The sequence below is a fragment of the Mastacembelus armatus genome, chromosome 7 (genome assembly GCF_900324485.2).
Source record: "Mastacembelus armatus chromosome 7, fMasArm1.2, whole genome shotgun sequence".
In the NCBI taxonomy this organism is placed as follows: domain Eukaryota; kingdom Metazoa; phylum Chordata; class Actinopteri; order Synbranchiformes; family Mastacembelidae; genus Mastacembelus; species Mastacembelus armatus.
The window spans coordinates 20,222,384-20,331,182 of record NC_046639.1 but is presented as its reverse complement, the minus strand read 5'-3'; the positions used below and the strand labels follow the sequence as shown (position 1 = coordinate 20,331,182).

Below are 108,799 nucleotides of genomic sequence, written 5' to 3'. Positions count from 1 at the left end.
GCTTCCATTGACCACAAACCTAACAGTTGGGTTTTACCTGATGGTTTCAGATCCAGTCCTGACCTCCCTGGGGCCCTAAACAAATTTCTGTGGAGCTGCATTTCACTCTCTCTGTCACAAAGTCATGCAACACATCCCTGGACATGGAAGGCAAGCAATACACACAGACCAACAATTAGTACCAAACACCATAACCAGGGCAAATAATATTATTTATTTTGCAGGTTGCTCAAAGACAAATGCAAATTTTGTCATGATGATGGTGCCAGATGAAAAGATGCCTCAGTTCACTTAAAGTTCAAAGTCAGATCTTGTAAGTTTGACATGTCTTCAGTAATTATGATACAATCCAAAATGGGAAGAACTGCCCTTACTGCTGAAACATCACATTTGTCTGTGACACAGACACACAGTTTGACCTGCCCAGAAACAAATATTTCTTTTGCTTTCTTCAGATAAACAGTCGAAGGGCTGATGGAGTTTTGCCTACAGCTCTGTGTTTCACTGCCACATTTAACTGTTTTTCAGTGAAAATGGCAATTATTTTATGTCACATAACATAAAATTAAGAATTTCAGAAACTGCCATAAACACAGCACTGCCTCTGATATCAAGCAAGACAGCACTATGTTCATAAGCCACTCACAACAAGCTAATTATAATAGAAAATTTGATTAAAGGAAGTATACTATGGCACAGCTTGAGATATTTATATATATATATATATATATATATATATATATATTTATTGTCTTTGAAATTTTGTCAATAAGTCTTTTAGTCTGAGTGCGTCTACACTGCTGTGTTATTTCCTGGAGCATGCATATGTTGTCTTTGTTTTTCTAAGGATGGCAAAAGACTGACTTCCCCCTGTCCTTGTATCTGTCTGATGTAGTGCGTCCTCTGTGTATTAGCCAGAGAACAGGATTAGAGTTAAGCCTTTTGAAGTCAACCAGCTTAGTTAATATGTGACTATGTAAGTTTCTTTGTTCAACACATTCAACTAACACTCAGTTCAGTAAAGCTCACATCGCTCTTTTAAATTCCAGGTGTACAGGTACCAGTACAGGTAATAAATGGATATATTTTTGGCTGCATAAAAAAAATGATAATTTTACATTTTCTCAGACACACAGTTGTTTGTTTGGAACGGCAGAAAAACAACCCAAACCCTGATGACTGAATGTTCCCTGGGGTGTGAGGTATCAAACATTGCAAATAAAACACAGTGGCCATCACAACACAATACGTTGCAGCTTCAGAAAAGATGTGAAAATAAAACTAGGCATTCTTTAGTAACTATGCAGCTTAAAAGAAATACAAAAACTCAGGAATGCACTGTAAATTTTGAGAAAACACAGCCAAGTACAGAACACACCAACACGTCAAATATATGCCTGCACTACAAAAAAACAAAATATAGAAATGTGCCTAAATGCCATCAAATACAAACTTTCAAATACAGAAAATATGATTAAATACAGAAATACTCTGGTACTATAAAAGTATCAACCAAATACAACCAAACTATTTTCCTTCCATCCAAATCTCACATACTTTCACCTTTCTTACATTAGCCTGGTCTCTCTCCTTTTTTTGCTTTTTTCTTTCTTTATTTGTTTTTCAACAATTCTGTTGCCAAATCTCATCCCCTAGCACCTTACTCTAACCTTAAACATCACAATGAAATGCCTAAAGGTAAGCCTAATGCTAACCTAAGTCCTAAAACCAAGTCTTATCCTACAAACAGACACACAATGCCACAATATCCTTAAAATTATTACATTAAACAAATATTTGACATGTACACAAAGAAGATACAGCTACCATTAGCTCTCTGTCTGGACAGTTTAAATTACATTTATTCCAGCTTTCCTAGAGGTTTGCACCGACTGTAGAGCATTTCTACATTCTAACAAGTCACAATTATCCAGTAATGGTCTCAGAGCTCAGATGACACCCTTTACTTATCATGATAACCCATGGACATATAGACAAATATCTCCTGTCACACTGCAGAGCTATCTCTCAACAATATAGTCCTTCCTCCTGTTCCTCGAGCCATGAACAAATCCCTCTACATTCACTTCTGTTTCTGTCTGTCACTCCTTCATGCAACTCATTTTCCCTCATAACCATCACCCTTTCTTTGTTTCGGGTTGGCAAGAATAACAAAAATTACCACTGAAACTCGGCTTGTGCCTCCTGTATTTTTTTCATTTCTTTGTGTATCTGTGGAGTTGTGTGGTTGTGAAGGGAGACAAGTTGACAGGTATAGGAGCAGTAGGAGAGTGGAGGTATGTGAGGTAGTAGAGTATGTGGGGGGATAAAACATAAAGGTATAGTATATTCCATATGGCCTGTGGAAAACTATCATCTGCTACAGTTAGACTAAATGACATTTAAACACCAGATGGGGACATGTGCTACATTTGCAGGTGAAAGAGTAAAAGTCGAAGCACCTTGCAAAAGTTGCTGACAAGTACTGTTAACTGCACAGCAATACACATTCAGATTCATTAATATTAATGCATATGCAAGCAGCCTGTCTGTGGCTTTAACACTTGTTTTATGAATGTTCTGTAGGTGTCCTGCCTTATTTTGCTGATAATACTTGCAGATGCTATAGACCTACTGTGCAGCGACATTATTAGATTGTATATTTTTAGATTTGTATATTGCAGCAGGCACTGAAAGCGTACACATTGAAGTTTGTCTGTTTTGGGCTTCCCTACAGACTAATGTCTTCCCTACTGTCAGAAGTGAACTGTCCAACTTAAATGCTTGCATGTCTTTTTTTTTTTTTTTTTTGGAATAAAAGGTTAAAATCTTGTAGAGTGCTTTGACTGAACTACACAAATTTGCCCTTGAATCACCCACTTGCTGAGAGAACAGACACACTGTGCAAGGCTTTGTAGTGTTGTAGTGTTCTGTGCTATTTTGAGCCAAGTTGGACAACTGAATAAATCCTTTCATCAACCAGAGGTCAGATGGATGAAATTGACTTTGTCTCTTATGAATTAAGTCCATTTTCATCTGATTGTGCCCCTTACATGAATAAATTAGTTTTGCACAACTATGTTGGAAAGTCTCAGTCTGTACATACCATAACGAACAACAATTACAGTTTTCTCGTCTTTGAATTTACTGTCCATCAAGCAAATCATCAGGAACATAGATTGGGCTACTATGTTCTCGAGCACTACTGGACCCAGCAACTTCTGACCTTTAAAAAGTCTCTCTCTCCCTGTACATCAGTGAGCTTCCCTTGGAATAGCAACTCCTAACCATTATCACTCCACAAGCTAAGTCAAGTGACTTTGCCATCTTCTTCCTTTCAATACTTTTAAACAGTTAGGTTATTGTAATTGCACAGCAGAGAGGAAAGTAATTACTACAAACGATGTAATGTAGCAGAGCAGAACTGTTGCAGGAGTTACTGTGGTAAACGTTACCGTGAGGCGGCAGGAAAAAATAAAGAGTGCACGCACTGAACCCTGAAGCTGTACAGATTAGCCTTCCATATCAGATCTAATGAAATCATCTGACTTTTCCTCTTTAATTTGACTTAAAACACATAAAGAACTATTATAACTACTACACAAAGTCACAGATTTAACATTAGCTTAATTAGCTCGTTGGATACAACTGACTAGGAATGAGAGAACCTGATGTTTTTTTTTTTTTTACATTCTGTCTGATTCCTATTTTCTATTCCCATTTAACTGTTTCTATTCCTATTGGCGCTATCATGTAACAGACATGATAGCGCCAGTGTAATGATCTTAAGGTGATGTTACGGTGACTGATTTTAATTATTTGTTTTGTGTGTCATTGTGCCATTGCAAACAGCTTTACATACTAAAATACCCATTTTCAGTTGAAGTGCTCACCACCTGCTGTGTTCCTTCTCACTGTGGGAACAATGTGTCCCTGCGCTGTGCTTTTCAGGCAAACCTGAACCCAGCAATGGAAGAAGGAAGAAAAAAAAAAGCTAAGTGAAGAACAGGAGGAGAACAGGTGGATGTGGAGAGGACGAGGAAGATACGGGGAGGGGGTGAAGAGTAAAATAAAAAAAAAACCTACTATGGGACAAAAACAAGAAGTGCAGTGAGCAGTAGGAGATTCATGATGGAGAAGCAAGTTTGTAGATTCCACCTTTGGTGAATCAACAAAAATGACCGTTATTATTTCTTTTACTTCTCACCAGCATCAGGTGAAATGAGATAAAATGGCAGCAGAGGCTTCTCTGGGAGGACTCTACAAGGCCCATCAAGACTTTTAGGAGGCCTCACAGGTCAGGCTGAGAGAAATGTTCACACCTGAGTGAAGAAATAAGTGAAAATAGTTGTGACACCACAGCTCAAAGAGCAAAAGTTCAGCAATTAGATTGAGGGAATAAAGAAAATGGTTGTATGTATTGCAGATAGTGTGATGACTTGAAACCTAATGGCTTGGTCCCTTGGGCTGATTAGTGAAATATTAGGTTTTTCCAACAGAAAAAGCTGACCTTTCACAGTTTGGTGACTAAGCCCTTTCAGACACTTAGAATTAAAGTTTTGCAAGTGCAGAGGGATAAAGAGCAGAGCACAAAGAAACTGTCCTTTTCGTAGCAACAGCAGTGAAATGAAATGCTGCACTAAACCTCAAAAACTAATCAACTTAAAATGGAACAGAGAAAAACCTGATTTCACTTTTCCTCTGTAAGATATAATATGCACACATACACGCACACGCACGCAAACATGGCGCGCGCACACACACACACACACACACAAACCAAACATTTCCACATTCCCCTCCGTGTCAGATCCGTATCACACATCCCAAAACACTCTTTCCCCAGCCTGTTTCTGCATTCATTCATGCATGCATTCATGCATGCATTCATGCATGCATGAATGCATACACACACACACACACACACACGGACTCACCGCGCTCCATCCATCCTGCACTTCCTTTGTTCACCTGGTTGACGGACTAAACAGGGGCGGTCCTACCCGCCTTAATAAATAGGGCGCTTTTGCGCGGGGTTTTGGATCATGTGACGCTTGTGTGTGTGTGTGTGTGTGCGCGCATGTGTTGGGACTACTCATAATAAGCAGCCATCTTGAGCCCTATGGGGTCGGTCCTGGGTTTTGGACTGTGTTTTTGTTGAGTGAGTTAAGGTGAACTGCATTTTTTCTGTTTGTGCATAGTTTTTTTTTATTTAAATTTTTAATAATTTGTAAATATTTTTCATGCATATTTTTTCACCTCGCACTATGGGAGACAGCATAATAAAACACCAGCACCAGAACTTTTCCGACTTCGTCGTCATTTTTGTTTTCCATTTGCGAAGTAGCAGCAGAACGCTGTGACACAAGAATGAGACTTCACAGTGACCAGCAGCTAAATCCCCTAATAACAAGCTTCTGTCCAGCTGCTGGTGGAATCTAACGATTCTTAAAGCTACAACAAGCACATTCTGGAAATCATTTTTACCTACTCATCAATTTCAGCCCCTGAGCAAATTCTACAAAAATAATACAGACATGTAGCTGTAATGTCCAGCTGCAACCTGGATATGGTGCACAGGCAATTGGATATTTCAACCCAGCAAGATTTTCCCTGCAAGCTAAACAAAATATAATAACTTTAAAATGAAACTAAATAAAGATTCTCACATACACTAGCACATCAACTCTCAAAACACGGTGAGTTGGTATAAATACAGTACATTTATTAAGTGCTTCTGATGCAAATTGTAAAGGTGTTAGTTTGTTATCAAGAACAGCTGTGTGGCAGCAGGATGAAATGTTGGTACAGTATGCATGATAGAAGTTATTCTGTGAGACAGAGAAAACAAATTCAACAATGAAAACATAATCAAACTTTGTATTTTGCCTTTTTATTTCTGGTTTCTATCAGTGCACACAAGCTGTAGTTCACCATGAATTAAGTCAGCAAATGAAGGTGCTGGGGATTCATTATGCATCACTGCTGTATCTTGTGGCTAACGTCAGAACTTGATATGGGAGGATGGAAGTGCACTTGCCTCTTGACACAGCTTTCCCAGAAAATCATCAGATAATTGTAGCTGGTGTGAGATCAAACACCTGATCTGAAACAGAGCTTTGATTCACTCTGTGTGTGTGTGTGTGTGTGTGTGTGTGTGTGTGTAATTGGTGTGTGTCGTTAGCAAAGCACAAAGATAATGAAAGACAGAAACAGAAGGATTAAGAGAGACAGACATGTTGAAACTTTAAATGGTTTTATTTGTGCTGCAACACGCGTTTGGACCCTGCAGGGCATTTGTAGGTGTCTGGTGGGAGTGACTGAAATTTAGTGAAGGGCACAGATGCACATGACACACTGAGGGTCAGAAGGAGGCCCATTCAAAGAGAGGTATGGCTGGGAGGTAAAGCAGGAATTAAAACTCTCTTTGTGGACAGTAATTTGAGGACACTTTTGAATTATTACATTCAATAATACACAGGAGTATAATCAGAATGAGCCTGCAAACAATAACTAATGAGTAGTGTTTTGGAAGCCCTGGCCTTTTCAGTGCTGACTAATTAAATACTTCAATTAAATCCATTACAAGAAAACAGAAAGTAAACTGGAAAGGTAAGGATTAGAATAAGCACTTTTCTTGGCTTAACTGGCAAAAATTACATAAGGAACAAAACGTAGCTGATGAGGGGCTGACACTCAGAGGAGTTTCTCACAGACAGTCACGCTCTTAGAAGCAGCAGCATTATTTTCTTTGACAAATTTCAGACAGCTTCGTTCTAGTCTTTCTGAGCTAATTGTCCATGACAGCCATCTCACCTATCGTGAATTTCTTTCCTCCTTGGCAGCAAAACATATTACACAGGCTCTCAGAAAGTCTTGCAGGTTAAACTGTGCTCACACTCTTACACTCAATAAACAGACTTGCTAGATTAGCTACATGAACACTACAGAGAGCAGGAGTTGCATTATTTGCAAAAAAATGGGGGAGATACTATACCAGAGCATCATCGTACACTCACCCTGATATATACTATTCATAACCTAGAGGGCTGCTGTCTTACTTACTAAACCCAGTGAAAAAGTGCTAGCAAATGGCCATGATAACAGAAAACTTTTTAAATGTGTACCTGAATATCACCTACTCACTTCATCTCTCATTCCACACCTGCCTGTCCTCACCTGTCCACAGCAGTGTGTCCCTCTGCTGGTCCCCAGCTGTCGAGCTGGGGCCCAGGTCTTACTGTATAAACTCATGACAGCCTGTCGCTCTTGGCTTTTTAAGTTTCCCCCACTCCACTGTCCAGACAAACACCTCCAGACTGTTGGCTCTCAGGTGCCGCTGGGTCTCTGTGGAGTGTCTGTGTCTGACCTTTGCCTATTGCTCTTTGGGTTATGTCCAACAGGGCTACCAGTAATCAGTCATCCAGTGGCATTATAGCTGATCATGTCAGGGGCTAAGAAAGTCAGTCTAACACCTAGCAGTTGTTAGCTGGGTGTTCAAGTTCAACAGAAAAAAACCTTGTCAACATTAGTCTTTAGGTGTATTAGGAACCTTAACGTTCCTCATTCTCACCACTGTTTCTAATGCTGAAGGTTTGTGCAAATTCGATGGAGTCTCAGTCAGTTGATTTGCTCACAGAGTTAAAAGTAAGAGTGAAACCTGCTGCAGATCATTGACACGCAGGCAGACACATTCACTTGTCACAGCAGGAAATGCGCAGGTAGAACAAAGTATTAATGATTAATGCCTCTGTTCCTTAAGTACTTCAGCAAGCGGAATGTAAATGGGTAGGATGCAGTCGTCGGTTAATAATATTGATTATAGCTGTGATCTCCCTACTATGACAAAATGTTTGCTGTGAAAATGGCCTTTAGCAAATCATATTGACAATACTGACCTTTTAAAGGAATGGAGAGCTGATGAGTCAGAGTTTGTGACGTGCACTGGCCTCTGTTTGGGGTTTATAGCCTATTGCTCAGTGTCTATCTGTAGGCAACCTGAAAAACAATATAAGGTGATCTTACTTCAAGTAGTCACCAGTAAGACCCCTTTGCTGTCATGAACAAAGGCAGGACAAAGCGGAAACTATTGAGCATTAGCAAGATTAGCTTCCACATTCCAATTTCCAGAAACAGATCAGGTAGTTTGAACAGCTTTGACCCAGACAGAGACAGAAAGCTTCCACATTGAGATACAGGCTCTACACATTTCACTTCTTTATCACACACAAATATAGGGTGTGTCAGCAACACAATTCTTATAAAAACATACACTTGCACACATTGCTTGGGTTTTTAAAGACACCGTCTCTTTTCTCATGCATACAATTACGCCTTCTCAGTCATCTGATTGGCCCACTGCTTCCCTGACTTCCTGGATTGGTCTTTGCAGGTTTAAGCAGAAAGTGCTCCGGTGTGGGTCATCTGAACTGATTTAAATATGTGGTATATAAATTCCAAATTACAAATAAATAAATGCATACCATCTCTACACCAATGAATCCACCCAAATGAAATTCACAAATACTTAGCTCAAATGTTTCTCTGTATCTTTTTAACAACACAGTTTATTTTCTTCACTTCCACCCAACAGCACATGCACGCACAGATCCACTGTCTAACCACTGACTTACACTAACGTGACCTTCCTGCTTCTTTGTGAAATGACCACATTCACTTTGACTCATTTTCAAATAAGAACTAATAAAAACACTGTCCTCATTATTTTGATATAAAGTAAAATGTTTTTTGTCCCATTATGAGCGAGCGAGCAACAGAATGACATTATGAATATAAGCAGCAAAAAATGAGCTTTGTGCAAAGGCTGGATAGGCTCTGGCTTGTTCACAGGGTAAGGATATTTGCAGATATTTGAAAGGGGAGCTCACAGTAAGAGTCATTACTCCTTTGTGTCGAAAGGAGCCAGGTCATGCAACCAATCAGGATGCTTCCATTGGAGGCTTTTGAGCCATGTCCAGGTGGCAGGCTGCCCTGGGGTACACCTACAGAATGCTGGAGAGATGCTATATCTAATCTAGCCTGGAAAAGCTCAGAATCTTCCAGTAGGAGCTGGCAAATGTTGCTGGTGAAATGGATGTCTGGAGTACCATGCATGCCAACTCTGGATAAGTGGCAGAAAATAAATGGATGGATGTTGCACTTTACACGTTGTGTCGTGATCTGGGTGCCAGACTACCTTGTCACGGTGGTCGGAATATAAACAAGCCCATGATAAATTCAAAGTGTGAAAGGTCAAGCTCTTTAAATGCCTGAGGAATGATGGAGTACTAAGTGAGTGTGTGCAACAACAGAGAGGGAGTATTTACACGTGATGACTTTTGTAAGGACAATTATAAGTTCGGGCTGAAGCTGATTCCTTCGATAATTGTTTTAGCTTTAAACTGTTAAAGTTATATATGTGCATCAAAGATTTACAGAGCAGATGTCTTCAAATAGCATGTTTTTGTCTGACCATCAGCCCCAAACCAAAAGCTGTTCGGTTTGGAATGATTCATTTAAATGATTAAACTTTGCGAACGTTCTGCATGAGCCAAGACGACTTACTGGTCAGGAAACATGAGGAAACATTTGTAGGACACCCCTTTTCCTGCATTTAAACATTTTCCAATGTAATGTAGAGGTGTCTGTGGAGATCAGAGCAAATATTGAAGGTGGCAAAAAGCAGCAAATATGAGAAACACTGTGACTTAGCACCACCTTGTGGTGAGGGTTGGGTGATACAAATTTCACAACCCTAAATGAGGACAATGAGCAACTTATTGAAAACAAAACCTTCAGTGTTGTTGACATATGCTGTCTTTATTTAATCATTGACAATGTTTAGTTACTGATTATTTTTCAGATTTGAATTTTATATAAGCTTATCAAACACCACAGAAGGAAATTACATACATTAAATTGCTGCATAGTTTTGCATGAATAATATTGATCTAAAATGTTCATTATATAAGGCAACTGTAAAGAAATTTGTACTTTTACTTTTGACACATTAAGTACATTTAGTTGTATTTTATATGAGTAGTTTTTGAAGGAAGGACTTTAGACTTGTAATTGAGTATTTTAACATCATATTTCTAATTTAAATTACAATGTAATTAGTTAAGTCTAGTTTTCCATTTTCTCTTACATTCTGGAGTGTATGTGTCCTGGCTTGGCTTTATAAAATATGTCAGCAATAAACACAATGATATCTAACCAGCAGGATTCAACAGTAGTCATGGAAACACATCCTCTGCATCCAGTCCCCTTCAGAGTGTCGGGCTGGCGGTGCACAAGGCAGTATTGTGGGCAATTGAGATGGGCAATGATCCAGGTAACGGGATGAAGGAGGGAGGGAGAAGATTACATCCACTTTCAGCAGTTGCATTAACAAATGGGGCTTTTTTTGATCCCAGATTTTCCTTTTGAATTCCCTTTAAATATCAGTCGGGAAAACATTAGTTTTTCAAAATTATATAACAGTGTTATTTGTTTTGTGTCTGCTTGGTAAATAAGCACTGAACAATGCTTGGCTACCTGAGTTTCTATTTTTTTTTTTTACTATTATTATTTTGTTTGTTGCTTTTCCTGCATCAGGTCATGTCATATGTTGTTTCTCTCATTTTGTTCTCAGGAAGATCATAAACACACAAACACGATAAAAAGATCTGACACAAATACTCTGTTGTTCAGCTTTTGTAATTACAAAACACTTGACATCTTTAAAGATCACTGATTTCAAGTCCTCTGTTTCCATTTTTCTTAAAAAAAAAAAGTACCAAAAGCAAAAAAAAAAAAGAATAAAAACATCAATTTACAGAGTGCTTTGTCAAATCTTGAAGACTGAAAAGCATAGAGGACTTTCTCATGGAGATCAAACTCCCCAGTGTCAGTTGGGTGTTGTAAAGGTAATTTCTTACATGAGGGAAGTACATGACAACAGCACAGGCAACATAGTAAGCTGTCAATTCGTGTTTCACTATCACATAAACAACAGACAAACGATAGCATGGAGAGAGGCAAGGCAATGGTTCTTTCATCATCGCTCAAAGAATGCAAAAAGACAAATATAAGTGCTAAAACATTCTAAATAAATTATTTGCATAAAAAAGGTCAATGATAAACAATAAAATATTTTGTTAGCAAATCTGCTTTGGCACATTTGTGGACAGTACTGTGATAATTAGTAATAATAACAGTGCTGATAAGTTCTTATTGCAGGACATACCAATTGTGCATCACCCTTGGCTATTTATAGGCTACTTTCCAGAATATGCCACAGTCACAATCACACCAGCATTAAAAACTGAATGCTTCTAAGGCTTATGGGAAATGGTGTTGATTAAGACACTAAATAAACAACGATATTAGACCGTTTTTCAAATAAATGGCTGAATCAAAGAATCACAGAAATCCAAAGGCTCTATTTCAAAGCTGGATTAGTTGTAAGTGTAGCTACATGTCTATGGATTATCAGTTTCTTGCTTTTAGGACAAAACCTGGAAGTTCAGGTTTCCCTTCATATGGCTGCTTAGCAGTGTTGACCTTTGACAAAAACAAAAGATTTATCCACTATTGTTTGCTGTAGCCTCCTCTGACAGAGTATACACAGCTGCACTAAAGAGCCTAACATGTCTTCTGTCCCATTGGCAACCAAGCTAACAAATTTGTTAACTGATACGTAACAAGTTAGTTAGCTCTAAGATTGTTTTATCTCTTTTTTTTCATTGGATAAAATGAACAGACCAGATTCCAGGGATAGGAAGTCAGGATCCTCAGGAAGACAACATCCTGGTGTCTCATCTGGGCTATCTTCTTTAAATTCATGTAAACTCTCATTCAGCATTTCTTTCCCTTGTTTTTTTTTTTTTAACTAACTTTGTCTTTTTGAACTTACTTCCCATATTCTACAATAAACTGGATCCACTACAGCCCAATGACCTTTGCTATGCAATGTTGAAATCTTCCTGAATTTAACAAAGATAGAATGTTTTTTAACACACAGAAAAATACACTACAACACCCATGATTATTCACAGGTGCACATATTTCAACTATCATAACTTGGTTTAGGTTTTCATATTTTAACTGTAATTCTTGTCTATAAACACACTGTTCATTTGTCACTGTCCAGCTGTTACAGGCATGACTGTTGTACATGTGATGTAGCGAACAAGCTACAGAAGCCTCCTCCATTTCAGGTCTTCCTTGTTCTGTCAAAGGTCAGGACTGCCAATACATCTTGAATTGGCAAAGTGGGAAATTAGGTATGAAAGTTTACTTGAAATAAACGAATATAACTTGATGCAAAATATTTTAAATGCTGATGCGACTAGGCCTTTACTGTGTAAACGCTCCCTTCTAAGTGCTTTTCTAAGTGCAATTTCAGTCAAACATCTTTCTACCAATGAAATCAACCATTGTATATGTAGTTCTATTTCATTTGGATATATATATATGCAATACATTGTCTTCTTCTACTTCTAAATATCACATAAGTGTAGGTCATGGATCTACATGTATCCAAGTAGCAATGAGAAATACACATGTGCTTTTCTAACTCAAAAGTGTATTTGTGCTGCTGTAATGAGACCAATATTGTGTCTTCACATTATGTTAGTATGAGTTTATTTTGGCTTAAAATATGACATATGCTATGAAAATGTTTTGGTTTTATTGTTACTGGCCTGGAGGATTGTACAGTATATAAGACCATGGCTTTTGTTTCTGGGTAAAACATAAAGCAGCATCACTATCTTCCAGTAATAGGGACAGAACAGAAGGAGAAGATGGATATAAATGCCTCGATCAAAATGCTTCATACACATTGCACATAATATACACCAGGTACTGCAAATGAGAGCTGTTACATTGTTTCTGAAGAAAAATGACATAAGACATGAAACAGAAATATCAGACTTACATTCTAGGAAATCACTTGAACTGATTTAACATTGAGATAGCTATAGAAAATGCCTCATAGTACATTTGTGTCCATGTCATTCATACGCTCAGATACACACATGCAGGCACACCATGATGCAAAAAGCAGCATATTAGAATGCACCATGTGCTGTAGAAAGTTGTGTGTGTTGTCATTCTGTCCATTAGAGTGACTGAATGTGTTTGCGTGCATGTTGGGAGTGGTGTCATTAGGGCTGAGAGAAGGCTGTTGGTATAAAGAAAGCACACACACACACTACACACCTCCCACATACTTTACTACCAACACACACATTCGCTCCCTCTGCATGATGCAGAACCTACACACACACACACAGTCAGACAGAGACTCAGCAGATAAGAGGTATCTGACATCATAACCTGGCGTGTAAGTTGACGATGACGCCATCCTCTGGCAAGTCTTTGATCGGCAGGTCGCTCACATCTCGTAAACCATGGTCAGTGCTCTCACAGCTGCTCTGAGGCGACTCAGGAGGAGGCTGGTACAGAACACTGGCTAATAGAAAAAAGACTGTCCCCAAGACCTGAAAAAGATGGGGGTGGATGGCAGATTTCACAGATAAAATATTACAGAAACAAACCTGTGGTGACTTTATATCATTTATTTCAAGCACTATAGCTTGCATTTACCTTTTTATTCATCCATCTTTATTTTTTTATTTTAGGAAATATGTTTATTCTTATTTAGATTGACACTCATGTCTGTCTGAAGTGTCTAGAATAAATCAGATTGTCTCAAATATAAGATGAAGGGAGGGAAAGGTCCAAACAGGTGAGGACATTATTAAAACTGGTTGTGTTTCTTGTTGTAGAAAATATTGCTCAAATGAAACTGAAATTACATGCTATTGATGTGGTCATCTGATAAACATTTATATCTATTATCTTACAAGTTGAATAAAATACATCACATTTAAAATAAGACCTGATCAGAAATGAATTGAGAACACTACCTCCTTCAGAGAGTAAATGACTGTTATAGAGTCATTTAGAGTTACAGAGATGAATATGTATACGTAATCCATTTTATCCAGCAGTTTCTGATGAGCTGCCATGGTGGAGGAAAATGGGCTGGGGACCTAATGAGCTGTCAAGCAGCTGAGAATTACAATTGTCAAAGCACTGAAGGCCACATAATGAGCAGCTTGACAAAGACTTATATCCGAAAAAACACTAATAGCCAGAAAAAAAAAAAAAATCAATTTGATCACTTCAAAAGCAAGTCAAGTTGTGCATAAAGTAATAGACAAGTTGAATAAACAAGATTTACACTGTGCTTTAGTTGCTGTAAGGCATGGCTTCATATTGCTTCCCCTGCACAAAAATCTGTGTTTTTCATATATGTATTGATGCTTCCTAACATCTGGAAACAGACAGATGTGTAAAACAAAAAATAAGTGAAGCAGAGACGTCCAACTGTATGTCACTAGCAGAAATTTTCATATAATACTGAGATTCTGTAGATTGAATGTGAGAACACATTTAATAACCCCATACCCTGTACTATATATTAGTGTTACCTTATAAATGATGCCAGCTACTAGTGTGTACTGGCTCATGGCTGAGTTCTGATAGAGGTAGCAGGAGCCCTGCTCACCACACTGATCCTGCCACAGTAAGCAGGAGATGTCAATCACAGAGCCAAATGCAATGGGTCCTGGAATACCACCTGTGAGGAAAACAGTGACGGACAAGATCAGAAAACAACAGTTTTAAGTCAGGAGTTAAAAAAAAGTAAACTTAAAAAATGGAAAATGCTGAATACTGACCAAGTGTTCGCACCACAATCCACTGGATGCCAAGTCCAAAGGATCTCTGGCTGTCTGGCACACACCTGCACAGCACAGGAGAACTGATAAGACATGCAGCCACACTGAATCAGAAATGACTCTCTAATAAAATCTTTTTTTTTTGGTTTTTGTTCCTCTGTCCTGACAGTGATACGATAAGACTGCCTACCTCCACCTTTTACTGAACCTCATTGAGCTCAATGATCATCAGTAGTAAACCTTCCTCTGCTGTGAGATAAATAAAGTTTCATCTTATCTTATATGTACCTGTACATCTGCACAAAGCTAACATCAGCGAGCTCTACTTTAGATGTCACTGGTAAGCACAGTGACTTAATTACTTAATTAAGCTGATGTCTTCACGCTGCCATTGTTGCACAAAATAACCCAATCAGTCTGAAAAGCTGACAAAAAGTTCCGAACTAACTTGGAACAAAAGCAGATTAATGCCTGTAACCCACACTGTGTGCAGCAAGAGAGTAATGCACTGCTGCTGAAAACATAGCAGCATTGAAAACACTGCATTGTCCTTAGATTAAAGTTAGGCTTCCAATTTGGCAGAAACTCTAGCACTGTGTTATTATTATTGTCTTGTGGTAAAATGGAAAACATTGCAGTGGCCATGCATACAAGCAGGACAGATTCTGCAAATTAGCCTCAATGTAAACACACACCCTGCTGCAGTCCTGCCCAAAGTCAAGGGTGTGGGTGATAATAATACCACAAGAAGGAAGTGTTTTATGGTTATTAAATCTACTACTATTAAAAACTACCACTAGGAACTACAGTGCAACCATGTGTTTTGTGTCTTTTTAAGGTGTTACCCACCTGAGTGTGGCAGTGAGGGCTGGGATGCTACAGAGGAAGGTGAAGGAGATGATGATGAAAAGGAAGAAGAGGAACGCTGGCATGTGGTGGCAGGAACTGCCACACTTTCCTGCAACCGCAAAGCCTCTTTCATCCGATGATAAATTCAGCACCACACAGCTACATCCAGAATACACCTAAGACACACATGCACACACACACAAAATATAACAGGACACATCAAGGTTAGTTAATGTGGATTAAAGGACAACAAAGGCTTTTAGGTACTGAGCTTGACATAATATTTAATCAAACCAATAAATATATTCTCTGCCATGATGCCCCCCACCTCTGGTGAAATGGAAAGCTTAGGATTTTTGGAGTAAATATCATGTTGCCATGTATGTACTGTACCTGTTTGCCAGTGGAACGGTCAGTGTGGTTGACGGAGTTGCAGCCAGCATGGCAGGGGGAGTAATACATTAAACCGTCTGCCCCACACACTGGGTTATACTGCTCTCTGACACAACTACAGCCTGCATTACAGCCCACTGTCAGGTGCTCCTCTAAAGAAGAGCTGCAGACATGAGAGGAAATGACAGGGACAAGAGGAGGGAGGAGAATATGGAGAAACAGAGAATACAGAGAGGAGAGTATGAATTTGAATGACAATACAGCATTATTAAACAAATGTTTCCAGCTTTTAAGCTCCTTGTCCAAAGTTCCTTGATGCAGAGATACACACCTGCAGTGATCATTGCACAAACAAAATAACAGAAAAGATTTGTTCAAAATCTTTTTAACAAAAATGGACATTAAAACTAAGACTTAACCCCTATTTATTTATTAAGTACTGTTAATGCAGTATTGTTAATATGACCTGCAGACACACACACTGTTCCCTTGACAACATATAAAACACCTGCTGTTTGGTTTTTGGGAGAAAAATTAAAAACGTATAGAAAAATTTGGAAAACTAGAATTAAAAACAAAAGAGCTGGGAAAAACCACTAAACATGCAGTCCTGCACAGGAACATTTAGAAAATAGTAAACCAATTATATTGCTAAAACACAAACTTTTAGTTGGCTGTTTTTGTGTATTAAAGATTACTCATTACAGTGACTGGAATGTCAGCTCTACTCCCTAAATCAGCTGCTAAATTACACTAAAAATAAAAAACTAAAGCTAGAGTAATCTAGCAATTTTCAAATGAATGCAATATTATTTAATCTGATACTCTAAAAAGACTAAAACAAATGGAAAACACCATTTATTCAAAAACCAACACTGTGTACCTGTTTATGAGGTGCAGCTTGCTGGGCTTGTCATATAGGTGTTTGTACTGGTCCAGCTGGTGTTTCTTTGTCAGATTGGAGTGGTATGGTGCTGTGATGCCAGCCATTGGCACACTGGGACAGTGGATGAGAAAGATGAAGATGGCAACTAGACTGATCAGTGCGCACATCATGCAGAAACGGATGATGCCTCGACAGCGCAGGTTCAACCTCTTCACAATGTAGCCGCCCAGGAAGGTGCCACCACCTCCTGCAGGTACCACCATGTATCCTGGAGGAGGAAAAGAATAAGAATTTGGCAACAGTGAAAAAAGTAACCAAATGGCAATATTTTCAGTCTTCTAATGTTGAATGCTAAATGTGTGATACTGTACAATCCTGAGACCCTAATTTAAGCACTGACATCAGGTCAAAATACATATATAGACATTCATTACAACCCCACAAGCAAACTGTCATGGAATTTACTTGACACATGTCAATTAAAAAAAAATATTGCTGTTTAAAGACAATGAGATAGAAAAACATAGTGAAGTTTCTTTTAATGGTCTTTTAATGTCAGATACTGTCATTTAGAATGGTATTCAATAAATGCGACCAAAAACTTTCATCTGAATGTATAGTTATTTATGTCGTAAAGATTTGTGAAAAGCATTCTGGGAAGTCTGGTGCAGTTAAATGAGAAATGATACAACATCAGCGAAGCACTTCTTTGTTCTTTGAAAATATAAGGTCAAAGAAAAATAGGTGAAAAAGTCTCATTTCCAAAAGAACAGTTCAGAGTCAACTTAGCAAGTCTATCTCGGCGGTTTATAGTTGACATGAAGCAAGGAATAAAAAAAATAGACAATTATTATAGAACACTGCTTGCGTCACGTACACTTTATTGGTCACTCACCAAACCACGTGGCAGCCTCTGATGCACTGAGACTGAACTGTGACTCCAAGAACTTTGGGCCAAAGGTGGACATGCCAGCGATGAGGGTGGCCTCAGTAGCTCCAGCCAGGCACAGGAAGAGGAAAGGGGGATTCTTCAAGAGGAGCAGCACAGATCTGGAAAAAAAAAAAAAAAAAAAAAAAAAAAAAAAAAATCAGCTTCCTTTTTAATTAAACCCAAACCACTCTAATCTCAACAGCCTAGAGACATTCCTAATGCAGCACGGATAATCACTGCAATACATGCAAACATATATCATCATGTTACATAATACGTCTTAATCTGCATCTGTAATCCCCAGTGCTGCAGAGATGACATGACAGCTCACAGTAAACAGATGTAAACTGAAAAGAGGCAAAGTTGTCCCTCATTTGAAACGCTCTGCAGTCATAACACACCTGTCTGAGTGGAGCTTGTCTGGGAATATGAAATTTATTGCCTTTGTATTTGAAACTGTTGATGGATGTTGATTATTCCTATTATGACATCAGTCCACAATGCCACTGCAATTTCAAGTACTTTACATGGAGACATTTTCATTATTTAGAAATCGAGTAAGTTGGTTGGAAATGACCTGTCTCTAAACAGGCTGAAAGCAGTAAAACAATGAGATATTAAAAAAATAATACTGGTGTGTATAACAGTGTATATACAGCTGGGCTGCTACTTCTTTAATTAGGTGGGTAAACATGGATTTGAATGGGGTTTTAAGGTCTGGGCTGAGTTCTAACTGTATCAACATCTGGTATTACCCCTGAGCTTTTAAAACCGTAAGAAAGGCACAGAGGGAGAGACATGAGGTTTTCAAATCAGAGTCAAAGTCATTCTCAGATAACTGTGAACACATGCTCTGACTCAAAGCAAACCACGACTAACAATAACTTGCTGACTCAATGCAGCTTTACACTTTCTGTTTCCTGTAAAAGTAAGTAGTAAGCACATATTTGTTTCTTCCTCACCAGTTACTGTTATCTCCGACTTATTAAATTCCAATGGTCTGACCAGGCACAAACTCATCACGATCATGCTCTCAGGTTTATTTTCCAACACCCACATACCCACGCATCTTATGATGATCTTAATCTGAAATCCATCCATGCAATATGCAAATGGACTCCTCTACTGACCTCTTGTTATGGAAACAAACACACTACCTTGGCATGTCTTTGACTGATTTGCCAAACTGAGGGTCTGCAGCTGTGGTGTGGCTTCCATCCTTAAGCTGGTGTGCCTCAGACACCCGCATGGCCACGTACTCCTGAGAGCCTGCATGAAGAGGCAAAGGAAGAGTATTTGAGTGAGACTGTGGGAGCAATTTCTACCTCTAGTTAAAACTAAACATGCTACATTACTCCTCTTTATTGTCTTTCCTTCATTCTTGTTACAAGAGAGAGAAAGTGAGAGTGTGTTTGAGTGTTACCTGGGAGTTGTCGTGGGTACCCAAGGATGGGGAATGCTACCAAAAGTGCTGCTGCTCCTCCTGCTAGGAAGCCGATCCACCAAGCTCCAACCCACAGAGGGTTCTCTGGAGTCATTTCTGTCCTGTGACAACACACGCACACGCACACGCACACGCACACACACACTTACTAAAGATTTGTAAATTCTACATGCTACGTGTGAAATATTTCTTATAATTTATATTTTTATGTATATTTATATTCTTCTATTTTTATTCTGCGCAGTCCGTTAGTGCCCTAAAAAATCCCTCAGATAAACAAAGAAGTATAAGTTATAGATGATGATATTATAATAGTGTGACTCTACAGTTGTCATTAATGACACGTACTGATGACAGTTATTCTGAAATCTTAATTTAGTGCTCAGCATTGTGTCATAGGGTGCATCTGAAATCACTGCCTTCATGGCTCCCTACAGTAAATAAAGCACATTAAATAGTTTATTCAATAGTGTGCAGTAAACGTTAATGTTGGATTATAACTGACAGCTGTGGATTTTTGCATCAATAGAATGTGGCACATTGCATTGTTAGCAGGAGATTACATTACATTTTTGGTTCCAATGTGAAATTGTTAAGGGATTTGTAAAGTGGATATGTTTATTCACTCACATTAAATAAAATGGATGACAGTAGATATGTACCATATAGTGAACAGTGAGTGTTGCTGAACACAGTCATAGTTTATTGTGTTCTACTCTTGTCTGTTCTATTCTGATCTATTCTAGTCCATTGTGCCATCCAAACCACACTCACGTCAGGTGGATCTCGGTGTAAATGTTGAGGAAGTATCCACCCAGCAGGTAGCCAGCTGCCGGACCCAAAATGGCTGCAGTGTAGAAGATCCCTGTGGAGAGGGAGAGGGAGAGAACACAGAGCCACAGGTATGTCAGTGCAGTAAACGTGTCTACTTCCTATTTCCTACTTATGTCTTCCTGTTCTGCAGGTTAAAAGGCCCCATTGTTTTTTACTGGACTCATGTTTCATGAGAAAAAAAACAGACTGAAGTGAGAAACTGTACAAGTGTAAAGTGTATGTTTTGGTGAGAGCATTTCCTTATGCTGTACTGTGCTCTGCTGTTTTTTGTAATGGGCAAAGAGGACAAGGCACAACAGTAGCGAATATCACAAATGATAAGCTGGATGTGAGAGAGAATCAGCACCTTTGCTAGATGAATGCACCGTGCAGATGATTATTTCTCACCAATAAACTATTTCACCTGTATCCGATGCTCAATAATAGAGGTAACAACAGTTATGTGATTGTCTTCGGGATGGCTGCCTTTAATTGCAATCATTATATAACACCATCAGGCAGACACATAAGTACTTTATGCTGTGATTTGACTAAATGTGTGCAGCTCCTGTGACACTTTCCCTCCAGGATCACATAAACATATTTGAAGTTACTGTATTATTGCTGTTATTAGGCTTGGGATTAGTACTCCAAAGCTTTTGGCACACTGAACGCCCAACAGAAACATGCTGTATTGAATGTGACTCACCTATATAAACAGGTGCATAGCTGGACTTGACGTTCTCATCCAGGTATGTTACTCCTAAAGTGTAGAGTGGTGTAGCACCCACACCATGTAGAAACTGGCCAAGCATGAACACAAAACGATAGCTGGATAATCCTCCTCCCTCTTTGTTCTGGCATGGGCTGGTATGGTTGCCAGAGCAAATTCCTGTTTGCTCGATCAGACTGACATAATAAGGGGGCGTGAGGAAATGAGGCAAGGCAAACACCAGAGAACCCAGTGCCATGATGAGCACCCCCCACCCCAGCCAGTGAGGCTTGTGCCCTGTCCCGCCGAAATAACTGACGAAGGCCAGGCAGACACAGGCAGCAATATCGTAGGAGCTGGCGATGAGTCCGGCCTGGTAGCTGCGCAGGTCAAAACGCCTCTCAATGGAGGTGACCACTGTGTTAATGAAGCCATTGATGATCATCCCCTGGAGGAAAGAGGCCACACAAAGGAAGAACAGCACCCATCGAGGGGTGTTGAAGACTTGGACAGCTTTGGGTGTTAGAGCCCCCCAACCACATAGCTGATCTGAGTCAGTTGAGATCAGCTTTAAGCCCATGGGAGCCTCTTCATGGGATGCTGTTTGGATGCCATATAGTTGGCCAGGGAGTGTGGAGACCCTAGTGAAAATGTGAGGCCGAATGGGGCTATCAGCTCCAGGGATCCCTGGACTTCTGGGACCTGAACCCATGGGGCTGCTTGTCAGGGAGTCCACAGGGGAATCCAGAGATGGACCCCCACTGAGAGGGCAGTCCTGCAGGTCCAGGAGCTCCTGCTTGGAGCTGAAGGAGGCATCGGCATTAAGCAAGACTGGCATTGCCCCTCTGAGGGGCACTGTGATGGTCCTGTGGAGCTGAGTCTTTGAACTGGGGAATGATATGTCTAAAAGTGTAGGGAAAGGGGCTCAAGGTAAATTTGTGCTCAGTGGTCTGTTGGGTCTGTCTTTAAAATAATCTATTTGTGTAGTGTGTATTGTGTCCACAGTGCTGAATGATTGTTAAGGCTCTTCAGATGCTCCAGTGCATGTTTGCATAGGTTGGAAAGACTGCTTCATACTGGTGCTGAGTAACGGCATCCTGTGGAGAACAAAGAGAGATAAGTTGATTAAAGTGAGTTTTAATAAGAAAGTAAAGCTTTTAATAGTTGCACGACTGAATGATGCGTATAAATCTGAAAAGTAAGAAAATGCATCACTAGTTAAAATTCGAGTCACTGTTTTGTTCATGATCCTCATATCAAATACATCAGAGCAGAAGATTTTTTTAATACTAACACAGTCTACAAAAAAAAAAAAAAAATTATGCACGCTCCCATAAAACCACACACATCAGTAATGAACCATAACAACCACTCTCTGCTCCAACAAGCACAACTACAGTCATTAACACAAGCATAAAAACAATGTGTAGATCAAGCTGTCGTATAACAAAATTTCATTCCACTAATTTGTGGAGCTTGAGACTTCAAAACATGGTGATATAATAAAACTCTAACATCACTTTATAAATGCAAATTTGACTCGTCATTACAGCTCAAGTGTAGTCAAATCATGTTCATGCACAGGTCAATTTACGAACAGATGCTGCCTACTGCTGAGAACAATACATTTCACACAGAACAGGGTAACTCTTCCTCCTAGTTTGAATACAACAGATTATTCTGCTGCCATCTGCTACAGTATGTGGATCCAGACATAGACTCTTCTCCACAGCAAATCATCAACTAAGCATGAGGTGATGTGTTACCACACAAACAGGCATAGATGGATGAAAAATCAAGTCTCATTTTTGTGCCACCAGAACAGCTTCAACACATGCTACAAGTCTCTGAACTCTACTGGAGAGAGGTACACCATTCTTCAAAATTATATTCCCCCATATAGGGTGTTTAGATGGTGGTGGTGGAGTGCATGGTCCAGAATCATCCTGGGTTGAGAAGTGGTGGACAAAGGCCACAGTATATAATTCACATCATTTTCACCCTCATCAAACCATTCAGTGACCAACTCAACTCAGAACAACTTCGCATGGATCTGCAGTGACCCGTCCCTCTAAGGGGACAGGATGGGACCCAAACCATGCCACCTGAATATCCCTGACAGCACACCAGAACCACTAGATCCCCTCACTGCCAGGGTCAAGCATTCATCTTTTACCTTTGGTTTGTCACCTGGCTGCATGTTGATCCACATGCGAGCAGGAGTGAGTGTGATGATACGAGTGAAACCCTACGGTTAACAAATTTTAAATAACAACCAGCCAGTGTTAAGTCAGGTTATGTTATTTGCCTAACATAACCTGACTATCATTCCACTTTAATAAATTTTACACAATTACAATGTCAGCGACTTAAAGAAGAAGAACAAAATGGAGTACTTCCATCAGGCACCCATTTCCCCATAAAACAAAGTCAAACATGTTAGCTGATTAACATCTCTAAAGCACAGCAGCTCAGATTGTCCAAGAACCAGTCACTTGCTGCTGTACACAAATATTTTGTTTTCATTCAGGAAGAAGCAAACCCCATAACAACTCTTAAAACAGATATTAGACACTTCCATGCACAGCATATTTAGTATAATCACCCTATTATACATGACTTTACAAATCTAATACATGCAATATGAACTCATGAACTTCTTCAATTTACTTCTGTCAGTTATTGCAGTCAGGTGACACCAACTTACATTTATGCATCTACACGTTGTAAAAACACTGCTGCCATTGTACTGTAGCTCTTAATTGTATTTCACTGATCTATATTCACGTTTCTGTCTACAAAAATACTACAAATACAATTTCATTTGTTTTTCTGTATATAACAATAGATAACATGCAGCAAAAACACATTAGCAGCAGTGTTTAGGCATTGGAAACACCTATATTGACAACCCATATTTATACAATATCACCACCCATAAATATATAAAAACCTCCACATACAAAGAACCAGTGTATTTTTATAAAAATAACCTGTTAAGCCTCCTACCTCCATTTCCAGGTCTGAGCCCATTTAAAAATGCTGTTATTTAAAGAAAAGACAAAGAGGAAGACAGAGGGCACAATAGAAAGTCCATACTAGGTCCTAAGCTTGTCTCCAAAGCCTCTTATAGTCCATTGCTGAGGCAGCACATCAACAAATCGACATGCCCCCAACCCACACAATCCATCTGAGAAATAACTGCTCGCCAAGGCGCCACAGGAATTTTGCTGCCTCCCACAGGAGCTAAACTGCATTTTTTTTCCCCACACTTTTGCTTCTGACGTTTTCATTTGCAGACACAAAAGAGCTGGAAACAGGACAACTTTAAAGTTACTCTCCGAAGATTGAAACTTCCTTCCCTCCTCTGTTCTGTCACCAACCCTCCAACAAATGCCCAGCAAGACCATCAATGTCAGACTTATGCTACCTGTTAAGAGAAAAAGTCAAATAATTGTAACTTATGTGATTCATCAGTCTGATCTTACACTTTGGAAATACAGCAAAACAGTGATATTTAATTTGCTGTGCGCTGATTCCTGAGCCTAATATCTCTCATAGAAGCAGAACCAGAACTAGGTGTAGACTATGTACTGCATGCAGAATCAGAGATTGGTGTACATATTGCATGGTATCTTTAAAATCGGAAATAAAAACAAACCTTAAAGGAGAGTGACCGTCGACTTGTTTTTGTCAGATAGTGACAAAGTAACGTCAGTGAATAAAGAAACCGTTTGTTTGTTGAATACAGCCATGAGTAGCTAATTGTTTGCTAACTCAGCTATAAAACTTATGTAAAACTGCATTTATTACAGAAAATGAACACACGCTGAAAATAAAGTGTGCTCTCATTGAAAAGCAGTGCGTACAATTCCAAGTAACAAGCTATTCCAGCTCGTTATTATCCGTGAACATTACTGAGTACAGAATACCAGAAGATCCTGACGAGTAGTTTGCTGAAAAACAGAAAATGAATAGGACTATCCAACCATGCTGCTGTGAGCTGATCAGCCAGCATGAGAAGGAAATAATAAGGCTTGAGAGTGAAGGCAGAGCATAATATCCAATTAAAACCTAAATAAGTTTAATTGACAGGCTGATGGATAGCCAAAACAAAGTTAGACCTTGTTTTCCCATCCTCAGTGGGCTTGGGTGGGGGTGGGGGTGAATTCTTTAGTAAAAATTAAAGCTGTTTGTGATGCGAGAGATTCTGAGTAGGTTTTATGAGGCATCGTGACAGGTTAGGGGGGATTAGTGGGTCATTATCAGGTGAGGATCAGGTGAGGATCAGGTGAGGATCAGGTGAGGATCAGGTGAGGATCAGGTGACCGCAGGTGGGTGTGTGAGAGTTGAACCAGGGCACTCTGTTAACAATGCACTGTGGTGATGTAATACCTTTCAGTCTGTTTGTTTTCCTGTTCCTGACTGCTTATGAATCAAACAAAGGCAGAAATGGAAATGTTCTTGCTGGGTTATTTTTTTCATATTTCATTCTATCTAATTCTCTGTCTTGCCTTTTCATTTCTGTTTTCAAAGGAGATCAGAATGAGGAACTGTAATATTAATAGGCAATGGGCTTTGCCCTACCTACCAGGTCCTTTATCTTCACAGCATACATATTTACTTTGGACTTGGGACCCTTCCTCCTTTGTGGTGCACAAAGGCTTTTGAAGCAGCAAGGGGAAGCCTCTGATTATTATGCATCTAAGAAACAACACACACACACACACGCACACACGCACACACGCACACACACCCTCACACACACACACACACACACAAAACATCCAACTGTTAGTCAAAGGCACTGTTGTCAGCACACACTGCTATGAGAAGTCACTTCAATGAAGTGCAGGCTTCTTATACTAGAGAGAAAACAGTATTTACTCTATCAGAATATCTCTCAACCATTGTTGGAAGAGAGAGGATAATTAGGCCCTTGATACCAGTCTGAGGGCTTTTACGTCTCCTTGTGTGCACAACAAGGACATACTGACTGTATGTCTTATTCATCTCAGGCTTGTAAGAACAGATTTGTGACTCATTTTGTTCTATCTTATTTGTTAGTAAGTCAGATGGGTACAGAGACATTTGATTAAGTCTTGACGGATGTTAGTTACCAGGTGTGGGGCCATCTCGGGGAATCGTAGGATGACATCTACATGACACCAATGGGTCTTTTCCACAGTAGGAACCTACTGATCTGAAGTTTTTACCCTTTGTCCCAAGTTTTGGTTTGTCTTCTGCAAACCCCCACGAGGATGTGGTAATGAATTAAGTGCGAGGAAGTTGTGGGAGGACAGGGTGTGTACTTGCAGGACTTTCGCCCATCATTGGTTAAATGTCAGTGTCATCACATCTTGAATAACTAAATTGAGTAAATGAACTTTTACAGCACTTTTCCAGACTGATGTGCAACCTGGGGTTCAGTGTCTCGTTCAAGGACACTTTGACTTGCAGACTAGAGAACTACTCGTTCAGCAGTTTGATAATATGTTTATATGGTCTCTATTATTGCCAGTGCATGGTTGTTGACTTGATGTTCTCTGCTCAGACGTTTGTGTGAAGTGTGCAGACTTGTCCTCATATAAACAACATAGGTAAAAACAATGGAAAAGCAAAGCAGAACCGATCACACCAGCTTTTCAGGTTCTGCTGCGTTCCACCACATTACTGGTATGGAAAGTTCTAGGTCAAGTTCCTGTTGTGGAAATATTGCTCTAAGATATTGTCGATGACCACAGTGACAGGTTTGGAACTCAGAAGGTGGAGGAAAAAAGTGTAATAGTAAATATTAAGACAAAGTAGACAGAACAGATATACTAGGGAAAAATTGCGAGCACAGTTAAGGATGGCACATTAGGTTTTCTCACTGGACACTTACACACACACACACACACACACAAATCTCCACAGCATTCATCACACTTCTCTGATTTGAGCTGATAAAGTACATGCAACAGTGAGAAAGTTCACATCCGAGGCTTTTGTTGGCTGAACCCTCTGACTTCCCTCTGGCTCCCTGCACATCATACAGCTACAACAATGGTCCTTATACAGTTTCAGAGATCTGATTTTGTGCATGTTGGCTAAGGGACACCTGAATAGAACATCTTTAATGCAATGTTGTATGTTTATACTTTCTCTGGGAATAGCCTAAGAATGTTTAGATCTCAGGATACTTTCAGTTTTCCTCATTTTCTTCCTGTTGGAAAACACTGGCTCAGAAATCAAAGCTTTTTTCATTCATTAACTACACCCAGTGTAACAGAGAGCCAGACATTTACAATGAGTAGTTAAATAAGATTTCAGACACTTATGAAATTGTCATAAGGAGCCGTCTTTTTATATTATTACTTAGAGTTTGGGAATTATAGTTTTGATTAAATAAACATGTTGCTGAACATATTACTTTTTTAAAAACATATATAACCTAATATGCCACAGCAAATGGAATATAAGTGTTGAAGAATTCCATACTCACAGTTCAAACACTCAAATCCAGTAGCTGAGGGTATACAAAGTGCATCGTTATAAACTGTAGTTTATTTATCAGTCAATAAAACAATTGGATAAAACAGATATTTATGAAAACGCTGATTTGTTCTAGGGGTACAAATTCCATTATTCGACTGTGCACAACAATAACAGAACTTACACTGAAGGGACCTCACATCCCAAGCATGGAGGTAGAATCACAATAAAATTGGAGTATAACAGGCAAAATTAGTGACAGAAGGGAAAAGATGTAGTCAACCAGACAGACAGACTGATCCTCAGTGGGTGGGTGTCAGACTGCTGCTGCATGCAGCTCGTCTCAGTGCAGGGTTTGACCTCGCTGCTCAACAAAGTAAAAATAAAAACAACACACCCAAACCCTGGCTGTCTGATGCTCCTCATGTCCTCTGGCCTTTCTTTCTTTATGTGTGAGCTGCTATCATTTTCTGAGAATCGGAATCCATAGTAATAATTTTGTTTGTTTGGTGTGAAATAATGAATTAGTACATTTACTGACTCATTAAGTGGCTTGTTTTACACAAAGGCAAAATAAACTACATTGTGTATACCTGCTACATATACAAACACTAAACTTTACATACAATGCATCTGCTGTTTTCATGGCAGTTGCCCCTTCTTTGTTTGTTAATTTCCCTGGGTGTGGCTGAGTACATTTATGAAGCTATTTGTGGGAACAATACAATGCCATCAGGCTATACAACACCGATATAAGCTAGACTGGTACTGACTACTTTTACTAATTTTTACTTTCACCACAAGACTACCTCAATTTCCCTTGGGGATAATCTCATCCCATTAGAGGACAGGTGTTATCTTTCAGCTAAATGCTTTCAACAGCATGCCAACACATGCACAGCAACATCCTCGAATGTCTTTCTACTTAAGTCTCAGGTTCAAACGACTGACTACAGTATCTGTACAGGTCTGGAGGTGAGCCAAAACTTCTCTCAGGCTGCTTATGTTTGCTGCTTAGTAAATCTGTTTGTATGAGGGGTTCTTGCAAACATATTTCTCCTGTCGGTGCATTCTGAAGATGCTTGTTTGTTAACATGCATAGTGGTAAAGCAGTTGTCAAATTAAAGAGTTATGCACAAAGCTATTGAAAAGTATTAAATGAAATTCCCAGTACCATGAAACAAGAGATTAGGTTGTCCCTCCTCCATGCCCACCTCATCCCGCATCATGTGCTGAAATGTTTCTAAATCATTTTGTTCACCCCCTGAGATGCCCTCAAGGTACTGAAATACATCACCACACACAAGACAAACAGAGCAGCACCAATGCAAGAGCCCATCTGTTCTAACCATTTCCAGTCCCTTCTCTACAATATTGCCCATCTTAGAGCAGGCAGGGTAATATAACCCTCCAGGGCCCCTTTCTAACTGTGGGGAACTAATGAGATGGGACAAGGCAGCCACAGACACAATACTCTTCTGCTTGACTGCAGCTTAGAGAGCAAACATCAACTAGCCACAGTGGACAACAGCCAACACTGCTCATTTACCGCTCACCTCTTTGGCAATGGAGCTTCTCTATATACCTGCTCTACCGTGCATCATTTATAATTTCACAAAAAAATGAGAGTGAGGACAGAACAGGAACAGAAGTAAACTGGAATGCAGATGTTCAGGCTCAGCTCTACTTTATCTCACATGAACTATGGCCAAATATTGCAAATAATTCTGCACTAACTGTTTCACCAGGCCTCAAAAGTCTAGTTTGACAACTGACTTGTGATAATTTGATCAATTTTAATTGGGTTTAAGAAATTTGCACTACTAAAACATTAGATTGACTGATATTATTTGAAGAACTGATTTGTGACTCCTCTTGAATGTAGAGACGATACACTAACAAACGTTTAGGACGTTTAGAAATGAGTTTCTCTAATGTACATTAAGCTTAGTTTTAAAAGAACAATGTCAACTTAATTTTGGGCTGCACATCAATGATGTGCGTGGACCTTTGTGATCAAATTCAGATGATAAACTCTGTGGCTATGTGGGGAGGGAAACCATTAACTGGACTCAACCACACCTTTTATGCAAGTCCTGCTTTTCAACAAAAAAAAAGGGGTAAGGTAAAATGTGATAAAATCAAGTTATTACAAAAAAATTTCAACATTGTGAGAAATATGGTCACTGTTAGAAGAGCAGCTGGGTACCACTTTGAGCTTTCTGATGTCTTGTAAAAATAGGAACAGCCAGCAAGCAGGGTCAGCCAGCCTGGCTCAGTGTGAAGATAGCAACTCAGTCTAGCAGTATATTCAAAGGATCTAAATTAGATAAATGTTAAATGCCTAACCTTATCTAAACTATAAATGTTAGCATGCTATAATGCTAACCTAAGGCTGCAAGCATGGTAAGAATTATACACATCTAGTGTAAAGTACTCCATACAATTCATTATTATTATAACTGAATTTAAGTCAGTTTTGACATGTGCACATGCTAAGAATGATTCACATTTCAACAAAGGCCAGATGTTGGCATTTTGTGCATCACATGCTGTGTTAGGTTAAGTAAAACAGTGCAGGGACATATCCAGAGCAAAATGCTGCAACTGACTGCAGGCGTGGACACACACAGTCAGACATACATCAACCTTCTGCCCTACATCTCACTGACATGTCTGCACATGTGACCTTGCTGCCTCCTGTTGGTGATGAAATCAACTGAAAGAAATGACCTAGAGAGCCAGCCAATAGGGGGGTCCAAGGAACGATGGAGAGTAATAGGATGAATCGGGCAAATTATTGTATGAAAACATGTATTGGGGCAGCACGGTGGATGAGTGGTTAGCATCGCTGCCTCACAGCAAGAAGGTCCTGGGTTCGCAACCCAGCCTTTCTGAGTTTGCATGTTATCCCTGTGCTTGTGTGGGTTTTCTCCAGGTACTCTGGTTTCCTCCCACAGTCCAAAAACATGTATGTCAGGTTGATTGGTGACTCTAAATTGCCCATAGGAGTGAGTGTGAGTGTGTGTGGTTGTTTGTCTTTGTGTGTCTATATGTGGCTCTGTGATGGACTGGTGACCTGTCCAGGGTGTACCCCTGCCTTCCACCCAAAGAGAGCTGGGATAGAAGTACAATCAGAAGCCCTGATTTTGAAGATACGACATGTGGCTCTTTAGATTTTAATGGAGAATGTTGGGAAGACAGTCATTAGTGTGGCGTGCGTAAAAAGGCTAATAACACTGTGAGTGAGTGTGCAAGACTAACTGTAGATCACTGAATAATTGTAAGTAAAGTAAATGGTCAGTTCAAAATGTGTCAAAGTGTGGGCTGTCAGAGCAGTGAATCAGTCCTCTTATCAAAGGTTAAACCTCCTCTTCACTTTGCTGGGTCCTGCACCGTATCTGGAACAAACTGTTCAGAGTGCCGAAGAAAACTGATCTTAAATTTGTACAAAATGTGTACAAAGAGTGGAACATCTGATTACTTTTAAGGACAACACAGTATTTTCATAGGGAGTTCATTCACTGCGCAGAACTAATTCAGTTTAATTGGTGGAGGTTATCTGACCCAGTTCACAGAAACAGATGGGGCCAGAGCAGGATGAAGGACTCACCAGTGGTGACACATGAAGTCTTGGGAACAACTGACTTCACCAACTTCTAATGCTTAGGTTTTTCAGGAAGTGTTATTAACCCAGTGAAATCCAAAACTGTACTTTCTATTAGATATTTAAACCTTTGTGGTCTTAAGTTAAACAATTAACAGTTTCTTAGCATATTAAAAAAAAAAAAAATTCTCAAGGGTGTTGGTTTGGGCAATTTCGTCATCTTAATTTAATTTCATACATATCTTTCAAATCCACCAACAATCCATTTTACAGTCATTTAATTGTTAAACTCTTCAACTCTTGCTCTTCTCCATCTTGTTATTAATGCAGACATGTCTGGCCCCTTGACTCACCTATGGATTTGACTCTTCTGTCAGGCTGTAATGTCTTGTGATTGTCTAGGGCTTATGGGAAATGATGTTCATTACAAGCAGCTAAAAACAGAAATACTGAATATTAGATTGGTTAAAAATATAGTGAGGGGGCCATTTTATTTATTGTTGAGACTGAGGATTTGTAGATATTTTAATTTGTTTTTTGTTTATGGAGTCTAATTATTAAACCCAATTAAAACTGATTTCAATTCTGAGCTTTTAACCATATTTCAACTTCTCCCATGGTAGATGTTTGGTTAGCTGTCATAAAGTCAAGAACAAATTTCATATTTGGGTTTTAAGATTTCTTACACATCCTGCTGATGCCACATTATGAAATAACAGTACGCAAATAAACAACATGCACGACACTTGGAATGTATGACACTACCAGCTTCACTGTCTTGACTCACTACTTCCAGTAAATGGTGAAAACACACTTGTGCTTCTGGCTAAATTGTAGTAGTGTTGTCACTCAGCAGGTGTGCACATTTGTCTGCATCAAGATCATGGAATTATTTAATGTGAACCTTATAAATTCTGCGTAAATGACAAGAAAACAACAATGATGCTCCAATGTAACAGGAGAGAGAGAGAGAGAGAGAATGTGTTTGTGTGTGTGTGCCATAGTGACAATGTCGTGTGCAATACAAGCAGTGACACTACATGTAAATAATGTAATCGTTATCTCGTCCAATTAATTTACAATTAGAATAGACAATTGTGTCAGAGTGAAACGGTTAAAAGAATGAGGCAGAGATCAGCATCATCATAACAAAGCTGGGTGTGAACCCCTTGGGAAGAGGTGGAAAGTAATTTGATGCAGGGGCCTCCACCCCTGTGTTCAACAGACAAACTTTTTAGACTACAAATACGCAGAATATTGTTGAAAATTAATATTATACTCCAGCTACTCTGATTTCTCTAAGCCCCTTTAAGGGGGTTGGCAGTTTGGGAATCCCCAGATGAACTTTCTGTCTCCTGCATCACATAGAGACGGTAGAGTGTGCTGAGGCTCCCTGGAGCACATGTGTGGGTGTTTGGTCACAGCAGCGCATATTCATTACGCATCATGCATTTATAGGAAACAAAGCAGACGACGGGAGGGAGGACACGTAGATAACCAACCACAAATGTCAGTCGCTTGTCTTGTACGCTCTGCAGCGACGTGCTCATAGCCCACTTCCAGGAAGCAGATGCAAGACAGACCTATTGCAGAATTTAACCGTCTGGTGAAATGTAGCATGATCATATTATTAGGGACCGTTTGGACTCATGATTTCGACATTGCATCTCTTCCATGGGTCCCTCCCAGTCTGGGAACCCTCCTCTGACATACAGCGATGAACGCTGCAGCAGCTATAAATCATTGACCTTAACATTTGGAGGCAACAGTTTGGCTGCACTGAATCATTAATAATAGCACCTTTGATTTGCGTCAGTGGTGCAAATAGCCTATGCACTATTTGCCAGTTAAAGATAAGAAAAAAAAAAAAAAACTGCACTAAATAAAGAAGCCATTTCAGTGTTCTCTAAAACATAGTGTAGTTTAAGGCTACCACATGGCTGGACCACAAGGCTTTCTCCAGGAAAGCTACAGTATTTGCTACAGCGCGTTCTGTGTGGCAGAAAATGCCCATGGATTCCATGTGTAGGATTAATGCAGCCAGATGCTGCTGATGAACAAGCCTTTTGTTCTTTTTTCTATCTATGCAGTGCTATAAGGACGCGCGCAAATGATACAGACAAGCCGAGCCTCTGTGATCAAATACTGATGGGTAGAGATGGTGCAGATTATTTTAGGAAACCATTACCAGCCCTGGACATGTGGGTACATGGGTGTCCACGCTGCTGATGCTGAGCAGCAGCCGCACCACGGAGCACATCTTTCAGTTTCACCCAGGGTGACACATGAAATAAATAAGCTTACCTTGAAGTGTGTGTTTATTCGCCAGCCTCTTCTCACACAATGTTCTGTCACCGTAGCGCGTCTCCTGGGAATAAGACTAGAAATGTAAAGCTACTGGTTAGAGCCCGTCTGGAGGGAGCGGACTGTAATCGCGGTGTATGTAGTATGGAGGGTGATGAGTGCCACGGAAAATGTCTAGCTTGTAGAGCAGACCTGGAAATAAATAAATAAATAAATAAATATGTGAATATATAAAAAAAATATATATTTAAATTAATGTATTTAATTTTTCTGCTCATCTTAAATTTATTTTAATGGTAGTGTTTTATATTTTAATATTAATTATGTTGTGTTTCATCACATAACAGTATCTTCTGTTTACTCGCATAACAGTTCACCAGCAGTACAGTTTGCATAGTATATAGAATAACATTCAGAGTTATGAAATGATTTTGCAAATACATTTCCTGAGCCTGAGGAACTGCTGTTATTCCAGTATAAAAGTTTCAGCTCAATCCACCATCCTTCGCTTTACCTGACTCAATACCTGTTAAATGCATTGTCATGAAGTCATAGTCTGCTGAGGATGAAGCATTCTATCATTTTTCTTCTAGCTTCACCAACAGGTTTATACTTTTGCCTTTTTGTGAAATCCAACCCAGTTCTTGCGTATTCACATTTCTAAAAATAAAAGGTACTGAACCAGACTTGGAGGTGTTCAAATGAGATGTGAGAAAGGTGTTTCTCAAAGCATCATTATTTGACATTGTGCAAATGACGATGGTCATAATATTTATTTATTCACTGGATAAGTGTGTTTGGCAGCAGTTACCCCCTGTACATGCATTTCATTGACTTTAGAGGAAGCCCTCTAGTCCAATGATGTTCAAGCCCTGTGGTGCTATCAGCTCTGGACCAATTGCTGTGCTGAAGAGTGGAGCTGAACCAGCAGCAAGAATTTTCACAATTAGCTGATTTTCCGCTGAACATAATGATACTGCCAAGTATCACCGCCACAAAAATGCTGAGCACTAATTCACTTTCATTTCTACTGCAACAGATAAGCAGGGACAGGTAAACAGATCAGAAGGCACAAGGCTAAAAATCTAAAAACAGTCAGGTAACTGGTGGGATATAGACTAGAAAACTAAGAGAGTAGAATGAAAGTGGACAGGTATGAGTAATGAGAGAATGGGGAAGAGGTGAGCAGGTGTGTGTGAGAATCAGGAGACTGGGAACTGTAGGACAGGTTGGGGTTACTGTAGGGCAAACAGGTTTGTCAGGGTCTAGAATGACAGGGAATGTCAGTAAATGGGAAAGCAGCCAAACATTGCAGTTTAAGCACCAGACAACTGCGTAAAGAATTTTACCTACTAACTTATTCTTAGTACAATAAAAATGCTTTTGTCCTTTGCTTATGGCAGTTACTAAGTCAGACTGCTCCAACCAAATACTTGACAAAAGCTTTATTTTCAGTTATCTTAAATGAAGAGATACATTGTTATATGACACTGACCAGACTCTGTTGGTAACAGTATACCTAGACCAGTAAAATACATGCAAATCATTAAATGTTACACTCCACTGGTGTATAAAAGAAGGCTATTCTAGTTTTACAGGTGAGAGGCAGGTTGCACCCACAATCTATGGATTTACTATAATGTTTTCTATTTATTTCTTTTTCTTCTATCATTCAATACTACTCAACATAAAGTAATGAGGATCCTAGTAATTAATATTTTAATTCCTTCAGTTACACAGTAAGAATAAGATGTGTGGCCTGACTGTCAAGTGTCAATTGTTTTTTTCCTCATGTGTATTATGTTCATCATTCTTCAGTTTGTTCCCCAGAGACTTATTTATACTCTATATATTCATTTGAGTACCAGCAGAAATGGGGAAGTATTAACTAGTACCCAGTTTTACTTACTGTAAACTACATAAAACCTCTGTGTCATCAGCTGTTATGTTTATTATTATTAGTAAATACTAACTCAAGCAGTATTCTGAAAATATCTCACTGTAAGAGTGAAAAGTCTTGTAATAACAGCAAAAGAAGTAGAGCTGAATAAAGAAACGACTGTTTTTTTTTTTTTACACACTAATACATAGCCGCTTCAGTATCCTTAAGATTATGTTGTTAATTTCCTCCCCTCCTTCTTCTGTGGTAGCATTATAACTTAGATCTATTGATTTTAAAGGTTGCTGATCTGTTCCCTGAGCATGAAAAGAAACAAACTGTTCTATGTCACTGATCAGCAGTTAGTTTGCATCATATGCTGAGATGGTGAGAGCCACAAGTTTAAACCAGTCAAAGAAGCAGCTGCCTCTCTGAGACAGGAGCTGGGGATGTTTTTGCAACATCCTTCTGGTGAGATAAGTGTTAGAGGGCAAAGCCAACACTCAGAAGGAAGAGATAACCAAAACCAAAGACAAGGCTCAGCAGCTGATGATCCAAATCCACAGACAGTTTGAGGAGATGCACCAGTTTCTTACAAAAAGAGAAGATGAGATTTTGAACCAATGAGGAAAACGCTGTTAGGAAAATGGTTGAAAGTCACAATGACATGGAAGCATCCTTGTCTGAGAGCAGGGAGCTGGAGTCTAAAGTGAGATAGGCTCTGAAAGTCAAACTCCGATGTTCTTGAAGAGCTGAAGGTAACAGCATGACAACTGCAATAGCAGTTCACGGCCAGAGGAAAGGGAAAAAAAAAAAATCTCTAGGTGGTGAACCCTTCTGTCTCTATGGGGCCTTATGAAATTCACCTGCAGTTCTTTGTCTGGAAGGAGATGCTTCAGGTAATCCAGCCCAGAGCAGAACTGCTCTCACTCAAACGAGACAATACAAATGTAACTGACGATGGCCGGAGTTTGTTTTCTGCATCTCAAAACATGCAAACTTACCAGCAGCCCTCGTCTTACTATGGTGTCTATAATAACCCCTTCACCTGAAACCTACCTCATCTTACTATGATGACTATGATACTAAGGGGCTCGTCCGCAGATGAAGTCAGGCTGCAGACGGGTACACAAGCTGTGTACAACATAGCTCTGTATTCAGTGTGAATGAATTCACCTCAGGGCAGCGTTACTGGGACATAGAAGTTGGAAACAGGAATCACTGGGGACTGGAAGTACAAAACCATTTTCTGAAATACAATGGACAAACTTATGTCTGTGGCAATAATACCTCTGCAGTGTCATATGAAGGCAGACCTCAGAAAAACGGAATTTACCTCAACATCTCTCAGAAGCTTTCCTTCAGCACAGACAACATGAAAGATATTCACACTATGAACACAAGTGTCCAGCTCACAAAACTGTCAAAATATATTCAGATTGATGATAAACCAGGTCACACCCCACTGACAGTGTGCAGGGACTAAAGGGAAAAATGTCTGTTACTTCAAATACTAGTGACCTAAACATGAAAATGCAGAAATGATTTCTTCAGCGATGATGCAGGCAAGCTGTGTAAGAAAGTACTATTTAAATTCCTAAATTATTCTCTATGACTTGATTGAAGTCAGGAGTCAGACTTTAAGCCATTTTGTGCAGTGTTGATCCTGATTAAGTATTTTGGATGCATTAGTAAGATTAAATGTGATGAGCTGGATGTCGTACATGGTAAAAACTTTTAAAATTGTGCAGATAAATGACCCAGCAGTAAAATATATAAATAAATAAAAATAAACCTCTAAATGTCACCCAACTCGCAGTTTCTAAATCTGACCACTAGAGGGTGACATTAGACCGATCCAGGTTTCTCTGAGACTTTAATGGTCCCCCATTAATACACCCCCCTGCTCCCCTTCCCCAGCGAAGGGGAAGGGGAGCAGGGGGGTGTATTGTTATTAGGGATAAATATCAGGCAGAAAATGGGAGGGATCACCGCAGTACGTGCTGCGTGGGGCGCGGCGTTTCCGGGAAAATGAAAGTCACTTTCTGCCAAGTCAGCGAGTCTGGTAGAGCAAAGAGCAAACTAAACTTCAGCCATGGCGTCTGCTTTTTACTCCGAGGATCTGACCTGTTCCATTTGTCAGACTCTCTTCACTGACCCAGTGAATCTCCTGTGCGGACACTCTTTCTGCAGACAGTGCATTACAGATGTTCTGAGCGTGAAGCAGCAGTGTCCGCACTGTAGGACAGATGTTTCAATAGACGTCAAATGTCTTCCCACCAGCCACATCCTGAGAAGCCTCGCCGAAAAGGCTAAAGAAGCAGAGAAGAAGAACCGCGACAAAGTCGAGGTAAACGTTATGCAGGTGCTGTTTATAAGGAAGGACACGCAATGAGCTGCGATTATGTGGCCAGTTAAGCATGATGTTTATTATGTCGGGCCTTGTGCGAGGGGGTGGGGACCTGTGAAATCATGCTTGTTCATTTCTTCCCTTCTTTTTCTATGGTAGTGTTTTAACTTAGATTGGTCTGTTGATTTCAAAGGTTGCTGATCTGTGCCCTGAGCATGAAGAGAAGCTGAAACTGTTCTGCGTCACTGATCAGCAGTTAGTTTGCATCATATGCCGCGATGGTGAGAGGCACGAAGGACACAAGTTTAAACCAGTCAAAGAAGCAGCTGCCTCTCTGAGACAGGAGCTGGTGCATGGTTTGAAGAACATTGGTGGTGATATCCTCACTACAGAGAGCCTGGTCAACACTCAGAAGGAAGAGATAACCAAAACCAAAGACAAGGCTCAGCAGCTGATGATCCAAATCCACAGACAGTTTGAGGAGATGCACCAGTTTCTTAGAAAGAGAGAAGATGAGATAAAGAACGAGCTACAAGTCAAAAAGGAAGATGCTGTAGAGAAAATGAGTGAGATGTTAAACACTATGGAGTCAGCTTTGTCTAAGCTCAGAGAGCTGGAGGTTAAAGCGACATCAGTTCTGGAAGTTAAAGATCCAGAGGTGTTCTTAAAGAGCTGGACTGAGGGTAATAACATGGTGGCTCCAGAGCAATTATTCAGATCCAGAGCAATTGAGCTCCAAGTGGTGAACCCTTCTGTCTCTATGGGGCCTTATGAAAGTCACCTTCAGTTCTTTGTCTGGAAGGAGATGCTTCAGGTAATCCAGCCCAGAGCAGAACTGCTCTCACTCAAACGAGACAGTGCAAATTTAACTGTGTCTGGCGATGGCCGGAGTTTGTTTTGTACCCACAAAAACAAACAAACACAACACACTTCCTTCCAATTTGGCCAATCTGCTTCCAGCTCTTTTCATGGTTCACAAACAGACAACCTGTACTTTGGGTCCCCCCTCTCATTTAGAACTCCAGTCAGCAAGATATATTCTGTATACAGTGTCAATGAGTTTTCTTCAGGGCATCATTACTGGGAGGTGGATGTTGGGCACAGAGACTACTGGAGCCTAGGGATAGAAGATCATTTCCTGAGTTACGATGGCCAAAAATTTACCACCTGTACTTCAAATATAAACACAGAGCTAGACTTGGCAGACAGTCCTCGAAAGATTGGGATTTACTTAAACTGCTCATGCCTGAAGCTGTCCTTCTACAATGCAACCAACATGACACATATACACACTATGAGCTCTGGTCCCATGGCCAAGCCAGTGTCAGCACTTTTTGCCCTTAAATACAGAACACCAGATCACAACCCTATGACAGTGTGCTGGTACTGAACAACCGAAAACATTACAGATAGATATCATCACTATATGTTCCAGTCTCTAAAAAGGACAAAATCCCTCCCCACCAGCCCATTTACATCACTTTCTTAGAGAGCAGGACATACGTTCTTTGCTTTGGTTGTCTTTGATTTTGTTTCATGTTTTTTTTAAATCATATTTGGGATTTTGGTGTTTAGATGGGGAAAGGGAGTGTACAAAGTTAAGCTGGGGATTAGTACTGTATGTTATACTAGATACAAGGTGGATAGGATGATGAGCTTACTCTGCATCAAATGAAGAACTAGTGAATCAACTGTAATTGTAATTGGCTGAAAGGTGAGAGGATGTAGGCATAAACTCCTGGCAACACTCCTGGCATAAAAATGTGACAATATAAAAAAGGTTTAATAAAATCCATGAAAGTAAAAAAATTCAAAAACATTTTATATATGAAAATGAGACAGAGTGCTTCTGAACATTAAGCATAGGGCCTGTCATTATTCATGATGTATGGTGGATGCAAAGTACGTTCATTTGTTTTTTCTTCTTATTTAAAATGGGTTTTGCTGTGTGATCATGAAAGTTGGTTATGCATCATTGTTGTGGCGTTGTATTAAAATGGCTTTATTTGAGGTACTTCACCAGTGTCACCACTGGAGGGGGCTGTTATCTAGCATTTGTTGTTATGTGTCACTCACTGTAAGAGGCCTGTGTGCAGTGTTTCATCTTTGCCTTGATTTCACAGTGTAAAAACATGGCTGTCAGGTTATGCTTAATAAACCTTTACTGGCTCAGTAAAATACTCAAAAGATGTGTCACAAATTTTTGGATTCCTGAAAAATCTTTCTAAGACTAGAGTCCAATGAAGAAACCTGTATCAAGGTTTTCTGACATTTTGACAATAGTTATGTTCTTAGCCAAGTGTGTACACAGGTTACATTTACTGTCTGGTAACCTCATGTGAGTCTAAAAATATGTTCACCTTACACATAAGTATTTTTTAATACCCAGTATCAGGAAGACACATGAAGGGGTTACATGTCGGGACACACCAGTAGGACCCAAATGTAGACTTCCAGAAAGAGCAACAGGCTGCCGACTTATTAACAGTAAGGGAAAGACAAAAAGCTTACCTACTGTCCAGGTGAGCAGGTGTATCAGGCAGGAATGACCAGAGGCTTAGTCAGAGTCCAGATGAGTCGGTACACAGACAAATCCAGAACCCACAGGTAAATCCTGGGTCAAATGCAACAAACAGGTGGAAACCACACTGAGGCTGAGAAGATCTGGTGACCACAACAAACAATGATGCTAAGAAACAAGGAAACCATAGCAATACATATAAGAAGGAGCTAATCAGGTAAGTGAGGACAGGTGTGGTGGGTGTGGGAGTTAGGAGAGTAGGAGACAGGTCAGTGGGAAGATCTGGAGACAGAATGGACTGGATTGAGGTTGACAAAGGAGTCCAAAAAGAAAACATGGTGCAGAAACTATGTGTGTGACATGGGGATAGTAAAGTCGTTGTGGAAATGCCATTAACAAAAAAAATAAAATAATGAGTCACGGATCCTCATTACATCTGTGCAAGTCTCTCATGCATTGGGTTCTTTTTCAGGAAGTCTGTGAATGAACATCATCGCAAAGTACATATCTTTGTTTATATACTATGGTGTCAAACAGAAAAAATACAGTCACACTGATTTGGAGCTTTCCTGATGAGTGTGGGGTTTTTCCACAGATGGAGATACGTCTTATTTTGCAGCCTCTTACTGAAAATAAGCCATGTAGCCATACAAATCTGCAAGCAATAGACATTAATTATATATTTTGAATTGGGCTGCAAAGTCAGGAGAAAACCACAACAAAAGAATAACTGAGTTAGAAAGTGTCCAACAAGGTGAGAACAGGCTGTTGGCCTTCTGTTCTGTGCAGAGACCATCAGACCTGTCGGACGCATAATTAAACAGGCTTCAAAAGCTCACCTTGTCCATTATGTGATTTCAGTGTGTGTTGATATATGAGTACACAGAATGTGTGTGTGTAGGTGGTCTCATTGTACCTCTAAGTCCACGCTAAGCTACTTCATTTGTACTATAAGGAACTGCTGCCTGGTTAACCATGATTAATACCCACTGAACAGTTATCTATGGTTTCGGCTGCGAGGCGCCAAGTCTGCTGTTGTGAACCAGTGCGGTATCTTCATTAATCAAAGTGGGAGCTGCTGTCTAGTTAGCATTCATTTTGCACTGTATTATGATATTCAGATGATTCAAAGCGCAAGAGCATGTGTGCTGAGTTGGCCTGGACAGAGAGCAAGAGGGGGAGTGAGGGGTGAATGGGCTGGAGAAATCAATGTGTGCAGGGAAAGGCTGTTCTCAGCAGTAAGGGGTCCGGAGTTCAGTAATCGAGTCTTTCTCTGCAGAATTAATGAGGGGGCTTTTCATGCTGTATGGGCCGTGGAGCTCTGTCGACTTCCATGCTAGCACTGGCCCTAAAAACAAGGGCGACGGTGATGTAGGGCCAGGGACTGTGAAGGGACAATCAAGGCCAGAGAACAGAAACAGAGGAGCATGGTGTGTAGCCTCCTCACACACATGCATCTACACACACTGATTGAATAAGACAGAGCAAGAGGGAGTCACACACTCATTTACAAAGACAAACAGAAAAGCAGCAGTGTGGAACTGTTCAGATCTGTTACTTAAGTGAAAGTAAAATATTACATTACAACTAAAACTCCTTTCTAATACATTTTAATATAGGATATAATAAACTTTGTCTGCATGTAGCTAATTGTAGGTATTTCATGCACAATTGGTTATTAAATTTAACACTGATTATTAACTAGTCATATACTCTGTATGTAAAACCACATTCAGTAACTAAAGCTACAAAACAAATCCATATAGTGGAGCAAAAAGTGCAACATTTCTCTCTTAAATGTAGTGGAGATAATGTTTATTTTCCTTGAAGAAACAATTTGAATGCAGGAATTTTACTTGCACTGGAGTATTTATTTAGTAACAGATCTGAATGCTTTTCCTTCTACTGCAGGGAAGCAGGCACACTGACAGGATCAAACATCATCGTTTTACTGCTCCAGCTTTATTGTAACCGTCGGAAGTCCACTCAGGTTATTGCTCTATCTGTGTAAAGAGGAAATGAGTAGGCAGGGGGAAACTTTACAATATTCCTTTATGAGAAGCAGGCACTCATGTGCATTACATGGTGTGGATAATGTGACAAGTAAAAGTGAAGGATTGTTTATGGTTGAGTGATGTAATGCTTCACAAATAATCCTGTTTAAATCTGAATTGGTCCCAGGTATCCATCTGCTTTAGTGAGCACTCACTGCTGATACAGTAGAGTGGACTGATAATACTTATAGTATAATTTTAAAAGTGGGGAGCAATATTTTTAGAGGCAGTGTAGAAGAAGAAAAATTCATCTTTACAGGCTGACTTCTCATCTTGGTACTGATAGCATCTGATATCTCAGCATCCGTCTCTCGCTGAAGAAATTCACAGAAGCTCAGGCTCCTCTCCACATTGAGCACTAGAGGGCCCACTTAGCATCACCACTGTCTTCTCCTCAGACCATCACCCCCACTGTGAGATATTAGTTGTCCCCCTGAAAATTGCCAATGATTTCTTCCTGTTCTTTGTAATTAAAAGGCTATTACTCAGAGGAGACAGGATGCAGAATGTATTGGTGTAGACTGTTTGTATCACTGCTATACACACTTCTTGACTGTTAACTGGGGGTAAGTATTATTGCTTTTACATTGATCATGGTGACAGAAAACAGCTATACCACAATGGAATTGTAAATGTAGAAGGGAATTGGAGACAATTAGCTGAGGTTGTTGTGGCTTCAGGAAACACAGAGCTCAAATAAAAAGGATAAACAGGCCTAAAATCTCTTCCTGTTTCTCAGTGACATAATGTGTCTTATAGGTAACACTACATGATGCGTAATTACTGCAAAACTACTACACTGAAATTCATTTAGCTGCAAACGTAACCACGATGCAAAAATATGTTTTTTAAGAAAGTAAGTTTCCCCCCCCCCACAGGTCAAAGATAACAAAAAGAACAAAGATTAAAGCATTTAAATTCAGTAAGTAATATGCATAACACCAACCATGGTGTGATCCAGTAAAACAGAATTATTATTAATTAGTTATATTAGAAGCATTTCTTACTTTGAACATTTTTTTTTTCAACTGACCAGCAATTATTTTCCACCCTCTGCTAAGCTGGTTCAGGATAAAATTTGTTTAGATTAGTCTACATTAAAGTGAAATAAAAGATACAAGAAATATGTAAAATCTGATGAAAAATTACATTTTAAATATACAGCAATCATTGAAGATACATCAAATACAGAATATTAAAGGTGGTATAAAAAAAAAACAAACAAGAAGTCATGCAACTGACATCAGTGCTTATCAATAAACAGGTCTTTGGGCCGTTTATCCTTTTATTGCGATCACTACTAACAAAGACAGTCTGAGTCACTGGGCAGAGGTTGATCCATGTAATCACTGGGTTCAAACCCCATGTCTCTGAGTCGCAGAGCTGGGGAGAGGGGAAAAAACGAGGTGAAGGGTGAATCCCCACAAAGGCTGAGTGGTCTGACTGTTTGTCTGACCTGGTCTGCAGTTCAGACATACTCTGCTTAAAGCAGAAATAAACTGTGGGTGCAGGTCTAAATTAAAACCACTAAATTAAACCCCTGTACTCCTTAGTATTGCAATTTCCATTAAGTTGAAGGACTCGTGGGAAACAGGTGTAAAGCAAAATAGTCAAAACTGAAGCTGTACAATATACTCCCTGTGATGGGTACGCTGATCATTATGTGTGAAATTGGTGTATAGTGTCCCTTTAAATTAATCTTGTCACTGTATATGCACACTAATACTTTTTTAAACCACTATATTTCAGGAACTGACAGAGCTTTAAGCCTCAACCCCAAAACTGAAGGAAAAATGTTTTGTGAATATTTAGGAACATAAGTAATTTCTATATATATATATTTTTTTTGACAATTCATGTAAATGTCTATACAACTGCATAGACTCCTTTATTGTGTGAAATTTAGTGCAGTCACTCCTTGTTTTAAATCTCTTGTGCTTTCTCTTCTCCTTCATTTCTCCTTCACCTCCTCTCCTCTCTCTCTGTCTCTCTTTGGTCCAGTAGAGAAGTAGGATCCTCCCTGACCTCAGCAGGCACTCACCACCAGACTCTCGGTCACAACACACGCATAGTGCTGCTTGTGCTTCAGGTCGCCTCAGCCTGAGCAGCAACCCATGACTGTGACACAACCAGGTGAAAGCGGAAGAAAAACACTAAAAGAATAACAGATTTGATCTTTTTGTTTGCAGATGTACATATCGGTAGCCAACCTGAGCAATGAATAAAAGTGTCAGCCTGCTTTCTTAAATGTGAAATCTAAGCTACTTGACAGCCGAGTATCAGCCTGATGGATCAGAGGTTTAACAGGCTTTGTTGTCAGCCACTGTGAGATCTAGCAACAGACTCATAATGAAGACATCCTGAGATGAGTCCACTGGGACAGAGCCAATAGAGGGGATACCGATCAGAGCCACCAGATTGAACAGACACATTTACAGAGACTGGGAAAGGTAAGAGGATATAGAATGGAAGGATTCAATCAGTTGATTCAGTCCAATGACTTCATTTAGTTTGTACAATATCTTTGGTGTGATCTGTCCCCTCCCTTTGCTCTGTTCCCTGTGTGTGCAGCAGGAAGGACGAGGTTATCCTTAAACATATTAGGGCAGGTGCAGTGCATTGAAAATCCATTCAGTGTTGCTTTCACAGCGATTCTCTTCCATCGAATTAAGAAGGGTCACTCCCACAAATCAAGAGATTACGCTGGAGGGAGATAGAAGCCTAACTGCTTAGTGGTGTGCATACAACACACATAGCATCAGTGATATAGACCTCCACATAGATGCTTAGACAGAGACAGAAACAGATTCTTTGAACATGATCTTATTGCCAATATCCAGCAATGAATAAACTGCAATTATATTGATTGATTATTATTTCCTTTTTTTAAAAAAAAAAAATCCAGGTAAGAGATCAAAACTCTTTCAGCACATGAACAGTTTCTTTCATCCACCCTCATAAACAAGGTCCTGGCATACGATTTTGCAAAGGTGCTAATGTAAAAGTTTGCGCTCTTAATTTTTTATATATTTTTTTCTTTATTTCCAAGTTTGGATTATCAGTCCTCAATCTACTGATACCTACACAAAAATACAACAATACTGAAAAAAAGCAGAACATTACAGTAAAAAATGGATGTAGATGTGGTGGTGAAAGATGTGGTGAGACTGTCTCTCAAACACACACTCATTCTAGTATGCACAAACACACATCCACACACACTAAACCCTGTCTTGCGTGACCATGCGGTGGTTGCTCCGTAGTCGTGCTGGCAGGAGGAGGGGTGGTTGTGATTGTGCTGAGTGGAAGGATCTTGAGTTTGGGGACCTTGGCATTCATCACACACTCACACATATACACTGCAGCAGCCCTGCGGCTCAGCCCGCTTTAATTATTACACGGCCAGCTAATCAATAGCAAAGAGGCTAATCCTATTTCATCCTTTCATATTCATTTATGCTGGTGTCAGATTTAAACTACCTGCGCTGTGATACCCATTATACTGTATGTGTGTACGGGGCTCTGTGTATGTATGTGTGTTTTTCGGCATATGCACGTGTCTGCTGTTGCTTTGTATGTTAGTAATCTGTGTGTTCTATGTGAAACTTTTTGGAAAGTTTTCTGTTAGTACTTTATTTCTACCCAAGCTGTTTAGCACTTATAAATACTATAAATGGTTTACTTGACACCATAATATAAATGTAAGGAGCTTTAGAGTCAAGTGATTTTTAATGTAGTTAAATAATGATTATCATTAATTGTGAATAATCCATGACATTTTTAGCAGGTAAGTTTTATTTTGTTCTTCCATACTATTTGAGATGAAAACATATCTGTAATGATCTTTGTTGTACTGTCTGCATCCAAAGTCTTATTCACCTAAAAAAATTAATTTAGTATGTTGGATAATATGTTTAAACTCTTTTGTTTGATTTTCTTTGTACCATTTTCACACTCTACACTTTACTTTAATTGTAAATGTATAAAAATAGCTGGAGTTGACTGGACAAGGAGATAAGACATACTGTAAATAGTACATGGGCTTTATAGTCCAGGTTCCCACAGAAAAATTAATAATGCATTATTGTAGAAGTTGTGTTATTCAGTATCAGCATATGCATCCTGTCTTCGTTAAGAAAAAAATGCAGTAATCTGGAGTGATACAAATCATCATAAAGTGGAAGTTAACATCTATTTTATATTTATATATAATATATAATATTTTTTTTATTATTTGAATGCCGTTATTTTACTCACATAACGTTAAAACCATCTATTTGTAGTTTGATAGAATTTACAACAGTTTTGAATACAACCTTTTGAAATATCAAATGATGAAATAAAATATTATATTTAATAGCAATAGCATTTTATAATTTCATATTTCTAACATTATGCATATCATTATATCATTATCTTTTTACAACTGCTAAACTGCAGCCTGCAGGAAGATGCATGCTGGAGGAGACTTGAATGACGGTGGCTCCTGTACTCTAGCTGCTGTTCAGCACTGTAGACCCAGATGTACTGTACATACTATATTATATCCTGTCTCCTCCATCACACCCCCACGGTTCACTGTGTAATTGAACTCAATTACAGAATGCAGCCGCTCTTTCAGGCTGCAGCATCTCACAGGACTTCCATAACGTCTGCCTCAGCGCCACGTGCTTCCCAGAATATTCCTACAGCTACGTCTGATGTAGTCAGACTTTCAATTTACTGTATGCGGCTGACCCCTCCATTGTACTTATAATGAAATACAGTGCTCAGCTGTCAACACTGAAATTTTAATCTCATGTAGTGCTGTCATAGATTTTCTCTGAGGCTTATTAGTATGAATTGCTGTTCTTACAGTAGTCAGGGTGTTAACTACAGAGGGGATAATGAATGTGTGAAACACTAATCTTCTAATTTCCCTCAATGTATTTATTGTGATATGTGATAATGGTTCATTGAAGCTATATCAGAATCTGCCACCAACCTGTGACCCCACTTTGTGAGCTTCTGCAGTGAGTATAATTATAAATATGATCCTTATCAGGCTCTCTTATATTTCTACACAACCAGAAAGAAGCGTGAATGAGCTGCAAATCACTGATCCCTATTGTCTGTCCCTGAAAAGTGTTTCTTCTTTGTTATTGTTGCAGTTAAATTAAAACTAAATTTAACTTTGAAGCTGTATTATTATTTATTATAATCACAATACAAAAATAATCAACAGACCAAAACACCAAGACAAAAAAAAAAAAACTAAATAAGTTTGTGCTATTTCTCATCTGGTTAATTAATTATTTGATTAACTTAAATATTAGAATGCTATTGGTAATTTAACAAATCAATTTGATAAAACCCCTTCTATTGTTAGGGGCCGGTCTTTGACAGATAACCAGCGTCTATTAATGACCAGATCTTTAAAAATGTAATTGTAGTGAATTACAGGGACAAGGTGCCTGTAAAGCCTGACAGGACATTTGCTGATGAGGTAACAGCTGTATTAAAGTGCCAGGATCAAATGTGCTTTGAATATTGATGATTTCGTTGATGGTTTCATTTTTCGTCTCTTTTCCAAATTGGTTCAAATGCACTCTGCACAATTGCACAAATACACTGCATTTCTCCAGCATTTCCTGATATTTTCTTTTGGTTTGGTCCTCATTTGCTTGGTGGCGGTTGCTTTGAATAATAAACTGACACCCTATGATACTAACTAAGAGATTACAAGCAAAGTTATGATGTGCACTTTTGCAATTTTACATAAACCAAATAGAAGAACAGAGAGGGGGCTGAAGAGGGAGGGCTCTGGACCACAGCCAAACGGTCTGACTCTTTTAAGTGTTTCCAAGATTAGAAACCAGCGACTCACTTTTTCCCTCACACTACTCAGTCTCCTCTGCTTCATTTCCCTGTCATCACAAAGACACACTCATATATGTGTGTGTGCAGGCCCTTCCTCTCCCTGATACCTTGTTAGCACACAGTTTGAGTGTACAAACAGATAAAGTCAAGACAAACTACTCATTGTCCCTTGAAGACACGCAGATGATTTTATTATAATTGCCTCAGAGTGCACTTTGCAAATCGAGAAATATTGCAAACAAAAATGTCTGGTTTGCTGTGATGTATAGTACCAAACACCGAGGCACAGTGAATAATGACTCAGGAGGGCCTTGAAATTATGCACTTTGCCTCACTGCATGGTTTACAGCACTGCTCCATGTCAAAGAAACACTTGTTAAACCTCTAGCTGAAGACAAAGGGCAGGGAGGTATATGTTGATTATGTAGACATTTGTTTATATAAAAGAAGACATTTTTCTCAGCTTAGCAGTTTATAATCACATGGGTGAAAGCACTGAGGTACTAAGATGACCTTGTAGTCACTGAAAGAAATTAACTCACATGAACAAATTCTGCAATGCTATGTTCGTATATGGCGACTTGACTCTGTCTTTGTGTATGTGACCTGCAGTCACCCAGTAGTGTGCAAAGCAGATAACACCCCAACCGATGGTTGAGGAATTAAAGATAGTGTCCAACCCTGAGGGCCTTTAAATAGACCACACTCATCACTGACCATATCTCCACTGGCCTCTTTACACAGAGTAACCCCTGCTCTGTAAAATTCAACCCCACACACAGGCCCCCGCTCTTTGGCCACAGGGTGATAAGGGGAGACTGTAGGCTGTAAGTATACCATTAAATACCATGTATTTTATAGCAGAGGTTATTCAACATTTCAGCCTGTGACCCAAATAAGAAAATGATTTTCTGGCCCCAGGTCTCAGGCTCATTAAAATATATTGGTTTGCATGACATCAAGGGACACCAGCTGGGTCCCCGTGACCTGTTTTGGTTCCTAATGTAAAGTTTCAGAAATTAAGGTTAATGAGATACTTGACTGTCTATTATTACAGTATACAGCACATTATCATCCTATAAACTTTTATTTTATTAGATGATCTGGTTATATCAGAGGTGAGACTGAAGTTACACAGAGCTCTGTTTCACAGACAGATTTTATTGACATTGTTTTTTATGATTAACAATAATAATAATGTTAATGAGTTTCTTAATAAAGTTGTCAAACATGAGAATAATCCAAAATAAAACTTACATGAAAACAAATCTAAAAAGACATGGCTCTGTGAGACTCAAAAATTTGAAAAAAAGTTTTTGAAGCTGGGGTGAAGTAAATGTTCCAACTGTAAGTTCTCTAAAGTTAAAACTAATAATGGTAAACACGTTCTGTGAGGCCCTGTGATGGACTGGTGACCTGTCCAGAGTGTACCCCCCCTGCCTTTTACCCAAAGAGAGCTGGGATAGGCTCCAGCAGATCCCTGTGACCCTAATTAGGAATAAACAATAATGAATGAATGAATTATTGTACTCTGAGTGCTAAAGGGCATTTAAGAGATTATTTAGGTGAGGATGGTAGATGCATAGGTAGAAGGGATAACATGTCAAGTTACTTGTGATTTGTCAAGCTGATATAGATCAAAAATACAAAAAATTAACAAGTAAATACCAGTTCAGTTCAGTTCATTGTGGCTCTACCCTAGTATGTACGACACCCAGGAAAAAGCCATAGATTCACACTACAAGACGTGTGGTACTTTCTGTACAGCTGATTAATCATCTATGTTTTTTTCAATAGGAAGTACATTGAATGAGTTCACAAACACAATGTATGTATTCATGTTCGATTATCTGTTCCCTGCCTCCCTCACTAACTTGGCATTTTAACTCTGACAAAGTTTGTATTGCCCAGTCTAATCTTCTCTGATAGATGCAGGAAAAAAACGTTCTCTTTTTGCTTGTGGCTGCTCCAAAACAACTTGATGAAAAAAATGCTTGGAAATGGACCCATGAAAAGAATATGCATTATCAAACTGTATGCAAAACAATCCATGCAGCTGCATCTCTGTCCAGATAACACATTAAGCTGCAGTGGGGAGAGGAACTGGGTTCAAAAATATCAGAACTGCCTTGGCAGTTAGAAAGTGGCCTGATTTATCCTTCATCAATATGCACTGAACCTCTCCTGACCAATGACAAATTGCCAAAACCTTCATGAGGAGAGATGAGAGTTGCTTAAAATGCTGGTGTGATACTGACTCTCATATTCATAAAGACTACAGTAAACCAAACTGCAGTTTCTTTTTCTACACTGTTGCCTCATCAACCCCTTCTGCTCAAATGGAAAAAGACTGCACCACCATCATATTACGCTGGCTTAATAACCAACACTGGTGGGTTGAAAACTCACAAGGTCATCATTAATGGGTTCAAAATTTCATGACAGTAGTTGTTGAGATATTTCTGTCTGGACCATGTTGGTAGACTGACATTAAATGGATAAAATGTCTGGAAGTGTCATCTCTGTCTGTAAATGCACCAGACCAAGGCGCTGTCCAAAGATCCTGTGAACAGGACGTGCGTAGATTTGTTCTGCAGGGATTTTGAGAACAATGTGCTGGCATCTTTAGTTTTTTGATAATATGGAGGAGGCCAATGCAGAGCTGTTGAGTGCTGCATAATTTATTAGATTTCACAAGGGTGATTATTTCAGATTGAAATAGATGTGATCCTGAATTGTTCTGCTCCGTTGCTTGGTGTGAAATGAGTAATGAGCCTGCAGGCTGGGGTGGAGCAGGCTGGACCAGAGGACCAGACACATAAAACCAAGAAGCAGTAGCACGGAGATGTACTGGTGCATTGAAAATGTGTTTTAACTTGGCGTCAAAAGTGCTGAAAATCAAGATATTGTCAAGGAAGTTTTCTGTCACAGATTGACTTTTGCATATGCGTGCACTTCTTTGGAAATTACTAAACACATTGACACGCTCTACCTTTAAAAGAGAAGGTCAGATTAGGAAGGGTTGGGTTTGAGGCTGGACTAGAATAGTGATATGCACAATACTTATTTTTAGATGGATGTGTTCAAGCTAAGACTAGAACTAGAAAAAAGAGAGAAATAGAACAGATCCTGTGTTCTTCTCTTTTCTTCGAGGATTCCCATGAGTGATCCATATGAAACATACTTGGCAAAACAGTAGAAGTGGATGGCAGAGAATGGGAGCTGCTGCCGTCTTGTCACAGACACACACATGGAGAAAGAAAGGAAACAGGGAAAGTAATTGGCGCAGATTCTTCAATTTAACTCCCTATCGATTTCTCTTGTCTCCACCTCGCCGGTGTCCTGGTCACTCTGCTGCAACAGACCTGACAGACAGAGAGGAACTGTGTCTGAGCAGAGGAACGACTTAGTAAGAGACAAAAAGTCTGTGTCAGCCTGTGTCTGTGTCTGCCCTGAACCTCCTCAACTGCCTAGTGAACTTTATTCTTTTATTCGGATCCAAAGAGGTGGCTAATCTCTAGGGGTCAACAAATACAAGCAGCATTTAAAAGTCTCCATATGTCAATGAAGCAGCAAGCAAATCAAAAGAACAAAGATAAATGTAAATTCCACAATATGATTCTACTGGAGAAGATCAGCTGATAACTTCACTGAGTGAATCCTGTATTCTGTCCAACTTTGAAGGGATTGTTCCTTTAATTGCCTTCATAATGCATTCAGACACAGTCGCACCGCAAAGGATGAGAAACATGATTCTGTTAGCCAGCCAGGAATATGCTAGTGCTAATCAGTCAAATTACTTCTTTCTTTTTTCTCTACTTTAGGACTTTACAATGTTTACAACACCCTGGCATTTTGTTCTCAGGTTTGTGCATTGCTTCATTACATAACAAGCTACTGACTTGGTAGAGTTTCACCAAGGTTGGATAACCCCAACCAACCCAAAAAAACCCCCAAAACATTCTGTCACTTTACTTCACTCGGGTAAGAAGGTTCACTGACATTGAGAAATCTCCATAAAAAAAACACACAGAAGAGTAAATGTTTGATTCTCAGTTTATCTGACAGCCATTCCTCAACCTTGGATGTGTTGCCAGGTTTGCAGACTGGACATTTCCCTCTGTGTCTGTGTGTAACAATGCCAGGTTGATCCCTCAAATGCTGCTGTGGGACAGGTGTCGGGAAACAGGAGCCTCAGTGGGATTTCTTGGCATTGCCCAGCAGCATTACCCTGAGAGCTGGCATTGGGTAAACACTCATCAGCTGCACAGGAATGCTCTGCCAAGAGTGGAATACCTCATGATTCCTTTTCTCTTTTCCACGTTGCTCTCTCTTACTCCTGCTCCTCAGTCACTTTACTTCTGTTGTATCTCTGCCAATGCAGCTTTCATTCCAGGGATGTACAGTAGTATAAAGGCAAGCACTAGTAAGCATCCACACAAAATAATACTTTATGTTTTAATAAACAATCATTATTGTAATATATCTTCACAGTAAAGCCATAGACTTGTAAACCTTTGCGAGTGCAAAAGTTGCAGTGGCACAAATGTAATGGTATTGCCATGTTTTGGCACTTGCATCCATGTGATTATTTTGTGGCTTCAAATCATCCTTCCTGAGCTGCAATGGGTTTTAGCTTTTGGCTTGAAAGAACAAAACAATGGCTAATTGTAGAGTCTAAATATATGTGTTCAATGCTTTGAGACCTGCAAGTGAAATTGTATTTTTCTCCATTGTACTGGAGTGAAAGCAAAACCTACGTAATAAAAGGAGGGGCTGGGTTTTATGACCTTTATAGCAACCAGGCACCAAGGGGTGATCAACTTATCGTAGCTTCACTTCACACGGGCTGTCACGTCCTCCATCATTTTATAGTCTGTGGGAGTGAACCACTGCCCCAAGTGATGAAGTTCAAATATCTTGGGTTTGAGGTTAAGGGGAAACACAAGATTGATGCCATATATACAGTGGCCCTGAGAGCTCAACAACACTGCAACTTAAGACAACACTTACAAATACATAAAACACAACTAAATTAAGAAAACAACTTCACCAATCTGAAACACAGTTGCAGTATGTATAAAAAAATGCAGCAAAAGAGAAAACACAACCAAATACACAAACACAATGCAGAAAGAGAAAACACAACCAAAACCATGAAACTCTCTCCAAAAACAGAAAACACAACCATATTCAGAAACATGCTGCAAAAAGTAAAAACACAACCATATTCAGAAACCTGTGGCAAATAACGTGACAACAACAGAAATATTTTCGGAGCAACTTAGTATAAATCTATATAAATATATATATTTCCATGTGGCTCCAGCAGACCCAGTGACCCTGGTTAGGAATAAGTGTGTATAGATAATCGATGAATGGATGGATATTGCCATGTCTATGCCTTTTAGTGCTCTCTGGAAATATTGCACAGTGTTAGCAGGCTAATAATTAGCAAAAACACTAAAGTAGGTTAATAGCGAATATCCAGTACCAGAGTCAGCTATAGTAGGTTGGAAATTGAAAATGAAAATGAAAATTTCCAAAAGGAAAATTTCTTTGAACTTCAGATTTCTGATATCTGACTATCTTTTTGCAGTGTTTTTTTCTATACATGATTGTTTTGTCTCTTTTTGCAGTGTGTTGAGCTCTCAGGGCCAACCTACACATCAGCAGCTGCTGAACCAGATGGTGAGGAGCACAGGCTTTGACGAGTAAACAAAGTAGTTCACTGTGAATACGCCCCTCACCAGCAGAAAATTTTGAATGGAGTGGCACATGGTTAAATACAGTACCAAGCCAGAAATAAGACCAATATGAACAGCAATAAGTGCAACTGTATGGGTGATTGGCATATATCTTATCAATAACAGAAGTGCTTGAAAATAACTTTAAGACTAGATGCTTATTCTTATTTTTACTAGGAACTGTCAATTTGTATCCATATTCAGGTTACAATTCTTAAAAACCATTTATTTATCATTGACAAAAACTTTGGACAATAACATTAAGAACACATATGTTTTATGGACATTGTTATGGGATAGGCTCCAGCAGATCCCTGTGATGCTAAATAGGAATAAGTGGATATAAATAATGGATGCATAGATGCTATGTCACTACCTGGATGGCAGGCTCTTACATGTTAGTATTAAAACAATTTAAAGTAATAAAGTGCAAATCTGGGAGTTGTGCACAAGCAAACTGGTGCTGCCGTTAGTATATATCACGAATGAGATGCAATTTCTATATGCTGACACCACAAATTTGAGCCCACTCAAAAGCAGTCTTGTAACTTCTGACCCTTAATGAAACAGTGGTGTAACAGTAGTCCTAAATGTTCAAAGCCATTATAATAGCTATTGCACCCACCAATTATATAACTAGTGCTCTGCCTTCAGATAAACTGCCCCTCAAATGAGTTGCAGAATGGTTTGCAATCAGTTGTGAAATAGAACTGGATGGTTCAAAAAGCTGATATGTAATGTTATATTTATTGTGTGGTTAGCAATAAGTTCAGCTTTCTCAAAGTTTGCCCGGTCACTGTTAATCGTTAGTGTCAATTAGACATGGCTGGTTGTGCTTCTGTTGAACGTTGTTGTGAATAACATAATTTGGGCACAAACTAGAACAAATTATGGCCTAACAACCTCTTTAGAAACTAGCACACCATCTCATCAAGAGGTGGACGAGGGGGCAACACATGCAGCCTGAAGTTCTTTTTGCGAGAAGCACCTGCCTTTTCTGTTTAATGGCTTGCAACCACCACAAAAGCCCTCTTCATGCAGAGCGCCACCTAGTTACCACTTAGGAAATAAAACTGTGCATACCAGTTAATGTGGGTGTGGCCACTGGGATGGCCAGAAGTTTAACACTGCTTGGTGGTGCTATTGTGTATAAGTAACAGTGTACTTAAAAAAAGCACATTTTTGTTCAGTGCAGTTTTACTCTGTTCAAAATGAAGTGGTAGACTGGCTACACTAACACTGTCTCATTTATTTCCCACAATCCTTGTTGAGGCTTTGCCCACCAATCAGCTCTGTTAATTGAAGTGCAGCAGTTAAGAACCTCGGATGGCTCACATTATCTTTATTTACCGGCCTAATTGTCACACTGATGGCAGCCTTGAATGGAGCTATGCAGCACTGAAGACTGATCACTCACTCAATTGCACCACAAGACACCAGGGACACACTAATGTATAGAAGGATATTAAAGGGAAAGGAAAAAGAAAATGGAAAGAATAATAAGAGAAAACTTTTCAAACAGAAATTTAGAGTTAAGGAAGATGATCAAAAAAAGGAGCAGGAGAAACAAAAAAGGAAGCTGGTGATGACTCTGCTAATGATACTGTAGAAATACAACTGCAGGAGTAGAATGAACAGATAGCAGAACGAAGAGTCCAAGTCCATCAGTGCACATGGAGGTGTGGTGCAATGTCAAAACAGGCAAGAGACGAAGAACACGAGGTGATAATGGTGAGAGGAAGCAGCAGACAGTGAGGAAAAGGCAGCTGGCAGCAACTACTAAAGGCTTAAGTACTAATCTTCCTCAGCAGGAGTAGTGAGGTGACTATGTATATTAGCCTGCTGAACAGCAGCAGTGCAGGCCTATGTGTCCCTATAGTACCAGACACGCACACACAGCTGCTTAGGTACACACATACGCACATACTCATAGTACAAGGACCACTGATTTCAATCCCTCTACCCCCTGCTAATTTCAGGGCGCTTTGTCTTATTCTCCATGGTTATTATTGTCTGTGTGGGGGTGTGTGTGAGGTCTTTTTCAGATTGAACAGTTAGTCAGTGAACGTCACACACTTCTAAAAGAGCACCAAACTGCAGATAGAAAAAACAAGGATGAGAAGTGACTGTGACAACATCTCAGTACAGTACACACGGACAGTAAACACCAAAATAGGCAAGGCAAGGCAAGTTTATTTGTATAGCATGAGTCATGCACAGAGTAATTCAAAGTGCTTTACAGAAATAAAAGAAAAGTTAAAAGTACATAGGGAAAAACTAAAATAAAATATAGATTTAAAATATCGAATTAAATTAGAACAGAAGAATGAATGAATGCAGATAAATCACTTTCAGTTGTCATATGCAGAACTAAGAAGAAAAGTTTTCAGCTTGGACTTAAACATCGTCAGAGATGAAACTGCCTGTTCCTCATTGTCTGCTGCTCCCTCTCACCTTCGTTGCCTCTTGTTCTACTGTAAAAGATGAGGTTTGTTATACATTGTTCATCACAGACTCATGAAAGGACATGACACTTTTCTGCAGTGTGACAACTGCCTGTTTGTTCACATGCATATATCATGGTGCTAGTGGCTTAGTGATGTATTAACTACTTAAAGGGTTAGCTTTTAAGGTACTGCTGGAGAGCTAATTGCCAACGTTTGCAGAAAAGAATATGGTAGCAATGTTCACTACTCACATAGCTCACTTGGTGCTAATGAGACAATGGTTAGTATAATATATGCAAGAGAAATGCATGTACCATTGACTCCTGTCTCATAACTGTCTAAAAGCACACCTGTACTGTGGACCAATTTATTGAATCTAAACGGTGCCATGCAGCTAGGCAGCTATGATAACCGTAACTGGCAGGGAAACATCACTTGTTAAATCTGACTATTTTAAAGAACAAGTTATGAAAATGCAAGAAAAATCTCAGAAGTCATTGGTTTTGCAAAATATTTGGATTGTATGGTGGCCCTGAGAGATAAAGGTACTGTAGGTTAGATCACACATGCAAACAACAATGCTTGTTAGAATAGAAGCAACTTGCAATAACATTCAATATTTTTTAAGGGAGGCTGACACAGACCAATGCTGATATCTGATGCTTTGCTCACGCAGTTGTACTTACACTTGCTTCCAATACAAAGGCACTCATTCCCACTTCACAACAGCATTAACCTCATGCTGGTATAGCAGGTAGGCAGAATTGTCAGTGCTTTGGAGATAAGTGACGATGACAAAGCGAAGCAGACTGTCAAGGTTCTGCTTCCCTGGTCTCTGTGTCCAAGGTGGTGATGGGAAGAGAGGAGCGCTCACAGAAGACAGAGAGCAGAGGTTGTACTTTACTCAAGGCAGCCATATTCAATATAAGTTCAGTGAGCTACATGTGACATTTAACTAAAACACTGACAGTGCTGTGTTAGTTCATGTTCATATTTTGGATTATATATATATATATATATTCATATATATATAGAAACTGAACAAGATCTTGTAAAACAAAAAAAATGTTACTGCAAATCACTGCATTATTCATATTAGGTACTTGTATTAGTACTTGGTAGTATCTGCAAGTACCCAAATGTGAGAATGCAGCATAATTAGCAAACGTAATGTCTATGAGACAGAGTTGAAACTAACAAAACGTGTTTTTTTTTTTCTAGATGTTGTGCATGTGGTGTCAAAGTGCTGAAAGTGTTGGATGGTTTTCTTAAGCTGCAGTGCATTGAGCGTTCAAGGCTACTGCAGGCTGGATGAATGATGGCGTGAGTATAAAAATGTGGTTACACGCACAGTACACAGACTCACATCCTTAATAATTACACAGTTATGTCACTTGTTCTCTCTCCTCCAGCTACTGTACCTTCCTTAGTTGTCTCTTCATATCTCTGCTTGTCCTGTAACAAGCTGCGTGAGCGACTGAGCGCCCATTACTCTGCTAACTGCCTCCTCAGAAGCCCAGCACAGCAGACACATGCTGGTAGTTTATACCACACTGCCAGCCAGGGGAGGGGGGGAGTCTGTGTGTGCGAGAGTGTGTGCGCCTGTGTAAATGTGTGTGTTATCGCAACCTGACTGAAAGGATGGTCTGCCATCCTGACACTGCCAGCTCTCCCCTGTGCCCCACTAACGTCTTTTTTACCAGAAGCAGAAAAATCCTCTTTGCACTTTTATTTCTCCTATCCTCTGACCTACCCTCTCTCCTCTGTCCTATCCTCTGACCTATCCTCCCCTCCTTTCCCCTCTCCTCTCCTCTCCTCTCCTCTCCTCTCCTCTCCTCTCCTCTCCTCTCCTCTCCTCTCCTCTCCTCTCCTCTCCTCTCCTGTACCCTCTCTTTTCCTCTACACTCTGCTCTCCTCTCTTCTCCCTCTCATCTCCTCTGTCCTCTCCTCTCTCCTCTCCTCTATCCTCCCTCCTCTGTCCTCTGTGTCCTTGTTAAATGCACCTATGAGCATTGTTGTTGTTGTGGCTTTCTTGAAGGTGGATATTTTCCTTTGGTTGAGTGTCAGAAACAGTGACAACCACTCTGGGGGTTTTCACACTTATGAAAACACACACACACATACAATGAATGACTCTCTCACACAAACATGCACATCAGAGTGTGTGACGGAGCTGTCTGCTCCCTCCTGTCGCCTCATTTGTTTCTGCATCAGGCTGCTCTCAGAGGAGGCCTCTCTTCTGCCCTTGTCAGCAAACATCAGCTCGCTCTTTCTACTCCACTCATTCTCCCTCCGCCTCCTCCTCTCACTTTCACTTTCTTCTCCCTCGTTTCTTTATTTCTTTGCTCTCCATCTTTTTGCCCATCGTCGCTTATTTCCCCTATCTCGCCTCACATCCTCCTTGCTCCCTTCAGTCCGTGTTCTTGCTGTTCCAATACAGTAAATCTCTCCTTTATTAATCTCTTTGCTCTCACTATCTCTCCTTCTGTTCTTGTCTTTGTGTTTGAAGGTGTCAAATTCGGTGACAGACGAAGCTACGGGCAAACCTCGAGTGTGTCTGAGGGCATCAAAGCAGCCGACAGATTTTTCTTTTCTGAGTAAATGACAGAAACCCACTGCTGCTTGTTTTGGTCTGAGGGCTGTAGTGTGTGCTTGTTGGTGTGCTATTTGTGCATGTTTGAATGAGTGCTGTAGGTTCTTTCTCCACAGCAGAGCAGTTCAAGTGTGAAGGAGGGTCAAGCCAGAGCAGAGCAGTAAGATATGAGCCCAAGTCTGTGTATGTGTACGTGTGTGTCTGTGTGCGTGTCTAGGATGGAGCGATTGCTGGGGGAAACATACAGGCAAGAAGTAGAAGTGAAATTTACCGCTTCATCCAGTCGTTCAGTCTACACCTCACATGCAATCACACACACATGCACACACTCACAGGGCACATACACTACCTGCCCTAACTATCCATCTAAGTACTTTATTTTATAGCTTTTACCAAGAGTACTGCTCCTACACATTTCCAGCCCTCCCTAGTTTCCTGCTCCACCATGCACAGAGTGGAAAGACAGGTCAGCCATATCTCTTTCCCTCTAAGAAGTCATTCTTCATCATTATTATGTTTCAAAGTTGATTTATCATCATAGCTCACTTTTTTACCAGTTGGTCATCCATATTGTAAGAGAGGAGCTGGCATTTACTACTTTACAAGTCTTTTGTTGAATTCTGTTCTGTTTTTGTTCCGTAAAGGAGGATAAGGATGTGTGATTTTGGAGAATGTATGAAAGTGCACGGGGCAGAGTGGAGGCTGAAACAGTGAAATCAGTATGTTAGCAGAGCAGCATTAGCAGCTTCAGTCCTCTCTGAGTGTCAAGACAGGATGACTTCAGTACTGAGTGTAAGCCACCCATGTTTTGGCAGCCCTGAAAACCCATTAAACAATAAAATACTGATGTATGTAAACCACAAGAAAATACACCTAAACTGAAAAAATATGGATTTCTGCACAGATGGCCCAAATATAATAGTGAGCTGTTACACTGCCTCTGTAGAGACCAGGACTGAGTAAAATAAAAATGTACTTGTTCTGTCAGTCAGAACAGATATACTTGAGACTGACAACTAAAAAACATGGCTGAAATGTAAACACTTTCTGACTTTCTAAAAAAAATAAGATCCTCTCCTGTAGTTGTGCCAGGTTAGACTGACAAAAAGTAGCTCAATCAATCTTAAAACCCACCAAACTGTCAGAAAAACCGTTGTCAAAAACCCTCTCAGAGCTATGACAGAATAATAACTGGTGTAGGAACAGCTTCACCTGTGCAAGGTGTGTTAGTTTGACAGTCATTCACTCAAGCTGAGTCTACTGAACTCACTGTCCTGTCAGTCTCCACAGGGGAGATGATTTTATCAAATGTAGTAACTTAATGCTGGTGGAAAAAGTCCAAATGATTCAAAGAGTAACCCAGCTTATAAAAATCACTCAGTCTGGCAACAGTGCCAACCCATAGTGATGTTCAGATTTTATTAGAGCCCACCCATCTCCAGGGTATCAGGAAAAACTATTTAATAACTTAAGAGAACAGAACAGAACTTCCCCTTTTAAGTTGTGCACAAGTGAAAATTGCATGAATTCTGCATCTTATCTATTTTTCAATCTCTCCCCTCTGGATTGAACTGACCATCATAATATCTTTGCCTCATCTCCAGATTTCAAATAAACCTTGTCCCTATTCTTATAGCCAGAGCAACAACACAAGCAACACACCAACAGTGTCTGTCGACGTGTACATAGGTGGGAGGTCCACTGTTTTGATTTTGATATAATCAAGTGCATATCAAGCTGCTGCAGAATTACCCAACACACATCAGCACAGATGAGACTGGTTTGTCATAAATTCAAATCTTGTCAGTTTATTTTCAAGACACAAAATCATGTATGGTTGTAAATAAATTTCTCAGTAAGAATAACCTGGATGAAGGTTCTTCACCAGGGAATGTGAGCAGTGCAACGTGTGAGCAGAAGATGAATGATGAAGTTCCATCCACACCCACAATAGGTCTGTGACAAGAGTCACCTACTTCATGTTTCCTCTTGGTTGTGTAGTTACAGCAGCGTATCAAAATACAGTAGATAAAAACGTGTGAAGTGTGTATACTTTCAGATAGCCTGACACAGCAGGCAGATGTGTGTGTGTGTATGGGCGGTGTGGGGGTGGGGGTGGTGGGTGGAGACATTAGTATTTCTTAAAAAGATGTTTCCCTGAAGCAAAGTGCAGCATAGCTGTGTGTGTGTGTGTGTGTGTGTGTGTGTAAAATGCTTTCAGCATTTTTAGGTAACTATCAGACTCTGTGCCCGATGTCATACAGATGCTGAAGTGATTCTGCCGCTCCAGTAGCAGCTTGTGAAATTTTCCCTGTTTTTTTCTTTTATCCTCAGAAGACAGAATCGCTGTTGCTGGAGGGTGGCAGCTTGTGAAAAAACACATGACTCCGTGTTCAATGTTTTGCTGTTCTTTCTCAGATGTGTCTCGATGGTGTTATTTCTGATATCACCAGGTGCCTTCTGATATCACAATAACTTTTTTTTTCTCATGGCTTCAGCTGTAGAATGTTAGAAAATTTGACTCTGACAAAACAATTTATATTAAGGCAAATAGCCTGAGTCTATTAAAGCTTTCCAGATAAACTTCAATGACTTATGACTATGTGAAATTGAAACTTGTGCTCAATAGACATCGTCTTTCTGGAGCTGCATTTCCAAAGCTTTACAGATGAGTGCAAAGTCAGTATGACAGAGCAAATGCAATGAGTAAGACCAAGAATGATATTTCCATTTAGGTTTTCACTTTTGTCTTTTTTAGATTGTGTTTTGGGCGTTTTTACTTCACTGGATAGATGACAATACAGAGAAACACTGGACAAACAAGTAGAGAGAGACAGGAGTGACCTGCAGCAAAGGTTCTCAAAATGGGGACTTTGTAGGTACATGGTGCATACCTTACACACTGGGTTGCCAGGTGCTGCTCACTTTGATCTCTCATTCAAACATTGTCCCTGTCACCACCAGCTAGTATACTCCCTACCTCCTATTATATTTACCATGATTGTTGTATGATTTTGATATCTATTGATCACAAGTGGAGATGACACCTGCCATTCCAGATATCTGAATCCTATTCCCTTCCTGAGAGGCTCTGAGCTGTCTGAAGGTCACAGTCTGGATATATGGAGGGATGTCAGGGCCAGTGCAGCAAATGATCAGTGAATTCAGTCCTGTATGTATGTGAATGTGCATGGATAAGCGAGAAATAGGGAGGGAGGAGACAGGGGAAGGGGTAGAGAGACAGTGAGGTGGGGGGGTATTTCCATAATGCCACATTATGTGAGAGAGAAAGTATGGTACAACCTCTCTTACTCTCTCTTGGCCAGTCTCTCTCTGTGACGCTCACTCTCCAGGATAGATAGAGGGCATTCATTATCTGCCGGCCCGTTGGGACTTCCCTCCTCTTTAGGATGCAACCAGCAATTTAAACCAGGCCAATCAGAATGGGGGAGGGGGGACAGGGTTAGAGTAGGAGGACATATGTGTGCAGTATGTGCGTTGAGGGAGATCTCACACAGTTAACCTGCCATCCACTCGTCTACTGTAACCATGGCGATTCACACATGATGGGATGGCACAGTGGTGCACTGTATTTATGGTAGGCTTCTGCTTCTGCATGGACGCATTGCAGAGGAGAGACTAGCTGAAACAACACATCACAGCCAGTTTGTGGACAGTTAGTTTTTAAGCTGGATTTTTAGCTTAGAGTAAATTTAGAGCATGCTTTCTTCTTGTTATCCTTATCATATCTTGTCATATTGTCTGCTTTTACTCACAGTTGCCACTTCTGCTTGTTGTAAGTGGCGTTTTAATTCTGAAAAGTCACTTATAACTAGTGATGGTTGTGGGTTGCATTTTATCTGCTTGTTAGTCAAGTCTAAATTCTACAAGTCCTTTGAGCTCTGCTGTAGTATTACATAGACGATTCCTTCATTTGGTGTTTAGATGATGGAGGTGAGGGCTGCTGTCACAAGGATGTATACACAAAAAATTAAATGTGGTTGAAATTACTTTTTTAACTTAAGGGCTAATAACACACACATACACACACACATTAGTCTCTAATCATTCACTTGTCCAACTACATCTCCCTGCTGAATAAGACACTGATCAAGACTCTCGTTTGCCACATGCGGTGTTGAATGTAAGTGTGTGTCTGTTTGCGTGTGTACATGTGCTCGTTATTTACCTGCTTGTGCATTGGTGGTGTCACTCTAATGTTAACAACACATTTATTCTGATTGTACACAGTAATGACTGACTAATTATTCCCAGCTCCAATTATCTTTCCATTAGTGGCAAACACACACACACACACCCACAAATATAGAAAACACTTCCACATCATCAGGAATAAGTGCCAACAATGTTTCTGTGCTGCTTTCTGAGGCTAATTGAGGTTAATGAATGTAACTGGTAAGTAAAAACACATTAACTAGAATAATTAAGAGTATCATTGATGTGAACATAAGTTTGTTGGGAACACCACAGGAAATGACACAACCAATCAGACATGATTTTTCTCCCAGAGGTTGAAATATGTTTCTTGATTGAAAATTTATAAGGCATCATGAAAAAACAAAAAACAACAACAAAAAAAAACACCTTTCAGTTTATGTATTTGTTTTAGCACCTGACAAATAATGAGGTTTGGTCCTAGCAGTGAATGAGCTGCCTGCATGAATCAGCCAAATAAAGAGACGGACAGCAGGAAAAAAAAAACAGAAAACAGGTGAAAACAAGACAGAGAAACAGAAAGTTAGATAAATGACAAGGAGACATAGGTTAGAGAGAGGAAATCCTGCAGAAGGAATCCTAAACTTGGCACACAGACACACACGCACACACAGACTTGCACACACACGGAACGCTTGGCCTGAAGACAGACACTGAGAGATAGATAAAGAGAGGCTGACAACACATCCATTCAGATCAGAGAGCGCTGGGGGAGATAATAAGCTGGCTTGGTGAGATAGACTGCGGTCCTCAGATCAACATGATCCAACTCTGAAAAGGGGGAAGTGGAGGTTAGAAATGAGAAGAAAAATGTTTCTTCTAATGTTTTACTGTCTCCATGTAAGTTTCATTTGAATTATTCTAAAAGAAACATCTGTTTACAAAAATCACATTTGTTACTCTAAAAGTTAAAAATAAAGAAATCATGTAGTACACTTTCGAAAATTATGCACTTTTTCTTTATAATCTTCCCTGTTGCTTCAAGGAAGGTTCTCCTGTCTATGAGTTATTCCTCTTCCCAGCTCCTCCAGTACGGGGGAGTATGATGGGAAGCTACTGGGGAAAGGGATGTTAGAAAATAACCCTCCTAACAACTTCTCACCAAATTGATTACAATTTACCCTTAGCAGCATGTCTGTGGCAAATTTTATGGTCGTCTAATAGCTTTCAAGACATTTCGTGCAAAACCACAAACCTCATGGTGGCACTAGAGGAAAGGTCAGGGCACCAGCATGACAAAAAATATGATGATGTGTTAGTGACATTTGCAAAGCAGTAAAACAAACCAGGGTCCGGCAAAGAGCCTATACTGGATCTACTACCTAGATGTATTATGAAAACTGGATTTCAATGGAAATTCTTCAGCACCTCTAAAAGGTCACAGGGGGGATTTTTTTTTCTTCAGCTTCTTCCTCAGCTGAAACAGTTCTGTAAGGAAGAATGGTTTAAAGTTCCAGGTCGGACCCATACATACTGAAAATGCTATTTTGAGGTCACTGCTGCCAAAGAAGTTTCGATAAAGGGTTTGCTTACTTTTTCCCACAAGAACTAAATATTTAATCAGTGCTCATTAAGGATATAAAAAATTTGATTAGATGTCATTTTCTGACAAATTAATGCAGAAACTTACATAATCTTCTAATTAATTCAGTATGAACAAAAACTACCACTTTAACGGTAAACGTTTATAGTGAAAATTTAAATAGGATATTTGAATATACTGGATGTATTTATCACATTTCATGGTGATGCAGAAACAGCACAGTATGGGTCAACAGACTGTATTTAATCCATTACTTCCATTGATCAAGATATTGTCATACTGGTGTGCCTCTGTGTTTGTGCATCTGTATATTTATGTGTGTAGCATGTGTGTAGCGTCTGTGTTGGAGACCTCCCGGCTGCTCTTCCATTGACTTTCACTTTGGCTGATACAGGATGTCAGTTTATCAGTCGATTGAATATCTACCAGCCTTTTATTTATGACATGCTGGATGAAATGTTGCTGCTTGCTTTTCTTCTTCTCTGAAGAGATATGAAGAGAGACAAGTTACCTGTGTGTGTGTGTGTGTGTGTGTGTGTGTGTGAAGGAAAGGGTGGGTGGGGGGGGGGGGGGGGGGCAAGAAAGGACAAGAGAGGCAGAAATCAATATATTTTTTACTGAAAGTCCTTGTGTAGCAGGAACAGAGACAAGAAAGAAGGAAGGAGGACAGAGCAATGACAGGAAGGGATTCAGGGTAAGGGAAGAAGTGAGAGAGGAAGGAGGGATGGAAATTAGGGAGCAGAGGTGTTTCTCTTGTCCATCATTTCTCAGCTGTCCTACTGCTCAGTTCACTGTGCCGGTGTGGGTATGGGCGGCTGAAAACACTGCCAATGAGCCAACTGCACATCTTACAGCTTAATTTTCTGCGGATGTGTTAGTGTCATGTGTATACAGACGTTTAAAAAGTTGATGATTAAATAATAATTAGGTGAAAAAATGGATATGCTGATTTGAAACCATATCTTACAAAGTACTGTTAAATAGTGTTACAGCTATTTTCATTTAAGGCTTGTGTTTTGCTGAGCTTGGCCTTACTTCCTTAATGTCAGAAGTCCCATGAACATTGTTTTACTCATCTTCTTTGCTTCAAACTGAGCTTGCTTAGTTACTGAAAGTGACAACATAGGGTTGGTTTACATGTTGTTTACAGTGTACACCATACATGCGTCAAGTTTAGGGTAAAGGCTGGGTTCAAAGTGCAGACAAATCACGGGCAAGACATGGGGTAAGGCAAAGCAAGGCAATGCATGATTTATTTAACCAATCCAAGTGTCCCAGGAACCTAAGAAATCTGCGATCAATGTAAAAATTAAACCTACAACCTGGTAAAAACAGAAATCAATAACAATCCACAACTACGAAGAAGAAGGAGAAATTGCAGGGATACACAGGGAACTAACAGGAAGAAACCAAAGTTAAGCTGACAACAACAAAAACAATAACCACAATAAGGATCTGGCAGACAACAAAGGGATGAGATATGTAGGATATATACACCACACACAGAGACTAACTAGACACAGGTGAAAACAATCAAACACTAATGAGAAACATAAAGCAGGGGGAAAAAACTAAGGCAACACAGGAAATATTAACAAAATAAGAGTTCAAACCAGGAAGTCCATGTGAGTCCTGACAACATGAACGCATATATTGGCTGTGTCTGAATGTCCACCCTAGTCCCTAACCCCTCAGTCACTATGTAGGACAATACTATATAGTGGACTATACAGTGTCCTCAATTAGCTAACGATTTCAGACACTTACCTACTACTTTTTCCTGTTAGCACATGTTGTTGGCACATGTAGACGTCGTTTGGTGGACTTCCTGTTTCAAACTCAAATAATTTTTATTATTTTAATAATTTAGTGGTGAAAATTAATTGATCTCACTCTGAATATGTTCTTAAAAGCTGCAACTTAATATTAATTCGATCACTTATAAGTCATGTCAAAGTGACTTTTGAATAACTCTTTACAATGCATTGTCGGAAATGTCGAGGGAACTACTTTTCAGTTACTAGAGATTCGGACCGGAATACAAAATGGCGTACTCACTCTATAGGACCCTACATAGTGATTACGGAGGACATTCAGACAGTGTCTTTGTTTCCCAAAAGGTCATAAGGTCATTCACAGACAAAAAATTACATTATCCCATGTAGTGCACAGTAGTGATGTTCTTAATCAATTAGATCCCAGTTCCAAAAATATTAAAGGTATTATAAAATATAAATCATATGGTGCAGTTTTTGAGCTTTTAAAAAAGGCCTGGGTTCTCCAGGAACTCAAACAGGACATATCAGTAAGAAACTTTTCATCACATATTAATGTATGTAAATATTTGAATATATATATATATATATATATATATATTATATAAAGAAAGATGTGATAATCACAAATACTTTCTGTTGTCTTCAGGGAAATAATATCAAGCAGAGGGTTAAAAAACAAATATGAAGAGAATGACAATTGAAAATGAACAAAAATAAAGGAGTTATCTTGGAAACTGCATTACAATATTTTTTTATGAAGGCACACGTGAGCTCAAAGTAGACTAAAGTTCATAGAGACATTGTTTCAGTGTTTGTGTGCTGCAGGATGTCACTGCACCTTGAAATGTTGCTCGAGTGTAAAAACTATTAGATTCACTTCATTAAAATTCAGATAGAAATCGGATGTTGATCACACATCTTGTCCTACAACATAATGCATGATGTCTCTTGGCTGCTGCAAGGGTGTCTCTGCTTTTCTTGTGCAGTCAGTGATGTGGCACAGCATGTGTTTTGTTCATGTGAGTGTTATTTAGCTGCACAGATTTTGTGTATGAAGATAATTGCTACCATAACACACACATATACACACTGAACACACACTGGTCCTGATGCTTCTTCCGGTATATCACCAAACTACTGAACTACTGAATTTGCTTCTATTATTGAATAAAAGTATATTACTGTCATTTTTCATTCCACAGTAAAAAGTTCGTTTCCCATTAATTTCCCTTTGCAGAATCTGCTCTGCTTTCCCCTGAGAAATGGGCAAATAAGACCGATAAACAATTTGGACAGATGCTCCATCAGAGCATAGCAAAGGAACTCCCGCTTCTTATTCAGATCAGCTTTTTATTTGCAACACTAAGGTCGATGTGGAAGAATTTGATGATAGGACATGTGTACATGTTATAAATCTCCCTGAGCTCTGTCCTCCACGTGGGCTTCTTACCAAGAGGGCACAGGCATCATCCAAGGACTTAGGGTCAAGAGGAGACATGCTGTTTAGAGCAAATATATTAAAGTTACTAGCTTTTAATCAACCCATTTAACATGTTGTAACTGTTTATTTGCTTTATTTTGTTTATTTGTTTATCTGTGTTCATTTTTGGATTAACGTGTGGCTCCACCAGCATGATTCTGTGGCATCATGAAAGAAAATGGTGGTCCATAACATATTATATATAATTATATATAATATTAGTACAGTATATATTTAAAAGATTAAGTTGGTTGTAATTTCCAAAAAACAAAAAGCACATATGACACAGTGCAGTCATCAGTTTTAACTTTTCAGCCTGAGGTTGTGTACTGAAACTGTCAGTACACAACCTCCACAGAGTCAGTTTAGTGCTTTTCCCTGTTTGGGGGGGAGGAAGGAAAGAGAAAGGGATATGATCCATAGAATTAAAGGAGATTGGATGAGAAAGAAAAAAAGACAGACAGAGTCACCAGAATGAGAGAAAGAGAGTTTGAGGCTGAACGTGGGGAAAAAGGAGCCTTTCCTTCTTTAAAGAGCCACGTCAGCCAGTGATGATGAATGTGGTCAAACATCAATACAGGGTGAATGATGAGGCCAGGCATCACAACGTCTCACACATACACACACACAGGCCTACATTCACAGTCATACACACTCACACAGCACTTTACAAAAGTACCACCTTCTTTTTTGATCCCTATAACCTCTATTTCAATTTCTATATTAAAATGTCTCCAACTGTTTTATGTGAGTTGGCACTTTGCTCCTTGCTCTCCACTGTCAGCAGGCTGATAAATAAATCGATGTACCTTAAAGGGCAGTGTTATCATATGCCATGATGTGCTCTGCAGCAGTCCTCAGTCCGAGCCTCAGTCAGTTTGCCCTAAAGGAGCTCAGAGAGAAGCTGACCTGCCCATGTATATATGATCTTCTGTCTTTAGGAAGGATGTTTTGAATATTTCTGAACACAAATACTCAGGTTCCAGCAGAGCAGGGTATAGGTGTTGAGCTGTAGGGTGAACCATGTATGTCATTGTCATAACCCAGGTAAGATTTTAATTTATAAATAATAACATGAATAATTTGGGAAAAGGATGCAATATAAATATTAATCATCTTCCCTTTAAATAAAAACACAATTTGTTTGATGCTGTTGCTCTTATGCTAACGCCCTCCTGCCATTCTGATCATAGATTTTTATATTTATCAATTAACTTACAATTAACTTACAACTTTTCCATCTGTCAGGACAGCTGTTCAACCCACACCTTAACTGTGCACCCTGTACAAACCCTTTCAAAATAACTTCTGAAAACTTTCAGGTAGCAATTCTTTTTTTTTTCTTTTCTTAATGACCCAACACTGAATTTGGGAGGATTTAATTTAATGCCCAGGTGGTTTGTTGGTTCTTGATAGTTTTGTTATAAGGGTGGATTTGTTAATGATTTACAGTATGTGTCCCCACACATCCACAAAGTGCTGTAAGTAATGCAAAGTGTATACTGAAGATTGATGAAATAAGGCCTTCATTTTGTACAGTTTTGCATTTAACTTCGACATTTTAACTTTGGCATAATTTATATGTTGATTTGAGCGTCTATAATGACTTTCTTTTATGGTGTTTTTTCCTACATTACTTATCAAAAGTTTGATTTGAAAATTTGTTACACAACTGACAAAGATGATTGATAATGATTGATAATCAGTCAATGATTGATTGACTGATAATGAATTATAGTTGTGCTTAAAATCAAACCAACTCCTACTTCAGCAGGAGTTTGAATTAGTATTAATAGTAGCTATGAAAGGATCAACCACAGTAGTAAAGTTTCCTGAGGTCAAGAAAATCACCAACTCATCCTCCACAACTTCCATCAACACTAGAGAAATAGTAGTAGTTTTTAAAACTATGTCCCTGTTCCTGTTCACATCATCAGGTCTCATGTATAATACTTTTCCAGTATCATTGTGTCCTTTGCATTTTTAGAGAATATGCATTGTGCTTAACTCCCTGGTTCACAGGATGTAGCATGATGCTTTGATGGATATCTTCTGCCTTTTTTCTTGTTTTTTTTTTTCTTCACTTGCTTTGAAAACACAGAAAGTATGTAATGCCGCTGACTTTCAATAATCCTACAGATTTAACGGGTTATAAACACACTGAGGTTTAATCAAAATCGCTGTCTGTATGTTTGTTTATTTGCAAGTTTATTTGTAATGTGAATGTTCTGCTTGATTTCTCCATTTCTGCAGCAGCACTCACAGTCCTGACAAGCACTGTTTCATTCCAGTGTAATTGCAACCGCACCCCTCCCATCCTATAATTACTCACTTGCTCATCACACCCGGGACATGAAAAACAGAAAATGACCACATCCACCATTTCCAGCTGGTGTGTCATCTTCATCGTGTGCCCCTCCTCCCTCCACCTCCTCAGCCTCTAAAATGCCTCTGCTCTCATTCGTTAGCTTAGCATCTCCTTTCCGCGCAGCCTCGGCCTCCCATCTATCAGAGTGGACCAAGGCAAATGGAGCTTTCAGCTGAGTGGTGATAAGGAATCGCAGCCACATTAAAACATCTGTCACTCCTCCAGCGCCACGCACAGCGGGTGACAGGTTAGCTGGGGAGGGTGAAGTGGAGGAGAGGAGGATTGAGGAGCAAAGAGTGGGAGGTGGAGTGTGGCCCCTGTGTGAAAGTATTGAAACTAACAGACATTTAGGAAGGCTTAAATTGCTGCTTGAGCTCCCTTCATAGACTTTTCTATTTTTGTCTGCCCCTCCCTTAATCATCACTCTTATTACACACTGCCTGGGTCCAAACAGACACAACGATGGATTAACCTAACTAGTGCTGATGGCTAAAACTGTTTTGACCCTGTTATTTTACATATACACATAGTGAAATGTGTTGCTCTATGGGTTTGATCTGTTACAATTCTCCAGAAGAAAAGGAAATTCTAATAATCTTACTTTTCCAGATTGTAACATGCTTAAGCTTAACACTAATATAAGATTCTGATGATTTTCTCAAACTTCTGAATTGTAGCTCCTAAGAAATAATGTCTTCTTTTCTCACACTGACCCTCTTCTCAGCTATTTTCGTTTATTGCACCAGAGCCTGACTAAAACAGATGTCACAGAGTGATGGGATTTATTACCAACGTGAGGTGAAAAGCCTACAAAAACCTGTAAGCTGGTCCTAGCAAACCTACAAACACTTTCATCAGCTCCTCACACAGAGCAGGTCATATAAAGACACAGACACAACCCACTCAGGTGGTTGTGATCTGCATGATTGAAAGAGAAGATGGTCTGAAATTGGACTAATCAGGGAAGAGCTGGGTAACAATGGCTTGTCCTCCCACACAAAGAAAAAGCAGATTTTAAAGTGGAACACACAGATATTCACGCTTACACACCCATATTGGAAAGAAAAATATTTTAGCATTTTACTTGACTCTATTAGTATTACTATTAGTAGCAGTGATTTAGGGATCAAAAAGCAGGCAGCTGTGGCTCAGATGATCAGCAGGCTGTCCACTAATCTGGGATTTTGAGTCCCAGATGCGCCTCTCCACATGCTGGAGTGTCCTTGGGTGAGACACTGAAGCCCAGTTGCTCCCAGTGGGCAGGTCAGTAACTGTAAAGCACTTAGTCTGTTAAAAGCACTATATCAGTTTACCGTTTTACTTTAGACTTAGATGATATCAAGGTATCTGATAATACTCAAGATCTAAGTAGAATATCATGTTTCTTAAGTGCATCTCAATTTTGACTCTCAAAGTTTTCTTGTTTCTCAAATAATTCCTCTTCTGCTTCTCCAGTTCTAGGGTCATTTTCCCCAGTGATTCTAGTTGCTCCATATTTCTCCTAAGATGAGGGGTGTTTAGGAGAAAAAGTCCCAATTTCAGTTCAAAGGAAACAAACAAAAAAACAACTGAGAAGCACAGTTTTATTCTACTTATTTTTAAGATACATGTAATTTAGTAACTAAAGCTCCAAAACAAGCTGCCAAAACAAACCATTACTGGGTAAAGTTTGCTAAAACTCATGTCAATGTGATATTGATCCTTTTGACCTTTTGTAGCCAAATATGGTGACCCATACTCGGAATTTGTGCTCTGCGTTTAACCCATCCCAAAGCGCTTTCTCCACCTTCAAGACCACGCCTGAGGTGATTCCCTTGAACAAGGCAACTGCTTCCCCAACTGCTGTGTGTGTTCACAGTGTGCGTGTGCACTTGGGTGGATTAAAATGCAGAGGGGAATTTCCTAGTTTGGGATCAATAAAGTAGTATCCAAAATATTTAACCCAGTGGTATTTTGTGTGTACTTCCTTCCTCCTACTAACCCACCACCACATTATATGTTTTGCCACCTATAAGTAAGACCACATTTGAAAGCAAAGACCACTTCAGCAGTTTATGTGAACTTCAGGATGAGGCTTTATTGATCAGATATACATAGGCACAGACATACCTGCACACATACCAGAATTTTCTTATACCTTGTCTGTTCTAACTCTTCTAACTGTTCTAGCTTTTCAATCTCACATACACACACACACATACACACACACACACACAGCAATTCATCCAATTCTGCAAAACATAAATACAAATCTGCCAAGAACAATAAAAAGTCTCTAAAGAATAATGCAATTATACCAGTACACAACAAAACCATCAATTCACCAAGATACAGTATCTATAATTACTTACCTTCCTTGTTTTATTCTGATTTAGCAAATTACTTCAGTGTCTTTTGGGTAATCTGAGGGATAGAGATAAATCCACACAGTAAGTGGCGCATGCTGTGTATTTATCCATGGATGAGTTTTGTGTCTCAGTCCAATTGTTTCTGTGATGAAACTAATGTAGCTTCAGTTTTAGATTTTAAAGCTGTTTTCCAGTGAATTAGCTTGAGTCTTTTCAGTGTTTTTCTGTCCATTCCCTTGTCCCTCTGCACGTGTGTGTTTGAGGTGATCAATGCACAGCTACAGCTGGTTGAAGGGGACCAAATCCATTGAACAGTTGATTTGGTTCCATTTTACCAGCTTTAGCAAAGCATTTTAGGTGTGAGACTGATCCAAAAGGCATCAGAGTGGAGAAGGTGGAGGAGGTTGAAAGAGTGAAGAGACAAATCAGGATGGAAACCTGAAAGAGACAGAGCAAGAAGTATGCGAAGATAAGAAAATTACTTCACTTACATGTAGCATCAAAAAGCACCTATTGGTACTTGTATACACAAAACACGCACACACACACACACACACACACACACAGACACATGCAGACTCATATTGCATAAAAAACAGTCATTGATTATCAGAGGAGATGTTGCCCTTGAAAGAGCGCATTTTACTATGTAGAATCAAAAGCATACAAAAACCAATGGACCTAAAAAAGAAGAAATGGGGAAAAAAGATGAAGAAGGGCAAAAAGGAGTGCAAGGGAGAAGGCGAGATAGAGAAAAGAAAACAAGCAATGTAAGTGATGAAAAAGAGATGAGAAAAACAGGGAGCAGGGCCCTAAGAGATAAGAGAGGAGTGCATATAAACGATGGTTGCAGACAAACTTGAGAAAACAATGAATTCATCACCTAGCTGCCAATACTGCTAATGAAGCCAGCGGATAGGACAGCAGGAGAATTAACTCTCATTGACCTCTAGTGCTATGTGGAACATCTCTTTTCACTCTCTCATACACATACTAATGCTCACAAACTTTCACCCAGTCTCTCGTCTCAGCTCTTTCTTTTCTTACTTATGTCTCCGTTTTTTTGGCCTGGTCAGCCCTGCTGCCTAGCTGAGCGTGGTGGCACGGAGATGATGCACTCAGCACTCCTGCTAGCTGCACTGCTCTACTTGTCCTTGGAGCAAGTCAGTCATTTCCTGGTTCAATTAGCCCATCTAATCATTTAATCATTAGGAAATAAACTGTTTAAGCAGAGTCTTGACCATGTAATCCAAGCCATTGATATTTTCCGCCTGGATATTTTTTTTTTTTCACATCTAACAGATATGATCTCATAATTATTTTATGCATATCCAATCTGACATGATGTCTTCCCTTATAGTACTAAATTTTTTTCTATAGTAACTATTTTTATATTAATGGGTAAGTGAGACGAGTCAGAATAATCTCTGATCACACAGAACCCACTGTACCCTAGGGTCATGCAGCAGACCAACGCACCAGGACCCGGTGCAGCTGAAGAGTCAAATATTTGCAAACCAGAGACAAAAATGAGACTGAATGAATTGCATTTATCAGATAGGAAAGAAACTGTGACAACAGATGAATGGTCATGTCCGGTGTGCTCAAGGAAAAAAAAAAAAAAAAGCAACAGTTATCGAACATGTTTGTCATTTCATTTGTTTAAGATGATTATACAGTATTTCATTGCTGTGTTTACTGCTTGTTTCTGCTGCCCTCAAGTGTCTAAACAGTCAGCGCAGTTTTAAAGGCTGATTTATATATCCATATCAAATCCAATGAAAATAAAAGGATTGTGTCTGACATCTTATTCTCATCAGTGAGCCACTCAATCCCACATACACTTTCCTACTACCAGAAAGACTCACCACAGAACTAAATGCATGTTAATCCACAGCTGAAACCATTTGATTAAAACTATAAAAAGGAAATACTGTGGGGTTTTTTGTTTTAAATGGAACTATATATATCTGTGAGTTTTGCAGGAGCAAATGGACTTGTGCCTGAGTGAGTAGTGAAACATAAATATCTGTTTTGGAATTTGCCAAATATCACAAGAATTGATTTATAACTGATTTCTCTGTCTGTGTATACACACTGCTTAAACAAAAAAGATAACACTTCTAAAACTGCCTTCATGAATATCACTTGACTTACTCCTAAGCATTTAAACCAGCATTTAACAGCTACAGCCAATAACTCTACTGGGTTTTGCCTCTTAAAACTGGTGAGTGTGTGTGTGTGTGTGTGAGAGAGAGAGAGAGAAAGAGAGTGAGCGAGAGAGAGAGAGAGAGAGAGGGAGCGAGAGATTACACTGTCAGTCCTGTTTCAAAGCTGTCCACCCCTCTCCAGATAACAAATACATCAGCATCACTGCACACAAATCACATTAAAAAATAAACACTTAAATACTGACAGTGCATGTAAGGAGCTCGGGAGCAAGACAGGGCCTGTTCACACTTTTTTTCACTCTCATCTCTCTCTTTCTCTCACTTGTGTTTAATAAACTTGTCAACGAAGAGACCGACAAATTGATGAGAGGGGTGCATCCTTGACTGGAAAGACAGGGGAGGATGGTGGAAGGAAGAAATCAGGAAGTAGCACACAGGGAAGAAGAGGACGAGCTCGTGTGGCCTGAATTTTCTACCTTTCCCAGAGCTGCTGCTGTTCTACCTCTGCAACATGCAGCACTGCAGTGTGTGTGTGTGTGTGTGTGTGTGTCTGTGTATACACGTCTTTCCATGGTTATGTGGACATTTTACTCTGATACCATTCTTGTGAGAATATTTTAGGCGGGCCTCACAACTTCAAATGGTTTTTTTGAAGGTTAAGACTTAGTTTTAGGGTAAGGGTTAGACTTAGGGTTAGGGTTAGGCATTTATTTGTGATAGTGTTAGGGTTAGGGTCTAGTGGATGCATTATGTCTATGGCTGTCTTCACAACTATAGTGAGATATGACTGTGTGTGTGTATTCTGTGCTCCCACGCATATAACCTGTATAGAAGCTCATATTTAATTTTGATCTCTAAATGTACCATTTTTCTGGACAATGATCTATCAATAAGACAGACATAAGTGTGTGAGTGAGTGTGTATGTTCTGCGTTCTGCTCAGCAAGCTTCTGTGTGTATTCAAGCACGAAAATCAACTTCAGAGAAGAAAGCACTACACCTGAAATCCTACTATGAAAAGGATCTTCAGTAGATTAGGGAGAGAATCCTTTTGCTACGCTGTCTGCGCTTTATTCTGGCAATCTGTGGCCCACACATTCATCAAACAGGCAACCCTTCTTCACCCTGCACACCTCTACTCAGATCTAACATCAAACAGAATCATTACACCCATAGCGTTTTATCATTAACCTCACTCAGATGCCTGCTGAAAGCCTCACCGGTGAGTGCTCTTTCAACATTAAACTCTAAGGCAGTTTCGTCAAGATCAAACCTACAATGTATAAAGGTGTTGTGTATTCATACGTTAAGCAGCACATGTGGCTTGTATGTGGGTTGGTGTGCTGAATGTGTGTACTCTTGCTGTAGGCGCCCTCTATCAGCTGGCTGGCATGGTTGAAGATAGGCTGGCTACTTGTCTATTCTGGGACTGTGCTGTCCACTGCATTCCTGCCCTTATATTGGAGAGATGGGGAGGAGGGGATGAAGAGTGATGAGGGTTAGGGACAGCTGGACACTGGCAGAGAGGGAGGGAGAGACGTGGCGGTAACGGCAGTCAGGGAGTCATGTGGGAAGGTCAGTGGGGGAGTGAGGCGTCCCTGGGGACACTGACACAGTACAGGTGGTGTTACGGAGCAGCTGCCAGCTCTTGCAGGAGGACTGACACTTTGAACCACTCCTGCAGCAGGCTCTGTCACTCCCGCTCGCCATGATATTTTCATTTCAGATGTATGGCCTGACACCGGGGCTGTACTAATACACGTTGCTGTACGCCACCTCTCCCATCATTCACTAAGCCTCTTCACTCACTGACCATGTCACATGCTCTGTGGCTCAGTCTCTGACTCTGGTATTCTTCCCACCTCTCTCTCTCTCCTTATCAGGACAAGTGGCTCTCAGTGAGTGAGTGACTGTCAGACCATGGTTCGCCATCTGGTGCTGCACCACAGGAGGCCAAGGCCCAGAAACCTTGCAGAACATCACTTCCTGTCACATCAACACATTGTCACTTACTCCTGACAGTCATGAGGGAAAATAACCATTAAAATCAATTTAAAAGTGAAATAATCTTCTGTAAGACAGCATTTAAATGAAAGCCGATTTCGGCAATCCTCCTAATGTGCATGTCATGAAGATGTTTGGCATTTGGTAATTAGCTTAATGCAAGGCACACCATAGTAATGAAACAAGTTGACCTGTGGTCGGGCTGTAAACTTTATCTTCTGTGGCTGACTGTATTTATTTCTGCTAATTACCCACTGACTAAAGTGAGAGGGAAAAGTGGGATGTATATATTAAGCTGAGTGGGGACATTTAGTGAGGATCTAATATGTATTGGATTCTGATGAACATTGCTGAAGTGGTGTAAAATAAAAGTCCATCAGGAGGCTCAGTGCCCGGGGGCTGGTGTTTGGCCACCCCTCTACTGAAGGCCCCTTGTTATGACGTTAGCAGTGCTAATGCTGCTGCAGTCCACTGCAGACAGCGGCTGGCTGGCTCCTCTTCCACCACCAACCCCTCCTCCCCCTGCATTCAGACGTGAGCAGCGCCCAGCGGCTGACTCAGCACTATTCCTGCACCTGATTGGTTGATCAGAGAAGAGCCAGGAGCGCAACAGGACCCTTTATCCTCTGCTCAGCCACTTCCTCCCTTATTCTCCCTGAAGATAAAACACGTCTGTCGGATAAAAACGCTTCCTGACCTTGTGCGGCTACTCGGCTCAGGTGCCATACTGTGGCTGTACACTTCAGTATGCAGGGTTTACTGTGGCCTGTAATGATGGTATCTCCAACTGCAGTTTGTAAAGTGGAACAATTTTGACAGGATCTCCAGAGAAATAACCAAAAGGGGCCCTGCTTGACCTTGTGTCAACCTAAACTCTCTCTCTAATAGATATGTTTAAAATACCATGACCAGTTTTGGTTATGGTCTTTAAATGTATCTGGACAGAATCTTTAATGTCTCTATAGGATATCATTAAGTGCGCCTGCAGCGCTCATACATTGTGATTATTGCAGCGTTTATCTTCAGCTGCTCTTGATTTTACCTCACAATGATTTAATCCCCAAAGCGGTTTTATTCTTTAACCTTTTAATCTAACGGCAACACCCTTAAGACGATCAATACCTATTTAGATGATATATTTAATTATATCCTCTCGTCCTCTTTCACACTCTCTCCCCTCCATACTTTTCTTGTAGGCTACAACAACATGTAAACAGGGTTGGATTATTTTTTAAAGTCTTATTTAGCTTTTTTTTAAAAAGGCGCAGGGTCGGTATACTCCATTAATGCAACCTTACAGGACTCTTGGGGATTTTGTCTTTTCTTAGACTTTGCAAAGGTGGAATTCTTCACATTAATGTAAGAAGGATGACACTGTAAGTGTCCTTAATGAGCCACTTTATTTAGTAATTTCCACAAATATATATCCCAAGACTCTGCAAGCTGGAACAGTGTTTAGAAGGCAGACCTCCTCTCCATACATGAGCGTGAGTCACCTAACCAGCCTTAACTGTCCCTTGGATGTGTCCCCGCCACAGCAACACATCATCAATAACCGTAATGAGATTATTAAAACATGTCAACAAGCACAAGAAGTCAACAGTGCTGTATGTAAATGTATATGTTTAAAAATTATGAGATATAGCTTCAAACATAAAATTGAAGTGTCTAAAGATGCAGAGGGCATCCAAAATCTATAATTATCTGCTCATGGGCTTGCATAACGATATAAAAAATGCCAGCAGCTAAGTCCTGCAGCTAGGTCCTGTCACTAAACTTGGTGAAGCAGAACAAAGAGAGATAAACGGAGACAGGTTGGATTGAAAGAGATGATGGGAAAAGCTTCAGTTTCTCAAGCGAATGGAGACTGGATTACGAGACTGAAGGGCACTGAAGAAGTTTAACAGTTTAACGTGCAGGTTGCTCAGTTTTTTTCAAAAAACAATATCAAAGCAGCGAAGACGTCATCTTGTTTTGTCGAGGAATGATGTCATAATCCATATGCAGCGGCTGCCAAACCGCAGCAGACTTCTCCTCTATCTTCACCTATCTTTCTGCCTCTCTCTCTACCTATGCAGGCTGATTCTCACTCTGAGCACGCTCTAATGCCCTCCCCCTCCCACCTTCCTCCAACCCACCCCGCCTCTTACCCCACTCACTCTATTCCGTCCCTTAACGAACCACCACCACCACTTAGGTATTTTAGCCATGCATTCATTACAGGCCGCAGCAGGACCACAAAGGCGCACTTGATATACACTCTGTCGTGAAACAAAAAAAAAAAAAATCCAAGGCAGTTTAAGTCAGAAAGGAGCTTGGGTGTAAAGATAAACCCAGTATGCTTTCTATTGTGAGAGAGTGGGACACATGCTCGTTTTAAGTCTGAAAAGTGTGCAGAGAGTGAGAGGCTTTATTACAAAATGTTCTGTTTTAACTTGGGACAATGAGGGCTGAAAGAGGCCTGAGCTAGTTAGAGTCATCTAGATTAGAATCTGAGACAGTCCAGCATCTTGGCTGCTTGTAACTGTGATTAAAGTGAGTCAACAAAGCCTCTGGCCAAAAGGCTAAATACAGCTTACTATGGATAAAATACACTGTGGATTTTCTTATCTTGTGTTCGTCAGAAATTATTCATTGCTCATATTAAATGTGTTGAACTACCAGTTCGCTTCTTCAGTGTAGAAAGGAAATTAAGTACATTTGCAGCATTTAAAGCTGCACTAATCAATATTCTAACATTAACAATGGATCACATGACTACTTATATGTGCAAGAGGTTTTCTCGTAGTGATTATGAGCCAATTATCACCCTTATCTGCAGTTCCTCTCAGCTAAATGGAATGTTTTAGCATTGTGTAGATTCCTGTTTTGTTTGTTGGGTTTTTTCTTTTTTTGTAAAGTGCCTTGAGGTGATTGAATTGTGATTTGGCGCTATAAAAATAAAATTGAAATGTTAACATTTAGTTAAATCTCTAGTGACAAGGTGGAAATTACATACGTTTTTTTGTACTAGAACTTTTAAAGCAGTTTTTAAAATATGTAAATTTACTTTGTTTAAAGTATTGTGCTTTGTACATTTTAAAAAAACATTTTACTGAAAAAAAAATTGAATTACACAAGCAAAAGAGAGATTATTAACTAACAAGGAGAACATTAGAAGCCAAACAATGAAATACTTTTTTCTGGTGTTGCTTGTTGCACAGCAATCCCAATAATGTAGCTAAAACATCAACTTTAAACTTGAGATAAAATGACCAAAATTGACTTACTGTAAATTTCAGTGTTTGCAGTACTTGTACTTTATTAAGCATATGCATTTTGTGCTACTTTATCCTTCCACTACTGCATTTCAGAGGCAAATATTGTACTGTTTTATGCCACAGCACAGCTCTAAAATTGTTAAATAGTAGCTTTTACTAGTACATTCTGATATTACTAATTGTACTGATCTGAATACATTTTCCATCACTGTGCTCTTCAGACTTCAAAAGAGAATTTTTCTCAACATTCCACTCGTTCTCTCCTGCACATCCACTATCTCCTCTCCTCTCCTCCTTTAGGGACCTTGTGTCTGGACCAGAACGCCATGCTGCCCTGCAGCTTTATTGTTCTCATAACAAACCACAAGAGCCCAGGAGTCTCTCTTTCCTTCCTCGCTCTTTATGCGTGTCTCTCAATCTCTCCCTGCCATCACCATGACCTGGCCTTGTGAAGTTTAGAGTAGCCGTCTAAGCTGTGTGTCCAGCCACAAAGTGACCACTGGAGACACATTAAAGGAGCTCAGATCTGACAGGCATACTGCATTAATGGGATATGGAAATGTGGTATATAGTCTGCAATACACAACCTCCTGGTTAATGCAAGAAATTATAAGCGTTTCGACCACAAGTAACACTGCCTTTTACACCTGTGTAACATGACTAAACATGACAAAACTTGTGTCAAAGCACAATGACATCGCGTCAAACATACTGCAACGTTAATAATTCTAACAAAATAAAATGTGATTATCTCATGATATTCAGTATTTTTCTCGTTATTAACAAATCCCATGAAAATATCAGAATCAACAATGCATGCATGCAACCTGCAAATATTTTGTATATCTTATTCCCCTGTGCCATAGAGCTCCACTATTGTTCAAAACATAATAAACACGCATGCACACACACACACACCATTGCACAGGGTGACATTACCAGGAACACACACCCTGTAGTTTATTTTGCCCAAACCCACATTAACTGTTATACACCTGGTGTTGTAAATGCTAGTCCTCCAAATGTGCATTAATGAGGCTGAAAATAGTCCCCAGTAAATACTGTATTTCCTCCTGTTTGTGTCCAGCTGTTTCAGGAAATTACTGAACCTTTTTTCAAAAAAAAAAAAACTGAAAGTGTTTTATTACTATTACTATTTTGAAATATTTAAGGTCTTTAGTAGGGTTTAGACACAATCAGGAAATAAAAAGGATTAAGAGACAAACTAGCATGTTGTTGGTTTTAATACAGATCTTCTGACAGGCTTTTGTGACCATTCCCTACTTTCATTTTTAAGAACATACAAGCAAAAATCAGACTAAAAATTACTCTACACAATTAACAGCCTGATTCTGGAGTCACTTGGCCACGCTACTGGAACTTTTCAGACCAGTGCTGAGATTTGAGCTCATCAAAGTGATGTGCTGATGTCGCTGGATCCAACAGAGAAAAAGGTTTGCACTCCAGCAGTTGGAGTCCTACGAAAGGAGACCAAACTACTACAATAGCCTTAGGCCAATACACAACCCACTCATGCTGTTCACTAAACCTATAGCTACTACAGTAGCCCTGCTGCTGATACAGCACTACTGCTGCTGTGTAAAGCCCACTGTTACAGATGGTAATCCGGCTATCATATACTGTAATAGTCTCTGTGCAACAAAATGGAAGCAATTATCTCAAAGCACACAACGATCGGTGGAACAGATCACAATGCATAACTCTTTATGGGTTTGGGAGATTTACTTTCAGCAACTGACTGTGTGTGTGTGTGTAATTCATGTTCTTTACGATCCCACCCTTTCTCTTTGTTTTTCTTTTCTTTTTTTCTATTGATCATTGGCTTCTTGGCTCCCACCACACCTTGCCATACACATCTTGGACTTCTCACGTAACCTTTATTGCCACAACCGCTTTTTTTCATCTTTTCATACTTCTGTCCTAACTCCAACCTCAGTTTCTGTCTCACTCCTTTTTTCCTTCAATACAAATTCTGATTGGTGAGGCAGATGACAGAGGAATGCCAACTAGCCTTGTCCTGACACTGCACTCTTCTCCACTTAGATATATATGTGCACTTACAGCAGGAGTAGGGGGTGGTGATCATAGCCCATTGCTGCCTGACTCAGTACTCTGTTCTTTGATTGACAGACTCTGACAGGCCCTGACTGACGCAATGCTTTTGCTGCTTTGCTGGCTGCTCCACTCATCTTCCTCCCCTATCTTCTTATATCACTGCCTATAGCAGGCTGCCTGGCTGACTCCCTGACACTCTGCACTTCTGCATGCTGCTCCCAATTACACTTCTGCTCTGGTAAACCAAAGGGAGATGGATGCCCGAGGCCTCACACACAGACAGAAGACATGTTAGCATACGCAAGTAAATGAAGGTACAAACACAAAAACCATGCACAGCCACATAAAAGCTGCTTCTGCTGGAGTCAAACCGACTTGATGTACATCACTGATGCTAATACCAAGCAGCAGGAATCATTTACTTTAAACTTCAGAAATAACTAGCGAATTATGCATCCAATGACATCGGCCTAGAGTCATTGTTGTGCTTCACTAATATACTTCTTAAAACACAAAAGCTGCAAAAATAAAAAGAAAAGAATATGCAGCTGTTTAACTTTTTCAAGCAGCTACAGCAAGGGCCCTATTTTAAGTCCGAAGCGCTACGTCCTGTGTGTACAAACTGTGAGGGCTCTCCAGGGACCCCAGAGAAGAACAAATACACTTTCAGCAAGTCACATCACTGGTCCCGTGCAGCTCACAGTGATGCCTGATGACAACAGCTCAACAAATTAAAAGAGCCTTCTTCGGGGAATCCTATTGTGTGGTTGGTGCAGAGAAGTACAATGTGAATGTAGAGCACCACAAATCTGCTACCAGAGGCAGCTGGTGGGGCTTTTTGTTTACTTTGTACAACTGTGAGAGAAATAAATAAATAAAAAATGTTGATGAAGACGTTTTTATGACCTTAACAAACTAACATAATGAAATGCATTACAAGAACAAATTATAAAACACTTCTTTTGCTAATAAGAAAAAAAAAATGGACTCATGACTCATGAGGTTGATGAACCAATAGTGAACCAATGTAATCCAATAGAATCTGGAGATGCGGCGTGTGTGGTTATTTTGTTGCAGCCTGGTGTCATACACAAGTGTAATGAAGGTAAACACAGTGGAACGACAGTTTTACGTAGCAGCACTGTCGCTTAAGCAGCACTTCTTAAATCTAAGGCTGCAGATTTATCAATATACATGTCCTGCTGCCTTCAGATGACCTTGGTTTACTAAAAACCACAAATGTCAGCTTAACGGTGGTGCTAAAGGAAATGTCAGGGTAACACTAAACTCACTAAGATCTGCCCATTGAGGACTATGAGTGTTTGCACAACATTTCACAGCCACCCGTTCAATAGTGAGATATTTCAGGCAGGATTAACTGATGTGCAGTTATGAAGGACAACCAAAAAGAATTTGCAACGAAATCAGATGACAAAGGGGTTTAACCTTACGTTGTTAACCCGATTCACACATTTCTATTCTTAAACACAAGAATTAGCTTGAACTTGTTTCTTATTAAGTTGTGAAGATTTAACTTTACACAGAAATACTCAAGATTTGAAACCAAATTTTCACTACTCAGATCCTCGTGTTCTGCTTCATGAGCCCACTTCCCAAAAATGACTCTACACTACATGAACCACTTTCTCACACAGTCCTTATTCACTATTCCCATAACTAGTAATGGAAATAACAACGCGCCCAGGAATGCATTATATTGTGAGTTATACCAAGTTATGAGATATATAACTGAAACTCTCCTTCATATTTTCCCTGAGATGCCACTCCAGCCAATATATTTTCCAAATACTGCAGGAGATGGATGCATGGGCTTTGAGGTGGGGGCTGCATTATGAAAGATTTGGGAAACATCCTGGATATTCTATAACCCAAATGTATTTCAAACTAATTAAAAAAAATTAGTGTTTATTCTGGAGCAAGTGATTGTGAACAATATCGGTTGTAATGAGAAACAACAATTAGAGGCGGAAATGCCTTTTTCCAATTTTTTGGTCAACTGACAATTACTGTGTCATAAAATTGTAAATGTTACGACCTTATAAACACAGAGAGAGTGTAATTAGAATATTAGGATGACTGTAAACTCTGGCAGTAATTATGAGGATGTCAATGTAAGGGGAACCTGCTTGTGAAAATGTGTGTGTGTGTGTAATCTCCAGCGAGTGGGGTGGTGGGGGGACAGGAGCAGTAGGGATGTAGAGGAGAAGGATGTGGCCCACCACCACAGTGCCCTTGTTCCTTTAATTACTTCCCTCTGCTTCACAGCTTCACTGCATAACAATTATCCTGCGTGTTCATTTGAAAGGAGCAGACCCTCTCTCCTCATATCATACAGCAATGGACAAGCTCTGGTGTCAGCACCATCAGTTGATGTAAAGAGAACACTAGTGGGAGCCATTAAATTACACTAAGGCTAATATAACAGTCTTTTACCTCTTTTTTTATTCCTCTGCACCATAAACAATAAACAAGCCATGAAGTTGCCTGTGGCATTGCTCATTCCAGATGTGAAGCTTTTCTTTTCCTTCGCTGCATTGCATCTCAGACTTAAACGTGTTTGGCAAAAAGTATAATAGAAGGAAATGAGGAAATAAACTGCAAAGTGATGTAATAATTTAAAAATCTAGTTGATCTCCTACAACTGCTGTAATCAGTAATGCACGGTTGGACTGTTACCTTCACCTTTTAGCAATTTGTTTGTGTCTGGTGTGTGCTCAGTGTTTGTGTGCATGCAAAGGACACACACACATGCATATACATGCACATGTGCACAGGCGAATGGGGTGGGATTGGGCCTTTTGCAGACTATTGGAGTCTAATTCAAGCAGATGTCTGTTTAATTGATCGAAACAAATTACCTCAACATTGATCTCTGTCCTGGCGAGGCACTGATCGGCTTTTTGGAGGTTTGCTGCATGAGTGTATGTGCTGTGTGAATGTGTGTGTGTAGGAGAGGTTGATGCTCTTTGGCTCTGACCCCCTCGCAGAGAATGTATGACTTAATTGCTAAATGATAAATCGTCATTTGGTTTCTGATTATACTGTGTGTTTTTGTAATCGATTTTCCCATTTGAAAATTTCCCATTGAACCGATGCACCATCATTCTCACATTTAAAATGCTGGGCCAATTAACTAATTGACTTTTAAGACTCATAATTATGAGTAAGTCACTAGGTCTCTGAAGCCATTTATTATCAGGGCCTTATCTTTTTTCTTTCATCTGTTGTCTTTTTTCTTTTTCTTGAGAGTAATTTGTCTCCCATGATTTCAGTGACACATCTACTGTACCAGATCTAATAAGCCCAGACTCTATTGTAACACACTTCTGTAAGGACTGGAGTGTATTTGCCAGTGTAAATGGTGAAATTACACACTTCCCTGGGCTTTAGCTCATCACTGATACAACAAACAATAGCTGAGACTACAGTATTTAATAAATCAGACAGCCACCTCATTCAGTACAGACACATTATAATCATGTAATGTGTATATATTAGAAAAAAGAACATAAACACCTGGATAAATCAATAGCGGCGCTGCTGTTGATAGTATAACATGTTTGTTCTCTGGCAACTTACAGAGTGTCTGTGGGTCTGTATACACAATTAATTTACATTACACCAGTACATGTGACCGCATCTGTGTGTATTTTATGTGGGTGCCTATTGTTTGAGAAATGACTTTGGGGGGGTTCAGATGTACGACCCCCCACCTCCACCCCCCAGGATTCACTTTAGAGACATAAACATAGAAGGGGATATAATAGGCTGTGTCTGTGTCCTTGTATCAGGGCGAGACGACACATACATTACCACCCCACCGCATCTGGTTCAACTTCCATTACTCTTTACCCCTATTATATTCCGTGGATTGCTGCCGATGCACACTTACTATAAACATGATTAAAAGAGAAAAAAAATCCTGGCAATAAACTCTGACACTTAATATAAAAAGCCTGACTTTACAATCTCATCTGTCCTCTCTGCACACACCTTCTCTCTCTCCTCCATCATGCACATATAATACAGGTATTCACTTCATGCAAACTAACAATCCCTGAGAGAATCTGTCCCAACCAAACGCCATTACAGAGCCTAATTTTCACGTATTTCTTTTTCCACTGCTACACGACCAGCCGCATGAAGCCCAGGAAACAATGACTGGCTTGTGTATTGTGTTGCTTCTGTATTGTAATAAAAATTAGACCACAAATATGATAATTAAACACTGAACAAAGAGTAAAAAAATGTGTAGCACATTTCTTGTTTTAGGCATGTTAGCTATTGTTAAGTCACTATACAATAGTCACTTCTTCTGTTGATTTTACACCCTCCTAAAGTTTTAAACAGGTGTTCTTCAGAGCTGTACACACTATGCAGCAAACACACACTCTATCCCAGATCCATACTGAAAAAAAAACCAAAAAGGGATTGTTTGATGAGTATGAACTTAATTTCACTCACTTTTTTTTACTAGCATCGGTGAGTTTTCATTTTATCCTGTATTGTGGAGCTCTTTGTAAAGTCTGTTTCATGAGCAGAGTGAGCAAACTCAATTTCATTTTTGATATGTAATGATGTGACACCACTGGTACAGTAACAAGTGATTTATAACAATATTAAGGCCATAACCAGTTACAACTGTGCATTATAGTTAAATGTAAGGGCGCCTGCTTTGGCGTCACTGATGTGACAAAACTGCAGTGAAATTGAACTTCTTCTCTGATGTTCTTTTCATTGTGAGCTTTGTTGTGCAGTGGTGGGGCAGGCAGGAGTGTGTTGATATGAAAACATGTCATTTAAGGCGCAACTTAACTGTGAGAGAGGAAATAAGGTTTGTGCACAATCCACACAGTTTACAGTTTGAGATTTTTAAGAGGTGTTTCATATATGCACAGTTTCAGGTATAGTCAGAAAGAAGTTTATACATCTACATCTCTTTTACTGATTTTGGACCAGCAAATCTAACATTGTTTATTAACCCAGCGAGGTTGACACAGAGGACTGAATAAAGCATTCAGTCACATACGTAGTCAGTTGCACTGTAGATTTTGCATTAAATTTCATATTCACAGAAGCAGATTTCTTTCAGTTGTTACTGTCACTGTTCCACATGACTTATCTATAGGTAACTACTGCTAATCCCTCGCTGGGCCCATGGATTACTAGGTTTGCCTTTGCGGTCAGCCGGTAAGTCGGCCGGCTTTACCAGTTGACTACCCACCCAGCCAGCCAAGAAGAGCAGGGAGGGAGGGTCAGAAGCCGGAGGTCTCAGGATGTATGTGTGTGTGGGTGTGTGTGTGTGTGTGTGTGAGTGTGTGGATGGATGGCTGTCAAGCATGGAGCAAGGCAAAGCGGTGCTGTTGGTTTACTTTTAGTGGGGCCCCCCAGTCGTCCTGCTTTGGCTGTCTCAGCACGATGCCGCAGTCAGCATTGTTGCATATTTAATGTCCTGATGAGAGCTTCCACCTGCTGACACAGGCAAAGTGACAGAACAATACCCGCCCAGCCCCCTCACACCACCCCCAACACACACATACACACGCACACATGCACCAGCTCCAAACACCATCATCAATCCAGTGGCTCTCTCTTTCTGCCTCTTTCGCCTCGCCTCATCTCACACGCTCACTCGCCACAACTCCCTCCGCTCCGATCCCACTTCAGTCTACACTGCTCTCTCGTTTCCCTTTTGTCACCCCCCCCATCCACATACATACACGGTCTCCCTCCCCCCTCAGCACTGTGCCCTTCTATCTTTGAATTCTCCCACAGTACAATGACCTTTCCCTCTGGTTCTTACAAATCACTGCAATAAATCCCTCCAACATAAAAACACACTCACACACACATGCACTGGTACTTACTCACACTTTATGTTTAGGGGGCTTTATGAATATGTTCTTTGCTGAAGTGTGTTTTGTGCATTTTTGGACCCAGTTTATCTCAGTGGCCTCTTCTCTCATCTGCGGCTGTTAAGATTAGAACTGTCGCTCATTTTGATACTTAATTAGTTTTGAAAAACGCTGTGTGGCTGTGTGTACTGCAATGTTAAACAATTCTTCATGGCACAAAGCATTCTACTCATTTATTGTTCCCTAGTTAACATTTTTTTCTCATGAAATAAGATTGGCAGGAAGTATAATCCAGCTGCAGATGCCTGTCAGCTCAGCATCTCCCACACAGGCACAACGCCTCGGGGTGTACACCTGATCAGGGCCAAATTACCGCACTGAAACTGGCCCAAATAACCTAAACAGGGACAGGTAAGCCCTATCTAGGTCACATACGGTATTTATATACAAAGTAGGCCAAAATACATACACTAAAACCTGACATTATTGTTATACCTTTTTCCAAACCACACCCAGATTAGTTACTGTTCCAGCACACATATATCCCATCCATACCTAATCAGAGATAAAGAATTATCACACAACAGTCTGGGAAAATGAAGTGGCACCTACGTGTTCTGCTGCCTCAGCAGGCTGAGACAGATATCCTGTAACCTGACATTGTGGGTTTCACTCAGAACAGTCATCGTAAGTCATTTTCTTGTCCTTTCTTGATTTTTTTCCTGTCACTCTGCCTTCTTTCAGGTAAATGGCATAAGACAGACAATTTGTGAAGACATTGCTCTGAAGATTTTTCAAGTGTCACATCATGCCATCCAAAGTTAAAGAACACACAGTGCAAGGTCTAATCAAGCAGTGATTTAAGTGATGCAAAAAAATTTTGACTTCACATTTAATCAAAAAACACTAGTCCCTTTGTTCACAATCACAACATTAAACATGTAGTGTTCATAACCAGGCCAAAAGTTGAGCTAGATGCAGACAGTGTGACTACAGCGAGGCGTCTGAGCCTGGTAATCTGTTAGAGTCCTGCAGCCAGTCTCTGCTTCTTCCTCCTTCTGACCATTCTCTCGGACCATGCTATCCATTAGCAAGCATTTAATCACTGCACCATTTACTGGAAACTGCTGTCTGTGGTGTGTGTATGTGTGTTTGTAATGTGTGCGTGTATTTTTATAGCATTAGCAAGTCACACTATCTAATCCAAAAGCCTGATAAATGACTGAAAGGTATTCCAAAAAAAAAGCGAAACTAAGGTGTTCCTAAAATCATTGCCATTAGAGTGTAGAAAATATGTTCACTTTTTTTTTTTTGCAAATCAACTCAAAAGAACAGAGTGAAAGAGATATCCAAAAATCTATTGCAGGCAAGCGGAAACTGCTGACTGGAGTTGCAGCTGCATCTACCATTTATACTGTATGCATCTCTATGCAGCACCAAGCTGACTGGACTCAAGTGGGCCATGTCTGGGCAGAAAGGTGCACACATACATGAATCCTGCGTTCAGAATACCTGGGACTATTAAGTGGAAGTAAAACACAAAGAACATCTTCTCCAATAAATTTCCATATGGCAGATTCAGTTTACGGACTGAGTTAAGTTTAATTATCTGAGTTTCATTTAGATGCTGCGCGGTAATTTTTCCCAACCTGGGATACATACTTCTTTACATTCCATAGTTGCTCTTGTTCATATGGGCATATAAAGAAGTATGTCCCCCAAGCAGGCCACTGTCCTTGGTGGCGCATCAGGCCCCCCCTCCCGCTTTCTATCTTGCTCCACCCCAGCTTCTCCTCCTCCCAACACACACCCACTCAAAGGGGAAGAAAAAATGTTGAATCAGGAACTACACATATCACTGAACGTGCATAACCCCCCTCTGATCCAACACGGCACCACCTTCAGGATCCCTAAAGACATGTCTGACCAAGACGGGGGATTAAGTACACACAAACACTGTGGAAAAAAACAGAAGTTCATACAAATGCACACTAAAGCCCAGTTTGTAAGCTCAAACAACTTTTTCCATTGCTTTAAAAATGCCCCAGCATGTTCTTCTGACCTGTCACACAGTCCTTTACCCATGCTTGTTACACCAGTTACACAAGAAACAGAACTTAAACATTTAAATTTAAAGCTTACATCACACATCACATCACAAAATAACAAGATCACACAGACTAATTTACACTCAAGTTCACAAAAACACCAAGAAGGAAGAATGAACTTTTAAAAGTCATATTTCAATCACCAGAATCCAACTGCCCGTTTTCCTCTGAGAACACATTTTGTTCAAAGGCTACTACAGAGTAACTACACTTTCTGGTGACCATGTGTCCGCTCTGCTTTGACATCTTGTACACAGTAAAGCTGTTTCTCACACAAACACACACAGACACCTGGCATGCGATTCACCTTGAGTGTCACGCTTAGAGGTTCAGCTGCAGCGGTGGAGTGAGGGAGAGGGGTGAGATGGGAAGGGGAGTTATGTGTGTGAAGGGGGGATGAAGGGAAATGAGGGAGATGTTGCACTTACCTACAGGCAGATGTTGGGTAGAAGTCATCCCCCCCATCCACCCCTCCCTCACCCCTTCCCTGCTTCAGCTGGACCGATGCACCAAAGACAGATGCAATAAAGCAACTACAGAGAGGAAAAGGAGACTGGGAAGAAGAAGTGCTTTGCTCTCTCTTCTCTCAGTCTGTGTCCCAGGTGCTGCCTCTGCAGTCTCTCTCTCTCTCTCTCTCTCAGTGTTGAGCCACTCTCTCTCCCTTTCTCTAACATCCTCTCTCTGATCCTCTCTCTCTCTCCTCTCCTTAATCTCTTCCTCTTCCTCGCACTGAAAACTTTTAGTCCAGCACACAGCCGCTTATCCCACTGGTCCTCCACCTCAGAGAGCAATTCCTCTTTTTTCCTCCCTCTCTTTGCTTCTGTGCCATTCATCTCTTGCCCTCCTCTCCTCTCTCTCACACACACACTGTCCCATGCAGTCTATAGGTTACCATGCTATGCAGTCTCCCCTTGACTGCCCACTCCCCTCTATAAAGCATGTGCTCTCATTGTCTCTCCCTCTCTCATTTTCTCTCCTGCACACACCGTCTCTCACCCTCCTGCCTCTCTTTCAGTGAAACTACAGTGGTGTTACCGTTCCATGCTGAGCAGGCAGTGGTAAGGATAAGGTTGAATGACATATGTGGTGCGGCACATGGAGAGGCTTAAGGGGAAAAGCAGCCAGAGCAGACTGAAAGAATGCCAAAGTATATGTGTGTGTGTCTGTGGTTGTGTGACCTACTGTGCATATCTGTCAATCTCTAAATGTATCAGTGTGTAAGTGTGTGTGTACTTATGTATACGTGTGTCTTCAATTGCCCTTGTTGCTTGAGCGAACCCCATTCACCTGAGACCCACTGCCCCCTCCCATTAGCTTCAGTCCCTGATCCACAAGCAACCACCCCCCATCCATACACACACCTACCCACCCTCCTCTGCTCTCTTCCCTCCTCCCCCCTCCCTGTCCCCTCAGAGATCAATACCAATTTATAGGCAAATGCACAAAGGCTGAGTCGCGCTTTTAATGAATTGAACCATTGCTAACGTCAGGGATCTAATGAAGGCTCTGAGAGAGGCGTTAAGAAAACCTATGGTCGGAGCAGCAGAAAGCATATCAGGGTTATTGAGAGTGTTTGTCTTTGCGCAGCTGTGTGTGTTTGAATTATGGGTGAACAACTGTTACTGTGTCGCAGTTTTCCAACTGGGCATCCTCTTCAAATATTTGCGACTACAATTGTGTGGCCAGTTATGATACAGAGGATAAACTGGGATTCAGAAGGAAAAAGAGAGAAGCATTGGAAGGAAGCATTGCAAACTGCATTATCAGAGAGTTTCTTTCATATGTGTCTGTCAGGCTTTCACTTTAAATGACAATTACGGCTAATCAAATCGCCATGTTGAAGCTTGAATGGTAACACAGCATAATAATCTCCCCAGAACTATTTAAATTTTATATTTTCTCTTTATGGACAAAAGGTACATCTTTTTATATGTGGATACCTCCACAGTGAAGTGGAAAATTGATATTTTGAAAGAAGCCGCAATATGAAATGTTTCTACTTGTGTTTGTGCGTGTCCACTTAAGTCCACTGCACAGGTACTGTATATTGCTTTTCTATGCTACATAATTTGACTCTTGTGTCCTGTCCTGCACGTTAAACACACAAATTGCCTGAGTGCATCAACTGCAGCAAAACCTATATGAATATGTCATCCTCTGTAGCCCCCCAGTAGACCCTTTGTGTGTTCCTACTTCTGTGTAACCAGTGCCATGGGGGCTGCGCACATCAGCACTGCCCACCCAGTAATTAAACTAAAAGTCTCTTCCATAAATCACACTCGTCTGCTCCACTCTCTTCATCTCTCTCATTCGTCCCCTCTTTTCTCTCCCAGCAATGGAACGATGGTTTTGTAAATCACTGGCCAGGGCTGGTAAACGAGGGGGTTTGCACGCATGCACACTGGCTAACATACAGACACACTCCAGAACAGCACTAGACATAGACACATTAGAAGAATTAAGGTGGCTATCCACTCTGCCGGCTACATCGCCACCATCACAATATTCCAGGCAGGAATTAACATTTCTCCAGGGAAAAATAGCCAACTGCTGTAGATAGCAAGATAAGGGTGGTGTGTAATATGCACCCGCACTGCACAGTGATATGCAGCTTCACAGGAAAAGGATGGCATTTGCCAACATCTGGCAAGACATCTGTAATCCTTACAATACAGTGTAATATAGAAAACATTTTTCATTCCAATAAACCAGTCGGAAACACATAACAATTTAAATCCTCATCCTGTCCGTCTCATAAACTTTGTTCCTTTTTGTATACTCTCAACATTCATTGCCACTGCAGTTAAGCTAATGCTATATAAAGCCACATTTCACACCCACTGGGAGATTGCTCACTAGACAGAAATATAGATTCTCTTCAAACAGCTGTGTGCCTACTATAACAACTACAACCAAGCAGGCTGTCTCCAATAGAGCCAGCCTGGGATACCCGACACCTCGTCACCACCAGCAATTCACTGTGAAGCCTGTCAGTGCTCCGGACGCTTGACAGACAGCTGACCACTGCTGATCTCCCTGGTATCTGCTAACTGGGTAAAATTAGCCTGGACAGCTAGAGAGAGAAAGGGAAACAGAGCCAGAGCGATGGGAGCATATGCATGACACTTTTAGAACCTTGCTTCCACTTTAAACCTCTTCCTCTCTCTCTCTGGAGAGTGACATGTGTGTGTCCTGTCTATAGATAGACCTGAGGCCCTGCTGGGATGGCCACACCGACACTGAGCTTAACACCGGGGCACATTAGAACAAACTCATGTGGTGTTTCTACTGATAAACCACACCTGTCCTGCAGCCAAATATAGCACACACTGAGCTGGACTGTGATGGTTCAACACCATGCATTTTTCCACCATGTTCTGCTGTTGCCATATGGCAGGATTTTCGGTTTTCTGGCTCATATGCTGCCAAAAAGGGAGTGAAATATTTACAAAGAAATATTTACAAAGAAAAATATACAAATGCTTCTGAAAAAAATAATCTGTCAAAGTGAATAAGGAGACATATTTCATGTGGATTTTATGGATGCTATCACTATATGTGTGTGTGCCATGTATTTATTCATACATTAAAAACAAAAACAAATAAATTCAGCTTGTACATAAATAAATGGCAACAACTTAAGTTTGTTAGCTCTGACCACTTACTGCACGTACACCCAAGCACTGCGTAAACCAATACTTTACAGAGATATTGCATAGTTTCACATAATCTGGATATCACTTTTATGAATATTAAAATGGCTTAATTAGCTCATTAGAAAACACTCCAGAGTGTAACAGCTCAGAGATAACCCTTGACCTTTTAGCTCCATGTGGATGTGCGGCGATGGTCCTTGAATTACAAGCTGCAGCTGTAAAGCGCTCACTGCTACACCAGTTCTAACAAGAAGTGGAGTGATAAATAAATAAGACTCTTTCCAGCTCCCTGATTCTCAGTCTGTCTGTTTTCCAACAGAGCAGCTTAGAAAAAAACTGTACAATGTATGAAGGTGGTCAGATTGAAGAAGGAACAGAAGCAAACATTTTGCAAATATACACAGTGAGTAAGCACACTCAGAAAAGCACTTATTTTCCAAACATTTTCTAGGCAGGCACTTCCACACCTACCGTAGTAAAGGTGATTCAGAGAGGGATGGTGGCCCATGCAGAGTGAAGCCGTCGCTGCAGGCGGAGTCTCTCCTCCCTGGGAGCTGAATCAGCGATGGAGAGTTTAAGGATGCGGAGAGGAAAAGAGGAGGAGGAGAAGAGGAGGAGTGAAAAGAGGGGAGAGGAAGAAAAGAAGAGGGTTACTTGTCTTGCCTCTCTTGCTGGATGGGGTGAGAAAGGAGGAGGGAAAAAAACAGGCAGACCAAGAAAGAAAAAAAAAAACATAGGACCCAGTGCAGGTAGAAAAGAGAGCAAAAATAGTGGTCATTGAAAAAAGCATAGAGGTTTGTGTAAGAGGATTTGATTTGAAGTGGTGACTGGGCAATAAAATGCGTCAGCCGGCAGCTGCCCATTCCTCCACACCACACCAGGCCATGTAAAGTTAGAAGGAAGACAGCTGATCAGACTGCCAGACAAGGAGATGGAGCGAGATAGTGAGTGCTGACAGAGCTGAAGGACAAATCGGGAAGAGGGACGCAGTGAGGGAGGGGTTGAGAGGATGAAAGAGTGACTACGAAGAGAAGGTGTGTGAGGAAAATGGTAAAAATAATGTAGAATAAAGAATACAAACAAATAGAGAGAATGAAGGAAGAATGGGTAGGAAGGGGAAGAAAGACGAGAATTAAAGGTGGAAATAAAAAAATGCTTTAGAGGAAAAGAAAGACAAAGAAGGGAAAGAACAAAAAGTGAAAGGTAAGAAAAGTAAGGAACAAAAGGGAAAAGGAAGGAATAAAGGATGGTGGGAAGTAAAAATGGGAGGTATAAAGTTTGGATGGATTAAATGTGAGGATAAAAACAAAAAACAGAAAGGTAAGTAACAACAAGCAGCAGAATTGGGAGTTTTAAAAAGTAAAATCAATTATCTCTTACTCTTTTCTGACTTTCTTGTCCTTTTCCCCCATATTCCACTTTCAGGATATGTCGTCCAGCAGTCGGTGAAAAACACTTCCTCCAAAATAAAGAACAAGTACAAAAATAGACATCAGATTGTTAGCTTCAAAAGAAGGATTCTGGAATAAAAGGTCAGCTGATACCGCTCACAGGTAGTGTTTGTACATTGATTTTTGTGTTTTCAATTTGAGTGTCAAAAGCAGACAAAAGCTAGTTAGAATGAGAGCACTGCGAGGGTGGAGCAGGCGAAAGTTTCATCGTGATCACAGGAAACCCCCTCCATCCCAGGGTTTTTATACCAAGGTAAGAGCCAGAGATGCGCACCCGTCCAACAGCCCACCCGTGCTGCCATGCTCCACGGCCTTATTTAGTGAAGCATGGCAAAAAATAGCCTCCCAAGTGCTGGTGGGAGCCGTCTGGGTTAAAGTGGGTAGGTGGGAAAGTGGGAGGGACAGGGCGGGGAAGAGGGAGGTGAGGCAGGGGGTGTCAGAACGCTGGGGGTGGTAGTGGTGATGATAGAGTCACTTTAATCATTGTATCTGCCATTTCGCTAGACTGTGCTTGATTTACCCTTCTGTTTCATGTGTCTGTTTTCTGTTGTCACCAGTTGGTGTGTCCCAGTACCGTCCTATATCCTCCTCCGTTCAGGATATTTTCTCTACCGTACTTAAAGTCTGCAACATCCCTCACCTCCACCTTGCTTTTTGACTGTGCTCAGCTCTTTAACAGCACTCCTAGATTAGTCTTTTTGATACATATTTTGGGATATAAATAAGTAGTCCCTGTGCCTAAAAAATTCAACATATTACCATTATAAAGCTCATTCTGAAAACTGAATATTTTTGCAATGCATATTTCAGAAAATATGACAAACTACTTTCTCAGCACTTGCTGCTCCTTGCCAAATGCATAGATCACCAGTTCACACGGGGGTCCTGACCTAACATGGGGTTGTCAACATGGTCCCATCAGCATTAGATGTAATATAATTGGTTATCAGTCATTTTGTATCTAGTGCCATCAGGTCAAAATTCAGTTTTTACGACCAAATATCTGATTTGTGTGTAAGGCTATTCAGCAAATATTGGCATGTTAACATAACCTGGTGAACATGATCAATCTTACCTGTTAAACTTTGGAATATAATGTGGTAGTAAGCTTGCTAACATGTTAATATCGGTATTGAGCTCAGAGCTTCAAAGAGCTGCTTCTGTACCTGAAACAAAAGAACAGAGCCTTCCACCAGTGAAGTGCTGCATAGCTGGTTGTCTATGCTTCCTGTCGTTAAAACAAAGTGCCGACTGCACAATGGCCAAGCATTAGGAAAAAGAGAGTTTTGTATGTGCCGGAAAAGGGGGATTTACCAGGATGGGTGTGTTGGTCATGGCTTTGTAGACATAAAGAGATGGAAGACTTGACAGTTTTCCAAACGCAAAGCATTCGTAAGTTGTTCGCCCCCTGCTGGCTGAGTGCGGTATAGCTCATAAAGGACAATTCCCTGTTAAATTAAACAGTTCACCCAAACTAAAAATATTTTTTCCCAAATGTGATTTCTGTGATTTTAGGTAGATATTATCACAGTGACCTGTGCACAAATGTCATCTTTCAGATAAGTTTGTTTTTATTACGTTATTTGATGAAGAGGGGTGCATTTTGGATGATTGATGGCTTTGATTATCAGCCCGGTACTACAGCTGCACCTCTGGTCAGTACTGTGCAGAATCTGCAGTAGGCTTCACAAAAGGAAATGGCGGCACATTGTCCATTTTTACATACAGTCTACAGACTGCAGACTACATCATGCCTAATATGCACTAAAGCAGAATGACAGTGTCGAATTTTAGAACTCCATTGCTGATTTTTTCAGACAATTATCCATTCCAAATTATCTACTAGCAGTTATTCAGTTCCCTATTTGGGTTCAGGATAATATTATTAACAGTTGTTTATTGTTGTTTGTATTCCAATATACTGTATACTGTATATAATTCATATATATCTATAGAAATGTGTCAAGAAGTGTTTTCCCTCAATCACGTGCCATTGGGTAAGTGGTGATGTGTTTTTGCCTTAGTTTAAAATGTTTATTGTGTTTGTTAATGATGTGAAAGTCCATATTTTTAATACATGACACTGATTGCAAAATAAACAATTCAGTTAACTAGTTCCCATGTCACTTCACCTTCACCAAGTCTTGTCCTTTAAAACTTTGAAATCGGCACTGTAGTTGAAGCCTGCTTAGGCCTGAGCACCCCCATGTTCCTACCCTGTTGCTGCCCCCTGCTGAATCTCCCCACTGTATTTTTAGACTTGCCAAATAAAGTGGTGTGAGGCTTTCCTCTACCAAATACCTGCTCAAACATCCACAAACCCTCCCACAAACTGTCTCTCCACCAGTTGTAGTCCCAGCACACTGCTCAATCCTGCATCACATTTAGTGACACCATGGTGGTGCTCCAAACAGCATGACGGAGAGAGAGACAAACGGGGTGGGAGCTGTTCACTTTGTGTGTGTGTGTGTCTCTGAGACTCAGGTGAGGTGAACGTGTCTGTGGAGGAAGCGACCAAGGGACACGGTGAGATGGCGAGAGCAAGGACACGGGAATTGAGAGGACAGGAGGAAGGGAGGAGAGATGGGGAAAGAAAGGATATTGATTTTCACCTTAAAGAGGCAATCTCCGCTTCTCTGTGCTTATGTGTACGGATCACAGCAGAGACTTGAGACACCACCGCAGACATTAAGCACACACATGTACACAGACACAGTTTTGGAATCTTAATGATCTTTGAAACAATAAAACAGAGCTGAGCAAAAGACATAAGAACACCTTTAACTCTGGTTCCTTAACAGGTGTCCCACTGCTCCAATTACTTCTATTACCCTTAATCTTTTCCCCTTTAACATGCATTTATATAATTTTATTCCTTTTTCTTCTCACACTTCTCAGCCATTTTTTAAATTCTTTGCTTACACCAAAGATTTATAATACTCTGCTTGGTGGGTCAGACAACATCAGAGTGTAGATAAACACAAGTATATGGAGACACATTAGCAGCAATAGCAGACACAAAAGGACTAAAAATAAGATTTAAAATGTGTATGACAGTGAATAAATGTTGGCATTAATATATTCATTAGGAATTTGTATGTGAGATTGATTTCATAATTTTTCTAAACATAGAGCAGCACAACAGTATCTGATAAGATCATTTATTATCCTCAAAAGGGATGTGTAAGTGATCAACTCTGCAATGCGTGTGTGTGTGTGTGTGTGTGTGCGCACATCAACATACTTACAGAAGCAGAGTCAGTGTTCTGGCTGTAGAGGAAGTAAGTAGTGTGGCCTTTTGTTCTGCATTAAGTCTTTGACACTGATATCTTTATACATATACAAGATTTTACACAAGCATAAATACAAAAGTTATAAAATCAGCTGTATTTTTTCAAGACCCTGACCATGACCATGTCATTACTACTTTACGCAAATTTCTCCTTGTAGAAAAATGCAAAGAGCAACGCAATAGTGCAAATATAAATAAAACTCTTAACAAGATCTTTTATTTTGCAGGGGCTTTCACTGGAATTTACGAGGCAAAGGGCTTCTCCACTGTGACGTACATATCTTTGTGATTTAGTCGTTGTGAAAGCCTGTGTTGAGCAAGATTACATCTTTAATTTCTGAATCCGCAAATGCTTAGTGAGTGGGCTGGCTGCCTACCATGTGTGTTTTTAATTTATGCTTGAGTGTGTGCGTATGTGTGTATGTGAGATAGAGAGAGAGAAAGAGATAGTGTGTGTACCATGTTTTGCTACATTCTGGGGACTGAACCTGTTTGCACAGTGATGTGGGCACTAGGTTTCGTCATGGGGAGAAAATCCAGGTCCATATAAATTATCATATAAATTAGAGAATTTTTAAGGAATGACTTGGTTTAAGGTCAGGGTGAGTTTAGTTTTGGGTTAAGGTTTGGGCAAGTCCCCAGGAAATGACTCTAAGTCCATATAATGTCCCCATGAGGAATGGAAACACATTTGCATGTATCTATGTATGTTTATGTAAGCATTCCTGCTTCCTTGTTCCAGTCATACCTGCAGTGCTGCATGTTTGAGTCCCACAGTGTTACCAACGGGCACTTTAGAGTCTGTACACTCATCTGGCTGCAGACACTAGACAGAATAATATGATTGTGTTGCAGGAGAAAAAAACAATAAGCATCTTCAAACTCTGTCTCTCTATGTTGGGGCAGTCCCATGGGAGACAAACTGCAACCACAAGACCAAACACCAAAATATTTTCTTATTTTTCACGCCCTGTTTCCCTGTCCCTCCCCCTCCCTACGATGCAGTTAAAGTTCCTGGGGGACCATTACTTTAGCTGGCGTGTGAAATGGCCTAGTAGATGAATGTTTTTTCTGCATTACCTGGTGGCAAGGGAAAAGCGATGGATACAGTGCACAGATCCCCCTGACACTTTTTAATCTGGGAGAGAGAGCATTTTGATCCGAGCCAGCAGCAGGGCTGAGAAAAGTAAATGTGAAAATAGAAGGGAGGGGCCAGAAGACAAAGACGACAAAGCAACAAGGGAGGAAGAATGATGGACTGATGTAAAGAATGAGATGTGTGATTGTATTTTTAATTAGCACCAATGTTGAGGAAAGTTAAATATATGACTTTGGGTGATGCTTCACCGCAGGAGAAGTTTTTAATCTAATGAAAAGACTTTGACTTTCGATTTGGCTCCAACACTAATTGTGCTGGACTGCCTCGACTGGCCACCCATTCCCTATGTACCTCAGGAACAAGGAGACCAGCTGTGGATGACGGGCCCCTTCCAATAAACAGCAGCCTCTGTCCATGCTAAGGAGCTGGTGCCAGAGGAAGCAGATGCTCTTAGAGGTCAATGACCAACTCAATTGGTTAAGTGGCAAAATGCAAATAAAATTTAAAAAAAGACACATATTCAAAGACTCATATTGTCCATTGTGCATTTTGACCACTAATGCTCTTTTACAAAACTTTTGTTTTTACATGTTTACTGGGTGTAGATCAGAGTGTTTGCTTAATAATCAATTTCTGCAGCGTAACCATGGTTCACAGGTAAATAAAAAACAGACTCATGGATTAGAAACAGAAATGAAATATAATATGAAATGCAGTATTCATAAATATGTTGTCATTAGTGTGTAATCACTGGAAAATACCAACCATTGCATTTTCTTAATCTTAGAATATGGTTTTTAAATCTACATTGGGAGCAGGTCTCCTTTCATGGAGCCAGCCATGTTGAGCCCCCATGTTTCCACAGTAGCCCAGAATGAACAAACCAAACACTGGTTCCAGACAGAGAATCATGTTTTAAATGTTATAAATTTATTTATGTCAGCATTTCACCCCCAGAATGTGTAACTCTGCAGCTACTGATGTGCCATCCATAGCTTTGTAGAAACATTGTTATATCAGTGACCAAACAGGTGATGCCCCTGTTTTGTGGATCAACCTAGTGAACAGGGAAGTGCAGAATGGATGGAGTGCAGTGAGTCTGTGTGTGTGTGTGTGTGTGTGAGAATGTAAGAATATAAGTGTACCAGGGATGTAGAGGAACCAAGTGTGCACCCTTGACTGGCTGGGTAAAGAGTGTTTTGGGATGTGTAATGTGGAGCTGGCATGAAGGGGAATGAGGAAATGTTTGGTTAGTGTGTGTGTGTGTGTGTGTGTGTGTGTGTGTGTGTGCGCAGCCTGCAGCATGTGAATGCACGATATGTGTGCATGTGTGCACAGCCGCAGGAGCACAGCGTGTGTGGCATGTTTACTGACATTCTTATTATTTGGAAAGGAATTAGTTACTTAAGGTTAAATTAAATATCGGATCCAATTATTTTGTGTCATTCAAAGCAAGACTGAGTTGTTCTCTCTGTAATCAAATAACAAAATGAGTCAGATCTGAACAGCTCCCTCTGTTAGTTGCACTTCTGTACATTTGGACTGTGTAGAATCTCCACTTGTCCCTGTGATCCAGAGGTTTATGTCTGATATATTGTATGGAATGCCCCCCATCTGTCCCTGTGTCAGTTTTATGTTTATGGACCTCTGATGAACCTACTATAAAAGTTCAGTGAATGTGCCAGTAGGGCGAGGGTGAGCTGAGAATGGACATTACGGACAGTTTCTGCTTTAAAGTTAAGGTCTGAAATGTTATTCACAGATTAGCTGTACTGCACAGTGACCACATTCATGACGTATATATAGTTGACATAGATACATGCTGCATAAGGAAGTCGTTTACTTTTGAAAAATTAAATAATTATTCCTTAAGATTGTTGCACTGAAGCCACAATTTAAATGCAGGAATGTGTTTAGTAATTGTGTATTTTTTATAGTGATGTACTTTCTCAAGTAGCGGATCAAAATACTTATTCCACTACTGATAAATTCAGTAGTGGGCAATAAAAATATGTTCAGAATAAGTCTTACCCTCACTCCACCTCTTCCCCTCCCAGCCATTTAGAAGCAACACTTCAGTTTCCTGCAGGTGACATCACTTCTGACCACGTAAAGTATCAAATACACCTCAAGTATCTGAAATAAACCATTCAGAATTCACAGGCCTGTCTGTGTCTTCTTGTTACCGTTGTCCTGCTGTATGATTTAGTAGAGGCAGGATTTGGCCAATCTCTGTGGCACGGGCTGAGTTATGGGCCTCAGACAGCTCCAGTGTACTGTGTCAGCTGCAAATCGATGAACACATCTAAATATAAACTTGTCTCATGTAACACTGACAAAATCATCCCCATTTTATTTTTCAATAAAAATCCAGGCATCAGATGGTGGCGTCTATGTGGGTGTGCACAATTGTGTGTGTGTGTGTGTGAGATTGTTGAGGAAACAATCAGTGTTACTGTACTATTCAGATTTGAGTAAGGCATCAGTCAAAGGTAGAACTAAAATGAATACACACACACACACACATACACACAGTAGAAACATGGTTTGAGCAGCTGAGGGCAGAGTAAGGTGACAGTAAGTGCTGCGCAGGAAACATAGGATGAAAGGTAGGAGGTTCACGTCTTTGGACCAGATTGTTTTATTTTTTTTCTCCACATGGACTTTTTCCTTAGGCTGAGAATAGCATTGACTTGCCCTTTGTTTCACACAGATACATAACTGTGTCAATGGCAAGGTCATGTGACTGCTTCACATTATCTTTCTCCCTCTTTGTTTCAGTCAGGCCAACTCTCACTTAATCTTAGATACGATGTGGCATTGCAGCAGGACAACAACCAGTAAAAACAAGTAAAACAGTAAGACACATGCAAATGTGTTTCCAGTAAAAACAGTAGCTGGCTACTGTTCTCTGCCATGCTAATGCTTCGCCAGTTAGTTGGCCGGAGGAGGGCCAGAGGAGCAAGCTAGTGAGGGGGTGGGCCAGGCCCTCAGAGGGGAGTTGGGGAACAAGCTGATGACACATTGATGGATCTGACTCCTGTTTCGCATAATCATTCTCCTGGCCACTCGAGGACAGAAAAAGGGAGGAAGAGAGACAGAGGAAAGGAGGCAGAGACAAAGAGAGACAGAGAAGAGGGAAAACTCTATGAATGGAGAACCAGAATGCCAAGCAGTGCATTATTCCAAGAAAGGAAAAGAACAGAGAGAAGGACAATGCAAAACACTTGTATGCAGAAATGGAAAGAGGGAAAAAGGCAAGAAAGGATGGAGTCAGAGGGTGATGGGGAAGAGGTGTTGTAATGGGGGCTGGGGGAGCTGAGCATGTTGAGGGCTGGGAGATCAGAGCTGCAGCTGCGGCTCGTGATAGCACTGTGTGTGTTAACACGCTACCTCACTCCCCTTGTACATCTGTTCATTCATTCCCCTTCATTCGGCACCGGGCGCCGCCAGGTGATCATTTTCTCTGTGAATTAGGACTCCCGGCAGAGTACAGTCCATTAGGGCGGATCGCTGTGTATCAGTGTCTCACGCAGCCAATTGAGCATGAGAGAGCAAGCACACAAAAGTAGCGGCTGCCGCCAAGAACCTGCAGAGCATTGTACAAATGGGACATTTGTTTTATCATGTGTTGTTGCTTCAATACAATTGCAACTGTTGCAGTTTTATACTGATTTAAAATGCATATACTGCAGTTTTTCTACATTTTGTTTGCCATGTACTTTTTGCCTCTGTTTGCGCTATTGCCCTTATCTACATGCTCTTTTAAATTTTCTAATTTAATATCAAGTGACTTGGAAAAAAAAAACACTTGTAGATGAACTAATAACACAAAACCCTAATTTTCCTTATAGCTGCCTGTCTCAACCAGTGCTATTCTGTTGTGCAGAGGTATTTTTAATCTTGTTCTTAAACACTGAAGCAAGGATTTTAAACAGAAAAAAAACATGACTTAATAGTAACATAGCACTGAATCTACTTTTTTATTAAATTGTGTGTTGAAATGGTGCTCTCTGCATAGCTGTGCACAGACATGTAGGAGATAAGGCAATTGTTCATTGGAAATCAGGCCCTGCACAGTGTCAACACTTATGGGAACCTTATTCAGTAGCTTTTAGCCAAGTGACTCTCATCAGGTATTTCACAGTAAATTACATGTGCATTGACTTTATTAGACTATATACCAGTCACACTTCTATTGTGTGGCTTTTATTACAAAAGGCAAGACTCCTACCTGTAGAAAAAAATCCAGTAATTCTCTTTGTTTTAATGCATTGTTGTAGCTTGCTTGCTTGTTCAAGTTAAAATGTAAGTACGTGGCTGCTGAACATGAAATTTCTGTTGTTTTTGAACATGTAGATCTGTTCACTGGGTCCACACCAAAGAAAATAAATGATATCTTGTCAACAGGAGTAAACATTAATTAATATAGAATGACAGGTAATTCACTGATTGGATAGTTCTGTTTTATCACATGGACCAGTGAGGAAAATCAAATTGAAGACTGTCAGTTGGTTATGTTGCAGTTTACTGGAATTTGGGGGTTTATTTATCTTCTCTTTTGTCACAAACCATTGGAAATAATTAATAACTGATGGACCTTGTATATCAAAATGACAAAGAGAGAAATAAGACAAAAGCGTGGTGCTTAGTATAAGAAAATAAGGAGCCAGGTATTGTTACTGTGTAGTGTAGAAAGTAGGATTTACCAGGATGACCAAAGGGTCGTGCATAAATGAAGGATAACACTACCTACACTCTCTTTTTCAGGTGGTCTCAATCCAGTTGTTTATTTAGTACCAGGGTTTGACTGAGCGATTTGGGACTAGCCTAAACAAACCAAAACAAACAGACAATAGGTGCCAATTGGTGTGAAGGTCTCCTACATAAAAATAATGCATGGAAATGGACTAAAACTGGTCTTCTGGTTTTACTGGTGTGCAGGTATATCTCATATCTACCACATTTTAGCATAGCACATTGGATCAAGGTTGCTTTAGGTTGTTGATGTCAATGCTGTGTTAATGTTGACCAAGTCAATTTAGGCAACTTGTGAAAGGACAGATATCGTAACTTAATGTGAAATTTGGTTATTTTCAACCTGGGTTTTAATTTCCTAGTTTTTGCTGTCATGATGATTGATTGTGTTCACTTACTTTTCTGCAGCGCCTGACACACCTCCACTTTGTCTGCAGTTGCTGCTCTCCAGTTTATAGCCAGAGGGCAAACCCATTCTCCAACAACTGAACCCAAAAAGCAATCAAAAACATTTGCTTTCAAGTTCTGTTTTCACATCCAGTGTCTCATTGACTCACAGACCTACTGTAAGTACAGCTAAGGTTGGGAATTGTGGAGGTTATGTCAACCCACACGTACATGGTCTATTAAAGGCATTAGGTAGTGTGCATCTGAATTAATTACAATAAAATAAAAAAGATCAAATTTAGTGTGGCAGAAGTAGATGTAAGTTTTTAAAGAAATCTAAATTTTCTTCATTTTCTTTGTCAAAAATTGGTACCTACATTTCCCACAATGCAACTGCAGACATTTGGTTATACACATTAGGCAGAGATGAGCCACTAGCCAGAAATGAGGAGTGGGCTACACGGGCCTGTGTCAGAGGAACCATACTGTTGTTTGTGATGTGCAGCAGCTCAAACACTGAATTCACATTAGGACACATAATCCATCCATCCATTGCCTATACCCGCTTATTCCTTAACCAGGGTCACGGGGATCTGCTGGAGACTATCCCAGCTCACTTTCGGGTGGAAGGCAGGGGTACACCCTGGACAGGTTAGGACACATAATATAAGATCTTATTGTCATCTTGTTTTCCACACATAGTAAAAGCACAATTTGTCATCACAATGATTCATACATGATTCTTGAAGTGTAAGATTCTTGAAATTCTGACTCCTCAGTAGTAAAGCAAATCAAGGAAAATGGGTGTTGGGAAGTCAGATGTGCTTAATAAAAGAGACAGTGTGGGAGAAAGTGTGAGACTAATTACATACATGTGTCTGTGTGTGTGTTGGTGTGAGGAAGAGAGACAAAAAAGGTGAGATGAATAAAAGTGGAGCGCTAATCCAGTGATGAATCTGTGTGTATTTTGGTGCTGGCAGCTCTGATTTATCACTAACACTTTATTCAAGGTCCTGAAATTAGTAAGTCTCTCCACGAGATGGAAACACCCAACTCCAGAGATGGTGACAAACTGGGCGTCCGCAGCTGTGTGTATCTGCGCGTTAAGGTAAAGCTGCCTTAACCCTCTGGGGTCGACGCACGCGCCGGCGCGTTTTGACGCATCTTTTTCTGATAAGGCCGAAACAAACTTAAATTACGCCGTCAATTCTGATCGTTTTCTCAAAAACACAATAATGTATAAACTTGAAGCTCACATATTATTGTAGCCAATTTTGTGCTGATTACAGTGTTATTAGACTTTAGACATTAATATGTTTAAAAAACACTGAAAAAAGCACAAATGTCAGGACATGTCAAAATTTGTCCAGGCCCCAAAAACCCCCTCAGACCCCAGAGAGTTAAGTTACAGTAAACTTGCTTGTATTTAACACATCAGTTGCTCAGGTCTGCAACTGATAATGTGTTAAGTTTGCATCTGTTTGCTTTGTGTGCACCTGGTGCTACACTGTGGGTACAGAAACCTGTTTGAACACTCACACTATGGGGACTCGGCTTCCTCTTGGGGATGAAATGCAGGTCCTTACCATGTAAATCACATAATTTTATGGTGATGACTCGGTATAAGGTCAGTGAAAGTTTAAGGTTAGGTTAGGGCAAGTCTCCAGGAAATTATTGTATTATTAAATCCACACAAAGAATGTAAACATAAGTGTGTGTGTGTGTGTGTGAGGGTGTGTGTGTGTGTGTGTGTGTGTGTGTGTGTGTGTGTGTGTGTGTGTGTGTGTGTGTGTGTGTGTGTGAGTGAAAAAGAGAGTGAGACAGTGGACAATTTAGCGCCCACACTAAGAGTGTAGTCAGACTAACAGTGCCTATCATGAACAGACCTAATAGAAACACCTTTACCTCTGGGACAAAAGTTTCTTCAAGGTGCACATCCACTTCCCAGAAGATGAACAAAACATTAGTCCAATGATAGAGCGAAGCCAACAGAGGCTATTATAAAGGAAAAACGTGGGGCAGCCGGGGGGTAGGGGTGCACCTCAGGACATTATGAGAAGCGGTACGCTGGCTGATGATGAAAAGGCTGCAGGGTCTGGCTGAGAGAATGTGTTGAGATATAGGTGCGATACAGCTGGCCCAGGGCTCAGGGAGGCTGCTGCAGGGGCTGAGGGAGTGAGATAATATAAAGTGCCTTTCCACAACCTTAACGCCTTCCTCTTTCCTGCTTCCTCCATTCTCTGTGTCTCTCCCTCATCTGTTGGACAATAAAGCTTACATCTCAGTCCTCCGGCACTAATCTGACTCCTGTGTCTCTAATAGTCGTTTATCCAGTTCTAATGGAGGCTTTGTTTTTCATTAAAAAAATCTATGCAAATTGGTTGTTGAGCCAACCGCTCCCTCCCAGAGAACAGCCATGCCTCTGCCTGTTCAAGTCCACTTTACTAACAGCATGCTTGACATCACAGTTTTATATTTGCAAACACTCTTGCTATGGATATCATTTCAGCACAATATGAAAACCTATTTGGACGAGATGAGGTACTTGTACTTTACCTGAGCAATATATTTTTTCTACTTTATACTTCTACTCCACTGCATTTCAAAATCAAATAGTGTACTTTTTATTTTGCTGTATTTATTTGAAAGATTTAGTTCTTCTCTGCTTTTATTATGGGAAATTTTAAATTCAATTTCCAGATAATACTAATACGTTTTTAATTTGAGATACATTTTAATGCTTTTACTTGTTCTACTCATTTACAGTTTATGGCATGCAAGGTCAAGCTGCAGTCTCTGCTAATAAGACTCAGTGAATTCTTTGTGACACCAGAGGACATAAACACTCAGTTTTAGTAAAGCTGAATAGACCAAATAAACCAAAATATAGGTTTAAAATCTTTGAAATTCTTAATCTAAAATTAAACTTTTTTACGTTTTATTATTTATTTATTTATTTTTTCACTTTCTCACTTCTATTCAGAGGTTCATACTGGGAGTTGGTCATTTAGTTGAATCTGGGCCTCAGTGATGTTGTGCTTCCAGAGCCGGAGATGGACGTGTGCTTGGCAGCAAAGGGATATCTACTATCTTGCTCGACTGTGAAGGAATAGTCAACAAAGAAGTCACAGGGAGAGATAGTAATGGATTAGAGATGGGAGAAGTGATGAGTAGCAGTAGAAGTGGTACAGAGTGAGGAAGGTGTAATGAGGAACGGCTGGACGACTGGTGGAGGTATAAGCGAAGGAGCATGATGGGAAGGGGGGAGGCTTGGAATAAGTCAGGATATCAGAAATTGCAGTGCTGTGTTGAGATGGATTGGCGCTGGCCAGCCTTAAGTGTACCTGCTATCAGTCGTATGAGAGACAGAGAAAAAAAAGGTGAAAGGTGGTGGACGATTGGAAAGACAATGAAAGTAGAGCAGATTCGTGTTAGAGGACAAGGCGAGGAATAGGAGGGTCTAATCCAGGGTGATGACTGAGAGGTGGAAATGGAAGGGAAGAAAAGGGAAACTAAGAAAAGGGAGAGTGAAAAGGAAAGAAGGATGTGGGATATGAAAAAAGTAGAAGATGGGGGAGGTTTGACACAGTAGCTAGCCAAGTGCGCCTCAGCATATCCGCCACTGCTCTCTCTCTCTAGTTCAGTATGATTTATGAGCACAAAGCTCCAAAATACTCTCAGACACCGTCTTCCAGAGCACTGTTGATGATGGGGATATTTATACACACACACAAAGCCGTATCCTGCTTTCCTGCATGCAACGCAAGTTTGTGTGTGTGTGAGTAGGTGTTTGTTTGTCTCAGTGCGTCATAGATTTCTCCTTACTTAACCCAATTTCTTTGTCCTCAAAATGCTGTCCGATGACTTTGACAAGCAGCCCATGCACACACACACAAACACACACACACACACAGACACACACAGACACAGGATTACTGTGAATGTTCTGTATTTATCCTGAGGTCGTAATGGTTTTGGCTTGCTACTTGACAGCCTTAAACACACAGGCTTAGCAGTGGGACAGTATCAGTGGAGGAGGAAAACAACATTCATTAACAACCTTTGACCTATACATAGACTCTCTGTATCTACCATGGAGCACACAAAGTCCTCTTTGCCGTACACTCTGTCTTGTGAGCAGTACACCCAGGAGACAAGAAAGAATAGTGGAGTGAAGAAACTGAAAAAAAAAGTCATACCTTTCTCATTATCTTTTTTACAGTAATATGTAATTCCTTCATAAAAGTATAAATAGAAAACAGAGAGACAGATGATTAGAGACAATGCTAACATAATACATGACTTTATTCTGCC

At 40.2% G+C, this 108,799-nt stretch overlaps 2 protein-coding genes, 1 long non-coding RNA gene and 1 pseudogene across 5 annotated transcripts; 2 read left to right on the top strand and 2 right to left on the bottom strand.

Moving 5' to 3' along the window:
• Nucleotides 1-11,779: 11,779 nt before the first annotated feature.
• Nucleotides 11,780-40,023, bottom strand: slco4a1 (solute carrier organic anion transporter family, member 4A1). Of its 3 annotated transcripts, none has more exons than XM_026333189.1 (12): nucleotides 39,886-40,023; nucleotides 20,758-21,857; nucleotides 20,010-20,100; nucleotides 19,215-19,336; nucleotides 18,949-19,060; nucleotides 17,756-17,910; nucleotides 16,858-17,128; nucleotides 15,975-16,137; nucleotides 15,582-15,757; nucleotides 14,733-14,797; nucleotides 14,484-14,632; nucleotides 11,780-13,487 (listed from the first exon to the last, which is right to left on the bottom strand). In XM_026333189.1, the coding sequence occupies exons 2-12, from the start codon at nucleotides 21,596-21,598 to the stop codon at nucleotides 13,317-13,319; spliced, it is 2,316 nt and encodes a 771-aa protein (XP_026188974.1). In that variant the 5' UTR covers nucleotides 21,599-21,857; nucleotides 39,886-40,023; the 3' UTR covers nucleotides 11,780-13,316. The 3 variants fall into 3 exon arrangements, with proteins under 3 accessions (XP_026188974.1, XP_026188973.1, XP_026188975.1); XM_026333188.1 differs by lacking the exon at nucleotides 39,886-40,023 and adding an exon at nucleotides 33,146-33,279; XM_026333190.1 differs by lacking the exon at nucleotides 39,886-40,023 and adding an exon at nucleotides 25,352-25,518.
• Nucleotides 33,051-36,510, top strand: LOC113145215 (nuclear factor 7, ovary-like; annotated as a pseudogene).
• Nucleotides 36,980-39,561, top strand: LOC113146003 (zinc-binding protein A33-like). The gene is made up of 2 exons (XM_026333191.1): nucleotides 36,980-37,374; nucleotides 37,568-39,561. Exons 1-2 carry the CDS (start codon nucleotides 37,120-37,122, stop codon nucleotides 38,762-38,764), a joined length of 1,452 nt encoding a protein of 483 aa, XP_026188976.1. The 5' UTR covers nucleotides 36,980-37,119; the 3' UTR covers nucleotides 38,765-39,561.
• Nucleotides 40,024-72,051: 32,028 nt separating the features above from the next.
• LOC113145463 (uncharacterized) lies at nucleotides 72,052-95,015 on the bottom strand. Its single transcript, XR_003297248.1, has 3 exons — nucleotides 94,879-95,015; nucleotides 93,970-94,052; nucleotides 72,052-72,786 (listed from the first exon to the last, which is right to left on the bottom strand). It is a non-coding gene; the product is annotated as an uncharacterized LOC113145463 (long non-coding RNA).
• Between the last annotated feature and the right edge of the window lie 13,784 nt (nucleotides 95,016-108,799).

Coding starts and splice junctions, on each gene's coding strand:
- LOC113146003 (XM_026333191.1), top strand. CDS start 37,120: ATGGCGTCTGCTTTTTACTCCGAGGATCTGACCTGTTCCATTTGTCAG. Junction 37,375..37,567: donor AGAACCGCGACAAAGTCGAG/GTAAACGTTATG, acceptor TTGATTTCAAAG/GTTGCTGATCTGTGCCCTGA.
- slco4a1 (XM_026333189.1), bottom strand. CDS start 21,598: ATGCCAGTCTTGCTTAATGCCGATGCCTCCTTCAGCTCCAAGCAGGAG. Junction 20,101..20,757: donor CTATGCACCTGTTTATATAG/GTGAGTCACATT, acceptor CCCTCTCCACAG/GGATCTTCTACACTGCAGCC. Junction 17,911..18,948: donor TCAGTCAAAGACATGCCAAG/GTAGTGTGTTTG, acceptor TTTTTTTTCCAG/ATCTGTGCTGCTCCTCTTGA.